The 129,146-nt window shown below is 41.2% G+C and overlaps 1 protein-coding gene across 1 annotated transcript; it reads right to left on the reverse strand.

Annotated features, from left to right (window-relative positions):
• Window positions 1-4,629: 4,629 nt before the first annotated feature.
• CFTR (CF transmembrane conductance regulator) lies at window positions 4,630-100,125 on the reverse strand. The gene is made up of 27 exons (XM_075724763.1): window positions 100,073-100,125; window positions 87,354-87,464; window positions 85,874-85,985; window positions 78,380-78,595; window positions 77,369-77,458; window positions 75,920-76,083; window positions 75,336-75,461; window positions 71,169-71,415; window positions 68,761-68,853; window positions 68,047-68,229; window positions 65,204-65,395; window positions 52,690-52,784; window positions 49,962-50,048; window positions 48,354-49,086; window positions 47,090-47,218; window positions 44,780-44,817; window positions 43,285-43,544; window positions 42,158-42,237; window positions 36,490-36,640; window positions 35,166-35,393; window positions 32,940-33,040; window positions 22,029-22,271; window positions 18,196-18,351; window positions 10,046-10,135; window positions 6,792-6,964; window positions 6,335-6,440; window positions 4,630-4,836 (listed from the first exon to the last, which is right to left on the reverse strand). The coding sequence occupies exons 1-27, from the start codon at window positions 100,123-100,125 to the stop codon at window positions 4,630-4,632; spliced, it is 4,464 nt and encodes a 1,487-aa protein (XP_075580878.1).
• Window positions 100,126-129,146: the final 29,021 nt, after the last annotated feature.

A 129,146-nucleotide genomic window follows, 5' to 3' on the forward strand; every position in this document is an offset into this window, starting at 1 on the left:
TTTTCCCCCCAAATGCTAAATCATAGCCAAGTAATGGTGGAGCTATTTTAGCTCCAATCTATATAAGAAAGAGGAGAAAAAAATTACCAGAATACTTTTTAGATAAAGTAAATAAAATGCAACAAATTATGTAGTTCTTAACAGACCTCCAACAATTAACGCCAATTCAGAATTAATCCTAATGTGAGGAAATGTTCTAAAAGGCACCTTTTCCAAGATCTGCCATGTTTCAGGGAAATAAACCTGTTGCCTGAACAGGGTAGAATTAAGGAGGTGCGGAGGCAATCGAGTGCTTAGCAGCTCTGACTCTGGCGTAGCAGGGTGAAGGACGTGAGGCTTGTGGAAATGGAGGAGGTGCAATTTAAGAAAGGCTTCGGAAATAGATAGTTCATGATAAAAATACTAAAGCTGGTAAGACACCAGTGAATCAACTGTGAAAGCAGAATTGTTTTTTGGAATAGCAGGCTTGTTTGAGCCCAGTGAGATATTGAGCAGTTCCCACTAATGATGATTAACAAGCTGCTTTTTGTAATGATTTTGTATGTAAGATTTATGAAGATGGCTAAATGTGTAGAGTTCAAGTTTGTTTAGGCTAACCTTGCTTGGTCATTGCTGTCCTAAGAGCTTCTTAGTGCTGTATTAGCAGTTTAGCCACCCTTCTCCTCTGTACTTAAGAAGAGCCACAGATCCTTTGCAGGGTAATTTCACTCTTTTCAACTTTTTTTGTTTCTTCCAGACAGGCTGTAAAATCAAATCTTCATGTGTAGTACTAGAGTCAGCATGCTCTTCTCTTTGGCCATATATTACACACCTCCACCCACCCCCTTTTAATAGTACAAGTGTGTGTTTTTAATAACAAAGTGCTTTGGGAGGGGTATTCTTTTTTATGTAGCTGTTTCATTTTATGAAATGTATGCAAAGTAAAGCATATGAAAAGAAAAAAATCTCTAAAATAACGCTCAGCCTGTGTTTATTAAGGTCATTGGTTTTTTGTTTCTTCCACTGTGCTTGGGCTATAGCCTCATTTTCTTTTATTTCTCCCCTGCCCCCCCCCCCCCCCCCCCGCGCTCCCACCTTTTGCTCCATTTTCCACCATGAGCAGCATGTGCAACTTCCCAGCTCAGCTTCAGGCAAACAGCCCTGGGAGCTGTTATCCCAGCAGCAAGTACAAGAACTAGAAGGTAACGTGCTCTTCTCGACCTTTGTTGGGAAGCAGATGCTGTCCTCCTCCGCATTATGGAGGCTGGTACTGACTTGCCTCCTGTTCCAGCCTAAGCTCCAAAGTCGCTGAGGCAGTATTTTTTGACTGAAAGAAATAGCACGTTCTTCTCCAGCCTTTTCCCACTTGCCCACAGTGGGCAGAGAGACAATTTCTGCAGGATCTTGCTTGGGCTCTTTGGGACAGGCAGTACGGTGGCAGTAGCTGGGTACTGATGGCCAAAGCTGTTTCGATGAGTATTGTGCAGCGTGTGCTCCAGGGCAGGGGCAGGCAGTTGACTGACTGACTTTATTTTTTTTCCTTCAAAGCACTCCTGGTTATTTGTATCAGCAGCTTCCACATACATCCCCTCTACTACGTCCTTCTGCTGTATTTGCCTTTTCCTTTCTTGAAATGTCTCCTTGTCCGCTCAGTCCAACTTGCCTCCTCCAACTCCTAACTCTTTCTAACAATGACCCCGAAAACTTAACGCTACTAATTGTGCATAATTGTGCAAGCTTTGACGTGTGCACTGATTCTGATGACTCCGTGGTTGTTTTCTGCTGACCTTTCCATACCATCTTGTTTATTCAGATAATAAACTCTCCCACAGGGTATGTCTGCTCCTCTTGAGTAACATCCTGAAAAAGTGACCCTTGGCGTTCCTCCTTGGGCTTGGCCGCGCTGCAGCAGCCCCATCCTCCCGGCCAGACTTCGCCGCGTACACTGTAAGGACTCGTACAATCGGAGAGCTGGCTGTGTGAGAAAAGTGATGCACAGCGTAAGGTGAACAATTTGAGGGCATGGAGGTGGGATTCAGAAGTGATGCTGCTTCAATATACAGTTGTTTTCAGTTGTTACAAAGGCTAAAGCAAGCAGAGCGTAGTGGGAGAGAAACAGTGGCAGGGCAAAACGGAGACTCAAGCAATCCAGAACTCTCTGTGAGTAAGAGGCATCGCTTCATGGAGAAAATTAGGCAAAGCAGGGAGATGTTCATGCAGACAGCAAGGAAAGAGACCCAGGTAAGGGTTGGAAGATAGACAAGAATAAAAATACAGTATGAAGGACTGGGTGGGAAAGAAAGAAGAAAAAAGCGTATTTGCAGAGAAAATTATGTACTGTGGGACAGAGCTAGGGGAAAAGGAGAGTGGCAGAGGGTGAGCAGCTGCCCCAGAGCGAGCACCGCGTTCGCGGGCTCAGGCTGAGCCAGCAGCACCTCGGGTGCCTGCCGAGCACAGCGCCCAGCCCGGCTGGATGCTCTCCCAGGCTGGGGGCAGAGCTGCTCTCGTAGAATCACAGAATCCTTCAGGTTGGAAAAGACCTTTAAAAATCATCAAGTCCAACGTCGCTTGCCTAAAGGAATTTATTTTCCAGCCTTGCGTGTGCTGCTCTTCGCAGCTTTAGGGCTGAAGCGGTGCGAGAGAGATAAAAAAGTGCATTTGTAACCATTGGTAAAGCATTTGTCAAGCATTTGAGCGGCGGTGCTGCTACCCAGCTGGTAGCGCTGGCCTTAAAAAGGTGCTTTTTAGAGGCCTCCTTTCGCCAGATTACTAACCCAGGGGAATAAAGGAGACTGTGAGGGACCCAGCTGCCTCCACCCGCAGCAGCGTGCGGTTTCCCCGGCAGAAGGGCGGCCGGCGGAGCCCCGCAGCACCACCTAGTGCCGCCCGACCCGGCCGCCCGGCGCCGGAGCCGGGGCCGGGGCCTGGCCGGGGCCTGGCCGGGGCCGGGGCCTGCCCGGGGCCTGCCCGGGGTCGGGGCCGGGGTCGGGGCCGGGGCCTGGCCGGGACCGGGGCCGGGGCCGGGGCCTGCCCGGGGACGGGATCGGGGCCTGGCCGGGACCGGGGCCGGGGCCTGCCCGGGGTCGGGGTCGGGGCCTGCCCGGGGCCTGCCCGGGGCCGGGGTCGGGGTCGGGGCCTGCCCGGGGCCGGGCCGGCCCCGGGCAGGCCCCGACCCCGACCCCGGCCCCGGGCAGGCCCAGCAGCCGGCTGGGCGCGGACCTTGGCTTTTAGCGACTAGTTCTATAAGAAATAAAATGTATTTATTAAAAATGATGCACATGTTTTGTTAGTGGAAGTAGCAGAATAGCTCTGCCGTGTCTGCACCGTGGCGGGGGTGGGGGGGGAGGGGTGGTTTGTAATGTGTCGTACAGGCAGTTTCTTTGTTTCTTTTTTTTTTATTTAAAGAAAAAAAATAATCTCAAATGTCTGTCTCACTAGAATACTTCAGTGCACAAAGACAGCATCGGACAGTACCTGGCCTAACTCCGGGGCTGCCTTCGTTTTCAACAGCTCTATCGTAATACGACATCAAAGACTAGTTGGAAAACAAAGCAACAACAAAAAAAAAAAAACCCACCCCAAAAAACCCCAACAATCCAAATAGAAAACCTTTTGTACAAATATATTTTTCTTTATAGTACATAATCACTCTTAAAATACATAATTTCCTTAGCAAATGCTTGCAACAATATTAAAATAAATAAAATATCCTAGGGAAAGTTCAGTTTCACCATAAAACTGCAAACCAGAAGAGTATAAAAATTAATTTCATTATTAAAGTCTACTTCAGAGAGGTTTCTTCTTTTTTTTTCTTTTCTTTTTTTTTTTCCCACACCAGAGTAAAAAGCACGTAGAGGTGCGAGACCCATGCAGACTATTAGCATTCCCCTGCCAGGAGCCCTGCCTTTCACTAGATACTGATGTCAGGCTGCACTCATCCCGCTGCGAGCGTGTGCAGGGTCGGGCTGACAGTCTCCTAGGTTTTAAGAGGAAATACCAATTCTCCCTTAACCGTGGAGACGTGACAGATGTTGACTGGCTTGCAAGGCAATATCCTCTCTTCCTTCATTCTCACCTATGCACGCAAAGCGGCGCGCTGTTATGAAAGGGCGTTTGGCCTTTTCTGCTAAGTTGAAATTACAGCCGCTGCATGAAAAACAAAGAGGAGGAAGTTTTCTGTGCGCCTTGCTGGTATTGTCCCTTAATTCGGTTGCAGGAAGCGAATCCAAAGAAGCTTTTTACATTCTGATTTTTCTATTTTCCACCCAGGTTTGATTAGTTTTCTCACATTCGTCCTGCTGTCTGGACCTCTCACCCCAGCAAGAACATTTCTAAAAGTTTTCTGAAACGATTATGTCAGGCAAAGCAGGTTACTTCTGCTTGCCATCTCGTTTGTACCGACTTAGAGCAGCTTTTCAAAGGAAGTCTGGTTTTACCATTACAAGTGGCAAAACTTAAAAGCATTTACTAACTTGCACACAATTAACCATGGAAGGGAAGCAATTCCCAAATGCACGTGTAGTCGCTGCTGTGAACACCTCCTGCGAGGTTCAGTTTGTGCGTGGCTCCCGCAGGTTCAGAAGTGCTGGTCCTGTCATCGTGGGGCACTGCTGACGATTCACTCCACAAAAAGGGTGCCCACAACACATCTCACAGCCTCGTATCCTGCACTTCTTCCTCCGTCTCCTCTTGCAAGGCAGTGATTTTGGGTCTAGGTTTGCGTTTGCTGGAGTTTCTGTGGTGTATTGGGAGTAGCTTAAGGCGATCAGCGTGGCTGATGGCTTGCCTGAAGGAGCTCTTTTCGTTCAGCAGCTTCTGAATGGATTCATACTGCCGCAATTTATTGTCCTCGATTACCTGAAGAAACATATCACTCCGTTAGATGGGTAATGGTGGTGCTGACAGAATTCAGCTAACAAACACAACTAACGGGGCAGGGAAGAGACATGAAGACATAGCAGAGATCTTCTTCTAACGGGAAAAGCCCTGTTTACAGCTTGCAATTTCTAATTACAACCATAAAAACAGATGTTAAGATTTTAACATGGAAAAGGTGCCTATTGTTCAAGTTACAAAATGCCATTAGGCTTGCTGTTTTCTCCTTGCAACTTGATTTTTACATCTGAGATCGCTTGTTGAACTCTCCGGGTACCGTGGCATTTCCCTGGTGCTGCTAAATGGCCAGGTTAAGAAAGCGTTAACTGCAGAAAACAGAGTTATATCACAAGCAGAGGGAGAAGGCTGCCAGCAAGGTGCCAGGCCTTCTTTGCTTTCTCCTTGCCAAACAAGGAAGCGCTGCTGGCCTGTGTTTGAAGGAGACAACAGGTTTGCCCTGTACGGCTGTGCCAGCCTCCCCTGTCAGGCGGCAGACCGGGAAAAATCAGGCTCCTCCGCTGGCACTGCAATGCCAGCACGTCTTGCATGAGGGCACAGGTCTGACGGGGAAAAGCTTTTAGCAGCTAAAATGTTGTTCAGACAGTGGGAAACCTGCTCCAGGCAGAGTCTGCGTGCCTGCCGGGGCTCTGCCGAGACAGCCGAGCGCAGCATGGGCTGCGGGCTGGCGGCAAGGCTGAAGTCCAGCACGTGTACAGGAGCAGCGCGTCCCAGACAACGTACAACCTGCCTGTTGACTGGCCTCCTTCAACTCCAGGCTGTATTCCTCCTGCTAATACACCCAAGCAAATACACATGGAAAATGATGTTTCACTCTGCTAATCAAATGAAGGTCCTCTCTTACGGAAGAGTCAAGAAAATACAGAAGAAGGAGCCTCATTTTTCAGGACAATTAGATAACTTGCCTTTTATTTCCTTTTCTAACCATAACAAAGGTTATAACAAAGGAAATACCCCAGACCTTTAATACTTTGTCACCTTGATTAAACAAGACAGGAATGTTCAAGTGACTTGATGAAAGAAATCAGCGATTCTGACCATATTTTCTCAGGAAACCCCTCTGCCCCATGGAGCCTCCCATTGCTCAAGAGCAAGGGCAGCTGTTTCTGCATTAGCAGTGGTAAAGCTCTGTGAGATGCTGGGATTTTTCTGGAGCTCCTGAGCCAATCGGCAACATAAGGCACCTGGATCAGCAGCTGGGTAACCTACACAACTGTCCCTCTGAAAGAAGGAATCCAGCTCTTCCATAACGTGACCTAGCTCATCTGAACACAGGTGTCTATGGCAGCTCATGTGAAAGAGCAAACAGGAGCTTACTGCTCTTCTGCAGGTGACTAGGTTGCTCGACTGCCTTGAATGACCCACATCGATCCAGCCAACTTCATCAATTCTGCTTGCTGTGCTTTGCACATTCATCAAATGTAATGAAACAACAGTACGTGAGACTACGAGAAACGCTCACCAAGAATCGCTGGCACTCCAGCATCGCCTCCAGCCTGTGTTCAGAGAGTATCACCGTGCAGTTGGCAAACGCATGCTTCAGAGTCTTCCTGATCACTTGGGAGGTTCTGAAAGGCAAACAAGCATCGGTGTTTAGACTGCAATGTATATGCCAGCACAGCTCGTAACTTTATTGATGGTATTTAATAGTCTAGCTGGGTGTTGTAGAGCTCACGTGCATGGACACCAACACTGCAGTGTCTCAGCGTGCTGCATTTCTGCTGTGAAAGTGCATATCAGCCACAAAGCTAAGGTTGTAACTAGGCTTCCCTGATCCCCCGTGCAGAATTACTAACATACAGTACTGAAATCAGGTTTAGTAACGGACCAGACAAGTTACAGAAGGTCTCTCTCGGTGGTGCTGCCTCACTGATTTTCTTATTTCATATTAGAAGATAGAGCAAATGATCAAAACGTACACAGGGTCCAGGTGAGCGCTTGGTTCATCGAGCAGCAAGATTTTAGCTTTGCTGAGAACTGACCGGGCAAGGCACATCAGCTGTTTGTGGCCGTGACTGAGGACGCAGCCTCCGTCCACAAGAACGAAATCAAGCTGGCCTGGAAATTGCTCAATTACAGACTTCAGCCCAACCTGCCGGAAAGAAAAAGGACAGGAAAAATGGGTGAGATACAGTTACTGCTGACGGTGGGTATGGCAACCAATGCCTCTAATTTCCTTGCCTTTCATTTCTGATAGCAAAAAGAAAATTTAAATTGATGAAAAGGAGAATCTGTCCTATAAAGACAACAAGCTAGTAGCTGGATGATGTGAAAAGCACTGAAATATTTGTCTCTTACAACATGCTAGGATTTATGTTGGGAAGCTGAGAGTTAATGCTTCGTTTGTTTGTCACATTCAATGAGTTTTGGCATTTTGACCAAAACATTCTGAGTTAGCAGGCTAGAGAAAGCAATATATTTGAAACTTTTTATCCAGCAGCAATGTATGTCCTTGGAAATGTTAAGGAAAGTGATTTTTGAAAGGAAACAAGGCCTCTTTGGTTACTAGGAGGGTAAAAAGAAATGACCAAAATTCATACGCTACATTACAGCAACAGAGAAAATAACCCAGGTCACCACGGCCGTTGTCTCGATGGCTCTGAGAGCGTTTCCATCTGCTCCTTTTGCTGCCCCAAAGGTCTTGTGCACTTTGTTCGTACTAATGGCATCACGGGCTTCCCTCTAGCACTGCTGACAAAATATTTAGAGGGGTGCCCATGCCAAGTGAAGCTGCTTCACTTGGACCAGAAACAAGAATCCAGCCCGGGACATGTCTTCTGTTTCTTCCAGTGCTCCTTTTTGCTCTCATTGGGAGATGCATTTTGTACACCTCAAAGCAAAGCTTTGCATTTCCACAGGTCCAAACCAACTGTTCTCCTTGGCCTAATCAGCAGTGTTTACAGAGAAATTTTTGTAAAATATGAGAACTAAAAAACATATGTGAGTTGCATTGCTCCAAAAGATGTTACAAAAATGCGATGCAACCTGAGTGCTTTATGAAGACCCCCCCCTTGGATTTTTGAAATATTACTGATCTGCAATTCATTTTCATTCCAGGGCAAAAAAAGATTTGAATTCCTCCTTTGTGTTTCCATTTTGCATGGAAACCATATTAAACTGGGAGGTGTGGGTATGTCTGTTCATTTTCTAAAGAGTTCATGATTTTATTTATAAGCAAATTAAGGCCACTGCTTTGTTCCTCACTTCTCTTTTGAACACACACCATGTCCTTTAATGAAATTTTGCAACTAACGGCTGGAAAAGGTGCTTTCTTCTTAAAAATGCACAGTGTCTCTCTGTGTACCTGTAGGGTCCAGACAGCTGACTGCAAGTGTAAAACTTAGCTTCAAAAGTTGACACAAGTCTGACAGATTCAGGTGCTGAAATATGGGGGCAGTAAAAAGTGAAACATCTGTTCAGACAACGCCTTGCTCTCTGCAGCTGATTGCAGGGAGCATAAAAAGCTGATGCTGATCTCAGCAGGATCCTCTAAATCCTCAGCAGCCAACATGGGTCGGGGATAAGTGGACAGTTAACTTTCTGTGCTGTGCTCCCAAAGTCACACTGACTGTTGCTAACAAGCCAGATTTCAAGAGCATGAACTTTGCAAACAATCCAATCACTCCTACTAAAAAGTATTACAGCTCTTTTTCTTTTCTATTTGCTTTGGTCTCTCGCCTGTGCAATGAAATACTCTGTATCACACATAGATTTGCCAAACTCCTTAATGATAAACACTTCAAAATAATTTTTTGTCACACCATTGTAAATGAGGTGTAGGTCATTAAAATCCCAGGCTCGATTCACGCACGCAGTGAAAACAACCCTCAAAAGCAGAAGTAGAGCTTGTCTTTTTCAAGAAAGGGGATGTTAATCCACACTCCATTTTTTCCCCAGCTTCAGAGAAGCGGAGAAGCATAGCACTGAGCGTCTTGTTGCCTCTGCTAGAACCGACTGAAAGGCTTCTGTCACATCATTTAACCAAAAATATCATTATTTTTTATTTGACAGTAAATTGCTCATAGAAAGTGTCTATTTTCCCCTTTTCCAAAGATAGGGAAGAAATTAGATAAACCCAAAAGACAGAGAGAAGCAGAGACAGAGTTAACCTCCTAGATGGAAAAGGAGGAAGCTTTCGGATTAAGTCACACACTGGGAAGCATTTTCTGATACTTGAGACTCGCTACGAACAGGGAAAATGGCACCAATTCATTACTGAGCCTGTATTAATTAGATCATCCCTACCTTGGAAAGAGAAATCTGCTTTCTAGGCTGCAGCTCTTTCTCTCCCATAACTCTCATCTGCCTTTTCTCCAGGCATTACGTACACCTGTGCAACCTACTAAGCACTATCAGAGCGAAGAGGTGGCATCTGACAACTGTAATGCATGGGGTTCAGCTCAGCATGGAAACAGAACTGTAAAAATCTGGCTCCTAATCTTGAAAAAAAACAAATTTAGCTAAAGCCTCAACATAGAATTAGAAGAAAACTTTAAGGTTCATAAAATCTAATATTCCATGATTCTTATTTTCCACGGCAGAGGCAGCTGCCCATGACACAAGCAGTACGTAAGCCTGAATGTGGTGTCAGAGAGTGCTCCTTCTCAGCTGGCTTTACACTGGCCTGAGAATCTCAATAACTGGAAAATACTTGGAGGAAAGATTTTTCTAAGCTGAATACAAATATTTCCTATTGCAATAACACCATTCTTATTTCTAGGACAGGCCACAGATATTTTTCCTGTTTTTTTCCTGGCCTCCAAAATGTTTACTAGTAATTTCTACACATTTTGGTAGAAAAATGCCTTGCAGAGATTTCATAGATTTAACAAAGCATTAAAATGCGAATAGATTACAGGACATTTTGCTGTATCAGCTTCCTCCACTTTTTTTTCTCTCAGGGTCACCCAGCAGAGCCAAACAGAAAACCTCACTTACGCTAAATCACTGCATGAGGAACCCAGACTGTGGTGGTTTTCTTTTTTTTTAATCTCTGACAAAGGCACCTTTTTATTAGGTAATAAGGAAACATGGTTTTTGGCATTATCTTTCCTTAGCATTTTTTTTTTCTAAGACTTTATATAAATGTAACATACGACAATCATTTGACCTACACTGTGCTCTGCTGTAACCACTTCACCAGAGGGATAGAAATAACACTGAACAGTTTTACCTCCTCTGCAACTTTCCATATTTCTTCATCATTCCACTGCCCATAAGGATCCAAATTCATCCGAAAAGTTCCAGAAAATATGAACACTTTCTACGAGAAAAAAGATATACAGACACAGGTAGATAGATACCCCAAAACATTGTGTAAAGCATTGTGAATTGTAAAGCATACACACAAAGAATAACCTGCCACACATAAAGCTTACTGCAGGTTATTAAAAATTTTGGAAAACTTTCTTCCAAAAAAAGTGATTTTAAAAATCCTTATGTTCAGTTTTTGGCAATTGTCTTAACAAAAACTTACCCAGACTTGTCTGAAATACAGTAAAAATAGCATTTCAGCAGTTTTCAGGCTAAAAGATTCCCTGTATTTCCATTTTGGAATAAGCCTTTTAAAAACTATTTTTGATTCTTTGTTATGTGAAACATATTCAAACAAAAAAAAAAAATCACCAACCCAAAGCATGTGTTCCCACAATTTTTTTTTGAGACAAAAGGACCTCCTGGATATTTGTCGGTATTCAGGGACAGTGTCCTAAGTTGGTTTTTGTCAATGAATTTTTCTTTTTCTAATCAATTGTAGCCACATATATATTAGCATCATCCTGTTACCTGACATTTTACCATGTCCCAGTCCTATCTCAAAAGAGGTTGGGTTTTTTTTTTCCCTTTCTCTCACTGTCACTGAGATGTGACACAGCACGGCCTGATTCATGACTGTAGCAGCAACAACCCACTCTCATATGAGGCTTCCCTGATGGATGCTACGGCCCGTGCTCGCTCCCTGCTCTGTCCCGCGCCTCCCTTCCATCACACAAGGTGAAGAGGATGCACATTTCCCGGCACTGACAGCGCATCCTTCTTGCACTGAAGTTTACTACTCAGTTCGGCTTTTCTCATCGGTTTAGGCAAGCAGATTTAAGTGAACATCCCTTAGATACATGTTTTGTAGCTCGAAAAGCAATGACTCAGACAAAATTAAATATTTGTTTAATCTCTTTTTACATGGGGTGGGTGTGTCAGATTCTGGTGGAAATGGGGTTCTTCAAAGGACACTGAGGTTGCACAATATTTCTTAGGAGATAAAACCAAGCCGTTGCTTTCTATGCCGCCAGGTACACCTGCTGCTTGTAGCAGGGACAGCTTGCTCTCAAAGAATGTAAGTGCCCTGTTGAGAAATATTACCATTTGCTTGCTCTTTCCTTGTACATAGGGAACAAATACCGAGAGGAAAGATTTGAGGCGATTATTTTCTTCTCTTTTGTCTTCCTAAAGAAAATATTTATTTAGAGAAAAATGCGTTGAAATGCCAGTGATTCACAACCACATCATTTCTTGGAGTCTTGGTAGTCAAATGATACCGAAAGCAGTGAAGGACTAGCTGTACCAGCAGAAAATGGCTGAGAGAATATACTTAGCAAGTACTTTCCCAGAGTTTGGCCAGTCTACCACAATTTCCATCTGACCTAACCTGGGAACTTGGCATTCTTTCATCAGATTTCAAAGTGATTTACACACGCATTTACATTGATCATTTAATTATGATTAATTAAAAGTTTAAACGTGGCAGAGGAAAATAAATTACATTAATTAATTTGCTTAATTAAGATATGTAAGCCATTGCCAGTAACTTATTTGGTGTAAGAGAGAAGGAAGTACCTGATTCAAGAGACCAGAGGAGAAAAGCAGCTGCACCGTGGTGCCCTGCAGTCAGTGGGGTGGATTTAAGTGCGATGATACCTTCCCTGCAGTGCCAGCAACGCACCGACCGAGCTGCAGCGGAGGCAGCAGCGCCCACAGCTAAAAGTCATTGAAGCATTTTTGGTAGAGACTAGGGGAAAGAGCAGACTCTTTGCTTTATAATCATGATTGTTAATAATGAATGCTTGGGAGAAGTACAGCGCAGCCCCTTTCCCATGCCCTGCACTGGTTAGGTGGCGTGAGTGGGGCAGTGTATTTGCAGCAGGATTAGATTCTTCCAAGTAGTGGGTGCGGTAGAAATAAAAACGCTGTGGAAACAGTGTCAGACATGGGTTTGTTCACACTTTGAGCACCTTACATTTAACTAATGGAATAGGTATTTTCATTTCTCAGTGGTAAAGAATAGTTAACCGAACAAACCAGTTCTAAAGATAGGACTGAATGACATTCCTGCTGAAGTGCAGCAGGCAGAGAAATGCAGAGAACTACTTTCTTTAGAAACTGCTGTTATTCCTAATAACTGTGCTTTCAAGAAGCAGGGCACTAAAAGCAAGCTATTCCCAAAAGCACTTTTTTTTCCCCCCACAAGGTAAATATTTCATTGTCCTGAATTCTGGTACTTCTCTCTCCATTTCAACACCTCCTTCCTCCCAGCTCATTAGAAACCACATAGGGTTCACTTGAGTAAATATCATGTGAGTCACATTGGCAGTTCAGAGTCCACTTAAGCAGAAAAAAAACCCCAAAAATTCTTAAAAGCTAGAAGTCTGAAGTGAAAAAACCCAAAAGTTAATCCCATGGACTTACGCGTTGTTTATAAATATGGAAGAAGTAGAAATAAGGAGAGCATTGGAAGGGGGAATGGATGGCTGGGGAGGCTGGCAGCAAATCTGGAACCGTTTCCTTCTCGGGCACTTGTTCAGATTCACCCAGGATGATAATGGTTGTGATCATACAACAAACAGTTTCTCAGACCTGACAGCCACCCACAAGCAAAGCTCTCAGGAATATAAGTACAGTCATGTTTATCCTCTGACCACCCCAAATATTGTAAATCAACCCCTCTGAAGGACATTAATCCCCTCAGTGGCTAGAGCCTCTGAGTATTGATTATGGTGTGGGATACACCCAGCTTGCAACAATGAGCTTCCTAAGTGATTTAAGTACTATGTGGAGAACCAAGACGCTGGCGTACCTAAGCAAATGCATACAGAAGAGTAAAGGATCAGTTGAGAAGAGGCTGCTAAGGAGTGAGAGTATCCTGGCTGTGAGTAGTTGCTGTTGCAATGAAAGACAGCCTGTCTACAGGTCCTCAGTGAGACCCACAGACCCTTGTCCCCATATGCCCCAGGGCTGGAGAGCAAACACAACATCAGCTGCAACCAGAGAGTAACAACGATATGACCTCCACGTAGCCTCCTCCGCTTCATATATATTATGGCAACAATATCAACATGAAAGAAAATCAAATTGCTATGTGAATGCCTTAGTATTAGGTGCAGAGTTAGAGGTTTTGTTTTCATAAATGTCCTTTAGGGACATTAAAGTATTTACAGACAAGAATAAGAGCATGGGAGCAATGAAGACCATCTGCAAGTTTTTTGGGACCAGTTCTGTAACGTTGTCCCCTGAAGATGCTAAAACCTCTGCCTCCTATAGAGCTTATTGGTGTACACCAGTGCTGTGCTCCTGGCAACACTGAACCCATGGTACAGAAAACAACCTATCTACTGCCCAAAATGAGCATCAGGGATTGTTAATTAATGTCCCCAGGTGCTCTGTGCATGGGTCTGGTGCAGCAGATGCTCCCCAGTATAGTGATGCCGACTCATCTCGATGTCCTGCTGGAACCCAGCCTCTGCGGGACCCTCTGCGGGACCACCTCTGGGGAGCGGTGCTGCTCAGCAGGCTGCACCGTGCAGGAGTGCCCTGGCACGCTGCAAAACAGCCACCCCCGCGACCTCCGAAAGTGAACAGCCCTGAAGGGTGTGAGAAGCGATGAAACAGTGCTGGAGACAGACAGGCAGAGAGACAGACAGATATAGTGAATAAAGGGAGATAGCTACTGAAAAATTGGAACTACAAAGATGAAAGTTGCAAAGTATCACTTCTTAAGTAAAACAAAGGAGAAAAAGTGATTCGATTTTATTTTTGTCAGTCCCACAAACTGTAGTGATCTTGTTCTCCATGCTAAGCTTGATTTTAACTCTATATGGAATATTTACACATAGAAAAGGGTGTGAGATCCGCCAGGATGCAGTGGAATAACACTCAAGAAGACACCAGGAGTCATCCCCTTCCTTTGAGCTAGCAGCACCTTATGGGTCTCAGGTTTCTCCTGATTTATTTTAATGGAAAATTGGCTGCAGGTCTCCAGTTCTCCATTCAAAGCTAAATTTCTGAAGCCATTTTCTCAATTTGACTCCATTAAATACTTCAGGATGCAATCTGCATGAGGACTTGTATGCCAAAGAGCATCAGTGTGTTGAAACCAGATGCAGCTGGATGTGCTCACCCTGGAAATGTGGTGGGGAAACTCTTTCAGAAGAAGCATCAGAAAAGACTGTCCAGAGAGAAGGGATGATGGGCTGCAATTGCACTTCAAACAGCCTGTTATCATTGGAGTAATTCCTTTGCATGAGAATGACAAACATCCTGTAGGAGCAGTGCTGTGGTCAGGCTGTGCTTCAGCAGTGCCAGCGTTTGAGGAGCTACAGGAAGGAACTTCCTTGTGGGTGCTCCAGGAAACATGGTATATGATTTACCCCTTCACGCTACTGCAATGCACTGACAGCTGGATTTGAGATACTGAAAGAAACAGGTTTTTGCCTTTGCTCTGGCTCAGCGTGATCCCTGACCACCCCGCAGGCCATTACAGCATCGCCTGAACGGAGCAGATGGCAGTGCGTTAGGATGCTGTGTGTGCTATGCAGGCACGCATCAATGAGGCTCCCACAGAGGAAAAGCACTTCTTTTCTTCTAACTTGGGAAATTTAGCGTTAAGGAAGAGAAGGAGAGTGTTGGAACGCTTTCACAAGGAAGCACACTTCAGGTAGAGCTCCGTTCTCCTTTTGCTAGCGAAGCCTCTCATGGAGACAGCGAATATCCACGTATTGCTGTAGGCCAGCCTCACAGGAAAGGGAAGTCATCTTTTTTTTTTCCCCCATTCTGAAGCCATAGGTGAACAGCAAAGAAGAAAAGGCTCCCTTTGTTCTGCTGGTAAAGGCAGGGTGGCATATGCGATTTCTCTTCCCTGCTGGGAAAGTGCTGGTGTAAACTTCGTTTTGTTCTGGATGTGGGAGCTTTTGAGGCATAATGTGCAGTTCTTTGGCAAGGCTTTGGGACAGGAGCTGCAGCTGAAGCACGCAAACAGGTTGGCAACTCCTGTGACCTTCCAGAGAATGGAGGGCTGGGATTTTTTGGTGTTGATCTATGTATCAGGGACTTCCAAACTGAACTAAATGTGTAATTTTAAGAATGAACTAACAGTGCACCTCACTAGCAGAAGGGCAAGTTACACTGCTCCTGTAATAAATCTCTTGCATTTTGCTGATGGCTGCAGAATGATGTTTTCTATACCATTAGTGACTCTATAGTTAGTACTCAGCTATGAGAATTATTAAACATATTGGTCACTGGGACAAGGAGGCTACTTGTTACCAAGCATTCAGTTTTTTCCTCAGTCCATACCTTCCCAAGGACAGCTGGAGATGGAAAGCAGAAACCCTGCTGGGCAACCACAGCCCAAAGGAGGAAAGAGCCAAGAGCAAAAGTGTGACTATAGGAGACACAGGGAAGCCCCTTCCAATAGAGAAAGTTATACTTGGCTCTATAGCTATATCAGGAAAATTTCCCAGTGGAGACACAGCTTATACTGGTGAAAGCATCCTTCATCCTATACAGACGCCCTTTGGAGGACAGCTGTATAACATACCTGTCCTCCAAACTAAATAGATGCAGCTGCATTTGCAGTTCCCTGCACAGCTGCCTCAATCTGACGGGACTTTTTTTCATGCTTGCAACCAACAATCATGCTGCAGAACAGAACCAGCAATAATAAAGAAATAAAAATTTACAGGAATAGATAGACGTGAAAAAGTTGAAGAGAGGACAGAAAGGGTGACGATAGGTCAGCTATCAAAGGGCAGCTTGCCAGCAAGCCTCAGCTCAGCAGGCAGCGTGTGACCAACCAGGCTGTCGGTAGAGCTCAGGCAAGAAACAAATCCAACCTGTGGACTCACCACCGCTCTCTTGGTTCTGCTTTCTTGGGGGTGTAACTTGGCAGTGAAGAAAGAGTCTGTTCCAGCAAGGTCAAAGTGCTAAAAAATTGCTGCCTTTGAGGAAATTTCAGAGCATGATTGTGGAAATGCACAGAGAGGAAAGAGTTGTGCCTTCTTTGCATGCCTACTTTCAATAAATGCCACTCAGGCTACTGTGGGATAGTATTTTTGAAAGGGAAGCTATCACAACTCAAAACTGATCATTAAGTAGAAAAAATAAATTTTGAGTCCCTCTTGTGTTTGCAAAATCAAAGCCATTGTGTTTTCAGCATGAGCATTTCAGCATCTTTTAACAGCTACCAAAGCCAAGACAGTGCCATCAGGAACAGCTCAGTCAGAGTTAAATGCCACCTCCATGACACTGAAATAGATCAGGAGTCACTATAGCCACTGAGTGACACTCGTATTAGTGACTTCACTATAATTAGTTTCGTTTCTTGTATTGTGGTCGAAAGCAGAATTTAGCCTACATACCCGGTGGAGGTTGAAAGTGAAGACAGGACTCTGCTCTGCTATGATGGTTATGGAAAAGAAAACCACTATTTTGAAACTGTAAACCTGACAGCGTATTTTTCAGTTAAATTGGCTGGCTGTTCCAGAGTCTCTCCAGCTATTTTAAAGCACCTGCTATAGTCAGTGCACAACCGCGTTATACCACATACATGTTCACTGCAGCTCACCAGCTTTCTAAGACAGTAACCACATTTCTAAGACAGTAGAACATCTGGGAACAAACCAATATGCACAGAAAGCAGTTGGCAACACCTTTCTGGTGGGGATAGGATGGGGGGAATAGCATAATAAGGGTTTGACAGCTGACAGTCAGAAGGAGATCCTTAGTCACCCTGGTTGGCCCACTCCTTGGGTGCCAAGGAGTGGACCACCAGGGTGACCAAGGATCAAACCATACTTATCAGTCTCTGGGGCTAGTCACCACCCCTCAGGGATGGATAAAGGTGGGACAGACTGCATGTCCCCTCACAGTGTGGCAGGCTGATCTGCAGCTGGTGTCCGTCTGCCTCCCAATACCACAAGTGACTCATTGGTAAGATTGCAGTCAACTGTTACTTGAATTATTCTGCCACACTCACAAGATTTCCAAAGGAATGAACATTGGTATGGAAAAGACTGTGTATGTTGAGTAGCTGAAGAACTATCCAGCGTATAGGTTTCAAAGCAGAGAAGGCCAATATGTATTACTCCTGTATCAGTGTTGTTGGAAAGGACTGTCAGCTTTCAACAACAAAAATACAAAACATGGCATTAAAATTATGCAGTTCATTCCATCAGTTTTCATTCCTACCTTTACAGTGAGTGATCACTTTTCAGTGTTACTGCATGCAGCCAATAATGTTCATTTCCGAGACAGATAATCCATAAACTGTAACTAATGTAGGACACTGGTCCAGCGGCAGGGACATTGGCAAGGGACTCAGAAGCCCTAGATTTAATTGTTTGCTTCTCCTTAGACTATTTTTCTTGTTCCAGTTATTTGAGAGTATTAGGGTGCCTAAACCCATGTGAGAAGCTGCTTCCTTTTTCATCTCTGAAATTATATTACTTCCCTTATGCCAGGACTGCTGCAAGCATAAATAACATGAAGTGCTCCCTTATACATGCACCATGACATGAGGGAATGAGCGGGAACAGCTAAAAAAGTGATGAGTCCAAGCTGGGGATCAGCTAGTGGGCTAGTAAAACGTAAGATAAGCAGTAATTCTGCTACCAGCCTGTCAGGGAAAACAGGCAATGTATTGTATCCACATGTTAACCATACTATGTGGTGTAGGGGTTTAGAAAACAGCAGCTGAGAACACCACTGATTGTATTTTTTCTTCAGGTGGCACTATCTTGTTTTGAATCAACATGCAAATTGTTTCAGAGGTGCAGGGCTATGAACGCTTCTGTTTGCGTGTGCTGTACTTTCCCATTTCTAGAAGACTTCTTGTGTGAGTGGCATAGAAACCCTCAAAAAGTAAAGTTTGCTGCAAAGCATTGCATCCATCCATCCATCCATCCATCCATCCCACTCACCTTTTCACAAAATCTTTGCATTTTGTTTCTGTTTCTCAGCATAAAACACCTAGTTTCCAGCTTGAAGGTAACTATGTGCATATGGATATAGAATCAATGAAAATCAAGGCACACAAATATACAATAATCTCATTACCTGAGGAATCACTCCAAATGCCTTTCTCCATTGCTGCACGCTGACCGTGTTCCAGGAGACTCCATCAATCTGGATATCCCCTTCTGTATTCAGCAGTCTTAAAAATGCAAAAAGTAAAGTGCTTTTTCCTGAACCAGTTCTTCCTAAAAGGCCCACCTGCAATGCAAATCATAAAAGCAAACACTTAATACTGCTCACATATTAACCACAGGCTAAGGCAGAAACACTTAGAGATCTGAGCAGTGGAGAACAATCCAAATGGATCTCAATGGGATAGTAAATGTCGCTCATTTGGGAATGATAAAAGCCTACAGCAAGGGCTGAATGAAATACTGGGCCAGGCTCTTCTTTGTTTTGATAGAATTAACTAAGATGAAAAATCTGTTAGTCTACCCTTAGCTGAAGAACAGAAAATTGCTTATATATTATCTTGCACTTATTAGTCCAGCTATTTCTGCCTCTTCCCTTTTCTTTTACTATGAAGCCCTCTTCAGCAAAACCCCATCCAGCAGACAAAAACCAAGTAAGGAGTGCACTTGAATCACACTACGAAGCTACGCCATTTCCATATAACTGAAAATAGAGGGCCTAACTCTGATCAGACTATGAATTTGTAATGGAGTAGCTTGGGCCGGAGGCAGTGGTCACAGCACACACCATGCCGTTGCCCACCCCCAAGCAGCAATGCAAGTCCTCAACCTGCCCAGCTGGTGCTGCCTTTCCTTACCTCTTAGGTGGGAAGAAACATAATACACAGGGGTTTTTTAAAATGTTGTGTTTCCCTTGTGGGATTGCACAGACCTATTGCTGGAACGAGCAATGTCTGCAGTTACCACCAGCAAATGCTGAGATACTGCCTTTTCCAACAGCTGGGTTTTACACAGCTAATGACGTCCTGTCTGAGTGTGGGCTGCTTTTGTAGGGTGACAATATACATGTGAAGGTAAAGAAGGGGATTCTTCCTGCTGCCTGGCATCCTTTCTGTAACAGTGCCTCAGGCCTCCGAACCAGATGAGCAGTCTGTGCTGTGTTGCACTGCCCCAGTCTACTGATTGGGTAGATTTGTATTCCAGTCAACAAAAAGGATGTGAAGGAAGACCCAGGGAACTGCAGACCTGTTAGTCTAACCTCAGTTCCTGGAAGAATTATAAAGATCATGCTGCATACTATTGTAAGGCATTTAAAGAATAACGCAGTCATCAGGCACAGTCAACATGGGTTCACAGAGGGAAAGTCCTGTTTAACTAATTTGATATCCTTCTATGATAAGGTCACCCACCTAGTCCATGAAGGGAAGGTGTTAGATGTAGTTTTTCTGGATTTTAGTAAAGCTTTTGACACTGTCCCTCACAGCATCCTTCTGGACAAGTTGTCCAGCTGTGGGATGAGCGGGTTCACGGTGCACTGGGTGAAGAACCGGCAGAAGGGCAGAGCTCAAAGGGTTGTATTAAATGGGGCTACATCTGGCTGGCAGCTGGTCACCAGCGGTGTTCCTCAGGGTTCAATTCTAGGGCCACTTTGGTTCAATACACTCATCAACAATCTGGATCAGGAGTTGAATGTGCCATTAGCAAGTCTGCTGATGATACCAAACTGGGAGGGGCTGTTGACTCTCTTGAGGGACAAAAGGCCTTGTAGAGGGATCTAGATACATTGGGCTATGGTTAATGGGATTAAATTTAACAAGTCCAAATGCCAGATTCTGCACCTAGGACAGAGTAATGCCAGGCACAAGTATAAACTGGGAGAGGAGTGGCTGGAGAGCAGCCCTGCAGAAAGGGATCTGGGGGTGCTGGTCGACAGCAGGCTCAGTACGAGTCAGCAGCGTGCCCTGGCAGCCAAGAGGGCAAACCACATCCTGGGGGGCATCAAACACAGCATAACCAGCCGGTCAAAAGGGGTGAATATCCCTCCATATTCAGTGTTGGTGCAGCCTCACCTAGAGTACAGTGTGCAGTTCTGGGCCCCACAATTTAAGAAGGATGTGAAGGTCCTTGAATGCATCCAGTGAAAGGCAACAAAGCTGGTGAAAGGGCTGGAAGGCGTCTCCTGTGAGGAGTGGCTAAGGACTTTGGGCTTGCTTAGTTTGGAGAAAAGGAGGCTGAGGGGTGACCTCATTGCTCTCTACAGCTGCCTGAGGAGGGGAAGGGGAGAGGGAGGTGCTGAGCTCTTCTCCCTGGTATCCAGTAATAGGACATGTGGGCATGGTTCAAAGCTGAGCCAGGGGAGGTTTAGACTGGACATGAGGAAGGATTTCTTTACCGAGAGCATGGTCAAACACTGGAACAGGCTTCCTAGAGAGGTGGTCAATGCCCCAAGCCTGTCAGTGTTTAAGAGGCATTTGGACAATGCCCTTAATAACATGCTTTAACTTGGTCAGCCCTGAATTGGTCAGGCAGTTGGACTGGATGATTGTAATAGGTCCCTTCCAACTGAAATAGTCTATCCTATTCTATTCTACTTTATTCTATTCTACCCCCTCAGCAGAGGAGAGCTCTACCCTTTCCTGCTTGTTTTATGTGTGTTTCCCTACAGGGCAGGGACAAATCCTTTCCAGTTTAAGGAGCACGCTCCAATTCTGGAAATGCTACCTCTGAGTCCAGGGTTCATCACCAAAATTGGACCAAGTTCCTAAATAATAGACATTGAAAAAAGGATCTTTGTTTTAATTGCTCTGCCCCCTCTCTTTACAGTACAAAAGTATCTTTCATTTTCCATACTCCACTGCTTCAAGGCATTTTCCAGGAAGTAAATCCACAAGATTGCAGTGGCACCCACAGCTCCACGCTCCAGGAATCACAGGTGCCTCTCTTCCAAAGGCAGAGCTGTTTCAGGATGGTGCTACAGGAAGTCAGACCCCCAGTTTCAAAATTTTGGTGCCCTCAAATTTAGTAGAAGAAACATTCAGTTCATGTAAACCAAACCTGGCAGAGTCTGGCTATCCAAACTAGGAGCAAAGAGCTGCCTCATGGCAAGGCCAGGAAGCTGTCGCTGAACCTGTTTTCTCTTCTATGGGAGAGTTAAAATCTCCTCTTGATCCGTATGGCTCCAGCTCAGGAAATCACATGAGTCTTTCTTCCCACCCCACCAAGGACAGTCCTTCAGAATGAACTTAAAGCAAAGTGTTAAACCTCTGCCTAATCGCTGTCCTGAAACTAAAGCTCTTTCTTGAACGCAACTCCAAACACGCATGAAGATTCATTAGAAGTTTGTCAATCTTCTAAAGAATAGAGCTGTTTATGGTTTGTTATATAATAATTCGGGGTGGCATAGAGCCCTCATCGAACGGGCGAGACGGCACCTCCACCCTCCGGCTGCCAGAGCCAGCGGTGCGTTACCCTTGGCACAGCGGCCAGTATTCTTTCGTGCCCTGCTCCACCTGGGTCAGGCTGCCCCCAGCACCTGCGCTCACCAGCGAGATTCCCTCTCCCCAGGAGGAGAAGGCGGGCAACTTCAGGCACAGGAATACAATTTTGGGAACCGGTGCATATGTATTTTATCGGTATATTCTGCTCCTCATGGCCAGCAAACATCCCCACTGTCCTTTACTGAGGTGTAAATAGCCTCAAGATTTCTAGGATAACTGAGGCAGATTTTCCTTGCCTTCTTTTTGTTTGCAGCCAATAATCGTACAGATGAGCCCTTTTTAAGAAGAAACACAAGACATTCATGTTCTTCATGTGCTTCAGATGATTACTTTGTCTTGAGACAATTTCATTTACAAAAGCTTACTGAACTCAACCTACTCTTTAGTCAACGAATAGGTTTATAATGACACCTCTATAGTTAAGCTTAATAGAAGTGAGATCAAACACAACAAAACAGTGCCTCACCCTCTGCCCTGAACTTATTGAAAAGGAAATGTTTTCTAAAACAGCAGCTCCTCCATCACCGTATTTGGCCGTAAGGTCCTTCACAGTCATTTGGCCCCCGGATGGCCAGTTCTTCTCTTCCTTCGCATGCTTGTTTTCAATTACAAGGGCATCTGAAAACTGGTTATTATTCTGTGACTTGATGTTTTTCGTCTCTTCTGTTGGCATGTCAATAAATTTAAATATTCGTCCAACAGACCGCATCTAGGAATCAAAACAAACAGTATTCTATTAGCTATCAAAGCAAATGAAACCAAATTATTTCTAATTCCAAGCCAGAACAATGAGTCTCTTTTCTCTGTAAGTTATACCATGATATAATTTTCAAAGGTAGGATACTTCTTGTATAGAGCTCTAGATTCTGTTGCTCTTGTACTACTGACATTGGTCCAACATGTGATTCCACTTGTTTCCTTTTTAAATGGACACAATAGCTCTTTCTACCTTTAAAAAAGTATTTTGAAAACTGTAGCTGACCTGTGTTTATGAAAACAAAGTATGATCATGAAAGCAATCTTGGAGTCTTCAACTCCTTCCTCCTGTAGGGGGTTGTCCAACCCAAAAACCAAAGTTCCTTGAATAATGATTGATCTCCAAAGATCAGCAGACTGTGTGGAATTTGTACGAGGCAAAGCAGTAGCATCAAGTAAAGAGGAACAATCATCAGACATTAATATCTGAGTATTTATGACAAATTATCATATCAATGAAATATAAATTATCATTATTTTTTACCAAAACATTAGTAGGAAATTCCATGATAATAATTTTATATCTGTAATTATACGTATTAGGTGAAATAATCAAGTTCTGTAGTTCATGAACTTCAGATAGAAGTTGCTAGTAGCAGTCTTGGTGAATTTTCAAAGGAGCATAGGAGTAGAAGGGATCCTCTTGACCTTTTTTTTTTTTTTAAATAGGTCAAGGATCAATTAATAAAAAGTTATTTTACCGCCTTTACTAGAACTTCAGTGCTCAGGTGGTCAGAAAACATGTTTTTAAGTCTATGGACCAGTTTGTTTTGTAAATTAATTAATTTTAACTTCTAAATACTTCTTTTTCCTAGCTGCTTTCCCCATTAATTTATGGAGGCCTACCTTAGATCCAGTCACCCTTTGTTCTCCAGGACTAATGAAAATCCAGGTTTAAGCCTCTTTCTTAACATATGTTCTCCTTCTCCAAACATCCCAGTTCAAATTAATCTTTCCTGTCTTACCAGAATGTGCACAGCATTTTGGATGATGTTTCACAAGGACACTGTACAAAGGCATTGATACCTTGCTATCTATATTAGGAATATCTCGATTAACACATCCTAGGATCATATGCTCTTTTGTCACAGTCACATCTTATAGTCATCCTCTGATCAAACAGTGGTCAGCCAAGCTTTCCTTCATCTTAGCCATTTCTAACTGAGGAGATCCTTACTTACAACAGAGGTTATTTTTCGCAGTCCCAAAATTCAAGCCTACACTTTGGCTACTGAAATCTATTTTATATCAGCCATTTGAGGTCACCTACTACATTTCAGCTCCCAGCATCCTTCATGCTAACATTGCTTTTCAGGTTTGTGCCTTTGGCAGATTTCTTCAATGCAAATTTTTTTTTCTTTGTTGAGAGCATTAGAAAAAGATTAAAATTAGCTCAGTCACAAATCTAATCTTTTGTTGAGTAGCCTCCCTACAGCTTAATACTTACAGCTTAATGCCATTTCCTTTCTGTCTAACTCATTAACTAGTCTACAGTTCTTGTAATAATCCTGATCTCCTTCATTTATATAATTTCTGAAATAGAGCCACAGCCAGTGCTTTCCTGAAGACAAATGAGATGTACTACATTACTTTTGTCTGGAAAATAAATAATCAAACACAATTATCAGGTTAGTCTGATGCAACCCTAATGTCAGCAAACATGAGTGAATTCACTCTGTAAGCACTGTGTCTTTGATTACTTCTTCAAACTAGTTTTTAAAGACTGCTGCCATCAGACTAACAAACTGATGGTGGCGTCAATGACTTCCCATTTCTTCTTCTTAACCAAAAGTGACAGTTGTTATTTTATCACCTGCCACCACCACTGCCAGCTTGGTGGATTCATTTGAAGTGGCCATTACCAGATCTCCAGCTTCTCAGCCAGTTCTTCCTGAACCCTAGGATGGGACATCTGGTCCCACCTGGTTTGCATGCATGGGGTGGCATTGTTCTAGCCCGGTTTCATAGAATCATAGAATCATAGAATCGTTTAGGTTGGAAAAGACCTTTAAGATCATCCAGTCCAACCATTAACCTACACTACCAAGTCCACTCTAAACCAATCAAGGGTAGACTAGACTAAACCATGTCCCAAAGTGCCACATCTACCCGTTTTTTGAACACTTCCAGGGATGGGGACTCCACCACCTCTCTGGGCAGCCTGTTCAAATGCTTGACCACCCTTTCCATAAAGAAATTTTTCCTAATTTCCAACCTAAACCTCCCCTGGCGCAGCTTGAGCCCATTTCCTCTCGTCCTATCGCTAACTACTTGGGAGAAGAGACCAACACCCACCTCACTACAACCTCCTTTCAGGCAGTTGTAGAGAGCGATAAGGTCTCCCCTCAGCCTCCTCTTCTCCAGGCTAAACAACCCCAGTTCCCTCAGCCGCTCCTCATAAGGCCTGTGCTCCAGACCCTTCACCAGCTTTGTTGCCCTTCTCTGAACACGCTCCAGCACCTCAATGTCTTTCTTGTATTGAGGGGCCCAAAACTGGACACAGTATTCCGGGTGCGGCCTCCCCAGCGCCGAGTACAGGGGAACAATCACCTCCCTGCTCCTGCTGGCCACACTATTCCTGATACTAGCCAGGATGCTGTTGGCCTTCTTGGCCTCCTGGGCACACTGCTGGCTCATGTTCAGCCGGCTGTCTACCAACACCCCCAGGTCCTTTTTAGCCAGGCAGCTTTCCAGCCACTCTTCCCCAAGCCTGTAGCGTTGCATGGGGTTGTTGTGCCCGAAATGCAGGACCTGGCACTTGCCCTTGTTAAACCTCATACAGTTGGCCTCAGCCCATTGGTCCAGCCTGTCCAGGTCCCTGTGCAGAGCCATCCTACCCTCCAGCAGATCGACACTCCCACCCAGTTTGGTGTTGTCTGCAAACTTACTGAGGGCGCACTCAATCCCCTCATCCAGATCATCGATAAAGATATTAAAAAAGACTGGCCCCAAAACAGAGCCCTGGGGAACACCACTCGTGACTGGCTGCCAACTGGACTTAACTCCATTTACAACTACTCTCTGGGCTCGGCCAGCCAACTCATTTTTTACCCAGCGAAGACTACACCCATCCAAGCCATGAGCTGCCAGCTTCCCAAGGAGAATATTGTGGGAGACGGTGTCAAAAGCTTTGCTAAAGTCCAGGTAAATGATATCCACAGCCTTTCCATCATCTACCAGGAGGGTCACCAGGTCATAAAAGGAGATCAGGTTGGTCAAGCAGGACCTGCCTTTCATGAACCCATGCTGGCTGGGCCTGATCCCCTGGTTGACCTGCACTTGCCTGTTGAGTTCACTCAAGATGAACCCCCGGCACCGAGGTCAGGCTGACAGGCCTGTAGTTCCCCGGGTTCTCCTTCTGGCCCTTCTTGTAGATGGGCGTCACGTTGGCAAGCCTCCAGTCATCAGGGACCTCCCCTGTTAACCAGGACTGCTGATAGATGATGGAAAGTGGCTTGGCAAGCTCCTCTGCCAGCTCCCTCAGTACTCTCGGGTGGATCCCATCTGGCCCCATAGATTTGTGAGCGTCCAGGTGGCATAGCAGGTCATTAACTGCTTCCTCCTGGACTATGAGGGCTCCATTCTGGTCCCCATCCCTATCCTCCAGCTCAGGGGCCTGAGTACCCTGGGAATGACCCGTCTGGCTGTTTAACTGAAATGTCCAGCTGCAGAACCCAATCACGTTTAGTTGAAGACTCTGATTTTAGATGGACTGAATCACTGAGTTCATCCTGGTAGTCCTAGAGTCTCCAAAATTTGCTACTGTTTTTCTCCTGCTATGCAGGAAACAAATTTCATCCCCTCACTTGAAGAAGATGTGGCATTACTCTACATTCAGATCCCTAAGCACCTTAGTCCAACTAACATTCCTCATTTTACCAAAATTTGACCTTTGTAAACAAACCTATAAGATAGTGTCAATTCTTATTGGTCAGAAATTATTTAGGAAAATAAATAAACAAACAGATAGATATCTTCATAGCTACTGCATCCAGGAGTATCTGGGCCTTATTATTAGCATTTGTTCTCTAATCTGTATTCCCACTAATATACCTCTCTTTAGCAGCATTATAGAAAACACTTTGTACATCTTTGATCTTATTAAACTGCTTTTGTAATTCCTTCTGCAAAGTGATTCTATTTGATATATTACCATTCCTTCCTCCTTTTTGATCCAGATTGAAATAGTTAGGTGGATTTTCCACGTGGAAGCAAATATATATATAATGCAAGGAAATACTGGAGTAATTACTTCCATCTCAGCATCTTGAAACATGACTGTGGCAGAAGTTTTGAAAAGCATGCTAACACCCAAGCCTATCAATTGCAATTTCTATCTCAACCCCTCTGCAAGATGGAAAGGCGTGGTCACCATCATGGTCATGTAGGAATTTCATCTCATTTTGGTGATACAAATGGGAAGACCTTGGACAATTTTCTTCCTGTCTGACTGTCTTTAGTAAACCCCCACAATGAGCACAGTGCATTTATTTTAATCGGTGTTTGATGGGACATCTGTTTTCAGAAATCTTATCTTTTTAGAAATATTGCCGCTTCAGAAATGAAGGTCTTTCTTGGCTTCATCAAGAGCTGTGAACTTTTGTACAGGCAGGGATTCCCTATAATTGCCCAAGAGATCCTACCATTATACACTAGCTAAAATCTGCTATGAAGCCAGCTGGGCAAAGAGCCTTCCGTTACAACAGAAAATTTCATCTCTATCCCAGCTCCCCTGGCAGATTTATCAGTCACATCACATATGCAGGTATTTTAGACAGTTTAATACTTTAAATCAATTCAGAAGTATGCTTTCCTGGTTCTGTAATTTGCATTATGATTTAGAGCTGGGCAGAATGTAGCATAAATGTCAGTAACATTTTACAAAGATATCCATTCTTCCTTTCACAGGTAGAAATCTTCTGTCATTCATAATGACAGGTATAGTGTAGGTGACAGCAAGTTTCTTATCCGTTATTCCCATCAGAATGTGCCTGCTATATTCACATTCTCTAACTAATGCTTTAGAATAAAGGAGTGTATTTACTACTTTGATCTAAAAATGTCTGGAGAATAATACACTATTTTTAGCCTTGCCTAATTGTACTTTACTGAGATTTTAACAACATTGCAAATTCTTTAATTTACTTTCTCATTAATATCGCTTAAACTCTTCTTAATGTTGAAGAATTCATAATATAATTCTGTAATCTATATTTCCAGAAAGTGGAAGAAGTAATTATTTTCCAAGTAATCTAATACAATTAATATCATCAGGCCTTCTGTTCTCTTCTGCTAGAAAGAGGACAGTTAACCTCTCCAGATGAGACATGCATGGCGTTCAACAACCATGTTGCAAGACACCACCTCCTCAAAAACATGCTGTCTGGAAAGCGCAGCGTGCAACTGAGAGATCCTGGGAGGGGTTGGTCCAATGGTTCATGTTGTAAAAAAGCCCTGTGCATTAAGTCACTGCAAAAACTGGGTCAATGCAGGCAGACCATACGGTTTTACTGAGGTTTCACATCTTCTGCTGTTACATTTTGGGTGCACTTATAGGACGTATACTCCTCTTCCAAACTGCAAAAATGAAGTATTTTCTTCATGTCAAACTTGCACTGATTTTTTTGCTCTTTCTCACACTGCTTTGCAGGCAGAAAAGGAAATGTTCTAACAGTTTTTTCTTGATTCTGTTCCCTTCCAGATGACCAACACCTCACTTTGAGAACTGTCGTTCTGATGCAGATTTTACAGTCAAGTATTTAGTCTATTTAAACTTTGGAAATGAACAGTGTTCTCAGGTTTTCTGCTGACAGTAGTAAAAAGCATATTAAGATCATGTCCTAGTTAAAAAAAAATACCAGTCGAACAGGTGAAATAGCATGGGAAAATAAAAGGATGAAAACCAGCTGTAAATGCACCATTATTTTTCACAGTCCTAATTTTTAGTTTGGTCCTCTTCTCTGCCATGTACTACTTTAATTCTTCAGCATCCCTGATGTACGGGGTGGGGCACTGTGAGGTTTAGCAAGTGTCGTTTGAATATCTCTTTGGGGGATTCTTTTTATATCTCCTTACATAAGTAATCCTGGCAACAGTATGCATTTGCAACATGGCATTTTCTCTTTCCCTGATAAAAGGAATTGTCCTTCCTAGTTATAGTGCTGCTACTGCAGGATACACATCAGTGAAGGAGGAGGTTATAAAGCATTAAAACAGTCCACTGGGAGTAGCCAATGTTTATCTGTGAAAGCAGCACTTACTGGAAAACTTATTTTCTATTTCCTTATGAAGGAAAAAAATTAAAAATACTACAAGACTGCCCGGAGGGATAAGAAAAAGACTGAAAACCAATTAAAGGGATATTAGCAGAAATGATCAAAGTGAAAAGATAAATCTAGCCTCACTGGTAGCTTTAAATGAAACAATGGATAGCTGTCAGAGTGACCACATATGTTTAAAAAAAAAAAAAACAACAAAACCCAAACCAGAGCAGATAAAGTATCGGGGCTGTAGCGAATGAAATGCCAAAACCATTATGAGGTATTAAAAGACAATGGGGATTTTTCAGTTAAAGCCAAACCAGTTCAACAGAAATTGCTTCAAAGAGAGTATCTGTGTATGTAAAAACAAAATCTAACCTCGAAACTCAGATTTCTTCAATATGTATGCCAGTGTCACAGAAATCTCAAGAAGGAGACAGTATGGAATAAAGTCAAATTTGCCACCTATGCATTCTGTTTGGCCAGTATTTCTTCCGCTACATTTTTTCCTTCTTCACGTGATCCTGCTTCCCTGTTCTCCTGTCTTCCTGTCCTTTTGCTTGCATTTATTTCACTGATGTGCCGTACCTTGCATAGCTTGTAAAACAACTCAGCACAAGCTTAATATTATAGAATCATAGAATAGAATCATCTAGGTTGGAAAAGACCTTTAAGATCATCCAGTCCAACCATTAACCTACACTACCAAGTCTACTCTAAACCAATCAAGGGTAGACTAGACTAAACCATGTCCCAAAGTGCCACATCTACCCGTTTTTTGAACACTTCCAGGGATGGGGACTCCACTACCTCTCTGGGCAGCCTGTTCCAATGCTTGACCACCCTTTCCGTAAAGAAATTTTTCCTAATTTCCAGTCTAAACCTCCCCTGGCGCAGCTTGAGCCCATTTCCTCTCGTCCTATCGCTAGCTACTTGGGAGAAGAGACCAACACCCACCTCACTACAGCCTCCTTTCAGGGAGTTGTAGAGAGCGATAAGGTTTCCCCTCAGCCTCCTCTTCTCCAGGCTAAACAACCCCAGTTCCCTCAGCCGCTCCTCATAAGGCCTGTGCTCCAGACCCTTCACCAGCCTTGTTGCCCGTCTCTGAACACGCTCCAGCACCTCAATGTCTTTCTTGTATTGAGGGGCCCAAAACTGGACACAGTATTCCAGGTGCGGCCTCCCCAGCGCCGAGTACAGGGGGACAATCACCTCCCTGCTCCTGCTGGCCACACTATTCCTGATACTAGCCAGGATGCTGTTGGCCTTCTTGGCCACCTGGGCACACTGCTGGCTCATGTTCAGCTGGCTGTCTACCAACACCCCCAGATCTTTTTCGGCCAGGCAGCTTTCCAGCCACTCTTCCCCAAGCCTGTAGCGTTGCATGGGGTTGTTGTGACCGAAGTGCAGGACCTGGCACTTGGCCTTGTTGAACCTCATACAGTTGGCCACGGCCCATCGGTCCAGTCTGTCCAGGTCCCTGTGCAGGGCCATCCTACCCTCGAGCAGATCGACACTCCAAATTTATGTACTAATTGCAGCAGCTATGGCTTCAGACATGGGCTTCAACCACTTGCAGAAAACTCCAGCTTATCTGACAACCAAAGACGGCCACCTACAAATGTGCTACACTCAGGCATGCTTGTGTGCAGGCTTGGAAGCATGGATGTCACTGCTGCTCAAGGAATCACAGAAGCACAGAATGATTTGGGTTGGAAGGGACCTTTAGAGGTCATCTAGCCCAACCCCCCTGCAGTGAGCAGGGACAGCTTTAACCAGATCAGGTTGCTCAGAGCCCCGTCCAACCTGACCTTGAATGTTGCTGGGGATGGGGCCTCCACCACCTCTCTGGGCAACCTGGTCCAGTGCTTCACCACCCTCACTGTAAAAAATTTCTTCCTTATATCTAGTCTAAATCTTTTCTTCTTTAGTTTAAACCCATTATTCCTTGTTCTGTCACAACAGGCCTTGCTAAAAAGATTCTCCCCATCTTTCCTGTAGGCCCACTTTAAGTACTGAAAGGCCGCAATAAGGTCTCCTCGCAGCCTTCTCTTCTCCAGGCTGAACAACCCCAACTCTCTCAGCCTGGCCTCATAGGAGAGGTGCTCCAGCCCTCGGATCATTTTGGTGGCCCTCCTCTGGACCCGCTCCAGCAGGTAAGAGTGATGTCATTTAGAGCAGTGCATGCATATCTGTAACTGGAGACACACGGAGATGTGCCAATTCTAGCCAATCTGGTCCTGTGGGGAGCTTCAAAATACCCCATGAGAGAAAAATAGAGTATAACCAAATAGAGTACTAAGTCAGGCACACATACAAGCCTTTGCAGGACATCCGTAACCAAGTAAGTGTAAAAGTCTTTAAAGAGGGAAGTGCTAAAAGTAGAGAGTACAAAGAGTGGGAAATAATTCATCTGCATCACCCAGTGAAGCGGTTTCATTATCTTGAAACCATGAAGCTATTCTTATTTGCTTGTGCACAGAAGCAGCTTTTAAATGTCAGGAAAACCATCCTGCCAGTGATATCTATTAGCTGTCTGGGATACCTAAAAATCCATGGGATGGGGGTGGGGCGCTATCCACCGCCAAAAGAAGTCCAGAGGATCCACCTATAAACTGATGCACCTGAGAAAGGCTATCATTAATATAACATAACTGGTGCTCCAGGACAGTAGTTTGTCTTAGTATAGAGAAAAGTACTCACAAAAGTCTAAAGCAACTTGAGACTTTCTGTTCAGGGGAAAGGGAGTTACTTCCTTATTGCTACTAATAGATGACATTTTAACATCGATGCATTTTTAAAAAGGGGAAGTTCTTTATTAAAACACTAGTGCGTCCAGCACCCTCTGAATCCTACAGTAAGGCTTTCTGTTGCTCTTGTGAAACACCTTCAGTTTGTATTAAGCCATGTAATATGTGCGCATGATTCTTACAGAGATTGCTCTCTTTAAAATGATCACGTTATGCCTTACAGAGCTAAGGTGGATTTTACAAATGAGAGCTGATGGAACATTGTTGTCGCTGTCATGCCTTACCAATGGCACATTTTACTTCGTTATCAGTCATACAACTGCTTTTAGGTGTGTCTTGCAGTTACAGCAAAGAAGCCCTTTCACGAAGTGCCTGCCCTTCAAGACAGGCTGCTCTAACAAGCGAAGAAAGAGCCAGCATAAAACAATTGGTGGATAGGGAAAAAATGTGTCCCTGAATGGCAGTCAGCTTTCTAGACTATCTCTAGTCACATGCATAAACAACAGATTTGATGTTGTAAGTAGTTAATTCCCAGTTTTGGGGCTCTTAAGGATTTTTCTTCAGGATGAGGCTGGTTGAATCACTTATTTAAAAAAAAAGATGTCAGACTGGCAAACATTCCTTCAGTGTCACCCTCTGCCCCAACTATTTTTTTTTCAAATGATAAGTCATTTCAGCTAATCAGGATTTAATGGTCTCCAAGATCTGCTGTAAAAGCTGTTTGTTTTCTAATACTGAAATGTTCGGCTTGAGAAGCTAATTTAGGGTTCACAGGGGCTATGACTGGATGTGGAAGATTTTTTTTCCCCAGAGATTTTTTTGTTGTTGTTTATAAGACTACTGTATTTTGTTACAAGAATTCTGTCTAAAATTAATCCTAGAATGCCTGAAGTATAAATAGAGGAGTAACTATTACATTTAAAAAAAAAAAATCTAAAACTTTTGTACATTTACACTAAGGTATGATGAAAACTGCAAGACCAAACATATTCCTTTATGAGTTTCCTGTCTGCTTCTCATATCTCAACAAATAGGTGATGATGAGTTAACCTTGTGAAATATTCTGTTTTAAAGCCAATCCTAACTGTCTAACTATGCAAATTAAGGGGGTAAACAGGTACAACTCCAAAGCCTTACCTCAGAAGTTATTTTACACAAAACCAGACAAAGACCCCCAGGGAAGTCTAGGACAGATTTTTAAATCACTATTGATTTGCGTGGAAGGAGCTCAGAAACATCCATTGTGATCTGCTGTGCAAAGCCCTTAAGTAGACAGAGTAAGGTATATGATACACCTTGGTAAGGTATATAAACATAACAAACCAACTCCAAGCCTTTTTGAAATTTTCCCATCACTGCTACATCTGCAATCTGAATCCTCAAATGCAAATATTTGCTGTTGCCTATTCTAGTCCAGGAAATTTTTTGATTATGAAAAAACTCAGTTTGCGCTGTGCCAAAGCCAGTAGGTTGCTATGAAAGGTATGAGGGGAACTTTTCTGACACATCTGCCTGATATCCAACTCTGAAAATAACTCACTGAACACCCATAATCAACAAAACAAAGCAATTCCTCAAAAGAAAGCACAGCACAGGGCATTTTATGCTTACCAAACTATCCACATCTATGCTTGAGTTTACTGCCCACTGCAAGGTTCCCATGATGTTCATAGCTAGAGTAAGAATGATGCCAACACGGCCTGGTCCATCACCTGCAGAGTGAAAAACACATTCCATTTATATGCAGATAAAAAGCCAACAGAAATCAGAAAATTAGCACGTGTATCTTAAAATACATATTCACATTCTCGCCTCCTTTTATTTCATGGAGAAAACATGGATTTGTTAATTACACAAAGGACTGACAGCTTAATCATCTGTTAAACACCTGGCTTTGGCACTGAGTTCACTAGAAACCCTGGTCTTGGTTTGGCAGAAGAAAAAATTAAATCTTGGTACTTAAGCTGTGAACAGAATCAGACCTCTGCAATCTTGATTTCAATTTCCTTTTTCTAACACTTATGAACCTATGAAATGGCTCTTATCTGACTAAAACACCACAGCTAACAACTTTAAAATTCAAAATAGTTGCGGTGGTTTACATTTTCATTTCTTGGACAAATAGAGGACATGTTCTCCTTACTGTTCCACAAAGATGCAGATACAAATTCCTTTGCTTTAATTTTCTACTGTAATAAGCATGGGATTTTCCAGGGCTTTTCCTTTATGACTTCATACAACACAATATAAGCATTTAAGCTACTCCACTGTTGATTTTCAATCTCACTATGTGTTAAATGGAATTGAGTTTAAGCCAAATGCCTTTCTATGATTTCTCCATTTCTTCTATGGTTTTCTTCAACAACCTTCTTCCTGTTTTGCTTATAGACATCTTGCTATCAGAGTAATTATAGAAGTAAACAATAAAAGCAAAATATTCCTCCTGAAACCTGACAGATTAAGAAAAGGAATTCAGTGTTGCTCCAAGGACCTATTGCCTGTAACAGTAAAGTTTACAGTGGTGGCAAGATGACAAATTTTCACATTTTTAAAAAGTGCTTCTAACCCCTTTTCTCAAATAAAATATCCAGAAAAATAATAACACAAGAAAATGTTGGTTTTCCCCAAAACCACCAAACCACTAAGTGCACAAAGTAAAAAATGAGAAGGGCAGCAAGGAATATTGTTTCCTTATGAATTTTAGGGGAATTAAAAGTCTCCTTTGTAACAAAGGTACTGTAGGTGCATATTTTCATACAGAAGTATTTGTGTGGTTGGATTTTTTTTTCCCGTAAGAATCAAGAGAGTTCCTTATACAAGAAATAGAGGATAGCATTCCACGCACATATTCAATAAAATGTACACTTTTATATAACTCCTTTTCAACACTGAAGTATGATCAAATGAAATTTGGATATAATTACAACCAAAAACCTCCTTCATAAAATCAGCAAATTCTTGTTCATAAGCGACCACAATATTGAAACTGCACCCAGATCCTGCACACAAAGTTCAGTGTAAAACTTGGGAGAGGAATAATGCCTGAGAGTCAAAAAAAACCATACATAACAAAAGTATAGTGAATTAAAAACTGTATTTGAAGTAATCTGTAGCTAAACCTGCTGAGTTTTTCCACAGAACTAAATTATTCCAACATTCTGAGGACATCCACCTCCTATTCTCTGCTTGTTGGAGGCTGGCTATGCTTGGCCAGCCACAGGCAGCATCTCAAATACAAGTAAGATAGTAAGGTATAGAGTGATTCTCATTCATGTACTGGGTTTACTAGGAGCGACGAGCCATTTTTAAGGGGATTTTGAATGGAATTTGCAAAACTTCACATTGGAAAATAGGCCAGTGGGTTGGATGACTATGTTTGCTATTGGTGTGGCTTTAAAAGATAATTAAAACTTTGCATGTCTTAACCATTTGCAAATGAGAGGAACATTAACCTCTATTTACTAAAAAACTTTGAGCTATACAGATGATAATCAACATCCAGGCTTTTCAGTACACTGATGTGGTTACATTAATGTCGTTTAAAACACGAGATTACTTTTACAGCAATTACAGTCAAGAAAAGGAAAGTTCTGTCTCTACAGATGTTTTTTTCAGATTAATCCCTTTAATGAGTCTTCTACAACATCAGATTGCAGATAATAATGGTGTAATTTCTGTTTTAATTAAATTGTGCTTATTATTTTAACATACTTAAATCAGCGACTCCAATGTATGCTAAATTTTGCAACAGTTTATTCCCCTCAGAAGTTTCTAAAGCTGAGCTGTTCAACAGAAGCAGAAGATTTCAATTTCAGTACTCCAGTAAAGTTACCGTACCTGTAGTTATAATAGAGATGAATGCCACAGCAACAAAAAAGACAACAAAAATAATTTCTATCCTCATCTGGAACCAGCGCAGCGTTGACAGGTAGAGGAACCAGTTTGCTGTGTGTAGGTTCAGGGCTTTGTGAAATAAGGTCTCAAAATACGGCTGCCGCCCAAAAGCTCTCAGTGTCCACAGTCCTTTTAAGCTTGTAACAAGATGGGTGAATATTGGGCTCCGAGCTGTAAAGTGTTTAAATAGAAACATCATAAACACTCATAAGCAAATACCTTTGATATAACGTAAATACACAGCCCTATGCTCTAATTCACAGCAGTATAACTACTGTCAGGGTTTAATTTACATGTTGTTGGACTACATGACTGAAGTAATCCTAGCACAGGATATACAACGACAGTCTTTGCATGAATAGGTTGAAATTCCACTCAGTGTATTGCCAGGAAGGGATCACATTAATTCTTCATAGTTAGCATACTACTTGGGGAAGCTTCTGGCCTGCTGTAAGACGCCACGAGAAAGGCGGCTCCTCCCCAGCCAAAATGAATTCCTGCAATTCTGATAACTCCATCAAGTGAAGGTTTTTTTAGCACAGAGTACTTTAATGCTCTGGATTCCACTGTACTGACATGGTAATTTTAGGCAGATCTTGCATTACATAAAAAGCGGTGAGCCACTGCTGGATCCCTGTGAACATCAAAGAAATTTAGATTTAGACCTGAGAAACTTCAGAATTACACTTAAGTAAAAGGGAAGATGATCATCAGTGTTTACGATTCAGGACTGATTTGCTGAGGATCTGCCAGTTTGTTGTAAAGCCAGGCCACAGTGCCTGGTCTGCAAACCCACATTTCACAATGAGGTTTTCCATTTTATTGGGAACGTGTTAGTCTCTTAATAGGGGAAAGAAATTTAGTCAAATAACTTATTCAGAAATAAGAATTCTTTGCAATCAAGATATATCCATTCTAAATTTGTCTTATAAAGAAATGAACTTATATGGCACATACCAAGTCTGACCACAATTTTTCAAATTACATTTACTCTCAGGAAAACTGTATGTCAGGACTTTATTTGTTTTCAGCTGCAGTGGTGAAAACTGGTGCCCAGCTTTAAAAAGATTTTCTCCATTGCTCTTTGGCAGCAGAGCACTCAGTATTGGCTGGATCAGTAACAGCACTGGCGTTAAGGAGATATGTGTTCTGCTCCCAGAGACAATGGCATCTTGCAAGAGAAAAGGCAAAGAAGAGGTGAAAGGGTGAATCACTTCTCAAATGACTTGTTGTGGATTTAGAAGTCTACCAATTTTGCTGCTCCTACCTTCAGATTCCAGTTGTTTCAGCTGCTGAGAAGTGTGGAGGAAGTATGCCCTTAACACAATAAAGGCTGCTATCACAGGCACTGATGCCAGGAAGATGTAGGGTTGTAATATTGAGACTACTGTTATAGCGCCAATCACAATCAGTATTAACTGTAGAATGAAAGAAAAATACTATTGATATAGTAAACTTGTGATTTTATAGACTAGAGACTGGTGATGAATCTCCTTCCCATGGCAACTACATATTGTTTCAACAGACATGAAGTGCTAACCTAAGTAGGATTTGCAGCTGAGAACAAACCTCCATGAAAAGATCATGAATAACTGAGACCAGATCCATAACCTGTTGGAATAAGCTGCCATGTTTTCTAATAGGTGGAAGAAGTGTTTTCTGCAGTACAACCAGTATTGCAGGCTTCTAAATTATGAAGCCACACACATACAATGGCAGCTAGGCACTCACTCTCCAGTTAAAATTGTAAGAACGACACTTGGATTATCTGCAGCCACCTCCCACATTTAACGGTGCTGTCCCTGTCTTATCTGGACTAGGCGTGCCAGACTGTCAGGACCTGAGCACCAGTCTCCTGCAGGTTCTGGACAAAGCAGTTTTTCTGAGGGTCAGAAAAAGTGGGAAGTCGCACTTCATCACTTGCTCAAGGGACTGTAACCCACATATGAAACTAGCACTACTACTCGTCATGATCAGAAGACAGGAAATAAGTCGTAAGAGGACTTGTACAAAAATTAGCAGGTTCAGGAGAAAAAAAGATGTTTTGAGATGACAGATGACACAAAAGGAATAAAATCATTCCAGAGTTAATCTATGCAACCCACCAGAGATTACTACCATTCTCATAAGACCTCATCCTTCATAGCTCCAGACAGATTTAGTTAAATTAGGCTGTGGTCTTTACTCTGAAAGCACCTTAAGCACTTAGACTGTTTTTGTCTCATACCTAAATCTAATGAAAATCAAGTATATCAGCGTACACAGAAGAGCAAAGCTCTGCTTTGTATCAGGGTGTTGCCTTTCATGCTAAACATCTACTTCAAACTGCAAACTTACCAGCCTAAAGCAACTGCAAACAGACAATTTGGACAAAATTATGAACATTGCATTGAAACATCACTGCAAATGACCAGTCAGCAAAGAAGTAGATGGAAAGCAAAACTAATCCACATTAGGAAGAAACCTGCAGTTGGTGCTTTTGCTACTACGTCCACATAAATTCAAGGAAGGATTTAAATTCCCAGTGCTCCAAGTCAGAGGTCTTTCATGAACAGGTAAGCGTGTTCCAGGTTTCCTACCCTTTGTTTTCATCAGAAATCTGAGCAATGCAGTAGCAGCATCAAAGTTTATGAAAAAAAAATACTGTAACAGCCGAACCAGTTAAAGATATCTTTCACTGTTTTCCTCCTTTCTCTTCAAAGAATGGTGACACACATGTGTTATGCTTGTGCAGGCTGTATAGCACTGGTCTGTAGCAATGCAAGAATGGATTTCTGTTTACTCATTATTTCAAACTGCAGAATTTAGTACCTCTGGTATCTCTAGTTCTTAAGAAGTGAATGAGCTGTTCAGTTGATATTGAGCCGAGTTACACAGCTCTCACATTACTGGAGATTACACAGTCGCTGTTTTAATTCCTGTTTCCATCATTTACTCAAATTTTGCAAAGGCCACCGTGATGCCATATTGTGCTCACTGCTGGTCCAACAGTTATTTCACTAAAAATCTGGATATGAAAATTTGTGTTATCTCATAAACTCCAAACAAAAAATAAGCATGAAGTCAAACAGAAGATGACACCTTCTCTAAAAAGGCAGTAGCAAAAATCAACACACAAGCCAGCTACATTGGCATATGCCTGGGGAACGGCAGCAGAGGGCTCATGCTGCCCAGTTAAGAGCCACAGTGCTGCGCTGCAGTGACCCTAGGTGCTTGAGCTTTCAGGCCTGGGACAGAGGCCAGATGGGGAGACGCATTGCAGTGCTTCTCCTGTGTCACCAGTTTGGAAAATGCAGCTGGTGGTGGAGACAGCCATTCAGCAAGGGTTCAGGGTGGCAATGGCTGCAGCAGCCAATCTGGTTTCCCAATGGGGTTTATCATTAAGGGAAAAACAGTCATGACTGTAGGTATAAATGCCCAATGAGTTTACTATGACCTTTTGAGTGGGACTATAAATTAGTGCCCTGCGGATGGGCATGAAGGATCTCCAAAAAATGATGACCCCACTGTGAGTACTGGTAGAAGACTGAGATGGATGTTAAAACTAGTGGCAATGCTGCTGCCATCATTAGCTGGCTGCAATTCATACCCAAGATATATGCAAGCAGGTTAGATGCTGTCAGAGAAAACATCACAGCTGCTATCTCTTGTCGTTGATGTAAAGGTTAATACTGCTTCTTCTTCTATGGCAACTGGGTATATCCCAGTTATTGGAGAGTAACCCTGGCCTCTTTCATCATGAAGCCTCATTCATGCTGGATGAAAAGCCCTGCTCCCTAAAAGGGACGGTCCCCTGATATGTCTAATACCTATAAAAGTCCTAAGAAAAACTATGTCATGACATCCACAGCTGCAACAGAGAAGAAGGCAGTGTCCCTAAACAAGGAGTTAGCTGGAGTCATCTACCAGCTCTTTCTCATGGAAGAGGGAAAAAGAACCAGCTCTAAAATTTTGCTTCAGATTCTTGGGAAAAGCCCAGAAGTCAGAAGGATGAACTTATGCAAACATAAACTGAAGGCTAACAGAGACCAAGTCCCCATCTCCACAAGACTCGGATTTAGGCATCTCAGTACATTTAGAAGCTAACCTTTTCTGTAGACCTCTGCACCTGGGAAGAAATAACCACATTCACCGGTACAGGCTGGAAGCTGACTGACTGAGAAGCAGCTTTGCAGAGAAGGCCTTGGGGGTCCTGGTGGACCATGAGGCAGCAATATGCCCCTGCAGCAAGGGAGGCCAACAAGGGCAGCATTGTCAGAAGATCAAGGAAGGTGATCCTTCCCCTCTCTTCAGTGCCAGTGAGGCTGTCTCTGGAGTGGGCTTGCCGGTACAAGAGAGATACAGGCATAGTGGAGTGAGTCCAGTGAAAGGTCTTGAAGATGACAAAGGGACTGCAGCATCTCACATACAAGGACAGGCTGATAGAGCTCAGATTGTTTAGCCTTAAGAGAAGTCTTGGGGGGATCTTAGCACTTTGTATAAGTATCTGATGGTGTTTATTATATTTATATAAATTATAAATGTGTGTATATATGCAAATAATTTTTTATAAATTATATATATGTTTAAAAATTGTATTCTACTTATATAAATCCCAGTAGGTATTTGGTGCAGAACAAATAAGCCTGAGCCAGATTCTTCTCAGTGGCACCCAGTGGGGAGATAAGAGCCAATGGACACAAGTTGAAATGCAAAAAATGCAATTTAAACATAAGAAAAAGCACCTTTATTGTGGGGATGGTCAAACACTGGAACAGATTGCTCAGAGAAGTTGTGGAGTCTCCATCCTTGGAGATATCCAAAATCCAACATGGCCCTGAGCAACCTGCTCTAGCTGACTCTGCTTTGAGCAGAGGGGTTGGAGAGGTCCCAGGCCCTAGGTCCAGAGGTCCCTTCCAACTTCACTCATTCTGTGACTCTGATAATTGGCACAGAAGGAGAAAGTCATATGTATAACTTCTCTGTATCTTTCAGAAGAATCTGACTTTGTTCATTAGCAGTCTATGGAAGTCTGGAGCTGCCAGACAAGTCTCAATCTATGGAAGATCAGAAAAAATGTCTTATGAAGGGATGACTGGTAAAAAGCATTCAAGACAGAAGGTAGGTTCAGTGATCTTCAGCAGAAGAACCTGGAAAGACAGGGAAGCTTATCATACACGTCCAGGAGCTTCTGCAGTTGAGACTGGGGAGACAGAGGTGAACCTATGGGACATTAAAGTATAGGTTAGCCTCTGAAAGGCATCAGAACAGAAAAAGCTAAATCTAGGGATTTTCCTTATCCTTGAAAGCATGAAAAACTAGTCAGTTTGTTGTAGAGAGTTTGAAACACAGAGACAGACTAACTAAAATAATTTTGGAATAGCATCTCCATGGCAGATCCAAAATATCAGAAACAAAGTGGCCACACCAGAAAAGAGAGTAGTGAATCCTGATCACACCGAAGATTACATTAATGATTCAAGAGGAGGTCTCAATGTCCATGTTTACTCATTCAGCAAATCGTCATGATGTCAGCAGGGTATGAAGTAGAGCTGTAATGTCCTTGAACCTCTTCACGCGGAGCTACACTGGCCTCTCTAAAGTCATGAGCCAAAGTTATGAATTACTAACAAAGATATAGGGAAAGGGACTCGGTTTTGATCAGACCATCATGTTGGCAGAGGTTGTAAAGCAGAGCAAACTCACAGATGGAGACAGGCAATCTGTGCAGCAAAGTGGGTTGATTAAGTCAGGCCTGCATACCTCCTAAATAAAGGTAGAAAGGAACAGGAGGGCGAGGGAAGGTTTTGCTTTTATTTTTCAAACGTTCTGGGAACCAGCTCTATCTGAGGAAAAGCTGTCATTGCAGCATTAGTGGTGGGACACTAATGAGGTGTGCTGGGATCCACACAGAGCCACAAAGTCTCAGAACAGGCAGGATGGGGAGCAAACAAAGGCATCCTCCTTAAGAAACACTGGGATTGCCTCTGTCTCTGTATTTCTTCAATGTTCTCTTCAGTGCGGATGAATTGGAAGGTCATTCAACACTCAAGATTTTGCAATGCATGGAGTTTCCCAGGAGGTATGCTGGAAACAAGCCTTTCCATCCAAAAAATAAAAAGTTTGCAATTCCACAACTCTTAGGGATGTAAAATTCCTCCAAGGAGTGGAGTCATCTAAAGCTCTCCTCCATCACAAATAGTTATCTAGTGCCTGACAGACTCAGCTTAAATCCCAGAGACTCAGGGGAAGCCACGAAGATGCGAAGGATAAAACACAAAATTAGGCAGTCAACCTTGTGAAGGGGAAAAAACAAAAAGAAAAAACAAAAAGAAAAAGAAAAAAAAAATGCCGAACTGCCTGACTGAAAGTTGAAAGTATATCATCATGGGTCAAACTGCCCAATAAGGCAGGCCTGGAAGAGTTTCCACAGAAGATAAAAGAACAGAAAAAACCAAGAATATAGGCAACAAAAGAGAAGAAGGAAATTAAGAGTGATGCTAACAAACTGGGAACAGAAGGGGCCAAGGAGGTAAAGTCATGAAAATGACTGAATGCAATCAAAGGACAGCATAAAAAAAATACTAATCTTGAGCCAAGATAACTGAAAGAAACTAAGGAATGCCCTTTATACCTTTGAAGTTGAATACAGGCAGCAGCAGGGATACTTGTACTGTACGGGTCTGCAGGGCAAAAATGTTTCTGAGCCTGAGTACTGAAAGTGGTTTGCACAAACAGTGGAGGTACACATACAGGCAAGTACTCAAAAAAGAAGCAATGAATTTGACTTAGAAGATAAGCATCTATGTAAACAGATAAACAAACTGAAAAAAAGGAAGAGGGATTTAATTCCATCTGTTATTTCTTCTTATTAAGATGATTTCTTTTGCACGATGTACAACTCAAACTTTACAGTGCTATAAGAGAGCAAAATTTAGAACTTTTATTCTACAAACCTGAATGAAGTCAAATATTGTGAGTGGAAGTAAGTCATCCAGCACTGCTGTATCTTTTGAGAATCTGTTAAGCATACCACCTATGGATTAAGAAAAACAAAAAGAAAAAAAAGTCAAACATTTTAACACCTCGAAAATCCTACATTTATTACTTTAACAAAAAGTACAACTTTTTCTGAATATAAAATATTAACAATAAGCACAAGATTTTTTCTAGTACAAGTAATTCCATTACAGTTTAGTGGAGCTACAGCTTCTTTCCCCAGGGAGGAATTTGGCTCCACAACTTTTGTTTCAGCTCTTAGAATCTCAGAAAAAAAGAGGAAAATGTAACAAAAACAAAGAAGCATAATTAAACAGGACAGAAACAGAGGCACAAAGCATAGCATCAGTACCCCTTATGCAGCAGGCTCTGCTGATACACAGATAATTTATACATCAGCATTTGTATCAGTTTGTACACCAGTTTCTTACCTTCTGAGCAGAATTACTGTATTAATCACCAGGTAACAACAGAATTAAGACTGTAATGGGAAAATGAAGGAGAAACCCTATGTTGTATTGTCATTTAGCAGTGTCTCCTGTAAGCTAGTACGCACCAGTAAGAAGGGTATGAGATAGGAGTTTCATGTACAGCAGGAGATGGAACTTGTTGCACCAGTTATATAATGAATTCTGTATCAACTCCAGAGCCAAATTTGAATGCGCATACCATTATTCACACTAACTGATGTTTTATGCCATTTTAGTAGGACTACTCATGAAATAAAGCACTATTTATTATCCACACCTGACTCCCTGTCACTCACCACCTAGCTGACTATATCTTTTCTATTGCAGTTTTAGACAAAGGCTATTCATTAGAAGTTATTCTGGTTTTATTGCCTCAAACAGTTAACAGTTTTCTCCAACTTACAAGGTGATATTTCAGAATGAGAATTGACAACTGAAATATGTCACACTTCGAGGTTCATTAAAAGAGTCACAAATTACTTTATGTGGCAAACTTTTAACATTCAGCTTGACTGAAAATGTAAATGGAAAGCAACAGTATCCTTGAACAGAATGAAAACCGTTTAATTGAAATGAAACTCATACATGACTCAATTGGTTCCCATCTCAGTTACCTGCTTTCCAAGAGTTGAATGTTGACATAGGTGCATGAAGAACTGCGTGCAGCATCTTTTGATGAAGAGTTTTAGACACCGTTATAAGCGTATGCACAAGGGGCAAACCTCTGAAGATTCCCATGGCCAGCAGGGTATCTGCCACTCCCACGTAGATATAAATGATGTAGTAGGCGCTAGTGTCAGTGACAATCACAGGAGGTTTGTCAGAGGTACTGTTTTGTGCTTGTGTTGCATTTGCATTCGCATTCGAAGCTGTCCTGTATGATGAAAATTAAAAATAAATGCATTACTGGAAATTGCATTTTTTTCTTTTTTATTTTCTCTACTAAACAAATAGTACTGCAATGTTCATTTGTTTTAAAACTATGTTAATGGTTAGCTATATATATTTCCAGTCATTTTATAAATTGTCCTGTATGTACGAAATATAAATATGAACCAACCCATGTTCCACTATGGCAAAGTTACTCTGTGTGTATTCAGGGATCAAGGCAATAAGTGGCTTATTCATCTCTTCAGATACCTTTGGTGATTCAGGTGCCTATCAGCATTTGTAGTAATTTCTGAAATTAGTTGCAATTGTGCAATGAAGGGTTTTAACCAAGTTGGAAATTAAACCATTGGTATATAACTACAACCCCTCCAACAGTTTTCTCCAAACTGCTGTGAAAATGTACTTTGGTAGTGTCTTGCAAATCTACTGCCACTTTAATCACTGACAAAACTACCCTAATCAAGGAAAACACATCCACTTCTTTCAACCAGAAAAAACAGTTCAAGTGTTGAAAAAAGCGAATTATTATGGAAGTAAAATGCTTAAGCTGTACTATAAAAATCAAAGGCCTTAGTGACCTGTTGTAAGGGGGCATCAACATAAATCCCTCCTCCTCCTCCAGATCAGACCTAAGTCACCATATGCTTTCTATACTCCAACACACAGACTTAGCACTGCAAGACTAAAACAGGGATCAAAAGCATTAACCCAGGAAAAGCCATACGGCTGCTCAGTATGTTTTAACCTTCATCTGCCTGACCCTGACACTTCTGGGAATTTTTCATGGGTGAGCAGAGGAAATTGTACAAATGAGGTCTTACAGAAACTGCTCCCTTAAAATGTTCCTAAGCAAATGTCTCACCCGGCACCTCTGAAAGACAGTGGTGAACCATGGTGTATTCAGGATAATCAAGTTCATGCATCTCTAGAGTGAGCTGACCCAGGAAAACTCTTGCATGTGTTCTTATGTGCTCAATAACAAGGCACAAACCATTTGATTGTTAGCACTTAAAGAAGTACCAGCTTACAATACCACCTACATCGGGTATTTAGATCATGAACCATTTTATTGAATATAAGCTAGTGTCTATCCAATATAGACATCTGGCAGCATTTATTAATTATTTATAGCAAAAATTGATATAAAGGAGTCCCCAATCTCTCAATAAATTCAATATATTGAATATATATATATTCAATAAATAAATGACTACTTACTTTTTAAGAAACCATAATCCAGCAAGAGAAGCAGCTACCTGTGACCAAAGAAAACAGAGTCAATTTTTTGTCTTGTCACATTATGTACTTTTTCTTACTTATCTTCTTTCACTGACTTTATAATTGTTTGTAGAGAAAGCATTATAAATGGATGGAAGTCAAACTTTCCTAAAGCAAAAACCTTGTCATATCTGCTCCTCTTTCCACAGAAACCATTTAGTGCATCCCACCAGAAAAGCTACATTTAGACTTGTATTACATCAGGCTCTCAAGTGCCTAAATAGTCTTTTATTGTTTTTTACTGTACTGTTAACAAAGGCTTGCTAATGCATTCCTAATGACAAGGAACATTCACTGTGTTCTTTAACATATTTTAAGTTTTAAAGATTAATATTTCTTGATGGCCCTAAAAGAGTAAGTCTCTCAATATCTTCAAAGGCAGCTATTCAAATATGAATGTCAAATCTTTAACATTGTTACTTTTGCATTGTTGTTCTTGCTAGCTGATACCCACTTTTGAAATATCTATTTGTCTGATATTGCTTGGCTGCTAGTTTTACATAATTCTCCTTGGGACCTACAATACAAAACAATCCATTCTAAATCTAAACCAGCATCTCTAGCATTTCCACCATAGTCCTGTCAAGCTCTGAAGGGTGTCAAAACTCCACTTTCAATTTCCTTGTCACTACTCTCTCAGTTCAGCACTCGGATCTTCATCACTAGCCTCTCTTTGTTGTCTAAGATCAGAAGGGTACAAAGTGTTAGCACATGCCACATAACCACTTGGCATGGTATTTCATCTCATGCACAGAGATTTGCTAAAGGTTATATAGTCTGTGCTACGACTGAGCATCTTCCGGACCGTTAATTTATCAATAGTCTTTTACTTAAGCCACAGTCACACTGGAAAGTTTAACTTAGATGGATACGTTCTTTGTCATAAGATTTGTTCTTCAATTAAAAGATGAGGCTTTTGAATTATTTAAAAAGGCATTGGTCTAATTTAAAAGCAAAAATTTGTAATTGAGATTAGAAATGTGCACTGAATATATGGGCATAAATCTGATATACATCAAAGGGTTTTTTTTCCCCTACAACTCACATTAAGCTTTGCTGTTGTAGGTTTACACAGCCATTTTCCACTACCATGAAAATAAAACTTACATAAGAACAGTTACACTTCTAAATACTGTCATGTTTTTGAAGGTGGTTTAAAAATTTGGGATCTCAAACTAGATCTAAGCTCCAGGCTTTATTCCTGATCTAAGCTCCAAGCTTAAAGAACTAATTTAAATCACCTGCAACATAACATTAGTGTAAATTCAGGATACTGTCAATCGTATCCTTCTCCAGGTTTGATGATACTAGAAGTTTGAATGCCACCACAGAACTGCTAAAAACATTTCACTGATGCAATCAGCCATAAATTAGTCCTATATTCCCAATGGATTCTTCGCTTCTGTCAGTTCATGTTGGAAAATGCCAAGAGAAATTGGTACCATATTTTATAAGTTGACATATGAATACAGTCTCACTAATTTCCCAATCTTTTCTCCAAATCGTGTTCCTTCCCTCAGAAGAACACTTGATTTAGGATATCAATTGTAAAAGAGGATACTATGAGATTCTGTATATATGCTAAAAGTCCTAAATTGGGAGATGAGACAAAAAGTAGGCAATTTCTGTTACAAGAAAAATAGTCAGACTTCCATGGTCAGATAGATGTTCTTCAGCACTTTTTCTGACAGTGTTTTCCACTGTACTTGGAAAAAGCCCTCTCTGCATCCTTCAGGAACACCTCATCTATCTCTAAATTCCCTCACAGGCATTCAGCTCTCTGCCTTACTCACCACTCTTCTTTCATTAGGAGCAAAACGATTAACTCATTTTTGAAAGCAATTCTCCAGAATTTATGTATGTGCTTATCAAAAAAATTCTAGTAATTACTGTTGTTAAGCCCCCAAAGCTCTACAAAGATATCTTTTAATGGAAAATGGAAGGTTATTCACGTGTGAACAAGAGACCTGCCCAGGGCAACAATTCTTATTTATGGTACCACACAGCAGAAAATAACCGAGATTTAAGAAGGTGGGTCTTCTGCCTCTGTGCACTAACCACTATCTCTGATGAGAAATGCACATCTAAACAGTATAAAAGTGATTGCAATATCATTTAACAGCAGTTGCCAATAAGCGGTACATACATGAGCTAATATCTTGATGCTTTATTCGTTTATCCTTTTATCACAAACAACACAGTTTGAACAAACATTTGTAGTAACATGACATCAAGCGCAGATTTTCTTACCTCAACTAAGAAGACAGTCACACACAAAATTAGAACAAAAATCAAGTTTTTGTGGATGGTAATGTATCTGAAATAGGTGTTCCATGTGGTAACAGTACCCATGCTTTCAGCATCATCAGTAAAGCATTCCTGTCAAAGAATTTATAAGACCATAGTCAGAATGATAATAATATCTATATATGAGAATTTCTGACACAAGAATGCTGTCACTCTCTCTGTTAACTCACGCCAAATAATTCAACTGCAGCATTCAAATTGGCTGATAATGGCTGGAGAGGAAGGTACTGCCTGGTTGAGTCATCTTTGACATAACAACACAGTTTAGAGATGATTTGAAATTTTCAGACAACACTGAAAGAAACAACCAAGATTTGCCCAGCACTACTTGAAGCCCAGCAATGGTTAATCAATAGCTATTTTCTTTCAATGGAGATTATTATTGTGCTGTTAGAGTAAATTTGTAAATACTCGGGGCAGGGGGGGTGTTTCTGCTGAGATCAATAAAGCAAAAGAAAAAATGGGCAGTGCTTCAGCACATTATGAGTTTAAATATTTCTTGTAGACTTTTTCCACCTAGGAAACTACTTTAGAAAATTTTCCTATCCTGTGAAAATCACCTGGCACTTTTGAAAATGAAAGGTATTCATCATGACCAGTTGTTAGTTATTAGAAAAAAGAAATTTTGGTCCAGTTCATGGTATAAAACTCAACCTTAATTGCATAATTCCCAGCACATCCATAAAAACAGAGTAAAATCCAGCTTACTCCTCTGTTCATTATCTGTATCAGAACATAAGAGCTAAGCAGTCTCAAAAATTTGTGAAATTTGATCAAATTCCAGTTTTAAAAACTGTGCTAGTACTTGAAATGTATTCTATTTTTTCCATGAGCCTTAACGTTTCAAATGTCAATTTTACATAAATGTTTTAAAACAATGTTTTTCCATGTTACGGTTTCAAATTTAATTTTAGCGTAAGTAATCTTGAAGGTGGATTAAAGGGCAGGAGATTGAAATTCGGTATTGAAATCCCCTACAGATAGCATTCAAAAACTATAAAAAATCAAGCAAAATGAATTCTTGAGGATTTAAATTATTTCAAGATTATATTTGAGATAAAAAATATTCACAGATACACCAAAAATATATTCCACAGAGAAGTACTGCATCAGGAATGACATAGTCAGGTAGAAAAATTTATAAGGAGTATATTGCCCTAAACTATCACCACATCAAAAACCAAGGTGAATGTAAATCAACACACACCTTCAAATCCTCTTCATTGATTTCATCAGTTATGTCCAAGACACTGTCTCGAGACAAGCGCCTGGTGTAGATATCTATCTCAGAAGACAGGTTTGTCTGAGGCACCATAGACATTTTCCGAAATGTTGCACTTCCCTTTTTGGAAAAGTTTGGTCCATAGTTCGCAGAGGTGCCCGTCATCAGGTTTAACACAGATTGCCTCCTCTGACCTTGCAGGATATGATCAGCGTTTAGCATGTTACTCCGAAACAGACCTACGTCTCCCTGTTCCAAGTCAGGTACCAGCGAGAGCCTCCTTTCTGGTGGGTCGTTGTGGCCATCTTCTATCCCATTGACCTGCATCCCATTCCTCTGAGCTACTGAGAACTTCCTACTTGCATTAAGGGGGTTAATAATTATGGAGTTCTTCCTTTTGTCATTAAAATCGGATGTTTGTTTAAAAGATTGCTTCTTTATTTCATTTCGTGGTCCCATGCCTTCTCCTTCAATGGAAAATCGTCGGAGAGTCTCAGTTATAATTGAATTTCTTCTCTCTGCACTGAACTGATCAAAAGAATCAAATCCCATCAGCTCTGAGCTGAAGTCTGGCCGTTGACCCTGAAGTTCAGAAAATGTTCCATAGAAATAGCAGCTCCCCTCATGTAAAATTAGTATTTTGTCAGCAATCTTTAAATGTTCCAGTTTTGAAGTAACCAAGATCCTAGTTTTATTCGCCATCAATTTGCACACACAGCTATAAAAGATGAAAGTGTTAAAATTTAGATTTTTTTTCTTCATGGTTAAATGTTGATTTTATCCCTTTCACTTTCAATCTATTTGCTTGTACCTGCTCCCCTTCCCAGTATGAGCAGTCTTGGGTGCTCCCTCAAACTACAAAGGAGTTGGTGAGGCTGAGATGTGTAAAGGGTGAGTACTTTATCGCAGGAACCAAAAAAAGGGGGAAAATTTAATCATTTTCAGGTCAATCCAAAAAGCACAGTTCAACATGAAAATGAAATATTTCTTTTCATCTTAGGGTTACTTAGATCTTTTGCTACCAAACTTAAGAGTATTAGCTCAATTTTAAAACTTCAAACTTATGGTGACTGAAAAGCTCATGGATGGCAGTGTGTGTCCTTACTGTTTTGAGCTACACCACAGAGGACAAGCCAAAAGTCTCTGTCTTTGGCCACCCTGCTGCCAGTCTCTCGGTCAGTGGGCACTTTCAGGTGACCAGCCTTTCAGTGATTAGAAAAACAAGACAAAATATAGCTTTCTGTAAAAAATTATACTTACAAAGCAGGTAAGTTTTAAAATGAAAGCCTTTCTGGTACACAGACACACCAGATATAAAGCCATGCACTCTGGGAGTCATAGATTATAGCAGGCTCAGTACATTGAGATGGAAGAGGGAGCAGTAATGCTTACACCTGGCCCAGGCTTGTTCCCAGCACAGTACACTGCTAACACAAAATACTCAGTCACGAGAATCCCTAAAAATAAACATTCCCAAAAGGTATAATTTTGATCACTTCAGTATTTTTGTAGTGTCATTAAATTTCTGTTCTTGGTTTGACTTTGTGCTGCTTGGTGTGATTCTTAAATACAATCTATCAAAACATACGGTACCTTTCAAATATCTCTTTTTCTGTAAAAATGTCTAAATGTCCAAAAGGAGAATCCAGGAGATACAAATCAGCATCTTTGTACACTGCTCTAAACAGAGAAAATGGAAATGACATTAAATTTCACAAGCCTTATAAGTTCACATAAATATAATTTTAGAAGAATGCCTTTACAGTTTTGTCTCAAAAACTTGTAATTGATAGACTTTTCTGCGGCATTAATATGGAGCTGGAGTTCAATGTTAAATATGCTTATAAGACACCTTTCAATGAAGCCATTCCTTGCGGCAGACTACATTACAAAATCAGTTTTCCACTAATTTCTGTGTAATCAAAGGAAGATATACAGCTGCCTTTTACACAGGTTACTCTAAAGATCTGTTTATGGCCTGAACCTGACAGTCCCCATCCATGTACAATGACCATTTAAATGGGAATTTAGTACCTACTGTAACATCTACTGGAATATTACATATATGTAAATAAGTGTGTGAAAAGACTTAGGTCTCAGCACTTCATTTTAAAAGTACTTGGAAATAACTAATGGGAAAAGACAAGTGTATTAGCGAGCCACAATCTTGCAAACATTATCTGAAATGGGACTGTACAATATTTTGACTTCAGGACATGAAAAACTATTTGTAGTATTAGGACCTTAAGCTGTATGTGCCTAGACATGGCTCGCTGAGACCTAAACCAGTGGTTGAGAGGGGTTTTTTTTAAGATTAATTTTGATAGAATTTCAAAAAGGCCCCTTGCCTTCCTCTGAGAGTATGAAAATCATGATGTTATATGAATTAGGGTATAATTAGTAAAGAAAATTTGGACAGCTGCATTTCGGTACTTTTTAAAGTACTCTAAAAATTGAGTTTTAAAATCATTATGTTAAACAATGTGAAAATATTTAACCACCAGGAGAAAAAGTCCTCAATAATAGTGTATTATGTTAATAAACCAAGCAACTTCATTGAAAAATCCTCTGTCACGATGGATTTCACTGACCATACATTATGATGTAGTGGCTGCACAACAACAAAAAGTTCATACTGTTCTTGGCACTTTCATCAGCGAAAAGTTTGCAGGTTTTTTCCTGGAATAATGGTAGCACTCAAATTATTGCTTTAATTTGTATGTTGGACTTAGCAGCTATACATGAGCGGCTTTAGGGTACCGCACCAGTGAGCTAGCTCAAACCCAGGGCATGCACTGTTTTTTTCTCTTGGTCCTTTTTTTCCCCCGGTTGTAGCTGCAGGCACTGACAGTGCTCTGTAAGAAAGACGGACTCTGGCAATCTTCATTTGCTTCTCATGCCGGCTGGTTGATGGCACTTCCAGCAGGGATTCTCATTTCACATGGCTTTGCACAGAGTAGACCAGACACATGTATGCAGCCAGCTCAAGCAAATAACGTCCAGCTTATCGCCAGTGCAGATGGGTACAACCCAGGGCTGTAATCCTAAATTTTCTCCTCTAGCTTTCTCAGAGCTTCATCTGCCACCCACACCCCAACACCTGCACACGTTGCTGTATGTTGAGCTTAGACTGGAGCCCAAACAAAATGTAAAGCAGATACAGCCACTGTGTTTGGGACATTTAATTGCTTTAAAAATAATAATTATATAGCTGACAATAAATATATCAGTTCTGTGACCCTCCGGTGAATGAGCTGTGACCATCTGAAAAGTGACAGATGTGATTATTCATAGAATCTGGGGAATACCTCACATAAATGTTGCACTTCAAATGAAAATCTAAGTGGACTCTGTTGGTTGGGATTTTTTTGCTTTGAAAGCTTTGCCTGCTCTCTTATCTTACCGCATAAAACAGAACCATCCATATGCCTCTTCCCTCTCACAAATCTGCTGGAAAGACCCACACTGAAAGCCTCTCTATTTTAATGAACTCATCTTTTAGCCTCACACAGACATGCACATCTTTCCTGGGATGCCAGTGTGGATCACCATAATGTGATTTTACTTCTACCCAGCATTTCTGAGCATAGGAATCAGCATGATTTGCACTTGGCACAGAAATAATTGGGGCCATTTACACATCAGAGCTATCATTACTGGATGTCTGATGATAGCTAAGTGATTCCGCTGAAATACATAGCTAATTTATAAGACAAACACTCATGTTATTCTTCTGTAGACCTTCAAAACTACTTCCAACATTAGTTGGAAGGTCAAACAGACGAGGCCAGGACATTATTCACAGGTACTGACTACTCATTGCTTTCCACTTTTTCTTTTTACAACAGAAAAGACCAAAAATATTAGCAACATTTTTTGAAATGCGACATTTTTTTCATTTTTGTTACCTGCAGACAGGGAGTATGTCATTAATATATAAACTGCTTTGTAGAAGTGTCATAGCAGGGAAAGGTCCTGGAATATTTCTTATTTGTACCTTTGTATGAGTTTCTTTGGTATTTAGAAAGCTACACTTAAAGGTCTGAATCTCCAAATGGCATCAGGGAGGGAAAGATTCATCTTCAGCTAAGCCATAGTATGTGTCTGACATCAAACTTTTAAAGTTCAATAAATAAATATGCAGGTGTATCACAAACACAATTGCATAGCAAAACTCAGATTTCTGATAGTAAAATGAAGTTCCTGATACACCCGGAGGATATTTATTTAGCAGGACTTGGTCCACAGGTATTTAAGTCCTTAGCCATAATACTTTCCTTATACATGAAACAGCACGCTACTTAGAGAGCAAAATACTCACCTTGCTAGTGAGATTCGTGCTCGCTGGCCTCCACTCAGAATGATTCCACCTTCGCCCAGCACTGTATAATCTTTGTCTGGGAACTTGGAAATGTCCTGTTAACAAATTTTTTTTAAGAATCAGACAGGTATTTTCCATATCCAAGAAACTCAAGCTACAGACTGGATGGAAGCATAGTGTACAACAGTGTACAGACAGGTTAGACAGAAGTTGTAAAAAAAAAAAAAAAAGTCCCACAGAGGTTTATTTCTTTCATTTGTTTATGTAATGGTCATAAAAGAAAACATATCATTCTATCACAGAGAGCAATCATGAGCTGCAAGATCTCAAGAACAAATAGTTGTCTTAATTGCTAGAGCTCCATGAAAGCAAGGAATGTACCTTCAGACAATATCAATCCAAGACATTAACCCTTTGAGTTTTCTGTCAAATAACAATGATAAATGCACTTGCCGCTGAAGCGAGGGAGAGTGAGAAGCAAACTCTGGATCTGAGCTCTTCAAAACTCAGAGAAAGTTATACCTCAGGCAGATTCATTAAAAAAGGCTTGCACAAAATTCCTAGCCAGGAATGCCAGGAATGCTCAAGGTTTGCAAAAAGTTTGGGAGCCAAGTTCCACTGCTTCGGCTGTTAAGTTACTTACAACTCATCACTATGCTAAAAATGAATCCTTAGCCAGTGATCAAAACAGAAAATACCATTTCACTCTCATGTGAGACAGAGAAAGGAGCAAAGGACATCCTCGTGCCCCACTGGCAGAGGTGGCTAGAAATTTTCTTGAGAGGAGTATTTAGCATTGAAACTGAGGATCCATGCAAACCACAATAATGCATGGAAGTGGAGACATGGAGAATGGCTTGCGTGCCTGAAGGCTGTCTTGTTTTTCTACTTTTACAGTTGTTCTAACAAAAAATATTAATTCTGCCTTCAAGCCTTACGTGGCCTGGTCCTTAAGCCAATACAGTGACACCACTGTCACTGTGGTGGTGGTAGTTTATAGAATCATAGAATCATAGAATTGTTTAGGTTGGAAAAGACCTTTAAGGTCATCCAGTCCAACCATTGACCTACACTACCAAGTCCACTCTAAACCAATCAAGGGTAGACTAGACTAAACTATGTCCCAAAGTGCCACACCTACCCGTTTTTTGAACACTTCCAGGGATGGTGACTCCACCACCTCTCTGGGCAGCCTGTTCCAATGCTTGACCACCCTTTCCATGAAGAAATTTTTCCTAATTTCCAACCTAAACCTCCCCTGGCACAGCTTGAGCCCGTTTCCTCTCTTCCTATCACTAACTACATGGGAGAAGAGGCCAACACCCACCTCACTACAACAAAAGGATTTCAGGTAGTTGCAGAGAGCGATAAGGTCTCCCCTCAGCCTCCTCTTCTCCAGGCTAAACAACCCCAGTTCCCTCAGCCGCTCCTCATAAGGCCTGTGCTCCAGACCCTTCACCAGCCTTGTTGCCCGTCTCTGAACACGCTCCAGCACCTCAATGTCTTTCTTGTAGTGAGGGGCCCAAAACTGGACACAGTATTCCAGGTGCGGCCTCACCAGCGCCGAGTACAGGGGGACAATCACCTCCCTGCTCCTGCTGGCCACACTATTCCTGATACAAGCCAGGATGCTGTTGGCCTTCTTTCAGGGGACTTTTCCCAGAAACACGGGCTGGATGACCTCCCTGTGCCCCAGCACACCTAGGTTTCCAGGGGGTACAACTCCAGGGCAGTTTGTCATGCACCGAGCTGGAAGCCCCGAGTGCCCCAGAAGCTCCCAGTGCCTGCGCTCCCCGCCCGGCAGCACGAGACTGCTGCTTTCCCTGCCTGTGCCTGCACTCCCGCTCCCGAGGCAAGGATCTCCCGCAGCCAAGGAAGCTGACCGAGGCATCTAATACCAGACAAAGTCAGCTCCAGTGTTCTCATGGTTTACAAAGATTTTCCTTTTAGTGCAACTTCTTGGGGCGCGGGGGGAAGTGGCATGCAAAATCTCTCAGAAAGTGAGCTTCTGGGAGCAGGCTTCAGGCAAGCGCCCCGTAAGAGGTGGCCTGTTTTGGGGTCTCGTGAAGCACTTCCAGGGCAATACAACCTGGGAGTCTAAGTTGAGCTGCTCTCTAGAAGTTCGCGTTTCATACAACGGCAGATATAATCCAATTTTGATCACCCCTGCTGGATTTTGATGGCTAATCACTGTCTGTTGGGCAGCCTTTTGGCATTCCAAGCCTCTGAGGTTTTGCAGAATAAATAAATAAATAAAAATCCTTTGAGAGAAACGTTTCCTTCTTCCTCCCCTGTAAATTGGCTTGACCTCAGGAAAAGAGTGAACAATGCTGTTCAGCCCTGGATCAGTGACAGATGAAAGGTCCGGCCACTCAAGGACTAGAAATTGACTGCTGGTCTGTCAGGAAATGGGAGATTCTCCCAACTCTTTAATTTGATAATAGCGTTTACTTCCTGACTTAGAGGATTCTGACCTTAAAATCAAGATGCTCTTATGTATGGAAAAGCTATTGCAGGTGATTTTTAAATTCTTCTCATGTTAACTAGTTATTTCCCTCTTGTAAAAGGAGAGCCACACAAGAGATCCCTGGTACTAATGTAACAGCTCAGGTATTTGCAGAAAGAGGGATGTGAAAAATAGTGCCAGTAACGTATTTAAAGGAAGATTTTCTGAACATGACAAAATCATCTTCTTGTAGGTCATGAAGTATTTCGAGAGAACATGTGAACTTCTGGCATAAAAGCTTTCCTGACATTTATTTGAGACAACCTGCTCAGATTACTTGGGGTTTCACTATGCATGTGGGAGTCACGTTATTCTTCTGTAACTTTGACATCTACCCCATATCTTCACCTGAACATTGGGATTTGTGTGGTTAAGTATCTAGATATCTAAGCTGATTTCAACTGTTTCCCATTTCTACCAGTACTGCTGCCTCTAATGGTGCCGGTGCCATTACTGTTTCCTGATTCTAATTCTTCTTCAAAAAAAGCCCAGGTGAAGAACTGGGCCCAGCGTGTCTTCCCCTGCAAACAGGGTAAAATCCTAGCCCTACTGAAATTAATTCCAGGGCTCCCATTGTTTTAAATGGTGGTGGGATTTCGTCAGATATATTTCTTTGCAGGTGTGTCAACATGGAATTTTAATCAGACTTTTAATGAGTTCCCCTTCTGCTCTCTTCTACCCTTTACCTCAGGATAATATATGGCATGAAACGGACAAAGAACTTTTCAGGCTGTAATTACAATAATTAAAAAATGTTTAGTAATTTCTTTCAAAGACGTAAACAGAGTGATGAAGTCCAATAGACACACAATGCTATTTGTTGGAACATGCATTACCTATTGTAAAAAAGTACATAGGGCTGGTCCAAATACATCCTTGCTGTCATTTTATGCAGGAAGTGAAATCAAGCCAGGGACAAACCTAATGTAATGATGCTGAACGGCACAAAACCCAGCATGTTAATGAAGTAGCCAGCGGATTTTCTTTAACATATCTATTTCTAAATGCTTAAATTGAGAAATCTATTGGTAACTACTCAGAGAAGAAACCCCTCACAGTTCCCACAGGTATTAATTACTTTCATGGGTGCTTCTAATATCAGGAGCTAACAAATCTCAAGTTGCACACCCAAGGAGGAGGCACCCCTTTTAACATCTGTTTGCATTTTTAACAGTGTAAGAGTCATATTCATCTACCTCAGCAGCAAAGAGATGACCCTCGTAATACCTTTGGGCTTGATGTGGAAGAATATAGCTGAGATAGTTTAAGGTAATACCTCTTTTCAGGGTGAATAGGAAATATGGTCTCGTTAAAAAAAGGAAACCTCGGAACAGACTTCACGCTCTGAGTCTTTTCTGTAGAGATTGTTTGTTATCAAATAATTTGATAAATCATTAGCAACAGTTAAAATAATAACACATTACAGAAAATACTTTCTAAGAACCATGCCTTTCAGCAAATAGTTGCTTTATATATGCAAAGCTACCCAAACTACTGAAGCACTTCTAATGATAGAACATATGTGATTTACTTATGAGGCCCCTCTTTCTTCCTTAAATATGTCCTTAATGATGTGGCTTTTGATCTTCCCTCTTCTGCCTCCCCTCCAAAAAGATAAAGCAATTGTGAAACTGATGGAACAGAGCAGCGGTCTTGACTTTCTCCATTTCATCTTCACTAACCCTTTCCTCTATTTCACTTCCTTTTTTCCTACTGTCCCAGTTCCTTTACCATCTCTATCCCCTTCCTTTTCTTCATTTCCATTAACATTCCCCACGTTTATTTTCACAGTTCCCAGAAAATCCCCCCATCCACATTGCTACCTCCTTCTGACCTACCAAAGTAGTCCCTTTTTCACTGCCTTCTTTCTCTCCGTGTTTTAGAGAAGCTGCCTCTGAATACATTTTGCAATTCCTTTTCTGTAGTATGGACTATTTGCAATAAGTTAGAAGAAAAATACTGAAGCCTTTATTGTATGAAATGCCAAGTAAAGCTGAATATAAGTTAAGCAGAAGCAGCACCAAGTGTTTCAAGCAGGAGCTGCAATACTATACCGTCCTATTTGGTAATTTTTCTCTTTAGTTATAAGAGGAAAATTTACTGTTACCTGCTTTCTCACTAACATGATTATTTCTGTAATTCCAAGCAATCATATTCAATTCTAATATACTAATGAGGTAGAAATGGAACTGAAACAAACCTCCAGATTTGAATTCAGTGATTACTAAAAATCTTTAGATAATTAATTTGAAATGTCATTTTGCAGAAAGCGTAACTTTGCATTTGTCCTGATTTTCAGAAAAGAAATTATCTTGAAATGAAGACAGATATGAACTAAACTGGAAAATCTGATGTTTTAACGTTTTGAAATCAAATCTTGTGTTTCAGACTTATACCTACTAGTGAAAATTTCTGTTAATTTTTAAAAGATTAAGAATTTTCAGTAATTTTTTATATCCTGGCTTTTGGGTAACCAGATTGAACATACCTGAGTCCTCATTTTCCTGGGCCAGAAGCCAGAAAAACAGATATCTTCAAAGTATTTCAAATCAGGAATTCCTTTTTAAAATTTTATTTTTAAAATTTTATTTTGTTTAGGTAACTCTCCTCTCTCTGCCTATGATTCCTGAAGCCAAAGCTTTTGTTAGATTTCGGCTGAACCATTTATGAAGGATTCATGATCCAAAAGCATAAGCTTTGTTTTTGTAAGAGTTTGTGACCTTGAGCAGAGTGTCAGGCTCACCCAAAACTCACACGAATGCTGGCAAAACTCGCTTTGTCTATGGTGAAACATTCCAGTGGAACAGATTTTTGAAACATGAAGTAGTCGGTATTCTGTGTGTGGGTAGGTTAAACGCAGGGTAAGGGAATTAAATATGATTCCAGAAGTGACACAGAAGATAGGACAACATCCAAGGTAATCAGTCCAGAGCCCTGTACAGGGGCTGGCTTTCCCTGACAGGGAGAGGGGTGGGGAGAGCTCTCTTGACTGAAACAGGTTTTTAACTAAATGATATCAACACAGAACACTGCAGAGGGGCTCTGTTAAATAGATTTACTTGATCACTGATAAACTTCTTGAAGTCAGTGCATTCAGGAGTTTGAGTCTACTTTTTTCTCTAATCAAAACGCTCCCCTGCTATAAAGAAACTGTGCTGGCCTATTTACTTCCAGTTCCCCCATGGAACTCACTGTGTCAGCAGCTTCACCGCTGACCTGCCCATGATTTTGGGCCACAGACAAGAATTTCAGTTAGAGGAGTCTGCTCATGCCAGTGGATCATACCAGTGCAAGGTGGAAAAAGTATAAAAGTAGCCAGCTGTTGAGCCCACATGTCTGAGGTGCAGTGGTTGTAGTGGGAGATTTGACATATTATGTGGGCTTTCTGCCTGAAAGGCATTTATGCTATTTTAGCTGTTTACATTAGGATGAGATGAACTGCACCTTGCCATGCCTGTTGCTTTCCCCTGCTATGAAGACAGGCTAAGTAACTTGCTCTCATGTAGTTTACACTGTAGACATGTACCTGATTAGGTAACCAAGCTACCTCTTAATATCCTCTTGTAGAGAATTACCTACTACAAAGCACTCAGTTCCAGACTTGAATCCTTATTGCTCCTCTCTTCCACACACTTTGTAATCTGCCAATATCCCTTGTGAAAGACAGGCACAAAAACAGGGCACAAAGTATTTCACTCACTGACATAACAACCTTCTAACTCTACTGATTTAGTTATCTGCCAAAAAAAACCCCAAACCAACCAACCGACCAACCAACCAACCAACCAACCAACCAACCAAACCCAAACAAACCCCAAACCTGTACATATAAAAGGGCTGGAGCAGTACAGTGGGATGCAAGGATAAGTATTTCTGTCTCAGGGCATCCTTGACATTGCAGTGAACTCGTCACCCAGGAATGGATGCCATCCTTTGCTAGATGTCGAACACGCAGGAATACAAACCAGGGCTTGGCATATTGACTGCCTCTTTCTCAAGGTATTCTCTCTGTAATCTAAATTCTTAGTTGAAAATTAATCTCCTGCACTCCCTGTAAAACCAGCTCAAAAAAACACAGGTTCTGGCCACAAATTTCTGTAGTACTATTATATGATTTGATTTCACATGGCAACACTTCCTCTATTTGCATGCCATGTTAAACATTACATTCAAGAGCAGCTGGTGGCTCTCAAATCAAAACACATGTTTACTTTAAGAGTGGTAATCTCTTAAAGGTAGTTTGCCATTATGTGTTTATGGCCTCTTGGGTAACTATTGAAGGATCAAATGAACTAACTAGGTGGAAAAATATCTATCTTAACTTGCAAAAAGGTAAAAATGGAAATCATGGAAGTATGGTTTAAAACTAATGAATTACTGCACCCCTTCAAATGGGATATGACGCTTGTTTATTTTTTAACAAGAATAACTATAACGGGCCTGCTTCTGCAGTCTTGACTGGAGGAACACATTGTCTTAGGATGATTTTGTTCAATGTTAACAGCATTTAGACATGAAGATTCCTGTTTCAACTGCCCAAAGTTTTTACCTTTTTAATTTAGAAAGTACTAAAACCAAACAAAAATCCAACATCTTGTGTATAGTAGGCTATTAATACTGATTTTTCAACCTAAAAATCTGAAAATCAAGCTACATTCCTTCCCCATTTTTCATTACATCAGTAATAAGGATTTTGCAAACCCAACTGGCCACTCCTACAAATTCCCATTTATATTCATGTTATCCCTGCCATGACATTAATATAACCCTTCAATCTCTGGGGAAGTTAAATTTGTGGAATTACTTCAAATCTAGGAGCAAGTTTCCACAGACATATAAACTCAACAAGTTCACATCTCCCGGTGGCTTTTGCTATTGAGCAATGAGAATCAAAATCAATTAATTATGCAGGATGGTTTCTCAGTGTTAAATTTGTTCATACTTGGTCCTTAATTTGAAGTGCTAGGCAAAAGTTCACCATCTGTTGCTAATTGATTTTTATCATGAATGTGATGAAAAGTACTTGATAAAAAGGGTAAAACACCTCGTCAAAGAAAAAAAAAGGTAACATAAGCCAAGGCAGCACCAATTCATCTTATCTTACTTTCCAAGTACCTTTAAGCTTGTCTAAGGGACTGTTTTTAGAAAATGAGTTCAGAGTCCGTACTAATTACATCTTGGCTTCTCTATAGCATGCCAATCTCAAATTTTAAAGGTAATAGACTTGTGATAACTCCTGCACACTCAAAATTAAACCCATTCAAACAATTTATTTCAAAAAAGTTTTTGAATAAAGGTCAAACAGTAACAACTATGGATCTATGCTGGAATGGTTTGATCTAGAAGTTGAAAGCCTTCACTTCCATATTTGCGAACTGGGACATTCATTTTAGAAGATGTGTTAAATTAGGTACACACCCTGCTTGTTTGCTAAAATGTTCACTATTTCTTGATGAGAGGAAAAAAGAAGAAGGCAGCAGTGGAGAAAGAATAAGCAGCCCTTCTCCTATGCCTTTTTGTAAAACTTTTTTTACTGTGATGTTTCACAGAATGTATCATTTAATTTAAATGTACTGGCATTCCCTTGAGTTCAGCATCACACAAGAATAAGGGCAATGTCTACGCACCACTTACGTCTCACTGCAGCCATATTTAGTTTGTGCTGGGCTTTCAGAAATATTTTTTGCCAGTAAGGCTGTTTCTATAGGATATCAAGAACACTAAGGTAGCTCTTAATTACAGCCCCTTCATCTCAACTCCAAAGCAGTCTTTCTGTTGTTCTATCACCTTCCACTTCTGTCCTCTTAACCTCTCCCATTTCCAAACTCCAGTAATTAGAACTATATTATAAAACATGATTTTACCTCCCCTGATGCCCTACCTACCCTCAAAGGAAAAATATAATCAAGAAATGTAATTATAATCAAGCCCTGAATCATTTTACACATATAAAGCAGGCTACACTACCATAAAAATACGCTTATAAACTGTACGAACAGAAGTTTAAAAAGTACCTTAGGCATGTTTTTACTGATGCACATAGAGATGCATTTGAGAACCTTTCTCATGCTTCTTCAGTATTATATATCTATACAGTGTGATCCTGAAATTATGGCAAGCAGTGGTACTTAGGCCTGGCAAAATTCCCTCACTGAGTCCTCGACACACAACTGTCTTTCATAGTGCATCCTTTCAACAACTGAGATCTCATACAGGGTTGTGCTGTGGTGTCCCTTGCCCTTGGTAACCCCACATGCCAGAGAAGGCTACAGAGCAGAGCTGTGAGGACCAAGGACCATGAATGAAGCCTATGACACTATGCTGCCGTCACGTGTGCCATCAAGTGGGACTACACTCAAAGGAGCACCATTAAAACACATGCTTCCCACACGTGGTCTCACAAAACAGCATCTACCGTATGACAGGATTCACTGCATCTGACCATTCATCAGCCATGCACCTATGTGACTGATGGGTGTTGGGTGAGACAACAGTTATGTTAGCCATGAGAAAAAAGGATACTTGAGAGACATGTACACACTAATTGAGCTTGTAAACCCAGGCACAGACTGAGATCCTAATGTATTGTGCACTACACAAACACACTTTGTTAAGCTATCCTGGCAGAGTATTTATGAGGGATGCAGTTCTCCAATATATCATAATACTTTTTAATATTCATCTTCTGTTTCACTGTACATCATGAACAGGTGTACTGGCACAACTGGAGGGTAGGTGAATTGCAGCAAGGCAACAAGAAGCTGAGGGCAGAAATCTCTTAAGCTGAGTATACAAGTCAAGGAAGTACAACATGTAGCTATCTGAACTCTTTGGACTAAAAATGTCCCATTTTAGTGTTCTAAATTGCTATAAACTTATGTGAGCTCATACAAGAAATAAAAGAAATAAAATAAAATCCTTTTGTTACTCATAGTTTCATTGCTTTCCAGTAATGTTAATTGTGAATTTTCAAAATTCATTAGAGAAGAAACCATCTTTTTAACCTTCATTTTGATGGTTCCATACACAAATAGAACAAAATGTAAAAGTTTTGAATGAAATGAATGAATATCTTCTAGAAAAACATCAAAAATCCTTCTCCATCCAAGAAAAACCTACCAAAGCCCAGTTATTTTTTAGGTAATGGTTAATATAACCAGATTTGCCATTCTTTAGGACTTTACAGAATAAAAATCTAACACATAGCACATACTAAACTCTAAATAAAGATCTGATTTTTTTATATAGGGAAAATTTTATTCTTGGACACCTAAAAATACGGAAAGCTCTGTGAAATATTTACTTGCACTTTCCATCTTTCATAATTACTTTGAGATAAATTTACCTCAAGTACTTAGCAACTCTAAAGAGGCTGTGATAACTCCTCAGCAAATCAACTATGTACCAATCCAAAAAGTCAGGCAGAAAAATGTAGTGCTGACTTTTCTGAAAATTCTCATGCACCCCAAATTATTTAAGTTACACTTGCTTAATATCATTTGCATATCTCCATAGACCTAAAACAAAGTGCAGAGCACCTTATATGAAGTCACCCAGCTTCATTGTCCTGTTCTGCTGATGGACAAGAACAGGCTATTCACAGTGTGTCAGGAAGCCCCAAACCTATGTAAACGGTATGATGTGACCCACATAGAGTAACCTGTAGTATTTTATTGGCACTAATGAAGACAAAGGGGAAAAGACACCAAATTTAGGAATTGGACTAGATCTTCAGTACGCTTCCTCTATAGGGTGATGGTGGAGATGGCAAAGCAAAGGGGGTGTTTCACAGGTATGTTACTTTTTGAGGTAGTAACACATCTATTTGCCCACTGGGTCAAAGAAGATGACTTTGCATTCCCAAAAAAAGTTTTTGTGAGCATGAAGCTTGGAAGTAAATCTCACTTAGCCACTGTTAAGAGCTGTATGTTAACTGACTTCCAGCATATGGGCAATAAGGAAATAAACTCTCTTTTATCACCAATCCTTGGTTCACCTTGAAAAGCCCATATAAGAACTAGACTCAGGAACAGACCTATATTCAGGCAGACTATATAACTACCTAGGAAAGTTGCAGAGAAGGGAGCAAAGTGAACTCCCTTAGGCAAAAACCCTCTGGTACCTCTCCTTTCTGAAGAATGAGAACACACACAACTCCAATCCAACAAAGCACTAACCTTTGTCGTAATAAACCCCTAAAAGGTCACACTGGGGAATAAACAGGGAATTCATATTTGAAATCCATCCTTCAATCTGCCATACTAAGTCCTGTTCGGTACCTAAGATGTGAAAGCTAACGAGACTAGAAAGCATAATAATAGCAATAAGGTAATGCATTTGGCTTCCTTCCATAGCATTCAGCCTTCTCTTCAGGCCAGCCCAATTTATTCAGCTTCAGTCCAGAAGAAAATATCCTTATAAGTATCAAACTTGATCTCAAATAATGAGCCCTGCTATGAGGTGAAGCGTATCATTCTGCACAGAGCTGCACCAACACAGATCAAAGCTGGCTTGATTGAGCCTGTGCGGAGAACAAAGGAGCTGCAGCCTACCGAGACACCAAGCCGTCCCACCAACACCAAAACACCAAGCCGTCCCACCAACACCAAAACACCAAGCCGTCCCACTGGCACCAAGGGACTGAGCCGTCCCCACCGACACCAAGACACTGAGCTGTCCCACTGACACTGAGACAGTGAGCTGTCCCACCAACACCAAGACACCGAGCCATCCCACTGACACTGAGACAGTGACCCGTCCCACCAACACCAAGACACCGAGCCATCCCACTGACACTGAGACAGTGACCCGTCCCACCAACACCAAGACACCGAGCCATCATTAACCACCTTCTGCTCTAGGAAGACCCTGGGCTGGGAAGCCTCTTTGGGGAAGGACAGCTTCGAAGTGCTGAAGCCAGCTGTTTCCTGGAGCTTTGGCGTTAACTACAACTTTTAAGACTGGGGTTAAGGACTACTCTCTTCAGAAAGCCTGACACAGAAGTTGTTAATTCTCCTGCCTTCAGAAGCTTTCAAAGAAGATTTCCAGCAAACCACAATCCAAACACAAGCTGAAATAGCCATAAACATATAAGAAAAGATTACTTTATCGCTTAACTATACCCTGCTCTGAGATAAAGCACAGTAACCTCATCTTAGTTTTAAACAGACTAGCTATTGTTTTCTTGCTTGACTGGCGCTGAAGGAAAATATGTTTCACTGTGTGGCCTAAAGACAGATCCTATTCAGCACAGTTAAATATTTATTGTTTTCATTGACATGTTACAGACAAAATGCCTGATCTTAAGGCACAGCAATAAAGGTGGAAAGGTCTGAAATGCTGGCTCCTTTTGTACCTTGCAATGTGAAAAGGTATCTTTTCCTACACTACCCTCTGGCAACATCAAACACACACAAGGACATTTCCACGTCATTGTACTAATTGTGGGCTGCATGTCACATAAAGATCGATCCTGCAATAATTTCCAGTGTGAGAATTTTCAATGTGCACACAGTAAAATCCAACTTCAGTCAAGATTTTCCTCTAAATAACTCAGTTTCTGGCGCAGCGTTCTAATTATCCCTGCAGCCATTTCTGAAGGGCAAAAGGAGGAAAACAGGTTTCCAAGACTGTAAGGAAAAGCTTCTTTATGGGGAAGAAACATGAAAAAATTTTTGTAGGAACAATACTTTTTACATCATTTCTTTAACATTAATATGTTTAACCAGGTTTTTAATTTGCAAGGAAGACTGAGAAAGCAGACACCTTATAATATTTCAGCCAGCTTATTTAGCTCCTGTTGCATAAATTACCAGAACCAGCACCATCAGTGTATCTCCCAAGGAGCTGGCAACAGGCTGACTTGCAATTCCACAAAATTGGGATGCCAGGCTGAGTTTCTTAAATCTCAGAAATGTCTTGTTTACTCAAAGCTCCCATCCCTGACTTATTCTTTGGGGTTTTGCACTTGGGTTGGGTCACAGGTCTTAAGAGTCCTGGATGACTGACCTCTTCTAGTTGGCAGGCTTTGATGACACTCTTGTATCGGTATTCATCATAGGATACACCAAAAATTATGTTTTCTTTTATTGTTCCAGGCATGATCCAGGAGACTTGCGGTGAAAAGGATATCCTTCCACTGTGTTTAATTTTACCCTGCGAAGGCTCCAGTTCTCCCATTATCAACATCAGAAGAGAAGTCTGAAAAATCATTAACACTTGGTTAATATATCAGAGATCTGTACAACCATAAGAAGTGCTAAACAAAATGAGTCACTCTGCTAAGTGACTTAAATGGTACATTTGTCTTGTAAAGAGTGTCCCTGTAAGTACTGATCTAGTGCAAGCTGCAATTAGTGGAGATTTTCATGATACGTATGGTTCTGAAAGGCCTCTGAAATGAGGAAAACTTCATTCAATGAATGATAAAAATTGTGTAAGATATCTTGTAAAACAGGCATGCTGCTGCAAAAGTATGTATTTTTAATTAAACTTCCAGTAATTTTACAAGATAAAAATGCGAGTATCTGAGAGACACAGACATAAGGTATTAGTATTTATAGAGAATGTTATTTGATTTTTAACATTATCAATGACACTTGTTTGCTCTTTGTGCAACACAATTCATGTTTACAATTTTGCTAGTGTTCACAAGCCTTTTATCTGCAGTGCCTTGAAAAATGCAATTTTTTTGTGTATGTGTATACAATGATTCACAAACTGCTCAGTGTGATCTGAATTTTCCTCTGTAACTGTTAACTCATTTACGTGAATACATGACCTAAGTATATTTACTATTTCCCTTCATAAAAGAATTGATTGCAATTTCAGTACTGACATGTTATAATTTCAAAGTTAATCAGTAGCTTGTAGTAACCTTGTCACACATCACTGGCTACTAGATCAAAGAATAGAATTGAGAAATACAAGGAAAAATATGCTACAGAGCCATTCCAGTGGTGTTCTTATCACTAATAAACAGTCACCAAAGCTGGAACGTAACAGCCAAAGATCTAAAAATCTGTCTAAGTCACAGTTTCATGCTGTCAAGCCCGGAGATCCTTTGACAAGTTATACAATATGTGGGGGGAGTCTCACAAGATTCTTTTCATTATACCAGAATCTGAATTTTCAAAAATGCTGAGTAAGAAGTTTCTGATCTTGCAAAGGACAGATGCTTAGTATGTTTTGCACACTGGATGTTAAACATCTGTAATGTTTATACATGATACATCTGTATCTTGTGCCATACAACATAAATGGAAAAAAGAACCCCAACCCCAACCCTATGTAATATTGAAGCAGTATTAAAGACCTGATGTCAGGCTTCATACCTGTTACAGATAAAATAAGTGTGCAGTCTGTTTCATAGGCCTGACAATTCCTGGAATATACAGTAACAGCCTTAAGCAACATGAAGGAAAGCTTAAATTAAGAGGGTGTAAGGAAAGGAGAAACTTTTGCAGGGGTGTAAACCTTATTTTTTGTAAATCTTTCAGATAACATTATAAGCCTTTTAACTTTATTGCCTTGAAAAGCGCAAATTTGTTGTATGTATATACTTAGTGTGATCTGAATTTTCTTCAGTTTCCTAAGTAGCTGAGTAAAGGAGATGATATACATATGTCCTTCAGTGCTTTTTAGTTGACTTTTTTGTATTATAAGTATCAGCTTTAGCAATAGCCATCTGAGATTACCAGCAGCATAGGAAAACTGTTCTGTTAATTCAGAAGTGTCACAGTAAAATGCACCTCAACATATCAGCTTAAGCACAACCGCATATCCTGAGTCCCTTGCTCTTTCCTAGTGGTATCATTACTGAAAACTAACATAGAAGCCTTGATCATATTGAAGTTGATGGATCCTTTGCCATTGACTCCAACAGACCAAAGATTTTACCCAATGCAAGTAAAAGAAATCAGAACATGTTCACCAATTATTTGTTAAACAGGAAAAGTTGCCAAACGTGTAATGAATGCTTGTTTTGACTTTCACATCTCCTCAGAAAACCCAGTCAAGATGAAAAGCTCATCTAATTACTTGCTGTTCAAAGTGAATAAGTGTATCACAGTTCAACTAATTTTATATTAATAAGGTTAATTGGATGCCTTATCTGCAAACTAAATGTATTGATAACATTTGGGGGTTCTAAAATGATGATTAATTTAAACTGTAACTTTTCTCACAGAACCATCAGTTTCAGCAGCACCTTCCCAGGCTTTCACATGGGACTCGGGGAGCCTGTCTGAGCGAGGAACTGTAGGAACCGGAGCACAAGTGACCAGGTATATCACACGCCCAGGGCAGGCGTCTTAGTTACCTGGCTAATCCATGTCAGGCTTGTCAGGTTACTGACCATCTTGCGTTCCAATTTTTCCTTAAAATTTTAGCAAGGCAGGAAAAAAAACCTGTCTGCTTCCTAGCACACTGAGCCAGCTGGATATCTATGCTGTGTTCTCCAGTTTATTGTTTTAAAGGCAGGGAGATTCTCACCATGAGAATAACTTTAGGTTTCAGTCTGCAATATTCCTGCAAATCTCCTTTTAAGTCCTATGGAAAAATAGTTTCATAATTTAAATTGCTATTTCCTTATTAAGTCTGTATCCTTTTGCCTACAAAAAATATCCAGCAAACTCTTTCTCATATTAGCCAGAGAGTAAAACTTCAAATAACTATTGGCCATTTTATTGAAACTTACAGTTTATTCATATTTTTTCCTGCAGCCATCATTTTTACTGCAAGCACAGGATAGCAAGAATACAGTAACAATACAGGTAATAATACAGATAACAACACAATATTATTCCTTAAAATTATTATGATTTTTATTGAAACAACAGACATAGAAATACCTTGCCTGCTCCAGTAGATCCAGAAACAGCTAATAACTGTCCCTTCTCAATCTTGAAATTTATATCCTGAAGAACAGGAGACGCATGAAGGGGAAAATTACTGAAGAAGAGATTGTTGTCAGCGCTAGGAGCTTTGCTGTTGTTGTTTTCCTGGTTTGCTTTTACAAACAGCTCTCCAATTCCCTGCAACATACACAGATGTGTATTTGTATGTACATAAAAAATAAATAAAGCATGCATATGCAGACATATATATCTCATACTGTGGACTTATGAAAACATATGAACTTGCTTTTCTGATGTTACTTTTCCTATCTATAACATATTTATTATAATCTGAAATATATATGTATTTTTAACGCATATATTGTATTTGCTCCTAAATTCGTGGACACAAACAGAATTTGCCTATTATAGAACTGCTTTCCAAGGTTTATACGTGCCACAGCCTGATTCTGTTTTCAGGCTGGCTAAATCAGAAATAACTGCTTATTGCAGGCCTTAACACTTATTAAAAGGTCTCTTCCAAAGTTTCTCAACCGTGAACAATTTGATGTCATGCATTAATTACTTGCCATATATTTCTTGCCTGCCGATAGCTGAAGCCAGTTAAAATGAAGGAGTGTGGGCTGCTGTTTTTAGAGTACACCAAGGCAAATATCAGTAAAAAAGATACACTCTGTGTTTTAATTTAGTTCGGGTAAAAGTACTAACCTCATCCCAAAAAGCTGTTACTCTGTCCAGCTCAACCCCAGTGGTTGTTAGATTATACTCCAGGGCTTTGTATTCTTTTTTCAGCAAGAAATCCTAGAAACACCATGAAAGCAGATGAGAGGGAACGGTAAGGGACGACAGCCATATCACACGAAGCAGTACATACTTGCCAACACTGCGCACTAGCTAGTATTTCTGATGGTGCTATTGCATTGCAGTGTCTTAGAGAGAGGCATAAATATAGCTTATAGAACGCCTTTTGGATGCAGGAGGAAATGTTTTTGAAACTACCGATTCCTTCATTGCTAGTGAAAATATAACCATAAATGTATTTGGTTCTGGTTTAGAAAGAATATCAAAACTTGGCATTTCCTTTGCTTTCAGGACTTGTATCGGGCAGCATCACGCTTCCAACCTTAATGCTTTTCAAATAAAGCTTTGTTTTTGGAGCAGGATGTGGAAGGTTGCACTCTGGTAAACAGCAAAACAAAGCAGCTACATGCTGCTATCTCCCTATTCTAAAACTACAAGAGTTTAAAGAGTTAGAATGATGTTTCTACCAACAAAAAAAAAAAAAAAAAAAAAGGCAGATAACGATCCTGGCCAGTGCAGCACTGAAGTAGTGTAATTTCAAATGACACAAGTCAGCAACCTGACGCTTGTGTTACCTTCTGGGATAATATTAGGAAAAAAGAGTAAGCCTATGCTAATGTAGGAAAGATAACTTTTCTATTCCATGATTTTGTTAAGGCTATGCAGTCTCCTCTAAATTGTCTTTTTAAATTATGTGGAACCAAGTAGGTCTACATGGGCAATACAGTGGACAAACTAAGCAGATGGTAAGGGGGCAAATCAGTTCTCTACAGTAAACTTGCCAATTTCCAAAGCAGAACGAGCAGAAGGGAAAAAGCTGATGATTGAAAGGGCAGGAACCAAAAAACTCGAAGGCAAAACACACACTTTATGCAAAAGAAGGAAATGATAGCTAGGCTTGCATAAGAAAGCCAGTGGGGTCATCCAGTGGAGTTGCTGGAGCAGTGATAGTCAGAGAAAGCACACTGATCCTGAAAGACTTCATGGTCTAGAAAACACGGGTCTAGCTACAGGGCAAATACAATAACCCAGGGGACATACCTGGCCCAGTAAACTCTCTAAATTGATGAGGATATTAAATCAGAGGCATGTATAAGTCATTTATTATCTTTGTTTATGTTTCTTGGACAAGTAAAGGCCATTGGTGTTCTGGGATTCTGTGCAGTCTGTCTACGGGCTCTGCACTGAACCTGCCACAAAGAGATGTTTGTTTATGGATTCCAGAGCACCCACAGAGCTAATACCCCGAAGACAAGCGTTCAGCAAAGTGAGGGCAATGGTACGACAACTGGGCTTGCCAGTTCTATGACAGAGCATTGGATACGCTCTTCCAGGAAAAAGGAGAGACAGGATACCTCCACTAACGCCTAGGGAATCTGAGAGCACAAGGACTGCCTAAATTGAGACCCAAGAAGGCAGCCTTCTGAATGTCAGATAGAAAGCTTTTTGGCTAGATTTCTTGAATTTTCTGCCCAGTTGAAAATCATAAAAATCCAATACCTGCTTCTTATTCTATATTAAAGTTCAGATTTCTGATGAAGATCTTTAAGTTCCATATTAGGTATTTTTATCACACTAAAAAACCTAAAATGTATGTTTTACCCCCCAAAAAAAAACCTGTAAATATGTAAAAAAAAGCCTAAGATTTCACCCCAAAATAGACTAAGAATTCTTTTTCTGAGGAGTGATTTCAAAACAGCAGATAAACCAGATAGTGTTAATGAGAATTCACCCTGATCTGACTCTGCAGATAAGCCTCTCATGCTGGTATATAAGCAATTGATCTCAGTAGGAAAGGTAGGTAATAATTATTTGACCGGTACCCTAATTATGTTTACTACTCATAATGAACGAGATGCACATTTGCATAAGATGCACAATCTCCTGCTGCTCTTGCCACTAATAGCTAGGAAAACAGAAGACCTGTGACTGCAACTACTGGAAGCTGTGCTATATAAAACATGTACTAATTTTGTACTTCCTTTTCTGAAGGAAAAACATCTCTTAAGCACCACAACTCATGATATATTTTTATTAAGTTCTTTATTCTGCAGTGAGAAGAAATAACTAAATGCCACTGTTTCAAAAAAAGCAGCATGCAGGTAGCATGAGACTCCTGTGGTTATGCTGCCTGGGGAACCATATAACAATATCAAGATTTATAATGACATTTCATGGTGTGTAGTCAAAGCAACATATAGTATATTTGGAAAGTCCGTATAAATGCTGTGTGCTTTTGTTGATCAACTGACAAGATAACATGCTATAAAGAATTAGCTTACGTACTTGAGAAGATTTTAGTGTATGTACCCTACCTGTATTTTGTTTATTGCTCCAACAGAGTCATACCAGGTCTGTACGGACCCGGGAAACTGCCTGGTCACTGTCATTCGAAGAACAATGCAGAAGGAAATGGTGGTAAATATTTTTCGGAGAATAATTCCTTTAGTCACGGCATATGGAAGCACAGCTAAAAACACCACAAAAAAGCCTGAAAAGAAGAAGGCTGAGCTGTTGAAATATCTCATATAAGCAGCTTTTCGGGTTAGCTTCAGTTCAGTTCTGTTAAAAAAACAAATACAAATAATTAGTAGAGGATTCCACAGTTTACATGTTACAAATATTCTGGATGGAACTCTTGGTAAAACAATTAACTCAGAGGCTCATTCATCCTTGCTATTTTCTAGGATTGCATTTAAAAAGCAAGATTCAAAACAATTTTTGGACCTAAAAAATAATTTGAGCCAAATTTTGGCACCAATGTTCAGAGATGCCAGACGAAATAACAATGATCTATGTCATGATTTAGATACCTCACAAACCACAAGCCTCTACAATTGCTGGCACAACCATCCTTAAGCATCTAATGCTCCGGTATATAATAAACTCCCAGAAGCATCATCCCATACCGATCTGGTTATCTAGATAGATAATTCCCCTAGAAATAGGATACTTTGAAACACTAGATTTGCTATACATGACCATAAAAAACGTAAGAACAATGCACAATCCAATTATAGTGTCATCTCCTTTTGCAGAGAACCCTACTAACAGCTTCACCCATGAAGTAAGGTATCAGATAACCTCAGCTTGGCTTGAAGAGGTGGGAGGCAGAGTCTGCTCTCCCTCTTCCTTTCTCCGTAGCTCAGTCTATGGAGCAGCTTATTGACTGCTGTGCAGTCAGGAATGCAACCGGTGATTACTCTTAGCTGCTTCCACAATCTCTAGGCATCTTACAGCAAGCTATTAAATAAAAAAGAGAAACAATCTAGGGAGCATAATTCATTTTCTGAGTTGATAGCCCTAACTCACAGTGCTGAAGCTTTTTGACTGCTCTCATTTTGACCCCATGCACTTCACATTCCCCAGGTGCCCTGCAGCTCAGCTTTGCCTGAACAGAGGCACCTCTGCGGCAGTGAAAGAGCAATTTGCTCTGCTGCAAGAGCAATTAACTGGGCCTAGCGATGGAGCTAGACCCCAAGGTCCCCATTCACTGGGTGTGTGCTCTAACCACTGGGATACTGTGCAGAAGTTTACAGTCACATTGGTGACAGTAATGCCTGGTGTTGCAAGGCCGAGCACTGTGTGTCTTCTGGTATTGAGCCAGTGTCTGCATGCAAAGTCCATCCAGGATTTTGGAGCTGTGTGGAACCCCATGTCAGCTCCACACATGAGACTTCCACATGCATCCAGCATCTTACCAACTTTTGTCAGCCAAAGTGTTCTTAAAAGTCCCTGACAGAAAAATCTGATCTTAGCCAGTTTCAGAGCAGGGTGCCTAGCACTTCTTGTTAAGTCTGTATTTCACAAGAGAGGCCTGAAGAAAGCAGCCAGGCATGCAGGTCACCACCATGGTAGTAGCCACTGCCCTGGAGAAAGGGCCTTGTAAGTCCCTCCAGAGCTTGTATGAGACTGTGGGTGGCAGCACTGAATAGGGATAACAAAGATTTTTGGGCTTGGTGCTTGTCCAGTCCCACACAAACACCTGGGTAGAATCCCCTGAGTGCTGAAGCACACAGCCGCTGCTCCAAAGAGGGAGAATCAAAGCACTAACGCTTTTCAGTATGTTCCCAAGTACCAGGCACAAGCCGGCCCAGCCGCAAGCAAAAGTTTTCCAGAGGCGCATCTGTCTGTGATACAGGCTTGAGAGCTCTGTAAATTAAGCACTCATTTAGGACAGGTCGTGCTGAGGCAATACGGGCACTTGGAGAAAGATGTAAGGGACACTATGAGCCTCGTGCATTTATAGACCGTAGACCAGCGTATGTCTGGTTTTGAAGTGATGCTGCAGGAATCAGTACAAACACATCTCAAGATTCTTTGCTTTATATAAAGATGTATCTTCTGCTGACAAAGTACAGACACTTCCAACCTTGGACTTCACCTTCTCCAGTGCTATGCTATGGTTTGGGGGAACAGTTTGGCATTGTGGTTTTTTTACTTCTTTGAATACATTGCATAGCCCATAGGAGTACAGGTATCTTTATTCAGACAGCTGTTACGAACAGTTATTATCAGTACAGACTTCAGAGAGCACACAGGAGACAGCCCATATTGGTCCCTCTGAAATGTCACAGTTCCCACGGGGAGTTTGCCTGCGGCAGCGTTACACCTGCAGGATGGCCAGCCCTGGCAGCTCAAGTCTACGAGAGTAAGGGCACGGGTCTATCTAGTTCATTAGGGCTGATTCAACTGGGTTGCATCAGAAAATGCCAGCAAGTAGAAGCAATTTGGTAACGACCGAGTTATAACGCACTGTTGCTAAAATACAGGCATGGCTTCACACACAAGGTCTCGTTTCCCTAGAAATAGGATACTTTGAAATGCTAGATTTGCTATACATGACCATAAAAAATCTAAGAACAATCCCAAGTACCAGGCACAAGCTGGCCCAGCCACAAGCAAAAGTTTTCCAGAGGTGGGTCTGTCTGTGATACAGGCTTGAGAGCTCTCTAAATTAAGCACTCATTTAGGACAGGTCTTGCTGAGGCAATAGGGGCACTTGGAGAGAGATGTGGTGCTTAACAAGCCAACTGATTGGGAGGCCCTGCAGAGCTGGCTCAGCAAGCAAAATTCAATTGAAGCTGACATTCCCGGGTTGACCTGCTCTGGTGATGTCTTCACAAAGAGACCTGTTGGATCACTCCAAAAAATACAGTATTTTGGTGCAGAGAAGTAGAAGAGAGATACTTTGATCTTGTAATATTGCTAGCATTCTTGTCTTCTAAAAATCCACGAATAATATAATAAAAATTGAATTCCAGCATTACAAAATTCATTATTGTAGAAAATATAGATCATAAAATGACAGTCCTTTTTCCAGGTTTCTGTGACCATTTTGTAGACTAAAATTTATTTAATTCCTTTCTACAGGATTTGCTCACAAGATGTGGTCTCAAATTTCCTAAAAGCAATGCATGTGACTAGTGAGACTAGGGGAATCCTAACCTGGTCCCACCCTCGAGCTGGCACTCCCGACCTGGATTCAGACTGAGTTTTCTCTGATTGTTCACAGTAAAACATTAAAATTTTTAAGATCTTCCTTCTTCTAAATGTAAAGAACACTTCACTTTCCCTGGATCGTCTTTCACAAAACAGCTGAACAAGAAGGTGTTTGTGTAATAATATCGTTTCTTCTCTTTTATTTACATGATAATATGACACTTCTATTTCTTTTCTTTTCTTTTATTTTCCCAATCACACACGTGGCACAGAATTTTAATTCTCTGCAAAGGACTAAACAAACACACGGGACAGCTTTAGTGCAGGCGTCACCCATAATCAATATGTCACTTCTCCCTTCCCCCAGGATTCGCTGTCAGTAACGAAGACCTTCTCATAGCTCTCAGCTAACTAGGTTAGCTCTTTTACCTCCTTTCTGCTTCAGGTCTGGTAGTTCCAGTTCAATCTCGGTATTAATTGAAGAGATAAGCATTATACAAGGCTATCTACAGACAATAAATGTTAGTGCAATTGTGCAGGGTGAACACATGAAGCTGTGCTACTGTAATCCTTTCACTGATTGCATGTAACATTTAAAACCAGCTTTATTGCATTTCTCAGAAAATGGCTGCAGAGGACTCATACTGTTTCCTCCACTGCAGAATAGGCAACTCTGTAAAACCTTAAGTAACCACCATCACAAAAGGGCTTTTTATTGTAAGATGAGGATAGGGTTGGCCAGAAACAAACACAGATGCCACAATTGTTTTACCTGCACAAGCTAACCACTGAAATATCATTATAATATATGAGGAAGCAAATTTAAAAAAATAAAAAAATCTCACCTCCATAGTGAACTTGACAAATTGGGAAAAAAACCAAGCTGCAGTGTGGGAATGCACAGTTAGTTTAGGAAGGATTAATATTTGTGTGCTTTACTTCTTAACTAACAAGACCACAGATGGTGTTCATAGCCCCCTATTTTTTTTTTTTTTTTCCTGAGCACATAAAAAATTTGACTAACAAATGAGAACACTTACTCACGGATGCTTTCAATCATTTTTTCCATTGCATCTTCCCAACAATAGGCTTTAACTGACTGTATATTTTCAATTATTTCTGAGGTGATGACAAGTCTCTCATTGATCTTTCCTGCCCTCTTATTCCTACAAAGTAAAAAGACAGTAGTTCAATCTGTATAGTTAGTTTGTATCCGATTATATCTTATGAAAACACTTTCCTTACATGCCTACGCTTAAAATGTTTATTTTAACAGAATTATTATGAAGAATGTGAAAGGAATTATTAGAAATCAAGTAATTGTTTTACTAAGGAGAAAATACAAGCTCTAAAAAGAATAAACTAAGTCACTAACAAGGAGTTTTAATTCTACAAAGCATTATCATTGTTTACTGCACATTAGACCTTTCATTTTGTTAAGTTTAAACACCTGCTGCTAAATAAGTAAAGGCTGGTCTATGACTTTCCCGACACAGCCAACACTCTCTGGACTCCTCTTTTGTAACAATGTCATTACTAGAGCCCCTTAATCAAGTGGTATAAACTTCTTAAACCAGCATATTTCAGGCAAATATATTGAAATATTTTAAAACAATCTCATCACCTGTATTTCATCATCATTTGTCCCAGCCAGGCTTGGAAAAAGGCCAGGACTATTAGCAAAGCAAGTCCAGAAAATGCAGAAGCTTCTAACATATCCCAGAGCAGTCCCATCAGCAGTGCCACTTGTAAAGGTGCAATCCATACAAAATGAGCCAGAGCAAGACCCTGTGGAAGCCCGCAGCAGAAAATAATAATACAAGTTACAGATGTACTCTGAAAACTGCATGAAAAGGAAGAAGTCAATAAAGTGACACTTTGAAAAATGTAACGAAGAATGGTACAAATATTTCCAGCAGTAAAACAAGTTTATAAAGGAGGATTTGTGATCCTGAGCACATAGTGTTCTGGGTGTTAATTATGGTGACAGCACAGCGATACATCTACATTCCACACCTAAACTTTGATTTTTGTAAGGCAAAGTTCAGTCTGCAATTGTCTCTTCGCTATGTATAAGCACAAGGACAAACCCCAGCTTTGTAAAAGTAAACAGAATTTGCTGTCTTTGTCAACCACTGCAAGATGAGAAAAACACACAGAAGAATCTTCTGAGAGTGATTTGATCTGATATAGGAGGCAAGTATTACTTTGCTGAAGAGACGACTGTTGTGTGAACACAACTAATTCAAAACAGATTGCTGCCTACTTCAGTCATGTTCCTCCACATTGGGAAGATTTTGGACTGAATCCTGTGATCAGGCTGCACAGGGGTCTGTGTTACTGCAGCTACACTGCTGCAATATTAGGGCACTTGTCCTAGCTTGTTCAGCACTAGCTGACATTGCTCTCTATAGTAATATAGTGCTTAAAGAAAATACACCCTACAGTCCCAGCCATGTGTCTACAGTTTCTCTGATCTTGCTTCTTTCACAAGAAGCAAACCTTGTACTACCAATGGGCCAATTAAATATACATGCTAAACAGAAATTCATAGAGTTTCCAGTCCCCAAAGCCATTAGCAGGGATTTACCTCTGTGTATTTAATGAAAGAGAAGTTTTACAGGAGACTCTGGAAGTACTGTCTAAGACAATAAGGTCTTACATCAACACTTATTCAGACTTTTAGGAAAGTGGGTAATAGTAACAACAGGATGCTGAACATCATCACTTGTTCGATGGCAGGAATGGACTGGATCACCTTCGTAAAACAGTACAGTGGTCAGGAAAAGAGCACGGAAGGATTGAACCAGCAAGTTCTGACCTCTATGAAACCAACTGCATAATCCAGAGGTTTCCTGGCAGGTTCTCACTGGACTGTAGAACAAGCATGTTTTTATGGCATACCTGGTTTTAGATTTCCTCTACTAATCAGATTCATTTTATATCAACAATTAGCACTCAGTGCAGTCCGTCATTTATACTCCTTCCTTCCCAAATATTTGTCATGAACAGCTTTAAGTATTGCATTTGTATTTGATGGATCACCACGTTGATTAAACAACCGATGACATACCTCATCAAATTTGTTCAGATTGTTGGAGAGAAGACTGACCAATTGCCCAGTACTTATTTTATCTAGAACTCTGCTTGACAGTTTTAAGATCTGTAAAAGAAAACAAAACCATAGAAAAATGGCCATGTAACTCATTCCCATAAAACAGAATAAACACAGGTAAAAATAATAGGCAATGGTACTGTAGTATAAATAACAATTCACTTATCTGCTTGTGCTATAAAGAAAGTCTCATTAAACTTGTTATTTATGTCACTTGAATTTAATACAGCCATTAAATTGCTTTAGAAATATTGATTTATTGACTTAGTCCTTGCTTTCTGTTGCATATTTTATGTATATAGATATATATGCAAATTAAAGTTTTAATTAAGCATGCATGCTGTGTGCTGCTGTGCATCCTCAAAAACCTCCTACTGTGCCTATCTTGACAAATATTTTTGAAAGATGCTTTCACAGTGAGCTTTATACTAGAGTAACTAACGTGTTTGTTTAAATTAGCTGCTTTTGATATTGGTAAAACCAAACACCTTTTTAAATCTTTGGATTTGTGAACACGCGATGCATCAGTATCTCTTGATTCTTCATGCTAGAGAGATCTCACACAGTATCATTCAAACTCAATCCCTTCTATGTTATATTTATTGTTTAAAACTTCACCTCTAATACTCTTTCGAAAACACTCTTTGGCCACCAGCATATGTTATTCTTCTTTTGCAACACACATGCATAACAGGAGCACAGCGGTAGAACAATTAAGGCATCTCACCACTTATCCAGCAAGTCTGAACTCACACAGAGGCTGACTTCAGTCAAACCAGCTGTGGACGAGTATTTAATTCTTTGGACTTAGGAAACGGAGAGCTGTCAGAAACTGATGTTAACCACATTATTCTTTTGTGTACTTTGTGTACCTCGACTAACAAATCTATCAATCTTTCAACAAACTGGCCTAAAAGTTATGTAGGCTACAGACAGAGGTTTGTCTTTGACTGTAAATGAAATAATTACCTTCTTATAAATCAAGCTAAACATAGCTATTCTCATTTGCATTCCTATATGATGAAGACCAAATATAGCAGGGTGTATGAGTAGTGTTCTCACAAGGAAGAGAAGGCACAAGCCAATGGCCAGGTAGTAGGCTATGGATCTTTCATCAGAGTTGTCTGGGTCATAGGAAGCTATTATTCGTCCCAGCAGAAGGGGTTGCACAGATTTGGTGACTTCCTGCAGATGGAAAGAAGCGAAAAAGAATTTTTGGTCAGTAGTTTGTTCATTTTTTTCAAAATGGTTAACATTTTAATTTCAAGTCCTACCAACTGAGATTTACAGCTTTGCGTCTTAAATGAGGAAGCCAGGTCTGTTTGCTGTGCAAACCACAGAAAGTTGCAGCAATTACACAGCAGAACAGACAACTCACTCTCTTAATCTGTGATGATCCTGCAACTCCACCAAAGCAAATCTAGTTTGTAAATTTTGTTTGATCATTTTCTACAAAAGCGATAACTGAGATTAGCTTCCACATTTACTTTTCAGAGTTGTAATGGATTAGCCACATCATATGACTGAATCCAGTTTAGCAGGCTGGATCTCTGTTTTGGCCCCTAGGGAACAGTTCTCGCTGCACTTTACTGGACTTACAGGACACAGGAAGACTCAGAGCTCCTGAAATGAACACCAGCAGAATAACACGGTGAGGATATAGCTAAAACATAAAGTAAAAGGAAATAGTAACAGAATAAAAGTATAAACAATTTGGATCATCCTACCCAACAGTTCTAGACATTCCATCCAGGGTTGTAACAAAAGCAGGATGAGAGGGCGTAAATGGTAGGGGAGGCAAATTTAATAAAAGTCCCAGAGAGAAACCAATCCCTCCTGCACTGGCAGCCCCAGCACTTCCCATCCGGGGATGAGCAACATGGTAGAGAACCAGAGCAGGAGAGGAAAAAGAGGGGGTATCAAACTGCTAAACTGCAAGGCATCCAAATGACCTGCTTCTGCTGTAGCCCTGACTTTACCTTAGCCTGCTATTACATTTGTCCTCAGCCTCCTTTTCTGTTGTAATTAAACCCCACTAGCGTTATCTCACCTTCGCCTTTCATTTCCCTTCACGCCCCCATCGTTCTCATACTTTCACTCCTATAACCTCCTCCTTTGCCATCTCTGCCTCTTGCTCCCTCTTTCCTTCCCCAGTCCTTCTCCAAGAACTGCAAAAATCATTGGTGTGCTGCGGTCTAACAATTTGCTTCATCTTCTGCATGAGCTTCTGAAGGGTATGAAGTATCTATGTGCTCCTTTACTTCATTGTTATATTCAGTGTAAAAATAACTTAGTGCTAAGAACTTTTATGTGTGTCTTCTTAGCCTTCTTTCTGTTGTGTCTCAGCAGAAAGCACCTGATACTTCAAAAATAGCAAGAAACTATTGAATCCTTTTTTGTACAGATGTGTTAAATTCTCCCAAAAAGTTATTTGTAACACCTTCCAGCTGAAAATCACACAGACCACCATACAGAGACTCAGAGAGAAGTGAACTAGTGAAGTTCAGCTGTAATTAATGTTTTACAGTGATAAATAGATTAGGAATATCTATCCCCTTTGATTTTTTTCCTTCTCCTTTGGGTTCCTTTTGGTCTGTTATACAAGAGCAATCCCAAGTGCTTCTACAACCTGTACTGTAACCCCATTTGAATGTCACTGTTGGTGGAGCTGATATTCATCATTCACTTTTTCCACACGAGATGAAATTTTACATCTCAAATAGTGTACCTGTGCCATGCACTACATTTCCCAAATTAAACACCACTCGGCCCCAACACAACTGCTGTAAACCTGGAGCCGGCTTTGACAAAGACTTCAGTGTTATTAGTAGGCAAAGGGAGGAGTGTTTATTAAAACACACATGACCCAAGGCAGCTGTGCTTAGACCATATGCATCCCGAAGCAGCAAACCAAAACTCCCCAAAACTCACAAAATACAAAACAGTCACCTCTCAAGGACAATGTGGTGCTTTCATACTCTCAGAGATTCCAAGATAAGCTTTTATATATAGGCTTAAAAGAGCAAGATTTTTTTTTTATTTAGTCTTATTCCAGTGAAAATGCCACGCTCTGCTGCTGTGTTTGTTGTGACTATAAAGGTATTGCATACATGCCTAGCTTGCTGGAAAAAAAATGTGATTTACAGACTAAGGGTAGAATAATGGCTGGCAATAAGCCAAATCATTTGCTATCTCATGGGGCGTAAAAATCCACTGGTTTACAGTGGAGATTTATCAGCTTACTTAGTGAAGATATTATTATGTAGTCTACATACAAATGAAAGCAGAACTATCTGTTTTTCATTTTTCCTCTTGTAGCCTTGAAATTACCTAATGATATAAACATGGATAAATAAACTGATTAAAATGACCTGCCTAAAGAAAGGAATGAGATTTGTGCACCTAACAGAAAATCCAGTTTTCAGGAGTCATGTTTTTCCTTTTCCTGTCCTTGCTCTTCCCACTGCATTCATCATAGGCCATTGAGAAACTCAGAAACATCCCCCTCACAGAAATCTTAATTAAAAGAACAAAGATCTGAAGAGCAATGAGAGTATGGAACAGGATACCATGCTAATCTGACCTGGTATGGCTATTCTTACGCAATGAGAACATTTACATTACGTGTATCCCCCACGTATGCATTTGCGTAATGCTCGATCAGTCTGCATTTGAAGACAATAATGCACATCTCTGTTTTGGCGTATGCCCAAGAAGTGCTTTCGGACTTTCATATCCCTCCCTGCCTCCTCACTCACACCCGTGACCTATATGTGAGAACTTCAGGAAATCCTCATTAGGGTCCTTTGGGATATGATACTAAAACCACTTCTAAGGTAATGTTAGCAGCTGCTGTGCCTGAGTGGAAATGTACATTTCATGGGGATGAATGTAAGAGAAAAATGTAAGTAGAATCAAACTGATCCTCACAGCAAAGTACCCGCTTTGTTAGCCGGTATCGTGCTAAAAAGCTAGATTTTTGTTTCACCGCCATACCACCGTTTCTTTGCAGTGCAAGACACATCTGCTGATGAAGTGAAGCATGGAAGCTGTTTCAAACAGCAGGGGAGCAGATACATTAAGTGCAGTAACTCAACGTGCCTAACACGCTATTTATGAGGGAGAGTCGTAGTACTCTAGGGGGCCAGAGCGCAAGTGTCCACCCTGCAATAACATCGTTACCTACGGCGCGTGAGGGGAAAGGGAGAGATGGAAAAACTACTAGACCTAATGAGAGCAAAGCTGTGATGCCAGTTGCAACGACAACGACACAAACAGCAGGGATGTCACCAGAGTTTAAACCAAGAAAGGTGCCGTGAAAACAGCTCAAGGATTAGACAAGAGAGGAGCAGAAAGGAAAGTGAAGTTCAAAAGAACGCACAACTTGGTTGCACCTATGCCAATACCGCACAACATCCTGTCCCGGTTCAAATTAATGGCAAAGCTCCCATTAATTTCCGTGAGCAGGGCCTGAGAAGAACATCAGCAGCTTTAGCAGCGAGTTTTTCCTCTTACAGCTTGCAATAAAATGAAGACTAATGATAACGGAATCAAGAAATTAAACTAAGATTTAATCTTTCTGTGTTCATTGTGAAAGGTGAAGATTTTGTTTCCTATGTGCTGAATTGCACATGTCTGCGATTTCTTAAAGAAACGGAAACAAAAAAAACCAAACCCAACCCTAAACAAAGAATGCAACTCAGAAATCCTGCAGTCCTGTTCTGTCCTCACCTGGTCGAAAATTGTACTCTGTTAACAAAGTCCGCATGGAGAAATCAACCCTGCACGGTCCCACATGTGCATGCCCACACACACTTCACTTGCCTGCACTCTGGGAAAGGAAGTTATCCTCAAAACTGCTGCAAAAGCCCTCAGACACTGCTTAACTTTTAACAGGAATGCATTACCATCCTGGTTTCGGCTGGGATAGAGTTAATTTTCTTCCTAGTAGCTGCCATAGTGCTGTGTTTAGGATTTAGTATGAGAATAATGCTGATAGCACACTGATGGTTTAGTTGTTGCTAAGTAGTTCTTACGCTAGTCAAGGACTTTTCAGCTTCCCATGCTCTGCCAGGTGCACAAGCAACTGGGATGGGGCACAACCAAGATAGCTGATCCCAACTGCCCAAAGGGATATTCCATACCATGTGACATCATGCTCAGTATATAAACTCCCCAACAGGGGAGTTGGCTGAGGGGCAGCAATTGCTGCTCAGGGACTGGCTGGGTATCAGTCAGTGGGTTGGTGAGCAATTGCATTGTGCATCACTTATTTTTGTATATTATTATTATTATTAATATTATTAATAATAATTCACTTGAAATCATACCCAAATAAGTCGCGACAGGAGTATAGAGAGAAGGGTTATTACCCAGCCCCATAGATACCAAGAGGCCCTGTCCTAGATGGTTACCTGTCCAGAGTGAGCGAAGGGCTGTGTGCTGTTTAACCTGCCGGGTTAAACCACAACAATTACTGCGACAGTTGCAGCTGACAGACTCTGCAGGAACACCTATTTTAGTGTATGGTAGGCTAAATTTGTCGAACCGCTGGGGTTTTATTAAAATACAAACCTGACATGAATAAGGAGTTGCTGGCTTGGTGAGGAAAAAGGTGAAAAAATTAAAGGCAGAAGCAAATAAAAGACAGAATTGTGTAGGAGTCCACAAAGAAAGGGTCTCATCCCAGAGAAGCCGCCAAACAAGGGGAAGGAGTATAGAGAGAAGGGTTATTACCCAGCCCCATAGATACCAAGAGGCCCTGTCCTAGATGGTTACCTGTCCTACCTAGACAAAAGCAAATGATTAATTTACTCGTCAGCTTCCATCCCAGCCACGTTGCCTCCCACCAGCCCTGCACAACAGTCAAGCAGCCCAGGATTTGACACGGAGAAGCCCTCCAGAGTGAGCACAGGCAGCAGCATAACCATCACCTCCCTCCGTTCTCCTTGTGGAGCCCCCCTGTAGCAGAAGGCAAGCACGGCACGTCTCTTCGAGCCACATCTGCAGCCGTGGCCACTTCAGGCTGAGGCGAGAGGCAGTGAGAGGGGACCTGAGGCTCTTCATTAGTGACAAGAGCCCACAAGTTACAGAGACTTAAACTGGGAGAGAACAAAGCTGGCATGGGACCCAGTTCCTTGATTCCCCTATTTTAATCAGGATTTGTGTACACGTGCGGAAATGCATCTATCCATGAGAACGAAGCAGAAAGAAATCATGTAAAGAATTTTTTCACTCTAGGTTTTATTTTTAAAATCAAGCCTTGGCGCTGCAAAATTTCAGAGTTGTTCTTTATGAGATATATCTGGGGGATGGTCTAAATGGGATTGCAAAAAATTCAGGCCTACAGATTTTTTTTTATTTTTAATCCATGAAGCCGCATAACAGACCGAGGTACATCTTAAATTTTTTATAGACTAGAAAGAATGTGAGTGCTGCGTTTTCAGGGAAGCAATTTACATTTTCTTTAGAGAATTTCTTCCCTTTTTTTCAAAGCATTTTACTTTGTGGCTTTCTGATTCTATTACTGATACTCATTTCCCCTGGACATGGTATTACAAGAGAAAGAGGCAGTCAGTTTTTCCATAATTCTTAGGGGAAAATCCAATCTGAAGCGAAATTGTAGTCCATTATTAATTATCCAAATCAAATTAACAGTGATCTAAACCAGAACATTTGCATCATTAGCAGTCCAAATTAATACACTTATGAATATTTTACAGGTCTTTCACCCCAGGACCCTAAATAAATTTACCTATTTTGTAATCTGCAAGATTAGCCTGTCTGTCATGCAGCCGTGTAAACAGGAGGGACTCCATGGAAGTTCATTGGGGTTGAACCATTCCAGCATAAAACTAGCAGAAGCCAGGCTCCAAGTTCGATGCTTAACTTGAAAAATGCTCTTTGACCTGAAACGCTGCCTGATGCATTCAAACTTTTCACCCTTAAAATGTGCCCTTTTAATGCCGAAAAGTCTGCATGTAGTAAAGGACTTGTGTTTTAGTTTTCAGGATATTCCTATCTATTTGTTCCAAGCGTTTTGTACAAAACTTAGCATACGTCTGGCATGGCTGCCATGGAGCAGGTTATGATCTTTCTTCCTCTACCTACTAGAAGATCTACCTGGCTTGAAATTTCCCTTCTACAGAGGAGTCAGTAGCAAGTTCATGGGCGTGATTACAACTCCACACTACTCTCCCCTTCCTGCCTGAGAGAGGGGTCATTCTAATGGGCATGAAGGTTTTTCTATAACTCTTCTATTCTCTTAGAATAGTTCTTTGGGATACTCAATAGGAAGTGAGAAGAAAAGAGTTTAGTTTTATAGCAAGCAGCGTGAACTTCAGAGACATTTGTGGGCTATTTTCTATAAGTTTCCTTTCCACTCTTCTTCTGCCCAGTCCATGATCTTGAAAGTACAGCTAAACTAGGTGACATTCAACGTTAATGCCAGTGGAATTAGTTTCTTTCTGTATCAACCTTCCGCAAATACAAATCTGGCCTAGACGTTCATCTCGCATCTGAAAACACCGACTATCTGAGTACATCTGACCAATTTGGGCCATTTGGGCTATTATAGCTGCAGTTTCTGATACCACAGCATTTTGAACAGAGAAGTATGGTGTTTAATATCTCACTTTTACTACTAGATTGCAGAAACTTGAATATACCATGGACGTTTAATGTGCATATTCGTCAACAGCAATTTTCAGATTTGCAGTCTGGCTACCCAACACACCTAGCGAGACATCATTAATAATAAACTATTTTCACAGCTCCTAACCCCAGTGATAGGATTGTCAAACAGGTGGCATTTGGTAAATCAGTGCAATCGTAACTAACGTGTTGGAAAGGTGATAAACATAATCAGTTCAGACTTTCACATCAAGTTCCTGATAGTACACTTCGGAGTACTAACAGCACAAAGATACAAGCATATTTCACACAGTTATTTATGCAGAATTGTTACCGTGAATGAAGACAACTTGTTTATTGCATACATAAACCTGAATAAAGCATTTAACTATTAAGCTGGCTGATAGTCACTTTGACAAAATTGACCAAATCATGTAAAATTGCACTGTCGTTTGTTTTAATGTAAGGGTAGAAAACTCTTTAGAAACTTCTTAAAAACCATAACATGACAAAATAATTACTTTAGTTTAGCAGTGATACAAAACTTCAGGTGCTCTACCTGTGCTTGGAGAAGCATATGCCAGCACCTAGCACCACATACATCTCAGAATTATTAATAGGTATGTTTTAAAGATATTAACACATTATCAGAAAATACTTTTTTTTTTTTTAATGAAGGTCCTTGAGCATGTCTCTGTATTTATCGTCTTTATAAGCAATACACAGAGCAAAATCTGTAGCTATTCACAGGATTCTGTATTTAGCAATCAGTAAGACTTGGATCTATTTACGGAACACTAAAAGTTTACTGAAGACAAGAACAAATCTTACCCCTAAATATAACATTATTCCATAGAACATAAATTTCCAGAAAAAGCATCGTCGAAGAGCGTTAATAAGTTTGGGTTTTTTCTTTGAAGTTGCCAGTTCTCTGTCCCACTCTCTGAAAAGGAACCGAAAAACAAGACCATTAAGTTGCATGAGCAAATACATGGGTCTATGGCTCTGACATACTTCAATTCACTCAAGTATATCCAAGGAGATTTAGCTAAGGTGACTAATGAAAGAAAGCTTTGCAGAGACCCCAAAGACCTGGCCTTCATTGACTTGATAGATCAATAAAAGTTCAAACCTAGTTCAGCCACATATTTGGCAGTTTTAAATACTCGGCCATACATCACCCTACAGGGAATTAATTCATTAAAAGGTCACATTGTATGTTTTAAAGAAACCTGCTGTACTTAAGACCAAAGCACAAATAATAGGCAAATAAATGTTTTGGAGCTCTTCCAGTCTGCAAAAAAGAAAACGCGAACAAAGCATCAAAAATGTGACTTTTCCACTGCACAGCATTATTTTTAACCTGTGTTGCTGGGACAATAATTTTCTATTCGATAATAAATTGCTGATCAGAAGCAATGTTATATACAGAAAGCATATGCTTAGTCAAAATTCAACTCACAGATTAAAGCACTTCTAAGAATTTCCTCAGCTAAGTCTTTTCTCCATTTTTCCACAAAATATTAAAGAACCAGAACATTTCATTTATAAACTATCAAAATGCATTAAGCATACCAATGTTCTCAATCCTTTCCACCAGTTTTGAATACATATGTCACACTGCACTTAAGTTTAATTGGATTGGCACAATAGTACAGACATGAGCTACCCCAGCACACCAGGGAGAGCTATACCAGAGGCTGCGGGAGAGGGACCGGATTTAGGCACTTGTACCTGTTAAGAGTTAGTCCCAAGTGTGGCACAGTTTCTGAATTAGGACCCACTGAAACAGGGTAGAGAAGAGAGGAAGCCTAAATGAGGAGAGTCAGGGCATGATTTCTGCAGAAGCAATTGAAGTCTTTCAGCAGTAGTATCAACGGAAATTAAGAATGTTATTTTCATAGAATCATAGAATCATAGAATCGTTTATGATTCTATGATTCCATGAAAATAGAAAAAAATATGAAAAATGAAGAAAAAACTAAAACAAGGTTTTACAAGGATATTTTGGGAAGAAAGAGCATCAGAATGGGGAACTAACGTTGAAACTGTGAGTCCAGCCTGACTAGTCAATGGATGGATGTCATAGGTACCTATATATAGTAATTTAGAGCATCTAGGTGATACATCTGCACCAGGGATCCCAGTCAGTTCCAAAGGACAACTGTGTGCTGAATGAGGACACACTTGAGCCAGTCAATAGGTGCAATCAGCTTGCACCCAATGCTATTTAAACATTTTATCCAACAGCTTTTTAATGAAAACCGCAGTGTGATTCCTGAAACAAAGGTATTGCATGAATCTTTCATACCTTTCTAGTTTTTCAGAAAGATTATCAGCAGAGTCCGCAGAAGGGATTTGATAAATATCTGACAGCTCCAACCGTCGTCTGTAACCCTTTCTCAAAATTGGTTTTGTCCATCTAAGGAGAAAAAAAAAAAAAAAAAATTAACAACTCAGCAGTTTCTGAGGTTAATTCTGGAGTTCCATTGTCTCACCCTGAATATTTTGTCCACAGCACCCAAGTGTGTCTGTGTGCACACGCACACACACATATACACACACACGTGCGCAATGTGACGTAATATAGTACAGCTCTATACTATATTTACAAAACTATATTGACAAACTTAACATTAAAAGAATAATTGCAAAACTGTTGCATTTTATCAGTTTTGGGGTAGGACCACACCCCAAACTTCCCATTCAGTCAGTAGCAGACAAAGAACTAATAGTGTATTTTGAAACTATTTGAGTTTCTGCTTTACTGCCATTGTTAAAAAATATTTGCTTAAGAAAATGAAATGCCTGCAAAATAAGTAGCTTGTGGTTGATTGATGTCATGTTTCCATATGTAAACACAGTCTGTAAAAAAAAAAAAAAAAAGCATGATTTATGATTATGATAAAAGTTATGATCTGCAAAACCTCAATCATTTCAGAATTTTTTGTTTTAAATTCTTTTTATAGACAATAGTTGACAAAATTGCAAAAGAAATGCAATAATTTTTCCCATGGTCACTTAGAAAATGCAAACAGCTTATTGGAGATGCTTACCCGTATGCCTGTAACATGTATCTTACACACAAAGTAATCCACATTCTCAATTGCAGCCTCTGATGGTGCAAAGAGGTTGATACAAAGGTAAAAGAATATCATTAGACACTACACGAGTGCAAAAACACCTTAGCACAACAGTCAAAGCCTATTTGTGTGCAACTGTGTGCACACACATGAACACTCTAACATTTATTTTCACAAAGTTATGAATCGTATAAGACACCAGTCTATAATCCCTGTAATTCAGTAAAGCAGAAAGATATTTCCCAAGCGAACAGTTATATCACACCCACTGCAAAGAAAATGTGTTCTAAGAAATTAGAAGATTATCTTTCATTTCTGCAATCATATTACAGTTTCAAATTAATCATATGGTCTTTATCTCAGTCTTTGACACCACTGTAGCTGAGAAATAACACATGATTCGTGGTATGTTACAGCAAGGCAGCTAGGAGAGTCCACTTTGGAGAGTCATTGGTAAAACATTCATAAACTTTACTACTACTGGAAATAGGGGCAAATGTTTTCAGGGATGTAATAAGATAGACTAGAAGAAAACTTTTGAATTTAAAATAATACTGTTATCTGGAAGTCTTTCATGGCCACTGCAAATGATAAATCAGGTATTGATTTGTATCTTGCCAGCTCCTGATGGCAGGAAGGAACGGTTGCCACTGCCTTTGTGCACATCTTGTGGAGAAATGGCTAATCCCCGTCCTTCAGGAACAGAAACTCTCATGGGCTGCCTTCAACGAAAGTTCCGTATATGCAGATATTTTGGCAAAGATAAAATGAATACAAGTTATGGGACACTAAACCACTACTGCAGCTAATGCAAGTAAGCAACAGTATTTCCTAAGCAACCTCTCTAATTCCCAATACCGTAGCTAAGTAATAACCTTGCTGAGCCCCTTAGTAATGCTTTGAGACTGCAGTAAGCCATTCCCAACTTGTCTTGACAAAAGAGAAACACTTCACAGTTTCAGGCCTTGTATGTTTTGGGAAAACATTTTTCACTGCACTGTTTCCCTCCACACATTTGATTTTATTTATTCTTTTGATTAGCACCTACCCTGGCATTTTGCCACTGCCTGAAGTAACAAAACGTGACTGCATTGAGAAAGCGAGCAGAGTGGCTGTGTTATCATTTGGGGAAGGCAGCATGCTTAGCAGATCTCCTGTACTCCTAGGAATGTCTCTTGTTCTACTCGGTGCTTAACCGGGTGCACTTAATCAGTGCCACCTAAATTAAGTGTTCCCTAAACCACCCTCCTCTCCCAAGTCAACAAGCTTCATACAGACTTGGTGCAGCCCTTGTCCTCGTGTCTCTGCTCATCAGGGTAGCTGCAGCTATGGCAGATGAACTCCTCCAGCCAGCTAAAGGAGCGGTGCTGACACCTTCCCCCAGGGACCTCCCAGTCTGCAGCCAGGTTCCTACCGCAGGCTGCTGGCAGGGCTTGCACAGGGACGTTCATCTCCCAGCTGCCCTGGCCTTGCTCGGAAGTCCCACCCTAACTAGATCTGGCCAATTTGTGAGCTGTGCCAAGTGGCTTCAGGTTGGAGTGGTAATCGTGGGAGGAGTTGGCCTGTCATGTGCTGTTTGTCTCAAGGCAGATTTTCAACAGCTTCTTGGGCTGTGCTGTCAGGAACTGTGGGAGACGGTATGTATTTTATAAAAAGGAATATACTAGACCTAGAATTCATAAATATCTCCTAAAACCAACCTTTTGCCAGATTCCAATAGCATCCAGTTTACCGTTATGCTCTGGATTCTTTGCAAAGTTTTGAAATGCAAAATGGCTATAAATTCATTTTAACTGGCAACATAATCTGTAGTTATCAATGTTTCTTTATCAAAAGGTAACGCAGCTCAGTCAGAGTTTGTCAATGAATATGGCTCTTCCATTTTCTGGCTTAATAGAAACAATTTGCCAGTGTTAAGTCTGAGTTTTTTCTTCTCGTGCTCGCTGAGAACAAGAAATTTCTTTTGAAAAGAAGAGAGCAAGAAGGAAGGGAAACAGATTGGCTTTACAGCATTACGTTAGCAAATGCCACCGGATTACTGGCTGGCATTTAATGAACTCTTTCACAGAGAAACCTGTAGTGCTGTCAGAGTTTTGCCACTAACTAGGAATGTTATTATGGGTACACACACATGAATCCCAGCAGGGGACAAGTTTCAAGGGTGTACGGTAGGAAAGAAGAAAAGAAGGAAAACAAGTTCCACCTCTATTCTTGATTGCCTGTAGCAAAAAATACCTTAGGAGCTTGGTATGTAAATATCATATATATAACATACTGTTTTAACTTCTCTTTTGGTAGATTTCTAATGACCATTTCTTTGTCATTCACTTCAGCAATATATAATAGATTTCTTACTACAGCTATTTCTTTCTCCAGCATGTTCAGCCTCATCCCACTCAAGCAAATTGTACCGATAGGACAGATGTCTTTGGCTTTCCAGAGAGTATTAACACAGACTGTTAACTTGGCAATAGGATTTGCCTGTCCCTTAAGGCTGCTTTGCATGTCACTGAAGACAGAAAGAGCCTTCGTGTTGCTAAGCTAACCACCCAGATCTTCCTCCTGGGCGCAGGGATTCCCCGGCTCCATCAGACCCTCTCGGTCAAGAAGCACAGGGCGTCGGGACGGTGACGGAGCAGCGGGGCTGGGCTATCCAAGGCCTGCAAAGCGGAGCAGCCCTCCTGCAAGGGTCCCCGATCAGGCTGGCACCATTTCAACGGGTGTCCTGCGCACAACACGGCAATATCTACTGAGCAGAGCAAAGGCGACTGTGGCTTCACTTCCTTCTCTTACAAAGCGTTGATACCTGTGAGCAATGTAGTTAGGCATAGTGCCTGCAGCTCCTAAGGAACTGGACCTAAATCTTGATGAAGACAGAGCAAGGAAAGTGCCTCTGGCTTTATCTTATCCCTTCTTTTAACAGTCAAGGGGGCAGGGGAACATAGTCAAGCCATGATAACGATGCTTTGGAGACTAAGTTTTACAAGGTGTTTGTAGAGCCACGAATTCCTACTGACTGCAGGAAAAGACTGAGGTACCACATAGACCTCAGACATTCCCAGAGGGTCAAACCAGACTGGACTCTGTCAGAGGCTCTGCACTCCCATCCTATTCCAAAAGATATCCATGACTCTGGCAGCAGAACAAATTGTAAATTGTGGCTTGCTTTATACTGGAGGTGGCAGCTCTACTACACTCAAAACTCTTTCTCCAGAAGAGTGTCTGCACCACCAGCCCTCTTCTCTGAGCATCCTGCAACGCAGCCGTAAAGGGTGACCCTAGCTCTGCAGGATCCTTGCTAACAGATGGGACAAGTCAGCGCACCCACGGAGCACAACTGCCAGGCACCGCAGCCCAACTCCTGCACCTGCATTCCCCTCAACAGACTACGGTTGCAGTTATTTTCTTTCAAACAGTAACCTACTGAAATAGCAGGTTATATAGTCTGAAAACTATATTAAACCTTAAGCATTTTCCCCTTTAAAAACAAACTAATGCAACACTCTGAGCTTAATATTTACACGTAATTATTGCAGGGCTTCAACAACAGAAGGTAAATGCAGCTACTACTAATTTCTGCTTTTTTTTTTGTTTTCCCCCAGATCACAAAAATTAAGATTTAAATTTCTTCACTAATAGACAATTCTTCCCCATGAGGTGTTATTTGACATGGATAATACTTAGCTGCAATGTCATCAACTCTGCCACTAGCTGTGAGCAGCACCATTTTAAGAATAATCAATGTTCCACTGAAACCCCAGGATTTCAATAGCGAATCTTAATTAGGATTACTCCACAGCAATTCTTGGAGAAGGCTTGCCATTTTATGCCCAGCTTTTGCGAATTGATACTTATTCAGATTATTATCTAATCTCTAAATGCTTTTTGAGATTCAGATTTTTAGCAGAAATTCAATACTTTTTCCTTACATTTAGTAAGACAGTCAAAGTATTTTGGTTTGCAGAAGTACTGAGAGATATATTTGAGAAAAAACAAAGCACGTTAGGGGTACAAAGATATTTAAGTTGTGTAAGACGCAAGGACAGAATACATTCAATGTATTAAAATCTGCCAATTGTTTAGATACCAAAGCCAAGTGTAATATATGCCTCAAATATTTCTTTAACAAATCTATCAAAATAACATAGTGGAAAGGGTGGTCACGCATTGGAACAGGCTGCCCAGAGAAGTGGTGGAGTCACCATCCCTGGAGGCATTCAAAAAACGGGTTGATGTGGCACTTTGGGACATGGTTTAGTCTAGTCTACCCTTAATTGGTTTAGTGTGGACTTGGTAGTGTAGGTTAATGGTTGGACTGGATGATCTTAAAGTTCTTTTCCAACCTAAACGATTCAATGATTCTATGTGCTATGAACAGGGATTGCAAGGCTGTTTCAGCATATACCTACAGTGAGACTGGCTAGGAGAGGATGTTTCTTCATCTTCACTCTTTTCCTCAGCTACATATCCCATAGCAAGATTAAGAGAAAGAGATTTCTTTCTCCTAGTCCTTTGATAAATCAAGGAACATTGCAGAAAGTTTGCATCAGCAAAACTATTGCAGAGCTGTGCTATTCATGATTGAACTGAATTTTAAAATCTCCCAGATGTGTCACTAATGTGACAGCAACAAATTTCACCCAATTTAGCACTCCACTGTCTTAGCCGTGCATTTATAGATACGTTTCATAACAAATTAGCATACAGTTGCACATCAGGTGCAATGGCCCTTTCCAAATCTGTAATTTGCTCCAACCCCAGTGACTGATATGTGATCAGGTATAAACACCTTCACAAACTGGTGAACACATTTGTGGCACTTCAAACAAGGGAAGGGGAGGGTAGGAAGATTTTTTTTTTTTTAATTTAAATACCAAGTGTCAAAATGTAAATCGCCACTACAGTAATATGGAATTAATCCTGAATTAGGGGCTGCTTCTCTTACTACTTGCTCTTCACCATCTTCTCTGTATTCTGGTATTTGATGCTGCTACTCCTCAGACTGAGCCTTGCAAGTTATAATGAGAAAATGTCTCATATCTTCTGATTTCCAAGACGATCTTGGGCTTTCAGCAAAGCAACGTTGGTATTTTTTGGTTTTGTTTTCTTTGTATTTGTTACCTCCAGAGAAATAAAAGCATCCTAGATTTTATAGATTAACCTTAAACTGAGTTAAGTTGAAACAAGTTAAAGTGAAATATCAGATTGACTCCACTACAATAAAGGCTCACATCCTTTATTTTAAAAGTTGAAAAAAAAAGTTTATAAAAAGATAAATACTGACATTAATACATGAGAATGTACCTGAAACCAAGTACCTTTCCCAGGTGTCGCTTAGGATTTTCTCCTAAGGCACAACCTTGCCCATGGAGTCTAGACCTTAGTATTGCAGCAGGCCACCCCAAGCACTGCCTTTCAGGACTGATCCCCTCTCCCACCTACCCTCTCCTGAAGGAAGGATGCTTACCCGTATCTGACAAGCAAGAGCATTCTGGTTTCAAGGGAAAAGCAATGCCGTTTCAAAATATGTCCTAAAAGCCTACTTATTCTCTCCTAATTTTGGGAGCTTCATGACAATGTAGCCTTGGTTTAGCTACTTGCTGACTGTGAAAATGCTCACGCAGCTCCTTTTGCTTGTGTGAGAGGGAGTGATGTGTAAATACAGCCTGTGAGTTCTTGCTTGTCTCACCCAGGCATACTCCCTCTCTCATGGAAGGCAACTGAATTGCTTCTACAAGTTTACACTGCAAAATTTTGCAATGTGTATCACTAAAGTCTTCTTATATACTACAGTTTAATTTGACCTTTGACGTCTTTATTTTAGAGGATATAATGTGACAAATTTCCCAGATGTCAGGTAGGAACCATCCTGCCCCCACAACCGCTATACCTACATATATATGCTGCAAAGCAGGAGCGGGGGAAGGAAAAAAAAAAAGAAGATAATGGCAACCTGTAGAACTCTCCTGCGATACGTCACACTATCCTCACCAGTTCAAAAATTAGCATATTCAAAAAATGTAGATATTCAGAGACCGAGACTCTTTTGTATGAAAGAGGTGATAACTGTTCACTGCAAAGATATTCTGAAGTAACTTTGCCATACCAGAAATACCCTTGTGCAATTCAAGTCCTGGACAGGAGATCTCAGGAAGTCTGCACTGACTCCACCACATGCTCCCAGGACAAACCACAATCCTTGTACGCTCCACTTTCTTCTCTACAGAACTAATAAGGAAACTTCTTTTTAGCCCGTCCTTTGTGCTATCTACTTAGACTTTAAGATCTTCAAAGCAGACTTCCTTATCAAATATTTTCTAGTGCCTAGTACAGTAGACGTCAGATTTCTGTTAGGGCATTCAGAAGCCTCTATAATACAGATAATAAAACTACTTTCCATGTCATTGCCTACAGTATTAAAAAAAGAATTCAAGGATTTGGATGGATTATTTTCTATCCCACCAAAATCATCTAAGCATAGAGGAGAATAAAAAGGTACAGACAGGTCTGCAAATCTTTCAAACGCTTGATCATTTCATTTTGAGCATCAAGATGGTAAGTCTTCCTCCTGCAGGAAGAAAAGAAGCTTTACATATATTTCAGAAACTCACATGCAGCTTGATACAGGCAACGGTGCTTTAGAGGAACAAAGCAGCCAGAGAAGGGCACTGTGCTACGCAGGGTTTGCACTTCTGCTCTTTAGACCAAAGGTGCAATATCAGGCTGAGCCAAGGACACAGTTTAGCCTCATTATTAGAGAAGGTATTCCTGTGGCTAAAATTATTTCAGAGTAGGAGACTCAGAATCCTTTCTCCAGTTCACTTCAAGTCTCCAAGGACCACCTGTGGCAACAGACAAACGACCGGGCAGCCTCACGGGGCCGGAATCTGTGCTGCGCCTGCATCTGTGCTTGGGTATCACTAACAGCCAGGATTTATGGTTACCTGGGATCAGTGAAAGGCAGGTCCACTGGACTAGGCCTGTAAAGGGGCTTAAGAATAAACTGTAAGAAGTTTGCCTTGTGTGAGCGTCTAAGCCAGCTGTCCCAGCAACTGCGCCATCAGACTGTGCGATTCAATCCACCGCCTCATAGCTGCCGACGTACACGGAGGCTCCCTGCTCAGAGGGGAAAGACGAGCAAGATGAGCTAGGTATTGATAGGGGGGATGCTCCAAATATGTGTTGGATATTACAATTTCCAGACAACTGCCCTCCGGAGTGAAATTTATAGATACAAATTTGGTCTTTAAACTCCCTGTACAATACCTGGGATTTTTAGGAACTTGAGACAGTTTCAGAGGAAGTTTTGAGGACAAATGTACACATTAAATCCCAAAATTCTCCAGGAAAACAGGCACATAAATCCTTCTCTATTCAGGAATCAAAATCCTAAGTACCTTCTTGGTATTAAGTCCTAAGAGACATAGTTCGAGGATAGAGCAGGGACAGCCTAGGGCAGGTCTGGCTTTAGTTCCTGTCTCTGAAGGGATTCAAACTAATTCTCATGTGACTGCCTTTTCAAACCAGAAACTATCTCCCATCAAGGCACTCTCAAACTTGCAATTAAGACTGAATTAAGTTAGAAAGATGGAAAGAATAACCATGACTGTAGCTCACGGGCTAGGTACTTTCAGAACTTGTCCTGGATTCTGCTACCCACCCTAAATGCTTCATAAAAAGGGCACTTGGAACAGAAACCAGAAGTTGCAAACAAGTTTCTTACCCAGTAGACTACAGAGTCACTCTTGCTCTTACACTTTAAAAAGATTAGCTGAGCCAGAGATAGAGAACTAAAACACACTGAAACACCTTCACTACCATACACTGGTAATGTTGGTCCTACTTCCTAGAAGAGGTGAGGTGTAGAATTGAATTCCTTTTCCTACTGCTCCCAGAAAAAAAAAAAGCAGAAGGAGGAATCCAACATTTATTCCCTACATGCTAAATTGTTCTTGGAACCACTGGACAGCTGTATAAAAAGGCAGCAGGTTGCACTTTCTCTAGTTTGGAAAGAAAGAAGCAACTGGAGCAGGTCTGATGGACTGAGCCGACCAGAAGACATAGCACAAAAGCTGGCTTAGTTTGTCTTTCTCAACTGCCAAGACAGTTGTCACATTTGGTATGCACCAAAGCAAAAGTATATGCTTAGAGAGTTGGACAGGAGCATAAGGATTGCCTTTTGTGAACTTGTATTTAAATATCTAAATCTGCATGTAAAAAAAAAAAAAAAAAAAAAAAAAATCAGAATTGTCCAAAAGTTGCAGCTGTTTCTGAAACTCCCAACAGTAACTCTGTGTTCCGGTAGCCAGTGAAAAATTAATTAATTTATTAACTCGCCTTAATAAAACCATAACAATACTTCCTGATTGCAGTTAATCTACAATAAAAACTAGGTGATTCCAAAGAACTCTGATGTTGTTTGTTACAAAAGGTATGGCCTCGACCCTGCAAAACCCCAAGAACATAAGTAACTGTTGTAAGGACAAACGTAAAGCTTCACAATGAGTATGAAGTTAAGCATATGACCATCTGACTGCTTCGGCATAAAACTCTGTTTTCTTTAAACAAGATAAAAAGTTGCCGGTGCACAGATAAATGTGGTTGGGAACAAAAGGGATCAACTCTGAAAATGTAATAAGGAAAATAAAACAAAACACCAAAGAAACCCTGAAACCCCAAACACTCAGTATCTAGTGTTTTTTAAGTGTCCTCCTAATGGAAGATCTCATACCACGTGTCTTCACACCTCATTTCTTAACCACCAGAACTCAGTTTCTAAACAGAAATTGTTCAAATTTTAGGATGACAGTTGATTTCTAATATCTAAATACTTTCTATCATGACCACCCCAAGCAATTCTCTTTTTTTGCCCGACCAGTGTCGCTAACCTTGGAAATCCAACAAAAAGGTAACATTTCCCCTAAGATACTACTCCTTGTATACACATGACAGTTTCTCACTTTTTGCATAAAGAATTAAGATAAAATGTACAAACCATACTGAAACATGTCTAAATTATTCACTTATGAGCAAGAAGCTCCATTCTGACTTTAACACATTAAAACCTATCCCTCCAGCCCAAATAGGACACATTATGAAGCAATAAAACTTTGCCAGTAGGTTTATAGACATTGGTATCAAGACGCTGATAACAGCTCATACAATATTAAATAATAATAATATTACATTTATCAGCAAGATTTCCTGAATAACAACCAATACTTTAGCACCAGTTCTGCTAACTCAACCTTCAACTCATTGCATTATATTCAGACTGTTACTTGACACATAATTACATAGGAGCCTCCTATAAAAGTTACTTCACAGAAGCATTCTGCAATGTTGTACTTGAAAGCAACTATTTCATCATCATTGGAAAAAGCAATCTTTTTCCATGCACATCTTTTCTTTTTTTTTTTTTTTTTTTGCATTTTTTTAAAAAGAAAGAATTGACTACTTATTTCAGACGTAATGCCCTTGAGTTCTATCTCACACGTCTTCATGGAAGCAAAGCATGTACCAAAATGTAGGCATGTCCTGGAGTGCTTTACTAAATACAATCAGTATCAGAAACCAATGATGTGTGTAGATCCAGTTAAAACACTAACAGAATATTCTGACATCTTAAAAAACCTTGTTCCAATCTCACTCATTAATCACTACTTTGTGGATGTTTCCAGTTGAGTGGACAGGTCTCTTGTTACTCATATGTAGCAAGTGCTTCTGACTTTGTCAAGCTCATCACAAATAATATACTTCAAAGTACTGTGAAATTCTTATACCTTGAGGAATCTTTGCTCTGTGGTAACGTACCTTTTAATAATCTTTAGCATTGAAGTTGATCTACTTTTGATGAGACAGAAACTGATGGAGTCCTTGAAGACTGAAGGGATGCATTTTAAAACAAGCTAACGTGTTTCATCGCTATAAATAATGTATGTTTTTAAAATGTTTATTTATTTTTAAGAGAAAGACATCCTTGCTGCCAGTTTGGATGTAATGCATTTTCTTATCTTGTGGCTTTCACTTTTGTGACCTTTTCAATTATTTCATATAATATTTGTGAAGAAACAGAGACATTCACAGTGTATGTGGTAAAACGCAAGTAAGCAGAGACTTTGCCATTCACAGAAACATCATTCCGAAGGTACGAGAACCATATTAGATACTTTATAGATGTACACAATACAATTTTGGCTGTTCTTACTGAGTGAACTGAATGTTTACTCTAATAGCCTGGGTTTTTTCTATGAAACAATGTTACTATAAAATTCTGTAAAGAAGTTTCTCTGCTCTAGTTAATATTCATTATAAACAACCATTTAACTATATACTTAATTATTATCACTTCAGTCACAGTCAGCTGGTATGATATAATGTATCATGCATGATAAGCACGATTCAGACGTCATCGACTTAAAGACTACGATTTTAAAAGACCAGGTCAGGCCCAAGGATGGTTAATTATGCACTTTAATGAGCGTGAACTGCATCTGATTTTGGCCACAGGAACTTTAACCAAGGTAGGAATCAGAAGTATATCTGCTTTCTCTTACTGGGGTTTTTTCTTGACGCCTTCAGCATCGCAGTTTCTAGGAGAGCACTACTCTGATAGAAGTTTTACAAATAAATAAAATGAAATAGAACAACTGGCTCCTTGAGCAATGAAGTTAATATGCAGCCTTGTTTCCTAAAGATTTGTATCTTATACTTGACAGGAGCGCTGACTGAAGCTTCCTCTGTAGAGAATTTATAAAGTCTTACAGTCCCATCATCCACGCTCCCTGGCTCTAACAGCGTTTGAGAGCAGGTACGGCTTCTTTCCCACTGCAGCACCACTGGAGGACACCTCTAGGATCCTCACCTTTACCTGGATGTTTGTAAAACTTTAGGAACAGGTTACATTGGGGATCCTCCCCCGCTACGACATCTGCCCAAAATGAGCCAAAGTGGGGGGAGCAGGCAGAGTGATTCACACAGACCCACTTCCCTTAAGAAACTTTTTATAAAGGTCCAGGCCGACCTGCTGAAAAGGAAAGTTATCCCAAAAGGATTAAAAAGTGAGCTAAAAGCCCTCAGTTGCTCAGGCAGAGACCTCGTGCCGGTGTTACGGTTTTACATCACGTGTTCCCATTTCAGCCACCACGTTCGTGTCTTACACAAGATTTCCTCCCTCTCCTCCCTGCCGTGCAAAAGACCCTCAAGTAACAACAGGGGGAACCAGCACCCTGGCGAAAACGGTGGCTTGTGAGCCAAAGCCAGAAAGATTGCTTGCTCTTTCCAGTTGGCAGTGTCATTTCTAGCAACGTCGTGTAAAACACGTTCATCTTCTGTACTGTCGTATAAAGTATGTTGTGCCCAGGCATCAGTATTGGCTCCTTCTTCTCTTTTTTATTTGAAGTTGTGAGGAAGACAAGGCGCCAGGGACTTTGCTTGTAAGAGAACACTTTCAAGGCTTGCAGGGAACTGTTTCCAGTAAGACCTTGTATTACACTCGCACACCGAGCAAATGCTAAACACCCGAAAAGCCAAACAGAAGGAATCCTTGCTCTGAGAGCATTTCCCCTCTGCTCCCCGCGCCCCCCCCCCCCGCCCTGTTCTCACAGTTTACCGTGAAATAACAGATTGACTAGTTGAGCAATTTACCAAAGGTTGCTCAAATTATATCATAAATTCATCTGTCCGGGTCCAGCGAGGGTTTATGACACCTGCCAGACAGAGCCCATGCCCGGTGCTAAAACCCCAGCAACACCAACAAAAAAAAAAAAAAAAAAAAAAAAAGAGAGATCTCATCATTCGGCAGCAAGCGGGGCTCCCACCGCCCTCCCCCCCAGACCCTTCCCAGCCAGCTGCCGCCCGGCCCCGGCCCCGGCCCCGGCCCCGCCGAGCGGGGGGCAGCGGAGCCCCCGCCCCCGCCCCACGTGTGCCGCCGCGCCGGGGCTCCCACCTGAAGAAAAGTTTGGAGAAGACGTTCGCCTTCTCCAGGGGGGACCTCTGCATGGTGCCCGGAGCTGCGCGGAGCTGCGCGGGGGACCGGCGGCAGCCGCTGCTCGCTGGCGCCTGGCTCGGCCGCCCCGCTGCCGCGGCTCCCGGCTCTCCCACCTTATCCGCTCGCCGGCGGCGGTGGCACCGCCCGCCGCCTGCCCCTGCCCCTCTCCCCGCCTCTGCTTTGCCCAGGTTCAAAAGCGGGAGGGCTGGGGGCCTCCCCGCCCTGCCCGGCACCGCGCCCCGGGACTCCCCCGCCGCCCCCCTCCCCGCCGGCTTTCGGCCGGCCCCTGAGCACCACCCGCCGACTCCGCTTCGGGCCCCCGACCCCCCACACCAGCACTAAGCCCCCCGCCCGCCCGGGGCCGTGGGGGAGAAGCCAGCCCTGCAGACGTGCCCCCTGCCCTCGCTCCGGGCAGCGGGGGCAGCGCAGCCAGGGCAGCCCCCCCCCCGGCCCCCTCCCCGGGGGGGGCACGGAGACCCCCGAGCCCCCGCCGGGCCCGCCCCAGCCCACCGGCCGCCCGCTCGCAAACCCCCCCGGGACCCGCAGCCGCGTTTACCGGGGTTTGGCTCGGGTGGGCACCCAGGGCCCGAGCCAGGAGCCCCCGCGTCCGTGTGCCCCCCCCACCCCCCCCCAAGCTGTGCGCGGTCCCGCGGGAGAGCGCAGGGGGCTTGGGGCGGGCGGGGGCAGAGGGAATGCGGCCGGCAAGCGCGGGCACAGCCACTTCAAAACACATTTGCCTCGGCTTGTCAAGCCGTCCGGCAGGCAGAGCTACCGGCACGGAGAGCAGGGGGAACTGAAGGTACAGCCTTAAGAAGTTTAGCCCCAAGCCCCGGATTTCAGAGGAGAGCCCCTTCGGGAGCGCTGCACGCATGCCCTGCAAACCAAATTTGCGCCTTCGCAGCGCGCGGCGGAAAGCGTGCTGGAGAGAAAACCAAGATGACAAGAAGCAGGAATAAGACCGTGCCATTTAATTCTGTAGAAGACTTTATTTTTTTTTTTTTCCGTATAAGGCTTAATTTTATTTAATGCTTCAGTGTGATATTTGCACGCTCCGCTTTCACTTCGGTAACTTAACTGGAAAAGGTCGCGCTTCCCTGAGCACGCAGCTGTTCCCCTCCACGCTGCCTCTGGAAAGAGGCAAACGCGCTTCTCCACGGACTTACAGACTGCGCTACAATTTAACCAGCTGTTACTCTTTGCAAACTTTGCAGACTTTTTTTTTTTTTTTTTATTTCACCGCTTCTCGCTGCACCCCGCTGTGTTTTCATAACGCGTTTCTCTTTGCCTTGGCAATTCTGGCCGGCAGACTGCGGGTAGCTAGGAAGCGCCCTCTCACCCTGTCACCGCACCGGCCTCCTTTGTGTCTCAGACCTCCCTCGGATCCTTCCCGATTCTGCTTTATTAATGACAAAACCAGCAAGAAACACGGGTCAGGCAGGACTCCAGGAAACTGGCCGCACTTGATCATGTCCTCAGACAATGCGGAGAGGCAGGGCTAAACCCGCGCCGGCTCCGGGACAGCAGCGCGGAGCCCTTCGGCATCCTGCCACCTACCGGGGCCGGGGCCGGGGCCGGGGCGGCACCCCGCACCGCACCCCGCACTGCAGCCCGCACCGCACCGCACCCCGCACCGCACTGCTCTCCGCACCGCACCCCGCACCGCACCGCACTGCACTGCTCTCTGCACCGCTCCGCACCCCGCACCGCTCTCCGCACCGCTCTCCACACCACACCCTGCACCGCACCGCACCCCGCACCGCACTGCTCTCCACACCACACCCCGCACCCCACTGCTCTCCACACCACACCCCGCACTGCAGCCCGCACCGCAGCCCGCACCGCACCCCGCACCGCTCTCCACACTGCACCCCGCACCGCACTGCACCCCGCACCACACCGCTCTCCGCACCGCACCTCGCACAGCACTGCTCTCCGCACCACACCCTGCACCGCACCGCACCCCGCACCCCACTGCTCTCCACACCACACCCCGCACTGCAGCCCGCACCGCAGCCCGCACCGCAGCCCGCACCGCACTGCTCTTCGCACTGCACCCCGCACCGCTCTCCACACTGCACCCCGCACCGCACTGCACCCCGCACCGCACTGCTCTTCGCACCGCACCTCGCACTGCACCCCGCACTGCACTGCTCTTTGCACCGCACCCCGCACCACTCTCCGCACTGCACCCTGCACCGCACCCCGCACCGCACTGCTCTCCACACTGTACCTCGCACCGCACCCTGCACCGCACCCCGCATCGCACCTCACCCCGCACCACACTGCTCTCTGCACCGCACCCCGCACCGCACCGCCCCCACACCGCACTGCTCTCCGCACGGCACCTCGCACCGCACCCCGCACCGCACCCCACACCACACTGCTCTCCGCACCGCACCCCGCACCGCACCCCACACCGCACGGCTCTCTGCACCGCACCTCGCACCGCACCCCGCACCCCACTGCTCTCCGCACCGCACCTCGCACCGCACTGCTCTCCACACTGCATCCCGCATCACACCGCTCTCCACCCCGCACCCCACACCGCTCTCCACACCACACCGCACCCCACACCGCACCCCGCACCGCACCACTCTCCGCACCGCACCGCTCTCCACCCCGCACCCCGCACCGCACCCCGCCGCACCCCACCCCACCCCGCAGCCATCCCGGTCCCCCCGGAGCCCGGTGCCGGCCCCCCCGGGCGGCACCTCCCGCCACTCCCCGCCGCGGCGGTGCCAGCCGGTCGCCCTTCTTCAACCGGGATGCCCCAGGAGGAAGGGAGATGAGGATTCGGGTCCCTCCTCTGCCGGGTCCGGTGAAGGCTGTGGTCCCACACGCTCCACCCACCTCTGAGAGAAGTTCTTCGGGTAGGCCCTGACACGCCGAAGGTCGCCGAAGTCTCCAAAAGTCTTTCGCTCCGGTAGAAAATGGTGCAATGCTCATTTACAGACTGCAAGGCGAGTCTGCCGGGTGATACGCGCTCCCCTGCGAGGGGCTCTTCCCCTTTCCAGCCTTCGGATCTCTGGTGCAGGTGAATAAGGCAGAAACTGGGCACGGGATTAGACTTTTTCGTCATTTAAAACCTTTCGTGGATCAGGTCCAAACTGCTTAAAATGTCAATGGCTAATGGAGTGTTTTTCCTAAGAGTACGCCCCTGTTGCCCTTACCACCAGAGCTGACTTAGGAGCATTTGTAGCAAACTTGGGACTAAAAAAGACAACCCATCGGTCATTGCTGATTATGTAATTTTTTACATGAAAAATTCCACCACCTTTTATGTGTCAAGCTCTCTAGATCCCTAATTTTGAACATTTCTTCTCTAAACTTGGAATATTTGCCCACTTCCATAAGTACCAGCTATGTTCAACACCACCAGAACCCGGGGAGTGATTATTTCCCTGCTCTGCGATCTGCTGGTTTTGCAAATAACTCACCTACTTTCACACACACGTGCCCCGCAGTCACAAACTCCTAACTAGTTGTGTTTTATGGAATCATTTCTTGACACTTTTCTCGTGTTTCCATCAAGTTTCCACTGGTACATTTCCTTGCCTTTTTTTTTTTTTTTTTTAAACTGCGTATTTTGTAGTTTCAGAGCAAATGTTATTCCCAGTCTTCCTAGGGATCTTGAACATACTCAGCTGACACAAACGTGAAACTTGCCATTAGCATTACTGCAAGTAGGAATAAACCGTAATATTTCTATTCTCTCTAGGGACCGAAATACCTCCAGTTTTAGTACTATCTATGAATTTCATTTACATGATCTCCTTTTACTTCTACAGAAATGCAACCTGATACGACAACAGCTATTTTATCATTTAATTGTATCCACATCCACCATCTGCCTGACTTTACTCTGTATCTCCGAAGAAAACGCAGCGAGGCTGCGGTACGGCACGGGGCAGCACGCGACCGGGATGAGCGAAGGCTGGTTTCCCGCGCCATCGCCGCAGTAACTCTGGCTGCCGCGCTCGTGCGGGGGTACAGCCACCAGGCCAGCGCCAAGGCGCCGTGGCCAGTCTGAAGTCACAGACGTGGGAAACAGACTGGCTGGTTCCACGTGTTCACGGTCACGGCAACTTGAAGTGATTTATACCCCGGGGGCTGTAACCCTGGCCTCTCTCCTGCCCGCGGGCACGCGATCCCGTTCCCCTCCAGGACCACCAGACTGCACGTAAAGCTGCTTAAGGCTTCTGGTCTGGCTGAAAGCCCCACCAGAGCGGTGCATTTTCAGTGGGATCTGAACTTAGGAGGAGGAAAGCTCACTCAGTGCCGGTGCCAAGGTAAGGAAGGGTACGAACCCTATGGCAAGCGGCAAGGCAGGAGAACGGCGCGGCAGGGGGAAGATGGGCCTTAGCTGCCGTGGAGTCACCAAGGGAGTTTTGCATCCCCTTTCTTAGGTACAGCAATACATTAGGGGTCTGGAGCTTTTTTGGGTTTTATCCAGCTGCTGATTATCAAGAAGGGCAGAAGAAATTAATTATATTTGAATTTTTTATTAGCTAACGTCAATGAACAAATGGGTAGAACTTATTAGTAGAAAGAGAAAGCATCATCATAATGAATATCATCTCCTTAGAAAAGGAAGCTAAGGAGCTGCCAGAAGTAACACTTTTAAGTCACTGATTTTTTTGTTGTTGCTTAAAATGAGTCTTTTGTTCAGTCTCGTAACTCCGATCTTCTGAAAACTTCATTCTTTAAAATCACCCTGACAAAAAAAAAAAAAAAAAAAAGTCCTTTGCTACAAGGAGAGAGAGAGAGAAAACAGGTATCAGGTTGAAGTTTATTTTATTTGTTTGGTAGTTGAAGTAACCAGACCTATCAATCAAACTTCTAACCAAACCCTCAAATTCTTCTAAATGTTTTAATTAACTGGAAACTATTTTGATTGCCATGTTTGATTCAACCCAAAAGCAGTCTGGTCTATTCTCTGGATTTTTTTTTAAATAAAAGCAGAGAACTTGATCCACAAATCTGACAATGGTCTTTCCCTCAAGCCTCCCTGGGCCCAGCTGGACTCTGGCACACCTGGGTTCACTTCCTCATTCCCAGTGATTTAAATAATGGTGGGAGGCCTTGCTTCAAATCCTCTTAGCAGAATGCCTTTAAGACATAGGTCAGGTATAGCTCCTTGATATCTCTTATGAGATGGCTTAACTTCATCTAACTTCCAACTATTCTTGAGAGCAGGGAAAACATTCTGGCCACCTTTTCATAGGGTAGGGCTTTACTTTACCCTATGGTTTTCGTTTACAAAAAAATGATTACTGTGTCTCAGAGCTGCTCACACACCAAGATAGAGACAACCTAAAAAAAAGTTTCAAAATACTAAAGCAGTAACAATGAAAGAACTTTTTTCAACTAGAATTATATGTATAATTTAATATTCAACAAAAGCATTCTACCTGATGGCTTACAAATACCTATTTTTAGTTGTTGAGGTCCCCACAGTACTCTCTAGTTGTGGATAAATTAGCCACATCTTGCTTTTCATATTGCTTGTCAGGTTTGGCTTATGCTACTATGAATTCCAAAGAGCTTGTCTATTCCCAGGAAATATAATGAAAACTGAATCATAACCAAGATAAAAGCTACAGGAGCATTTGTTTAAAAAAAAAAAAAAACGTAAACTATTCACAGATATTTACCAGGCAAATAGATTTTGAGTCTGCATTCATAATACTTTTAGACTACAGATGGACAGAATATTTTATTTTTAGATGCAGAAGATGCCAGCCTGACAGTTGCTGGATCCATTTACACGAGCAAAAACTGTATCCCAATGCATTGTATTAATACTGCTAAAATTGCTTCGACCAATACTTTCAGTATTTGCAGATTAACATTCTTAATCTGTGCACACCAGACACTTTCGGCGAGCAGTCATGCATGCTTTCCCACACTTCATCATCAGTATTTGACTATGTCAATTCAGCACATAAATCCTGAAAACAGTTTAATATTCCAGGGAAACTAAGCAGATCTTCTATCAGGCATGTATTTCTGTGATACAAGGTATGGAGCTGGGAGATGAAGTACTGTGGAAGAAGCAGACCTTTCATTCTGGAGAGGCAAAATGGGCAGAACACCACATTTTGGTAAACTCTTACATGGAAATCATGAAAGGGAAATGAGCAATGAATACATCGCAGGCCTGACGTAAGAACAGAAGAATAGCTGTGTGATGGTGTTTAGTGCACCTCATACTGAATTTGCAGAAGTTGATTCTATAGACACTCCAGACCAACTTCTTCAAAGCACTTCAAATTGCATATAATTTTCAACAAAAATTAAAACATCACACTAGAAGGAACCATCAGACAAAAGTCAGACACGTTCATATGCTGCCATTTGGTCTACAAAGGTAATAACAACTGCAAGAATACCCCTTTAAACTGGAAGCCTTTTACAATTGTTGATGCACAATAAGGGAATTTAAAATCATAGAATGTACTGTTTCACTCAGAAGCACAGGATTCTGTGACAACCCATTTCTACTTGTACTGACAGATGAACCCCAGTGCATCAAAACCAGTAAAAACTTTTAGATCTGCTCAAGTGTCATCTTGATCTACCTTGCTACATGATCTATCAAAATACTCACTGAGGTCTTGCTGACTAAGCTTATGTCAAACAGAGTCCTGAAGGAACTAGAATCTGAGAAGAGGGAGTTTAGACTGTGGCCTTGATCGCATAAGAAAGTCATACTACTCATTTTTAAGCTGGAATTCTAAAACATTTGTTAAAATGGTGAAAGCCCTGCTGGTAGTAATGCTCATTATACCAAGATTTGTGGAGAGTTTCGTTAGTTTGGACACAGCTTAATCAGACATGAGAATTGTCCTGGCAGATAGGGCACCTGCATTTCAAAAAAATAAAGAAGAAAAAAAAAAAAGGGAGACAGTGTTGACAAATATTGAAGCTAAAAAAAAAAGAACTTTGACTCAACATGATGCAGCAATATAACAGAACAGTTATCAGATGTAGGGTGTTGTGGTTTAACCCCAGCCTGCAACTCAGCACCACACAGCCACTTGCTCGCTCCCCCAGAGTGGGATGAGGGAGAGAATCGAAAGAGTAAAAGCGAGAAAACTCGTGGGTTGAGATAAAGACAGTTTAATATGTAAAGCGAAAGCTGCGCATGCAAGCAAAGCAAAACAAGGAATTAATTCACTGCTTCCCATCGGCAGGCAGGTGTTCACACATCTCCAGGAAAGCAGGGCTCCAACACACGTAATGGTTACTTGGGAAGAAAAAAAGCCAAACATCCCCCCCTTCCTTCTTCTTCCCCCAACTTTATATGCTGAGCATGACATCATACGGTATGGCATATCCCTTTGGTCAGTTGGGGTCAGCTGTCCCAGCTGTGTCCCCTCCCAGCTTCTTGTGCACCCCCAGCCTGCTCGCTGGTGGGGTGGGGTGAGAAGCAGAAAAGGCCTTGACTCTGTGTAAGCACTGCTCAGTGATAACGAAAACATCCCTGTGTTATCAACACTGTTTTCAGCACAAATCCAAAACATAGCCCATACTAGCTACTATGAAGAAATTTAACTCTGTCTCAGCCAAAACCAGCACATTGGGGCACACTCTTGCACTTTACACTTGATAAAACCTATTTGGTTCTTTGGAAGCTGCAGTAGAAAATGAGCTGGAGGAGGTTTTCTGAAGACTTCAGGGTTTGTTTGCTTCCAGTCTAGAATAAACGTGAGAGGAGTTGAGCCTGAGAATCCAAGTCTGACAAGCTTGCAAGGTTTATGCTTCCAAAGATAGCTTTAACTTCTTCCTCTTCATACTGTCATGTAACAATCCTAGAACAATGATATTATTGAGGTTAAAAGGGCAAAAATCCAAGACCGATACCTTCTATGACTCAATAAAAGGCACGTTGGTGATCTTAAACAGTTGAGTAACAAAGATTATTGAACCACCTAGAGCATAACAAAAAGTCCCTAATTATTTACAGCTGTTTAGAAGAGAAAGACTTTGAGTTCCTGACAGAGCACTGAGATTGGCATCTTCTTTACTGGAATCTTACCGCAAAGATCATGCAGTATAAACTCTGCCATGCGAATCCATGCAGTGCAATGAATCCTTAACCCACTGCTGTTTGGAAGTGTGCTTAGGTTGTTTCATGCTATTCTTGCCTGAAAAAAGTCCATATGGGTCCAAATATTTTCTGATCTTAATGGAAAAAGTTTGAAGCAAACGCCACTGTTACTCAAGTTACAGAAGAACTGTAAGAGTTCATCTTTTTTTCCAGTCTTGAAATAGCCTAAAATTGCCTCTGCAATTGTCTCTTCAGTAAGGAAGTTGCCTCAACCTTCAGAATAATAATAAAAAATAAAAAATAAAGGAGGGATAACTGCCTGCCTAAAGATACCCAAGGACTTGGAGCTCACTGCGGGGGGAAGGAGGGCAGACAGCGCTCCACATGACGGCAAAGGGCCGGCTGGCATACAATCCCCCCTTCTCCATGCAGTTTTCTCAGCATTCTCAGCCCACACCCACCCCCTTTCCAGAGGACATGCTGAGATTCAGGTTAGTAGGTTAAAGCCCCATGTTTACTCAGGCTTCAGAAAACCTATAATGTTTTCAAGTACAAAAGAACAAGGATTGGTCTCACTGACTGACATTTTCACAAAGGATTTTCTTCCAGCCAAAATGAGAAGTGATGTCTTTTTTTTTTTTTTTTCAAATGGCAGCTGACAGTAGAATATTATGAGTTACTGAGTTTAATTAAAAACCTTTCACATTGGACACAATGGAAAATTTATATGAGGTGAAAAGTGTTTCTCATCATGGGATCTTGCAGCTACTTGTGCTAAGCCAAGCAGGTGCAGCTGTATTTTAAATAGTTAAGATTTTTGAGGCTAAAAGCAAGACCTTTGAATTTGTGTAAACTTATGTAAAGCTGTGATTTACATAAGTGACAGTAAGAGGAATGCACTGTTACATAGCTATGTAAGATAACTGCCTTTTCTTTTTTTCTTTACAAAATACTTTGTGTCTTTCCTGAAAGAAAAAAGCTTATATTACAGGAAGGTAAGAATCATGTTAGACAGTCGCAGCACAGTGATATCGGTGACAAAACAGGTACCAGCCTTCAAGAAGTTGTCCACAGAACTGGTTGAAATAAGTGTTCCTCCACTTAAGAAGGAATCCCTGAGATATAAGAATTCTGATGACACTTTTTAATATAAAGCACTAAACCACCAGAACCTAAAGCTTGACCATCAAGCCCAGCCTGCAGCTGTTGCAAGTAAACCTGCAGAACAATTCAATATTGCACACCTCCAGATGCTGCAGGCCAAAAAATACTTCCCCATGTTCTAGAAAAATTAAGGCTTATTATAAAATACTGGCTACCACAGTTACACTGCAAAAATAAGGGAGCAAGGGACATTTAGGGCATATAAAGCAACTCAGGTCCCTGACTTTTCACTTAGTTATTTACTAAAGAAACAGACTTTCCATACTGAGGATATAATGGCTGATATGTAAAGGAATAAAATGCTGGTCAACCAAAGATTAAAGAGTTTTGCAAAGACTTAAAAAAATGGTGACGAAATTCATGCTCCACTAAGTTCTGACCATGAACTTGAGCTACAATCTCCCACACTGTAAGAGATGTGCCTGGGTGATCATTCCGAGATCAGTCTTCCAAGTTTGCTGTTCCACTTGAAGACAGCTGAGCACCCAGTCATGAGCTGCTTAGTGCAACCCAAGTTCCAATTCTTTATTTGAACTCTATCTTCCAGACAAGGAATGACGGGGTTTTTTTCTGAAAGGAAAGGTACTCTTTGATAGAAGAAGAAAAAAAAAAAAAAAAACCCAAACCACAAAACCCAAACTTGTCAGGTGTCTCAGTTTCTTCCCACAGCAGAATGGGAGCATGGATAATCTCACTGTTTTCTTTGGTGTGAGACTGGAGAAAGGCTAGTAACAATGGGTTTTGATAGAAAATAAGAAAGAAAAAGGATAAATTTAACAGCATTGAGCATTGAAATGTCAGATCCAAACAGTTCTAAAGAGTTTATAGGAGAAAGCATTTTCAGATTAGACTCTAGAATCTACAAAGGCTCTTTTAAAAGTTAATCTTTATTTTCCTAACCAGGGGTTTCTATAATTAGCTAGGTATAATAAGGACTATTATATTGCTTAATGTCAACTTTAGGTGGACAAATGTTACCCAAATATGCTCATAATTACCTCCCAAAACAGCCAATATTCACAATATTTTGAAAGTAGAGTTTGAAATAGCCAGGTATACACAAAAATAATTATAACTCACACATTGGTTTTATTACTTAAGAAATGGAAAATATTTGCAGATATAAGAGTTTTATTTCTAACTGCATTTATCACAGAAATTAAAAATAGGAATTTAATACTCTACCCTTGGATAAACTTCTCCCTTGCTGGCATGCAAAAACTTAATTTACACTTCCTTGTGCCAGTATGAAAGGAACAATATGATCTATTCATGAACTCTAATGGGTTATAAATTAGTAAAACCATTGAGGGAAAGAACCAGCTGTGGGTCTAATTGTAGACAGCACAATGAAACAGGAGTGGACAACACAAGGTGTAAGTCTAAGTTATGAAATAGAAACTAATAATTAAAATATTTCATTATATTATAGAGAAATGTAATGATTTCTCATCAAATACTTGTTTCAGTCTCATTCATCTTTTCTCAGAAATGATGCAACAATAGAGTAGAATTTAGAGAACAATTAAAAAATTATGTATTTCAAATACTATATGGGAAAGACAAAGAATATCAAGCACTGCTGTTTACACTTTTGCATAATATATAAGTAAGAGGAAATGCTTTTGTTATTCAATACATAATTAAGCTGTGAAAGTCAATGATGCAGAATTTTGTTAAGTTTACAAGGATTTAGGACACAAACAGATATTTACATAGAAAGGGAAATATTTATCGCATTTACACTGGTTATTTATCAATATCTGAAATGCCTTTGTCTTAAGACAATCTCCATTTATACGAATTTAGGAGGCAACATCTGGTGTATGCAGTCTATCACAAAATATTCTGTTACTGTAGCTTTACTCTTTTCACTGTGGCATCCTGTACAGGATCCTGGCTAGGGTTGGCAACCACAGTAGATTGGTCTGTCATATGCATTTGACTGCATGAAACTAAGGAAGTTTTTACTGACACAAATTAAGACAATCTTATTCTGACAGAAATACACTTTTGACTCTCTTTTTAGCGCTAGAAAATAAGGAGTAACATCTGAGTACCAGCAAGAAAACTAAAGAATAGGAACACTTATGCATCCCTTGACTGTACAATAATTTCTTTTTTGAAATCAGAAATAAGAAATATTTTCAGTTTATTTACTCCATTACCTTCTAAGTTGTTTTCCTTATTATTGTGGTACTACCTACAGTCAGCTAAATCAGGATTCTACTGAACACAAACACAGAAAATTATACCCTCTTTCCTCAAACTACTTCCAGTTTGAAGGTAAGATACAACAAATAAGTGAGACAAGCTTCAGACTGCGAGAAAACCTGTAACAGGAAGAGGCAGCAGCATGCATATTAGAGGACCCTCTTTCAGCTCACCCTTTTCCCCAATCCCAGCCAGCTTTCCGCTTCTCTGAGTAAAGCAGACCAAACATGCTTTTGAAAGAGCAGATCCACCCAGTTAGGGGACACCTGGGAGGGCAGGATACCTGGGATGTGTAAGAAGATAGGAGTCAGAAACAGCAGACATTTGTGATTTTTTGAAAGTTTTTGTTAAACAGAGGTGTAGTGTGATTTCTTACCTCCTTCCTTAAGAGACAAGATAATTAACACCACCAGTAAAAAAGACCACAACTAGAAAAGACAGTTGGAGGTTGTGTTCCCTGAACTCCATATAGATGCTGAGGGGAGAGCAGAAACATTGAAGGCTAGAGGAAAGGGAGTAAGAGACATAATTATCTTTTATTCTTCAAAGATTAAGCCAGGAAAGGAAATGAAAAGAGAATTTTTAAATGGATACCATGCTGAAAGATACAGCTAAAACTCTACTGATGAGGGGACTGAGTGCGCCCTCAGTAAGTTTGCAGATGACACCAAACTGGGTGGGAGTGTCGATCTGCTGGAGGGTAGGATGGCCCTGCAGAGGGACCTGGACAGGCTGGACTGATGGGCCGAGGCCAACTGGATGAGGTTTAACAAGGCCAAGTGCCGGGTCCTGCACTTCGGTCACAACAACCCCATGCAACGCTACAGGCTTGGGGAAGAGTGGCTGGAAAGCTGCCTGGCCGAAAAGGACCTGGGGGTGTTGATAGACAGCCGGCTGAACATGAGCCAGCAGTGTGCCCAGGTGGCCAAGAAGGCCAACAGCATCCTGGCTTGTATCAGGAATAGTGTGGCCCGCAGGAGCAGGGAGGTGATTGTCCCCCTGTACTCGGCACTGGTGAGGCTGCACCTGGAATACTGTGTCCAGTTTTGGGCCCCTCAATACAAGAAAGACATTGAGGTGCTGGAGCGTGTTCAGAGAAGGGCAACGAAGCTGGTGAAGGGTCTGGAGAACAAGTCTTATGAGGAGCGGCTGAGGGAACTGGGGTTGTTTAGCCTGGAGAAGAGGAGGCTGAGGGGAGACCTTATCGCTCTCTACAACTCCCTGAAAGGAGGCTGTAGTGAGGTGGGTGTTGGTCTCTTCTCCCAAGTAGTTAGTGATAGGACAAGAGGAAATGGCTCAAGCTGTGCCAGGGGAGGTTTAGGTTGGATATTAGGAAAAATTTCTTCATGGAAAGGGTAGTCAAGCATTGGAACAGGCTGCCCAGAGAGGTGGTGGAGTCACCATCCCTGGAAGTGTTCAAAAAACAGGTAGACGTGGCACTTTGGGACATGGTTTAGTGGACATGGTGGTGTTGGGTTGACGGTTGGACTGATGCTCTTAGAGATCCTTTCCAATCTTAATGATTCCTAGTTTTGACTTTCATTATAAATAATCCAACCACCAAGCCAGGAAACATGAAATTGTTACACTACCCTTAATTGGTTTAGTGGTGGACTTGGTAATGTTAGGTTAATGGTTGGACTGGATGATGTTAGAGGTCTTTTCCAACCTAAACAATTCTATGATTCTATGATTCTATACTGGTATGGCTGAAACACCTCATTTCATGTACATATTGATGGCAAAAAAATACTATAAACAGTAAAAAAAACCCAAACAAACCAAAAAACAACCCAGAAAACCAAAACTGAAACCAATGTATCTGTCTTGAGAAATGTCATAGGAATTCTGAATACTGAACATATGAGGAACAGGCTTTCCTAAGCCATGAGACATTTCTTTACCATTTAACGCCTTCCTGTCTAACTACTACAAATGCCTGGGGGAAAACTCACTCTCAAAACGGAGGCTAGAACATCAAGTGCCTACACCCAGTATAACACATTCTCTATATCCGATGAACTTGAGTTGGTAGCTTGTCATAAATACTCTGCTTCAGCAGACAGAAACAGCAAACAGATTCCATTGCAAAAAGAAGGCAGCCTTTTAAAAGCAAACACAGAAGGCCTAACTTACCACTATCCAGACACTGCTGACCCTCAGCAATAACCTTGTTAACGCCAGAACAAAAAGTTGATCTAAAAAACAGTGAAGAAGGAATATCCTCCATGTAACAGAGCTCATGAGAAGGGAATGCTGAAATTTTCTCTATAGCTGTATCAGTTGTAAATGCATAGAGACCAATTGATTCCCACTCGGGATATCCCTCAGGAATATATCCATGAGAAATTAAATTAAACCTGGTGTGGATCAGTGCTGCTCCAACAGGGGAGCAACTACTGACTGAGATTTCCCTGCCTGATCCATGACTTGCAAGCACTGAGTTTCTATTAAAAAATACCCTTTGTGTTCTAGGAGGTTGACATTTTTTTCTGAATCATTCAGCCTAACTGGAGGCAGGATCCACACCCGTCAGAGGCTTGCAAAACCCAGAAGGCTTCAGATATCATTTCTCTAAAAAGGGCCCTTAGATCCTACTTCCTGCAATTTCATATATTTTTTTTCAGTACCGAAAGAATGAAGGCAGAGAAAGGTAAACCATAGCCTATGTAACCAAACCAAATGGGATGTTTCCTAAGTTTCTGCTGCAACTCAGTAACAATAACGCACATGATGCAAACCCCAGCCTAATCAATAGAAAAATCTCTTTTTTGCCTTTTTATCATCTCTGGGTCAATTAGACCTATTACTCCCACATACGATGCCTCCGATGAAATTTATTTTCAAACAGCAGTTTCAATGCTGTTAACTGAACATGACATTACCAAACAGAAAACACTGCCTTTCTTTATACTTAATCCACTGTTCTCATTATACTTTTGCCATTGCTGTTTTGATCGTTAACTGTATCACTAGATGTGGCTTAATAATTACTCATTGTTTCTAGAAGCCCTAGTATAAAATTCTTCCTTATTCCTCAGGTTTTCTGGAAAAAAATATTAATTTTTTTTATACCATCAACTGTTGAAAACTTTTAATACTATTTCAAGAGATAGCTGCAGTTTTAATAGAGTCTCCCAAAAGTATTGCAACAAGTACAGCAGTCAGATTAACAATTCAATAGAGCAATCAGATGTTTAGGTCACTTGATCATAGCACAAGAACCCACCTGCAATGAAAAGCAGTCTCTTCCCAGAGGTCCTCACCAATAACAGTGTAACAAGACATACACTACTGCTTTGCAGAAAAACTTCCCAAACCAAGATCTGTATTTATCATCTTGTGCTCAAATTTAACACAGTTCCTCACTGGACCTGCTGGTAATTTATCAGACATTAAATACTTTAGGTGATTAACATTATGCACTCAAGTGTGAAAATATTAATTCTGCCCCTTTGTAAAAGGTTTAAAAATGTCATACAGACCTTTCTAAGCGTTCTATATTTACAGGAAGTCAGGCATTTCAAAGTCTGTTTTAGTCTTGTAGTCAAAATGGCTTTTTTGCACTTGTATAGTTGTAATTTTGTATAATTTGGTGTAATAAATTGGGAAACTGCATCTTTTATTGAGGAAAAAATTAAGACGTAACTCTTTGGTGGTGCTGAGCTACACACTTCCTCCACATTTACAAAACAATCACCATTGTAACAAATCTTGAATGTCTAACAATTACATCCCCAAAACGTTAAACAGAATACATTACATTTGAACTTACATCACTGGTTGCCATTGAAACTCGTAGACGTGGGTTCAAATTTACAAGATCATGAATACCTATTCTTTCCCATTCTTTCCAGGTAAGATGTTTTTGTGACTAGATAGGAAAATACATATTAAAAAACTCAGATATAAGAAAGGAAATAGACAATGAAGGTACAAAGAGGAACACCTGCTTGTTTGCTCACTGCTACAAACAAAAACAGCGTTTTATAGGAAGATAAACTTAAGTGTCATGCCCAATAAATCTGCAATGCAAGAAAAATGATCTTGGTAAAGAGGAGAAAGTGTATGAAATTATACATAACAAATACACAAGACAAAGGACATCATATAAGTGATGTGAAACAATACAATGTGAAATAAGGTAAAACTGAAACACCAAGTAGGAAGGAAACAAAAAAAAAAAAAATCAAGGGCACAAATAGGAAGCACGAATACCCCACTAGTTGTGTGGAAAATACTCTGGGAATTCAGATTCAATAATTCAACAAAGTAAGGGTGGGTAAAATGCAAATGGACTTGTGAAATGTATTAACAGAAGTGGGGTATGTAGGCCATGCAAGGTAGTTATGCTGTTACATTTGCGCTGGGGTTATAGCTCAGCTGGACCACTGAATCCATTTATTGGGCAGTACAGTGTAGGTCTTTCCCCAGCCACAATCTATTTCTTAAAGGGTGATGTGCTTAATTTTTTAACCTGTAAGACCTAAACCTTCAAGTACATCTAAAAATGACAGTTGATTCCCCCATCTACCAAAGACAAGAATTACAAGTTGCAATGAAGAGGACCAGAAGAGTCTTCCCCTTTAAGGGCAGGGCAGTAGTGCAGGTCTCCCTCTCAAGACAAGTTACACAAAATATGTGGCAAGAAAGTTATAGGTATACTGCATTTTGTTTCAGTGCAAGGGTTGGGCTAGATGACTTCTTGAGTTCTGTTATGACAAGTTAACACCACACTTTGAGAATTCTTCCCCCGAGTCAGTTATGACACTGTGTCAAGTGTATGAACCCATGCCCATCCTCAGATATAGTCTTGTCACAAGCTTTAAGAAATGCAGACAAAAAGGTGTGGTCCCATTCTTACCCCTGGCACAAATCCAAAAATTGCAAGTATGCACCCATCAGAGCACAAACAGATTTAGCCCAGCATACCTCAATTTACTGCCTTCATATATCCCATTTACCAAATCAATGATGTAATAACATGGCTTTTTGCAAAAATGCCAGAATATGATTCCAAATTGAGATGGGGTTTTCAGATACCTATCACTTGGGCACTATTTATATTGTGTATATGGGCTTTATGGAGCTACAGGCATAATGTGGACATGGTGATAGCTCAAGAAGTCTTTGTTCATTCCCTGGCCTAGCTGCAGAAGGTAAAAGAAAATCGGTAGATGGGTAACTACTCATCATCTCCTCAGAAATTCTTTAGCTTCTCTCTAAGTTCCCAGGTTGTGAACTTCTTCCTCAACAGCTCCAAGTTTCAGAGACATCTAGACAAAAAGAATTCATATAGGAATTTAAGGTAGGTATCTGCATAAAAAAGTCCACTCACACTTGAGCAAGACAAGGCAGAAGACTCATTAGACTTTCTGTTGGCAGCATTTAAATAAACTAAATTATGTCAGCAAAACTGACAAACAAGAAAATTTTCCTTGATTGTTTATTGCTTTTTCTCAAATAAAAATGAAGAGTCTGAAATTAGACAGATGGATACTAGACGCAAGCACTCCCACTAGAAACCATCCAGGAACTATCATTTCACAGGGATCCTGCCCTTCGAGCACCACGCACTCTCAACGGGAGATTCTTTGTTCTTACCCTGACACTGTATTCACGACACCACCTTTTGTCTCACAGATCTGGAGAACAGTTGGAAGCAAAATATCTTGGTACCAATCCAGGAAAGGTGAAAGTGACTGACAGGTCTAAACAAGCATGCAAAAGCAGAGCTGTAATGGCATATTCTGTGAATATATGCATACTCAATACCTACTCCTATGCATTATAGCCCCTGTGTTATTTGGGGCTCTGCCATTCTAAAATTGTCAGTTAATAGTCACAACATGACATGACATGAAATGCCTCTTTGCTATTGACTGTGATACGGTCTTTTCCACACAGTGACTTGTGGCTTTGTAGCCTCAAAGCTATAACATTAGCATGTGTTACAAAATGATCAGTGGATGTCAAGGGCAAGTAAAACAAAAGACTATTTTGTTAATGCCTACAAATAAAAAGGCCTGAGTAACAAGTAGATGTTAAACAGAAGTCATATTTACAAACCAAAAGTAGAAACAATGCAAGTAGGAAAAAAAATTATAAATTAATTCTAAATTATTTGAAAGCATAAATATCTTTAACACTATCTGATTCCAGATGTAACAGAGAAATCCAATTCCTTTTTTCTAGGCTAACTCTCTTCAAGCCTAAATTCTGCTTAAAAAGTCACGTTAATTCCTTGCAAAATTAGTTTCTTTCAGCAGACTGCTGTCTGCTCATTTATTTGTAAATACTCATGCTATGCTGTTTAGGCAATGTAAATAAGGCTTAGATGAGGTTTGAATGTCGTATTTAACACTTTTTTGAAAATGTGTTTTTCCAGCGTGCATTCTTGGTATAGGACATCAAACATACATACAGAAAATGACAAACCCTAACTTAAACTGATTAGAATCAAAAAGAGTTTGTAAGTATATTTAATAGCCCTGAATGGAGTCGAGGCTTAGAGAAGAACAGAACTTTCCTGTACTCGCCACCTAAACCATACATAGTGTGTAATTTCAAGAGTTAGTTTTAGCACTAGCCAATTTTTGCTACAAAGAAATGACTAGCCCAAGAATGTATGAAGTTCAATGACCTATTTTCTTTCCTGCTATGTCTTCCCCTATCTCTGAACAGGTACAGTGATGGTTTTAGGCCACTGTACAGAAGAACACGTATTTAGGAGCATGTAACAGACTACCATCCTCCAATGTTATTTTAAACATCTGGCAGGGTGAAAAAAGCAGCAGAAATCTCGAGAGCTGCTCTAGATGAATGAGTGTAATATACTGTAACGTTATGTTATGACTAAAGATGAGAAAACGGCAGAATCATATTACAAATATGGAAACTAAATTTTGTTATCTCTTGGAATTGGAGTATTCAGTACAACTGTGCCAACTACTGCCATCTCTATGGCTGACAACCAAATTTCCACTGACTTCAGATAGTGGCATTTTTTGTACTAGGGGCTAAAGAAACAGTGTATTTCTTTAGACTATTATACTATAACACAAAGTTACATCACACAAACTAGATGCCTCATGCACTAAAATTAATAATAGTAATGACTTTCCTGCAAGCAGGCCTAGGACCAAATTATCTTATGAAGAAGTAAGCAACAAAACTTCAAATGAGATCACCTTTATTGAAGCCAATTTATTGAAGCCACTATAACAGGAATGGGTCCAATATGAACAAGACACATTAAATTAAACATCACAGTATTGGTAAATGTTGTAGAAAACAACAACAAAATTATTAAAACATTAAAAAAATGTTATCAGAAGTGAATGTGTTGACATTTATTAGCCTGGTACGATACACTTCAAGAGAAATCTATGTGACTTACGAACAGATTCTTATCTATTACTTGTTACAAAACTTAGTGCATTTAATTTAGTATCTCAGAATTATATAATTGCTTTAATTTGAAGATCTCAAGGTGCTTTGCAAAAGTTAACAGATTAATTAAAGCAGGCACAAGCAGCATGCTGAACACCACTGAAAAAAAGTCACCTCTTGAATATACAGTATTAAATACTCTTTCTGATGTGCAAGCATCCACGTCTCCTATGGAAATCAACAGACACTTAAATATTTCCATACATCAAACTCAAGACTCTAAATATTATTTCTAGGTGGGTACAGAAATCCTAATGTAAACGATCAGTAGCCACTCATCAGTGTTTACATACTGCACAGTCACCACCTTACGCAGCAATAACTGGTTCTCAACGCTTTTGGGTTGTCCCAGACTAGAATACTGATGTTTCTGGCATTCAGTACTGACTGAGCAGCCTGCAAGCACTACCTTAGAGGTATAGGCTAGGCCTAAGTACGGCGATGCCTTTACTGAAGCAGGTTTAAGCTGAGCTGTTCAGCAAATAATAACTCTTAGCAAACAGCTGACAGCATTTCCTCTTCCTATCTCTCGCCTCACTGGTGTCCTTTGACTGCAACTGTACTAAGCATATAACACTACAACTTCAGCATGAACTATACATATTTTCTAGAAAAAGCTATTGTAGAATGATAGAAACATAATTTTTCATTAACCACCGTGCAAACAGCTTTCCGTAAATATCTACAGCACTACAAGCATTTGAAATAAAAAATAATTGTCTACTGTGGCAGTCTCAGTTCCTACTTTCTCCTACTCCAGATTGCAATACTATTCCTATCATAAAAATCTAGAGAACAGTTTTTAAAATTCATTTTCAATATTGTACTTTTTTTAGTCCTGGTTCTTTTTAAAGATTCAGTGTGTAGAGGCCTTCTCAGTTCAATATAAACACAGCTTAGTAAAACATAAAAATTCCATTCTTAATGTACTGGTCTGACCTTACTTTAGCCAAAGCAATGCCTACAGATGCATGTTGTGGTTTTAATGTTATCTTGTAGGGAAAAAAGTCTATAAACATGACTCCTTGTTTATTTCCAAATGCCCTATCAAAACTGTTTTGCAGCAGCCTCATCACAAGAAATGAAGAGATTGAAAAAAAAAAAAAGGAATAAAAATAAACAAGGAAAGGAAATGTTAGAAGTTGTTTACATGAGTTTATCTTTCTTCAAATTTGTTAGCTACTGATGTAACAGAGGACTCAAGAAAAAAGAGATGACTTGTTACAAAATGGAGAAAATATCAAAAGCTCTTCTGAATAGCCAGTACTACTGAGCTGCACAGAGTCTGCCTTGTCCATTGGCCTCCTGTTCTCCTGACATAGGGAACCTCCTTTGCCTTCAGCCTGATAGAAGTCAAACATTACCTCTACTTTCAGTACAAAGACCAACTTCCTTTCCTTCCCTACCTTGTCTTCTTCCTCCTTTGGATAAGTCTACGTGGAAATGTAATGGGTATTGTATAATTAACACAGCTTCCTTTCTTGCTGTGATGCTTTTAGCTCCTGGTAAAATTAAGCAAGATCAACTGGAGAGGCAACAGACTCTCTCATGCAAAGGAGGGAGTGAAATAGCATGCCTTGTTCTTCAGAGTTGGGATGGAAAGGATGGTTAAAAGTAGGAATAAACAGGGAAGCAGACTAGGTAAAACCAAGGTGAAAGAGCAGTGTATCTGTATCTCTGCTGAAGTCTTTAGACTTAGTTTTACTATTTGGATATACAGCGTTTAACTTTGAAAAACTCCAAACCTACTAAGAACTAGAATATAAACACTTCTAAAACCTATTATGTTAAAAATGTGAACACTGCAAAGACAAAAGTTAAAAAAAAATCACAATTAAATCCTTTATTTTCTATTTTTTTCCCCACAGCATTACGATACAGCCTTCAATTATATCGTCACCTGTACCTAAACTGGCCCATCCCACTCCAGATAACAGAAACCAGATACCTAGGGAGAAAGTCAAACAAACAAAAACCCAAACCAACCAAGCAAAAAAAAGAGCCTTGCTAGGACTACCTATTCCGCAAGGACTTTCCTGAACTCAGAATCACAAATTAGATATCCTGACACCCAGTTGAAATTTCAGCTTCCCAGGAAAATAAGATTTAAAGCACACTGTCTTGTGTCTGTTCTTCTAGATGATAACAATAGCAAGAATCCCGTAAGTGTCACTGCTGCAAATTAATTTTATTAAGTCAAGAATTAGGTCAACTACGATAGCAAACTACCTAAGCTTTGCTACTGCTGGACGGGAATTCCACCAGCTTGCCAGTATTCTCTAATACTGTTGCATGCAATGATTTTTAAAAAGGTCAGAATATTGAACTTTAGCACCAAACATACACTCTGTGTGTTTGGTAGAAGGTCTACATTCACACAGGATCATCAACTAAAATTTCTGATGCCAAAACTCCGGATGTAAACAAGCAACTGCCATAAGCAGCATAAATACAAATGGCTGGAAATTGCCAACCCATGGGAAAAAGGGAGGATTTAAAATGTTGTGATATTAATGAGGAAAGAGAGGAAGGGGATTTTTGTTCTCCCCTCCAAAATCAAATTAATTTAATTATGTGGAAAATCTAAAACTTTTCTGAAGGAACAAGTAGTTGATTAAAAAATATTAAAGCACCTACAAGTTCTTGTAATTTTTTCATTCTATGGGAGAGGACAATAAAGTATTTAGCCTGGGAATACAATTCACAAAATTTAGGACAATAGTGGATTACAAGGATGGGAAAAGACTATTACCAAGTGCTATCCCAATTGAGCAAAGGACTGTTTTTCTGTTAAATACAATGACTGTGAAGTTATCAGAGGAACATCCCACTGGCAGGACCAACTGGTACAGCAACAACATCAGAGAAATAGGTGCTCATCACAGAAAGTTACCATCCCCTCCTCTTCTCGAAGTTATGACACATCACTTGTCCACTTGTACATCCATATTGTAGTCCCACAATCCTCACACTATTCCCATGACGTTAATCAATATGACTCAATGTCTCTTTTGACATAATGCCAAGTAGTAAGCAAAATAAGGCTACTTAACATACGCTTTTAAGTAGAGATACTAAAAACGATGAAACAGCTCGGTGGGGAGACAATGCTCTTGACTACTAGGCTATCTACCTGGAAGTGGCTCAACTCACAGAGGGACGTTTGCCTATTACAAAAAAACCATTTACTTGAAATCACAAGTCTGAGCTCACTGCCAGAGGGGACTGTGGAGATTTTGCAGAAAGTTAGCCAAGAGGTTAATCAGAGGTTTGTTACAATTGGCTTATGTGGCCAAGGAAATCTACGACCATGGATCATTAGTGCAAGCCACGTGGCCCCATTTTTTCCCCAGAGACTACCGGATTTCAGATACATTCCATGATAGTTTGGATGATCTGGTTAAAGGAATGGGTATTTCAAGGAGGGACATAGGAAAGAACTATATGGGACAGAAGCAAACCTGTTCATTGCAGAGCCTTATAGTCAGGCAATTGGGATTCCACAAGTTTAGTGCAAGGTTAGTTTTGTAGGAAAATGTTATGAGAAAGAAATCTAGAGCAAACAGCTGTTTTGGCAGCTTATACAACTGCATTAACAGAGAAGAAACTGTATCTTCCATAACCTGAATAGTTCCAGTATACAGGACAATTAAGTCTCAGGGCATTTATTTTTACAGTATCAAAGTGGATCAGAATTGCTGAGGATTTTATTGCACAAATTAGACAGGAGGTATGGTTTTTAATATACTAGTGCCTGTTGACAATTCTGAGATTTCACAGACCGAAACTAATGGGACTAATAAAAGGGGTTTGTAACAAGAGAATCATTATATCTATGGCAACAGCAACTTGAATGAAGGAGTTATATCAGCGGTTAGAGACTTGGGGAGAAAAGGATGCAGATACACATACAGGATCTTAGGTAACAACATGATTCAGTATGGGCACGCAGGAGGCTGGACTATGGCCACTTAAATATCGGGGATTTACTAGAGGGGAGGAACCTTCCTCTGCAATCTCAGCAAGTCATTGCTCTGGACAGCCAAACAGCCAGGGCATCCCCAGTGCATAACTGCACCCACCTGGCCAATAAGGAAGTCTTATGGCTTCCCATTATTGGGCCAGCTGTGACACAGTACCTGGAAATGATCCTAGAAGTCTCTTCCACAGTTAGACACTTCTGGACAAAAGTTTGGAGAGTAGCATAAGAATGCAAGTATAAGACAGCTAGAAAACAGCACAACATCTTTGGACAGTTTTCCCACAGAGCATGTTCTCATGTTCCAAATGTTGGCATTTGTAACAATTTTAGTTCATACCACTGGGGATGTGGACGGTATCACAATTACCCTCGAAAAGACAAGCTTAAAGCAGATGCAAAGGAGATGCTGACTTTGCTGGGAGAGATGAATGAGATAAAAAGAACCAGTGGGAAAGTTCAGTTAGCACATCCTAGGAATTCAGTGAGGGGCTGAACAGCTCCTCTCAGAAGAGAGGCTGTGAAGCTTTAGGAGCTCTGAATTACTGGTATCACTTTGGAGAGCCAGCATCACAGACCATAATGTAAAACACCATCCTGACTTTAAATAAACTCAAGCAAAACAAGTCCAAGAAGATGGTATATGTGTGGGCATTGTCACAATGCCCAGAGACTACTGATGAGCAGCCCAGGCAGCCATAAAAATAAGAGATAATCAGAGACTTACTATCTTGTGGTAAACCGACGACAGCAAGGCAGTTCAGTATGCAAAAATGACAATTAGATTGCATGTTTTGCTAAGAAAAGAAAAAAAAAAACCCACCAAACACAATAAAGCAAAAAGAGCTTCCGATTCAGTCCCTTTTCCAAGAAGCCATATTCCTCCTAAACTGGTCAGAGTGAAATAAGAATGTGGCGACTAACAAAAATATTACATATGTGAACATACTGAAATATCTGGATAACCTTCAATCTCAATAAAAGTGATAAGATAAAGTGATATATATCAGAATAAAAGGTAAATGGGGTAGAAAGTTCAAAGCACCACTTGACCATATAAACAGCCATTAGTATAGTCAAACATTTGAGTTTCCAAGAGACAGGCATTACTATTAGAAATGGCTGCCTGAGGATCAGCAGAGAGTGAACAGGCTGAAACAAGAAAGTACTCACCATTCAGCAACACGATAACGAAGTGGGAGTACTGCCAGTCAAGATTAAGAGGAAGAAATAGTGTAGAACGGAGCAGAGATAGTGGAGGAATGAGGAGGTTTTAATCAAAAAGGATGCATCTAGTAACAGCAGGAATCATTCTGACATGGACTTGCTATACAGACCAAAGCTTCTACGTTATATGGAAAGAAGCTAAAAACATGCCTGACTGACACCAGGAAAAGAAATTATCTTCAACATCCTAATTCCTGTTCTAGGTTTTTTATACACTACGGTGATAAGATATTTTCATGACACTGGCACCTAGGAGGTCCTGAAAATGATTCAGGTTTACACCACACCCATGAATTCCCCACTAATTAGTTTATGTGGTCTCATTTTGACAGTGATTTAAGGCTTGTACCAGAAAACAAACAAATTTTATGAACAGAGAAACAGTTGGTATGCAATTTAAACCCAAGCTTTTGGCAGCAGATTGAAAGTTTTACATCAGGTACTATCCAGAGAGATTTGGCAAAGTGGCCAGGATGAACACAGCTGTAAAAAATGAATTATCAGAAGCAAGACAACTGAAATTAAATGCTTTTCATCTATTCTCAGTCCATTAGAACAATGACCAAAATCACTATGAATAACTCAATTTGATGTAGTGCAGCAGCTCATAACAAAATTTCAGGATGGCAAAACTAAAACTGGTTTAACACAAAGGGTGATTTCACAGATGACAGAAAGGACACAGATAACTTCAGTGCTTTTTACAGAATAAATGCTTTATAGTCTGGAGTGGAAGTTTGTAATATTAGTCCTTCTTTATACTTGAAATACCTTAAAAATAAGAGATGCTACAGGTATATACAAGTCAGCTGAAAATTCATCCAAGACAACCTAAACTACTATGAAGTACTTTGTTTCCCATTTGTTTCATGACTGTGACCTGTGAAATTGCAATCACCTGTGCTACTTTATAGGACTTTTTTGCAAATTGTGCAAATTCCTGTATGAAGTCCTGCCCTTAACCATGGAAGTGGTACAGCTGGTACTTCACCATCTCCCAGATGAAAATTTACTGGTAATCTGTCAATTCAGTAGACCCAAAGCTACTAAACTTCTCTGGGAATGAGAATCTCTTAAAATTACTGAGTGCCTTCTTTCTGGAGTGCCCATTGCATTCACAGGGACTTCTTTCCTCCTCTGCACAAATAAATTAGGAAAACATGAAAGGAATGGGCTCCAGACCTTTTATCAGTTGTCCAATAGTTCAGGTAAGTTTTGTCAAAATAGTATCTAGCTAACATTAAAGAATCACTGAGTTTTTACTCTAAGTAATGTTACCACAGATGAAAATTACATAAGAATAATACTGAAAGGGCACAGACTATTACTCAAACTAGTAGCTGTGATACAGAACTATGCAGAATTCCACTAAAATGCTATTGCAGTTAAACCTCTAAAGTAGTAGCTGCTGTGTTGTTAGTAGAATGTTACTGCAGTAGTTAAGGTTTACAGAGTCATTCTCTTTAAACATTTACCAATTCTGATTCTCCTCCCAAGAACAGTACTTTCCCAACAATCAAAGCCCTTAAATATTTACTGATTCAGCCTTTTGGTCTGAAACAGAGGAAAATGAACCCGTTAAAATATTCTGGAATATTCTTGCAACCATGTTTAAATAAAAACTTTTCAGCCATACATATATCAGTCCTACATGAGACAAAACATGAGATATAGACAAAAATATAGAAGAAATTCAGGCAACTAATGATATCTATTTAATACCAGAAGTAATGGGAGAAGATTAAAAGTCAGCTGATGAATAAAAACAAGCTGAAGTGTAAATGCAAGTATGGTCGGCAAGTAGGGTGGTTGAAGGCAGATGGAAAGTCAGTTAAGGAAGTTCTATTATTCAGAGCAAAAATAGGTTCTTAAAAGAATATTGGTATTTACTGCATCCAGTGACTGCTACCCTTACTATTCCCTTTATTTTTAACAGGTATGTTTAGTATAGGCTGACATGCAAGCACACAGAGCTAGGCTACACACAGATTAGGTATTTATTAGGTATTTATTTTAGAGTTGGCTTTTAGTGCTTGTTCTGATGCCCCTTGTGATACAGGAAATTATTCTGAATTGTTTTCCCAGCTTGAGCCATTCTATTATTGCCTTCTGCATGTAAAATGAGTACTGCATAGCAATGAGGAAAAGATATTGGGAACTGCTTCTATCAGAATAAGTAAAAACATACTGGTATTTGACAAATATGGATGTGTCATGGTTTTACCCCAGCCAGCAACTAAGTACCACACAGCCGCTTGCTCACTCCCCCAGGTGCAATGGGGGAGAGAATCAGAAGAGTAAAAGTGAGAAAACTCGTGGGTTGAGATGAAGATGGTTTAACAGGTAAAGCAAAAGCTGCACGCGCAAGCAAAGCAAAACAAGGAATTCATTCACTGCTTCCCATCGGCAGGCAGGTGTTCACACATCTCCAGGAAAGCAGGGCTCCACCATGCATAACAGTTACTTGGGGAGACAAACACCATCACTCTGAACATCCCCACCCCTTCTTTCTTCTTTGCCCAGCTTTATATGCTGAGCATGACGTCATATGGTATGGCATATCCCTTTGGTCAGCTGGGGTCAGCTGTCCCAGCTGTGTCCCCTCCCAGCTTCCTGTGCACCCCCAGCCTACTCGCTCGTGGGGTGGAGTAAGGAGCAGAAAAGGCCTTGACTCTGTGTAAGCACTGCTCAGCAATAACTGAAACATCCCTGTGTTATCAACACTGTTTTCAGCACAAATCCAAAACATAGCCTCATACTAGCTACTATGAAGAAATTTAACTCTATCTCAGCCAAAACGAGCACAGGATGACAGCCAGGCCTTACCATCCTGTCAAACAAAATGAAGAGTCTGCTTAGCTGAAAAGACAGGCTTCAAGGTCACAGATTAACTGAAGCAAGAACAACGTGAAAAAGAAGAGGGAGAGTCCACATCAATAACAACGTCTGATTTACAGTTCCAAGCAAACACGCAAGGAGAGATCACCCGCTATCAACTTCTGCACGATCAGCACGTTCACATTTGAAACAGCTGTCAGGTACACTGGCTGCAAGGCCCTTCTGCACTGTGAGCTTCTGAAAAGGTTTTTTTGTAGTACCAGGGACTATCAGGCCTGTTACTGAAGGTGACCTTTTTAAAGAGAGGTGGCCTTTGAGCAAAGCAGCAGCACACAGGTTGCATCTGAAGTGTCTGTTGTGACCTTTTAAATTGTACATAAGACGGTGCAAGAAAAGGGAAGAAAAAAGCCCCCAACTGATCTCAAACTTTGAAACCTGAACCAGGACGAATAAATCACAATTGCCAAACACTAAATAATCGGTAGTGTATTAAAAGTAAGGAATCTGTAGATAGGTCCATCACCAGTTAGAAACAACTCTCTTGCACTGCATCGGGTCAATTGTAAAAAGTCACGCTTGGTTCTCTTTAGAGTTCAGCAGCTAGGGGTATACATTCTACTAGCAAGCCCATGTTGTGTAACACAGCTGAGCCAAACAACGAATATTATGGAAGCCTGACCCTGGACATGGAGACTATAATGTTGATGATTGGTAGACTCATACAGATACAAAGAAGCTAGATGACAATGCGATAAATTCTACTTTTCCTCTGCAGGCAGAAAGTGACACAAGAAATCTTCAGGCCAGTGATCAGAAAAGTGAAAACTCTTGAGAATAAAAGTTACAAATTTATAAGAACTGACATGGCTACAAAAAAGTTTAATTATTAGATCCAGCAAATGTTATATCTTCAGTACCAAACTAATTTAAACAGGCCTTTAGTATATGAAGATAAACCCAAAATAAGCACATAAAACTAAGCCTTTATATAGAGGTATGTATGACAGTTGATTCAATTTTAGCATCTTTTGTTCTAGGGAGGCTGTGTGAAAGGAAAGGTTTTTGCATTTCTATCAAGTTTCCAGAACTGTAAGTTTCTTTCATGGGAGTTCATTTAAAATGTTCAGCTAGCTCTATACCAGAGTTCCTGATTGTTAATAACCTGACTTTCATAATAATACTTTTATGCAAACAGGTTGTCATCTTTTACAGACAAGCAACTAAAATCCAGAAAAAAACAGCTGTAAAAATGTCAGGAATGCACAATTGAAATATGCAGACCATGGGGTTTTTTTTAATAAGTGCAATTTTTATAGCACTTAGTATGTTCTAAGCACAGCTCTAGCTAACTTCCAAATTCCTAACATGGTAAAAGTTGCCTTACACACTGCATTGCACCAAAAAAAAAGAAAGGAAAAAAAGAAAAAAGGAAGAAGTGCTTCACAGTCACCTTCTGATTAAGATGAGTGAAATTTTTGCTAAAATGAACTTCCCCAAAATTACACTTCTATGCTGTCATGGGTGCAAGGACTACACGCACCATTACATACTAGCACCTGCCTCTTCTCCAAGACCAGACTTGTGCCCTTCTGTTCTCTTTCGTTCAGTGGAAGACTAAATTCGTTTCAGACTGGGGCAAGGCCTGCACTGAGCTCAAAGAGCAGCGTTGCCTGTGGATGAAATACAGAACATTGTTCCTCATCTGCTCTTCGAAGCGTTTCATGTGAACCTTGTGATGGACGAGACATTATTATCTGTCATGAGAGAGAAACCTAACCACAAGTCTGAAGCGGAAAGTAACGCCTGTATGTACCCAGGTGGCAGGGTGACAATTTAGCTCATTAAGCACGGCTGCTGTTCAACGTTCCCCACGTAAGTGTCACCACCGCAGGCTCTGGCTACGTGGCAGCGCATGTACGTAGACATAAGTGATGTAACCGACTGCTACCAGGCTGGGTGGCATTTTAAGAGCGCGTTAACGATGACAGAAATTAAAGAGAGAAAACCCTATCTTTTACCTCGGATTTACACGCATAAACCAGTCAGCGACCTGGACAGACGGCTTCACACCCAGCCCTGCCGCCTCACCCACCGCCCCGCTGAGC

Source organism: Pelecanus crispus, chromosome 1 (genome assembly GCF_030463565.1).
Source record: "Pelecanus crispus isolate bPelCri1 chromosome 1, bPelCri1.pri, whole genome shotgun sequence".
In the NCBI taxonomy this organism is placed as follows: Eukaryota; Metazoa; Chordata; class Aves; order Pelecaniformes; family Pelecanidae; genus Pelecanus; species Pelecanus crispus.

Bases quoted from the DNA above. Each gene is read 5' to 3' on its own strand.
- CFTR (XM_075724763.1), bottom strand. From the start codon at position 100,125: ATGCAGAGGTCCCCCCTGGAGAAGGCGAACGTCTTCTCCAAACTTTTC. The intron at 87,465-100,072 runs GTGGGAGCCCCG...TTTTCTCCTTAG, and splicing joins TTCTCCAAACTTTTCTTCAG to ATGGACAAAACCAATTTTGA. The intron at 35,394-36,489 runs GTAGGAGCAGCA...AACACTTTACAG, and splicing joins GAAACAACTGGAATCTGAAG to CTCGGAGCCCAATATTCACC.